At 38.9% G+C, this 140,082-nt stretch overlaps 16 protein-coding genes and 1 long non-coding RNA gene across 38 annotated transcripts in view; 12 read left to right on the top strand and 5 right to left on the bottom strand.

Moving 5' to 3' along the window:
- LOC107225745 (zinc finger protein 423) overlaps window positions 1–1,881 on the top strand; it is an 81,754-nt gene extending 79,873 nt beyond the window's left edge. For all 4 annotated transcript variants that reach the window (XM_046740105.1, XM_046740120.1, XM_046740114.1 and 1 more), the window contains one exon: window positions 1–1,881. This exon is cut by the window's left edge and continues 95 nt beyond it. In XM_046740105.1, coding sequence (XP_046596061.1) covers window positions 1–310 — 310 coding nt within the window. In that variant the 3' untranslated portion in view covers window positions 311–1,881.
- A 1,554-nt stretch (window positions 1,882–3,435) lies between these two features.
- Window positions 3,436–7,768, top strand: LOC107225746 (HEAT repeat-containing protein 3). The gene is made up of 6 exons (XM_015666306.2): window positions 3,436–3,671; window positions 4,097–4,357; window positions 4,879–5,819; window positions 5,896–6,178; window positions 6,270–6,443; window positions 6,591–7,768. Exons 1-6 carry the CDS (start codon window positions 3,531–3,533, stop codon window positions 6,702–6,704), a joined length of 1,914 nt encoding a protein of 637 aa, XP_015521792.2. The 5' UTR covers window positions 3,436–3,530; the 3' UTR covers window positions 6,705–7,768.
- On the bottom strand, window positions 7,181–20,193 carry LOC107225747 (putative uncharacterized protein DDB_G0292292). Of its 2 annotated transcripts, XM_015666307.2 has the most exons (7): window positions 20,012–20,193; window positions 15,002–15,360; window positions 11,230–11,294; window positions 10,820–11,069; window positions 10,511–10,627; window positions 9,626–9,905; window positions 7,181–9,004 (listed from the first exon to the last, which is right to left on the bottom strand). In XM_015666307.2, the coding sequence occupies exons 2-7, from the start codon at window positions 15,202–15,204 to the stop codon at window positions 7,976–7,978; spliced, it is 1,944 nt and encodes a 647-aa protein (XP_015521793.2). In that variant the 5' UTR covers window positions 15,205–15,360; window positions 20,012–20,193; the 3' UTR covers window positions 7,181–7,975. The 2 variants fall into 2 exon arrangements, with proteins under 2 accessions (XP_015521793.2, XP_046585832.1); XM_046729876.1 differs by lacking the exon at window positions 15,002–15,360 and having other exon boundaries at window positions 20,012–20,192.
- Window positions 20,194–23,686: 3,493 nt separating this feature from the next.
- On the bottom strand, window positions 23,687–29,277 carry LOC107225748 (calcium-independent phospholipase A2-gamma). 3 transcript variants are annotated; one of them, XM_015666311.2, is made up of 8 exons: window positions 28,730–29,277; window positions 26,791–27,584; window positions 26,470–26,682; window positions 26,267–26,290; window positions 25,611–25,819; window positions 25,336–25,534; window positions 25,045–25,257; window positions 23,687–24,920 (listed from the first exon to the last, which is right to left on the bottom strand). In XM_015666311.2, exons 1-8 carry the CDS (start codon window positions 28,780–28,782, stop codon window positions 24,667–24,669), a joined length of 1,959 nt encoding a protein of 652 aa, XP_015521797.2. In that variant the 5' UTR covers window positions 28,783–29,277; the 3' UTR covers window positions 23,687–24,666. The 3 variants fall into 3 exon arrangements, with proteins under 3 accessions (XP_015521797.2, XP_046585831.1, XP_015521798.2); XM_046729875.1 differs by lacking the exon at window positions 28,730–29,277 and adding an exon at window positions 28,117–28,273; XM_015666312.2 differs by lacking the exon at window positions 26,267–26,290.
- LOC107225743 lies at window positions 27,947–33,161 on the top strand. Its single transcript, XM_046729878.1, has 7 exons — window positions 27,947–27,965; window positions 31,323–31,502; window positions 31,579–31,703; window positions 32,015–32,185; window positions 32,350–32,499; window positions 32,623–32,804; window positions 32,933–33,161. The coding sequence occupies exons 2-7, from the start codon at window positions 31,374–31,376 to the stop codon at window positions 32,950–32,952; spliced, it is 777 nt and encodes a 258-aa protein (XP_046585834.1). The 5' UTR covers window positions 27,947–27,965; window positions 31,323–31,373; the 3' UTR covers window positions 32,953–33,161.
- On the bottom strand, window positions 32,389–33,291 carry LOC124292626. The gene is made up of 3 exons (XR_006902505.1): window positions 33,158–33,291; window positions 32,605–32,731; window positions 32,389–32,518 (listed from the first exon to the last, which is right to left on the bottom strand). It is a non-coding gene; the product is annotated as an uncharacterized LOC124292626 (long non-coding RNA).
- Window positions 33,292–34,795: 1,504 nt separating this feature from the next.
- LOC107225742 (atrial natriuretic peptide receptor 1) lies at window positions 34,796–51,592 on the top strand. The gene is made up of 19 exons (XM_015666303.2): window positions 34,796–35,136; window positions 38,966–39,131; window positions 44,347–44,512; window positions 44,757–44,831; window positions 45,473–45,752; window positions 45,919–46,028; window positions 46,426–46,614; window positions 46,686–46,906; window positions 47,791–48,030; window positions 48,332–48,458; window positions 48,548–48,753; window positions 48,847–48,997; window positions 49,308–49,467; window positions 49,573–49,733; window positions 49,888–50,054; window positions 50,136–50,282; window positions 50,373–50,565; window positions 50,645–50,918; window positions 50,985–51,592. The coding sequence occupies exons 1-19, from the start codon at window positions 35,046–35,048 to the stop codon at window positions 51,272–51,274; spliced, it is 3,414 nt and encodes a 1,137-aa protein (XP_015521789.1). The 5' UTR covers window positions 34,796–35,045; the 3' UTR covers window positions 51,275–51,592.
- Window positions 51,593–56,931: 5,339 nt separating this feature from the next.
- LOC107225749 (laccase-1) lies at window positions 56,932–60,169 on the top strand. The gene is made up of 8 exons (XM_015666313.2): window positions 56,932–57,079; window positions 57,210–57,372; window positions 57,472–57,769; window positions 57,855–58,192; window positions 58,271–58,554; window positions 58,767–59,027; window positions 59,118–59,360; window positions 59,709–60,169. The coding sequence occupies exons 1-8, from the start codon at window positions 57,004–57,006 to the stop codon at window positions 60,068–60,070; spliced, it is 2,025 nt and encodes a 674-aa protein (XP_015521799.2). The 5' UTR covers window positions 56,932–57,003; the 3' UTR covers window positions 60,071–60,169.
- A 684-nt stretch (window positions 60,170–60,853) lies between these two features.
- On the top strand, window positions 60,854–63,863 carry LOC107225751 (laccase-2). The gene is made up of 8 exons (XM_015666314.2): window positions 60,854–60,991; window positions 61,135–61,297; window positions 61,444–61,741; window positions 61,830–62,167; window positions 62,239–62,522; window positions 62,692–62,952; window positions 63,038–63,274; window positions 63,390–63,863. The coding sequence occupies exons 1-8, from the start codon at window positions 60,913–60,915 to the stop codon at window positions 63,710–63,712; spliced, it is 1,983 nt and encodes a 660-aa protein (XP_015521800.2). The 5' UTR covers window positions 60,854–60,912; the 3' UTR covers window positions 63,713–63,863.
- A 7,846-nt stretch (window positions 63,864–71,709) lies between these two features.
- On the top strand, window positions 71,710–77,340 carry LOC107219821 (laccase-2-like). The gene is made up of 9 exons (XM_046735177.1): window positions 71,710–71,841; window positions 74,446–74,546; window positions 74,690–74,852; window positions 74,946–75,243; window positions 75,330–75,667; window positions 75,739–76,022; window positions 76,207–76,470; window positions 76,541–76,777; window positions 76,900–77,340. Exons 2-9 carry the CDS (start codon window positions 74,474–74,476, stop codon window positions 77,217–77,219), a joined length of 1,977 nt encoding a protein of 658 aa, XP_046591133.1. The 5' UTR covers window positions 71,710–71,841; window positions 74,446–74,473; the 3' UTR covers window positions 77,220–77,340.
- A 1,352-nt stretch (window positions 77,341–78,692) lies between these two features.
- On the top strand, window positions 78,693–81,561 carry LOC107219854 (oxidoreductase ptaE). Its single transcript, XM_015658196.2, has 8 exons — window positions 78,693–78,804; window positions 78,947–79,109; window positions 79,203–79,500; window positions 79,576–79,913; window positions 79,982–80,265; window positions 80,442–80,702; window positions 80,773–81,009; window positions 81,115–81,561. The coding sequence occupies exons 1-8, from the start codon at window positions 78,726–78,728 to the stop codon at window positions 81,432–81,434; spliced, it is 1,980 nt and encodes a 659-aa protein (XP_015513682.2). The 5' UTR covers window positions 78,693–78,725; the 3' UTR covers window positions 81,435–81,561.
- Window positions 81,562–82,369: 808 nt separating this feature from the next.
- LOC124293633 (laccase-2-like) lies at window positions 82,370–85,444 on the top strand. Its single transcript, XM_046735168.1, has 8 exons — window positions 82,370–82,492; window positions 82,635–82,797; window positions 82,891–83,188; window positions 83,265–83,602; window positions 83,674–83,957; window positions 84,130–84,390; window positions 84,461–84,697; window positions 84,800–85,444. Exons 1-8 carry the CDS (start codon window positions 82,414–82,416, stop codon window positions 85,117–85,119), a joined length of 1,980 nt encoding a protein of 659 aa, XP_046591124.1. The 5' UTR covers window positions 82,370–82,413; the 3' UTR covers window positions 85,120–85,444.
- Window positions 85,445–87,798: 2,354 nt separating this feature from the next.
- Window positions 87,799–91,191, top strand: LOC107219823 (oxidoreductase OpS5). 2 transcript variants are annotated; one of them, XM_015658165.2, is made up of 9 exons: window positions 87,799–87,956; window positions 88,069–88,231; window positions 88,361–88,658; window positions 88,761–89,098; window positions 89,176–89,459; window positions 89,621–89,881; window positions 89,962–90,207; window positions 90,310–90,704; window positions 90,870–91,191. In XM_015658165.2, the coding sequence occupies exons 1-9, from the start codon at window positions 87,881–87,883 to the stop codon at window positions 90,951–90,953; spliced, it is 2,145 nt and encodes a 714-aa protein (XP_015513651.2). In that variant the 5' UTR covers window positions 87,799–87,880; the 3' UTR covers window positions 90,954–91,191. The 2 variants fall into 2 exon arrangements, with proteins under 2 accessions (XP_015513651.2, XP_046591088.1); XM_046735132.1 differs by having other exon boundaries at window positions 90,867–91,191.
- Window positions 91,192–93,345: 2,154 nt separating this feature from the next.
- Window positions 93,346–101,391, top strand: LOC107219847 (nose resistant to fluoxetine protein 6). 6 transcript variants are annotated; one of them, XR_006904982.1, is made up of 13 exons: window positions 93,346–93,817; window positions 95,328–95,584; window positions 95,736–95,956; window positions 96,044–96,326; window positions 96,460–96,620; window positions 96,715–96,883; window positions 96,957–97,153; window positions 97,234–97,372; window positions 97,490–97,685; window positions 97,782–97,924; window positions 98,056–98,189; window positions 98,667–99,939; window positions 100,059–101,391. XR_006904982.1 is itself a non-coding variant. In XM_015658187.2 (12 exons), the coding sequence occupies exons 1-12, from the start codon at window positions 93,487–93,489 to the stop codon at window positions 98,698–98,700; spliced, it is 2,265 nt and encodes a 754-aa protein (XP_015513673.2). In that variant the 5' UTR covers window positions 93,346–93,486; the 3' UTR covers window positions 98,701–101,391. The 6 variants fall into 6 exon arrangements, 2 of the variants coding, with proteins under 2 accessions (XP_015513673.2, XP_046599404.1); XR_006904984.1 differs by having other exon boundaries at window positions 98,667–100,292; window positions 100,400–101,391; XR_006904985.1 differs by having other exon boundaries at window positions 98,667–100,292; window positions 100,376–101,391.
- On the bottom strand, window positions 100,755–109,231 carry LOC107219838 (cysteine and histidine-rich protein 1 homolog). 2 transcript variants are annotated; one of them, XM_046743530.1, is made up of 6 exons: window positions 108,710–109,231; window positions 102,902–103,140; window positions 102,555–102,766; window positions 102,076–102,236; window positions 101,729–101,949; window positions 100,755–101,416 (listed from the first exon to the last, which is right to left on the bottom strand). In XM_046743530.1, the coding sequence occupies exons 1-6, from the start codon at window positions 108,953–108,955 to the stop codon at window positions 101,389–101,391; spliced, it is 1,107 nt and encodes a 368-aa protein (XP_046599486.1). In that variant the 5' UTR covers window positions 108,956–109,231; the 3' UTR covers window positions 100,755–101,388. The 2 variants fall into 2 exon arrangements, with proteins under 2 accessions (XP_046599486.1, XP_015513664.1); XM_015658178.2 differs by having other exon boundaries at window positions 101,747–101,949; window positions 108,710–109,229.
- An 820-nt stretch (window positions 109,232–110,051) lies between these two features.
- LOC107219840 (myosin type-2 heavy chain 1) lies at window positions 110,052–128,419 on the bottom strand. Of its 9 annotated transcripts, none has more exons than XM_046743476.1 (11): window positions 119,240–119,734; window positions 118,696–119,049; window positions 117,344–117,432; window positions 116,462–117,116; window positions 115,131–115,356; window positions 113,654–113,790; window positions 113,341–113,562; window positions 112,903–113,085; window positions 112,488–112,616; window positions 112,157–112,382; window positions 110,052–111,891 (listed from the first exon to the last, which is right to left on the bottom strand). In XM_046743476.1, the coding sequence occupies exons 4-11, from the start codon at window positions 116,609–116,611 to the stop codon at window positions 111,794–111,796; spliced, it is 1,371 nt and encodes a 456-aa protein (XP_046599432.1). In that variant the 5' UTR covers window positions 116,612–117,116; window positions 117,344–117,432; window positions 118,696–119,049; window positions 119,240–119,734; the 3' UTR covers window positions 110,052–111,793. The 9 variants fall into 9 exon arrangements, with proteins under 9 accessions (XP_046599432.1, XP_046599434.1, XP_046599442.1 ...); XM_046743478.1 differs by having other exon boundaries at window positions 116,462–116,939; XM_046743486.1 differs by lacking the exon at window positions 117,344–117,432 and having other exon boundaries at window positions 116,462–116,939; window positions 118,661–119,049.
- A 1,743-nt stretch (window positions 128,420–130,162) lies between these two features.
- On the top strand, window positions 130,163–134,810 carry LOC107219849. Its single transcript, XM_015658190.2, has 9 exons — window positions 130,163–130,453; window positions 130,991–131,142; window positions 131,442–131,763; window positions 132,176–132,312; window positions 132,406–132,577; window positions 133,030–133,224; window positions 133,336–133,532; window positions 134,144–134,287; window positions 134,385–134,810. The coding sequence occupies exons 1-9, from the start codon at window positions 130,399–130,401 to the stop codon at window positions 134,529–134,531; spliced, it is 1,521 nt and encodes a 506-aa protein (XP_015513676.1). The 5' UTR covers window positions 130,163–130,398; the 3' UTR covers window positions 134,532–134,810.
- The last annotated feature ends 5,272 nt before the right edge of the window (window positions 134,811–140,082 follow it).

Here is a 140,082-nt window from a genome sequence, read left to right as displayed (position 1 = left end):
CGTAATTACGTCTCACCGTTCCGGGGGGTCGGTGTCACCGGGTGATCACCAGCCGACTTCGACCGCGGTTACGATAAGGAATCTTGATGGTGATAACAAGGAGACCGAGCAGAGGAAGTCCCACGAGGTCAGGGTGAAAGACGAGATGGTAGCCGGCGAGGAGGAAGACGTTAACGTTGACGAGCAAGGGGACGAGGAGGCGAGAGATCGAGATCAAGAAGGAGAGGAGCGAGGAGAAGAAGAAGTGAAAAAGGCGAAAGTGACCGCGCAAGGCGAGCCGGAGGGATCCGTCGAAAAAAACGATTTGTGATTCGCTGTAATTAAAGAGGAAAAATGATAAATAAAAGAAGGAAAAAACTGCGTGCGGAAGAAAATTACCATCTGATTGACCACTTAATCAGTCGACTGTAAATCAATCGGGAAATTTCATAAAAATGAGTTTTTGTTGTATCTGCAACGGGAAAAGCTGAAAGCACGACTTGACTGAATACTATGAATTTATTTATTTTCGCGGTTTTTTTTTTTATCTTCTTTTCATTCTACTCGTTTATCACAAACGAGCAAATAGTTCGATTATGGAGAAAGTGAAACGCAGATTTTAGCAATAATTTTCTGTTACAGTTAAATGTAGGTACAATAAACTTTTCGATCTGTAGCAGCGGAAAGTCGAAGCTACGATCCCCGATTATAGGTACAGAGTAATAAAAGTTTTACGCGAAAATAATTTATTCTTGATCGTGGCACGTTTATTGTTTAATTGTTAGGCAATTATTATATTTATTACTGTCATCATTATCATTAACACATATTATACATTTGCAAATTAGATGTGGTACTTCCGACAAGCTATTGCATTGAAAATCAATCTTCTGTCGACGAGTGAAATCGGACGAAAAAATGTGGGAAACTGATAAATAAATAGTTACTTATAGAGATAATATATATTATATATACACGAACAAAAATTGTAAATAATTTTTCAACCCCACAAATACGCGAAACGTAAAATACGCATAAGTATACATATGCATATACATATATACAAATATTAAACGTAAGCTTATACTCGTTAAATTTGACTATAAAATAGCGTAGCATAATTTTTTTAACGTTAAATTTTTCAATATTTATCGCTGTCTTGGATACAATTATATATTTAAGTGCGATAGTTATTCTCCTTATAAATATATTATTACATTATATCTTATTATATTATATTATATCTGTTGATAGTTAATTTTATAATGCAACGATATTTTTCGACTAATCGTCACTTTCCCCTCACGAAATGATATTGAATTTTTCACATTACTATACAGCTGATTCGTTTCATGATGACTTTCAAATTAATCGTTCTCTACATTCCAGTCGAAATTATCATTCGCATTATTATGTTTGTTAGGTGTGGTTATTACTGTAGTGATGTATACCTATATTTAATATTATTTGAATCCAATTAACAGATACGAAAAATCCGTTCGTTAATTTTCTAATAAGTATAATATACATAGAATCAATGCATAAAAAAGTATTCCATAACGATGTAAAATCTCACATACAAACACAAACGCCACGCATTACCTATAATCATTTATGATAATGATAAAAAACGTTAATACGGTTTCCTATTGTAAATACGTTGAAGTTTTTAGTTAACCTTGACACCACGTCGGTACTAATTTATTCTTAATAAAAATACTAATAATGATAACAATAATACTAATAATAACAATAATAAAATATGGTATTACTACGATGTAGGTAAATGAATGAAATTTGTCGGAAAGCAAAAAAGAGATAAGAAAAAAAAATCGCAATAACCTGTCCACTAGTATTAGCACAATCGGTATAAAATAATTCTGTACGAAATAAATTATTGTTCTAAATCCTATCTCTATCACATTATCCCTGGTACCGCATTGACCATAAAGTTAATCCTGCTGCACAGCCGCAGGAGGTGGATTATAATGTGTTTTAGTGCTAACACTAAAACGCGGATTAATTCAAGCGATTAAACGGTGGCACCGGTATCACTTTCCTATAAATTCAAGCTCATATGGCTCGTGGTTTGTAGGAATTGGCTGCAATATTGGTGTCTTGTGTTATTACAATATGTATAAACCGCACGATGCACGAGTACGTGATTTTGATTCTGATCTGTTAACCGCGTAACTACATCATTTTTTTGAATTCCAATTTATTTTTCACCATTCCGCCGTATGCGAGAACACTGCAGGCAACTTTCGCGCCCCGCGATAATCTTTTATTTATACCGCCTTGTCTCCCGAAATGAGGGAGCACACCCTTGGGGTGTAATCCACCCGGAGTAGCTTGCTCAGAATCGTAAGGGTGGCTTACTCAGGTTCCCCCTTTTCGCTTTCGCGACTGAGATACGTCCTTCCTTCCTTTCTTTCTTCCTTTCGCATCGCCTTCGAAGACCTTATATTTTTATTACAATACGGGACTGCAGCATCGGTACGTGTGTGATACTAACACCCTGTACATGTACTGTGCGATATACTTCGTTGGCAATTTATGCGGGACTTGTCTTCTTATAAAAATTGAATGATCCCAGCTGGTTCTGTGAGAATTTTTTCGAAAATTCATTCCGCATCTTGAGCTATATTTCATCTAAGTTTATTTCATTGACTTGCGATCCTCGTATTTTTGGAAAAAAAAACTTCGCTGAATCGAGGATGGTAAGAGAGACAGGTGCGAAAAGAAAGTTAGTAGGTACGTAAGCGTAGAACAAGAGAGAAGTTTGAGAATTCATAGAAGAGAAAATTCATTAGTAAGAGCGATTAACGTTATAATTGTTAGTTGGATAGTGTTAGTGTGTTTACTTCACTTGGTTATTTTAAACAACGTTTGATAGCAAGCGTCATAATTCAAATATCGATATTTAGTCACTGTTTATTTAATTGTCTTTAACAGTTGCTTTTATCTATTCTATACTTTCAGTAATAAATCTCGTTATACTTCCTCCCGGAAATTGAAACGCACATGCAATTTGGTGTTGACTTTTGAAAAACAAACAATCTTTCTTCCGAAATCCCGAGTACAAAATCGCTTGAAGAATTCTGCTGAAAAAATACAAAACGGCAAACCTCGTCGAATATTTTATTATTACTGAATAATGGTCAATGATGAAGACTGTTAAAGACTGTTACTATAATGAGACTTTGTGTGTCTTGTGTGATTGCGCCTCAAACGGCTCTCACTGATATAGAAGCTGCTTACCCGCAGAGTAATGGTCATGATAATTTGACTAAGGGTAACCGTATTTAAATTCACTCGTCAACGTTTTGATACTGGCATTTCGAGACGTAAGAATTTCTCAAATATTTCCGCCGTTTCGGATACTCCGTGTACGAATCGATGTGCGAGACGAGTCGAAGTGAAATCGAATATCGAGGCCAGATCCAATATGGCAGCTCCCTTAGAGTCTTTACAGTTTCGCATTGACTCGCGAAGCGTGAACACGTGCCAGTACCTTGTGCGAGATTAAAATTAAGTCGTGACCGCAAACAATGGGAAAACAAAAGCGGGAAAGGCGCAAGCCTCACAAAAAAAATCCTACCGGACTTCCCAATGTTGAAGATCTCGACAAAGAAGAAGAGGAACTTGACGAGGAGGACAAGGATGCGGCATTGCAGCGGATGATTGATCAGGTAAAAATGGAACCAAGCTTTTGTTTTGCGTTAAAGAATCGTCGTGATCCCCTCACGAATTTCACGTTTCTATAAATACTTCGCGTCCATTCACCACTAGCTATTTCAAAGCGATTTTTTGAGCAGACTTGCCCGGTTTGAGGTTATGTACGTACTACAAACATTCCTAACCTAATCTAACCTAACATACGATTTTATTTTCTCCAAATAAAACGTTGAATATCGAAGTAAAAGACTGCTGTACGATCTGATTCTGTCAATATTTAGTTTCCGATCTTTTTGTTGTGAACTTCCGCTACGCTATGTATAGTTTTGTAACGTCGATGTTATAGGTTCTCAAAACCTTGGAATACCATTTGACGACTCGAATAATTTTCGAACTTGATTTGAAAACGTTTGTGTAAGAACAACTGAAATAATTTCAGTTGGAATCTCCAAATATAGAAGAAAAATTATCTGGCCTACAAACATTAGAGTCAATGTGTACCAATGCTGAGATGGCTATGCAAGTCGCCAAGGGAGGTGTAGCAAGGATAGCGGCTCCGTTGCTGGTAGATGAAAACAATTTGGTGCGAGCGGCTAGCGCCAGCGCCTTGCGTAACATAGCTAACAACGGAGGCGAAGATGCATGCAATATTCTGCTTGAGCACGACATTATGACACCGTTGGCTGCGTTACTACAGAGAGTAAGTCGCTGTTGTACCTACAAATTTTTTTCTTGTTAAAGTAGAAGTAGATTTGCGAATTAAAGGTTCTTTGGACATAGTTTGCGGCTATCCTATCCTTAATTTTATTTACTAGTGTCATACATATCTCAAAATATCTCTCCGTAGCTTGAAAGCTCCCTCAGGAGCAATTCTCTAACTTATGTGAATAGGTTAAATCCTTCTCTCTAAAATTTTGGGTAAAGCCCATCTACTTAGCAATTATTCTATGAATATGAGCCTCTTGGGAATAGCTCAGCTTAAAGGGAACATTACCAACCCAAATATTCCCAGTATAAATGAAGATTGTTCATATTTCGGAACATAACTTGATGAGTTGTTTTAAGATCAGGATTTTTTTTATGAATATTTTCTCAGCATTGTGATTTCTAAAAATCTCAATTCCCTTATTTTTTCTTAATTAAATACGTTTTACTGAGTTGATATAGAAACCGATTAAAATTTTATGCTTGCGTTAAAACGAGTCTAATTTCTCCAAACAGCATTATACATCTTGGCAACCAAAGCCCAAAGAAAAAGGGAAAATAGATGACGAAAAAGAGACTTTTATTCAAGCCATAACTCTGCTCTGGACTTTGTGTGAAAATGATGAGCACGCTATAAAATATTCCAACGAAGGTCACCTTATATCGATTTTGATAAAATGCTTGGACATTTCCCTTCATAGCTTGGATGTCAATATAATAGCAGCTCAATGCATGTTGACCTTATCCGAAGATAATCCACTGGCTATAAGTGAATTGAAAAAATACGAAGGACCTTTGCTCAGCTTGTTAAAACTGAAAACTGACAAAGAATCCGACCTGTCTAATGTGATGCTTCTCAAAACTCTGTCTGGCGGTCTTTTGATGAATATCAACAACTCTGAATGCACCTCAGCGATTGTTTCTTGCCAAGTAGCTACAGCGCTTGCCGAAACCCTGGCATTTGATCACAGAAAATTATTGAACAGCGTTACTTCGACGCTCCCTGTAGATACAAATAAGTTGAATGTTAAATCTGAAAAGAAACTGAACGATATTAAGAAATACTTGACAGCGCAGCAGCAGGCATTGGAAATCTTGGCCAATTTATGCTCTGAGGATCCGCAAGAAGACGTGGATTCTGATTTGGATGATTCAGATCCAGCCGAGGAAGAGAACGATTTCATCGATGACGATGTTATGTCTACGGATAAATTCCACATTTCAACACTGCCGATAGAGTTGACAGAAGTTTTTGCCAGTCTTAAAATATTCGATATAGTTTGGGAAAAAACGATTTTACTTCCAGAAAACGTTAGACAAATACTGTTCGAAAATCCTGAAAGCAAAACGGTTCTGAAACACGCCCACGTTCTCAGATGCAGAGCATTTTTGTGCCTTAATAACTTAATTTCTACCTTAGACGTTGACGGATTAGGTGGAGTAGAAAATTTATACAGGTAATTCTTTGCTTTTTGCCTTTTGGTGTATTTTGAATCGTGCTCGAATTTCTAATCTCTTGAAACGAATTTTCAGGATGTGGGTAGAGATCGGAAATGTAGTCTTCAAAGAGGCAGATCAAAACGATATCGCACTCCTAGAATCAGCCACAGCTGCGATGAGGGCAGCGTTGCAAAAATTGGTCGAAGTACGAGCGAACGTCTTCAGCCAGTTAAGCATGTTCGACATCCAGGTAATGTTGAACGGGGAACAACAGTGTCCAAATCCCAACGTCAGAGTCAACTTGGTTCGAATTGTCGGTAATCTTGCCCTGGTTTTCACAAATACGAACACAGCTAACTGCCGAGAACTAGTCAAGGTTTGTTTTGCCAAAAATAAAAAATGCAGTTATGTTAAACTAAAATCTTGGAGCATACATTTCATTTACTTTTCTGCTCTGTCTTTTTCAGCATCTTTCTATATTTCTGCTCGATGCGTGTGCGAAGGAACCAGAGGTTTGGGTAATTGCGGAATGTTTGGATGCCATAATGGATATTTTTGCAGAGGATGAGACAAACGAAGTGGCTGCTGAAATCGAATTGGTGGATAAACTGCGACCGCTGGTTCAGCTCTTGAACAATAAGGTAAGAAATTTATTTTATCAATTGACTTGAACCTGCTGTACCTCATGCTAAAGAATCGTGCGCAACGCGCGCGTAAAGTGTAAAAACTTTCATCTATAAATCGCTGAAAATGCCCTCCGTTAAAACTTGATACTTCTTTTACTCTAGATTCGTCAGCAGAAAAAACGACTGGGTGATAACTTCTACGTCGTGTCAACCGTTAAAACTAATCTTAATAGATTCATAAAGTATAAAAGTGCTCAACTGGCAAAACTCAAATGAATTTTCGTAGCTAGTTAATCATATCTGTTAATCTGCATAGATCTTCGAAGATCTAAATTTTTTTTTCTTTTCCGAATGTACATACTGACGTAAGAATATTAACGTATATTGCGGTTGATAGTAATTTGATGATGAAAATTGAAGATTGAATTGAACGGTTCTTGAAAAATTATTGTGATCATATCTAAATGAATGTTTCATTTTTGGAACTTCGGTAATTTAAAGAGACGGTTTTTTACGCCGCGTAAAGCATAAATTATACGAGAGGTGATAAATAATAGTACCGATATTTAGGAAATTAAATGCTGTTTTTTTTTCTCTATATTTTCTGTTTAATATTATTTATCAATAAATAATGAAAATGATAATTTTAGATATATATATTATATATATATATACTACAACAAGATAACAGAATATATTATGTATACTGTTTTCAATATTATCTAACATGCTAAATAATAATTTTTTTTTAATATTACAACAGTACGTGTTAAAATCTCGGGGCTCACAGCCGCTGTATAATGACGTTGAATAAAAATTTTAATATTATTACAATCAAAGGCACGAAAATAAACTGATATAAAAAGAAAAGTTCAAGTATAAATTCCATTCAGGCCCTCCTGAGATATCTCCGAAATTGATAATATGTTGATCATAATTTTTATTTCGTTTCTAACATTGCAGTACAATAAACCAATATTAATTAAAGGAAGACTGAATCCCTCGTACTAACGCAGTACCAATCATAATTTATCATGTGGTCGATATTACCGGTTTCGATCAGACATAAATATATCCAGGGTATATAACCTTTTGCCAATTTCAATTAATTATTAAATTTGTACACTTACGTATAATGCAAGAAGGTTTTTTTACGATATTTACATTAAAAATTTCATCTTTCGTTATCAATTATTAAGTATATGCATATTCTATTAGTCTAAATTTGTTGTATTGCATACCAATCTAAAAAACGATATTAAATTGCGCATTGAATATTGCGTTATTCTTTAACTGGACGATGTGCGATTGCACATGTAATCGAGTACGGATATGTAATTTTCGAATATTTAAAAAAGATGAAAGCTACAGTGCTCGGCGAAACTCTGCGCTACCGATTTTGTGAATTTTTTCACATCGCAGTTATATTAGACGGTTATTTTATTCACTTTCGTCCTGCGACTTTGCGATATAATACGTCGATTATACAACGATGACAATTGTGCACGATTACTCAATTTTACATACGATTTCGATATTAGAAATATTCACAAGGAATCTCCTCGCGCCTCTCTGCCGTTCTTACTCGAATCGTTCGAAGCCTTGATACCTTTGCTCTCGCCGTTTAAATCTACACTTTGAGCCTGACTTGAGCTGTGTCGTCTCGGCTTGGGCAACGGATTCACGTTTACGTCCTCGACGATTTCCGGCACTTGTTTTATCGGTTCCGAAATATGAAGTTCCACTATTTTAACCGGCTCTTTTGGCGCCTCGATCGGAACCGGCGGATCGGTCAGCTTGACGACTTGAATGTCCTTCTGTTCCCTCGGCAATTCCTTAATCTCGATTTTCACACCGTTCGGCTCGTTGCTGACCATGTTTTTGAAAAAACTTCTACGATTCGCCTGAATCGACAGTCTCGTCTCCGAAGGTTCGTAGTATTTCTTATCATCCGTAATCGATATGCTATTGTTATTTACGTTGTTATTGTTACTACCGTTATTATTGTTTGCGTGCTTCGACTCTAATTCCTTTATCTGTCTTTCAATTTGCTCGATTTGCTCTTTGACCGAAAAGCTGTCGCTTCGCGAAATTCCACCGCCGGGTGAAGGCTTCTTTCTCAATTCAACTTCCTCCAAATCCACGTCCGCTGATATCGACGAATTTTCGTTCACCTCCTTTATTATTTCTATGTTATCGTCTACTACTCGTTTTATCTCTATTGTTTCCACATCTATGCGGTTTTCGCGGTTTCCATTTTCGTCAGACTTCATCACGACATCTTTGTCGTCATCGGTTTCTTCCCGCGGCGATTCGCTTGGCAATTTTTCCTTCAACCTAACTTCCTCTAATTCATCATTCGAATCCTTATTTACTTCTGCGGTTGCAATCTCGGAATCGTTTTCCTTCACCTTACCGTCGGCTTCTTCTCGAATCGAGCTAGAATTTAATATCGTCTCGTCGATATTTTGGCTCTGCTTGGTCATCTCCTGTATGTCCTCCGTTACTTTAGCTATATCGATTGACTCCTTGATTTCCAATTCCGTCGGTGGGGTTGCAGGGGCGGCAGATTTTTCCTGGAAAATGAGGTAATAGTCGTTAATTCGTGTATCACACGTGCACGCGCGTGATCTACTTTCATAAGTTAAATTATCAGTTTCTAGAGCTTTAACGAACGTTTAACGAGCAATTAAAACATTCTTGCCGTCATTTTGTTCGGCGTGAAACTGCGATCGACAAATGTTAAGTCCGCGAAGCGATTGTACTGCCGAAATAAAATCCCAAGCGTGCCGATGGCGGCCATATTGTTGATTTTCTTCCGCTCGAGGGAAGAACGCACCCCGTTTACTGATCGTTTACGAAAAGAAAAAGTCGCGTGGAAGCAAATCGTAACGTTTCTTTAATGTACTGATAAGAAGCTATCGCGCAAAGCGCGTAACAGAGATAAAAATTGACATAAATGTATGTTATGTAAGTAAAACTATAATAACAACAGTAACACACTCAACTTTTAAAGAATAAAATTAGGTTATCGGCGGTGCACGCCGCGTAAAAATATCCGTAAAACTTGCAAGATTATTTTTTAACAGCAATCAAAATTATCGCGAAAACATAGTAGAAGGTAATTAAACACAAGTGTTTGAAAACCACAACTCATTTAGAATAATGTTGAAACAATATAACGCGTATAAACTTACTTCGTGGTTTTCCGCCGATTCTTTCCGCTGCGGTGGCTGCGGTGCTCTGCGCTTTTTTCTTCCCGACATGCTGATGCCGCTTGCCGTCGATACGCAGCTATTTATCGATAAATTAGATCTGCGTACAGCATCCTGGCTGCATCTTCTAAACACGAAGTCGTCAGCCAGATTCTCGTTCTCGTCTCTCATCGTTAAATCCGACCCTATATCTCGGTCTAATGGCTCCTCTGCCGGTGCCTCCAAAACATTAACTCGCGGCACCTGTTTTCGACTATGTCTCCTGTTGGTTTTTGAAAAATTAAATTGTATAAATCTATTGCGTACACTTTTTTATAGGATGATCTGTTATCGTTCAGCGATATTTTCAAATGTACAAATTATATCACACGTTGATAATTTCTTTCCAGGCATTTCACTGCAGGATAAAAAAGGCGTGCTGATAAATAATTAAACGCGGTCACTCTTTTTATTACGCGTACCGTAATAGTATATGCTTCTACATATATTTTCGTATTCACAAACTGAATAAACCGAGTACTTAGAAAATGATTATTTGTAAGAATGCATGTTCAAAGATAACGGCGCAATGGTTTACAGCTTCGAAATACGCTATTGCGTACAGGTATAGAAGTCAAGGGTATGAACGATATTCTGGAATCGGTGAATCGGTGCAAAACGAATTACTTTTTCTTTACAATCGGAATAAGGTGTATGTCATAATTTCATCATTCTTTTATACATTCTTTTTTAATTAAATTCATCTTGTTCAGCTTGAGTGCCATATTTCTCTAATAAGATTAAATCTATTTCAAAAATTTCCCACACATTGCCACGTTTGTCCATATTATCTCGGGTTATTCCCCCCCCCTCTGGTTATCAACTTACTTAGTGGGAACGGGAGCTTCATCAACTTCTCTGTCATCGGTATCGCCGGCTTCGGACTTGGCCTCAAATTCCAACGGGGGTATTTCGTCTTTTGATCTTGGACTGACTTGCCCGAACCTGTACAACGTGTTAACCAAAATTAACAAAACAATTATTAAATTTTTTTTTTTTTTTCTATCCGGTACTGCGGTCAGTCGAAATTGAATCTTGTGTTAAAAAGAATCTGTAAATTATTATTATATAATATGCTTTTCTTGCATGCGTAATAAAAAAACGGACAAGACAAGGTAAAATCGAACGTTAATTAACCTTCTCGCCGGTGCTTTCGGCGTAAGTTCTCCTAAAATAGAAGTTGTGGTATCCTGCGGACTTCCGTTATAAAGCCTAGCCGGATCTCCGTTCACGGTCAAATTTGAACCGTAGTGCGAAGAGCTTTCCATAGTGTATTTTTTTCTCCGTGTAAACGTACCGAATGCCTCTTCAAATTCCTGCTGATCTCGTGCCAATCGGGGTGGTGGTACTGGACGAGAAAACTGGCCATTTTGGTATGTTGTAGAAACTGAAAGATAAGTTCAGTCAATGTGTTAATTGCTTTATAAAATCTGAAGGCTTTCCGATCTTTGAAATATAAATTTGATTCAGTTCAAAATTCGTTTAATCCGAAATCTGGATCTATCGAGCACGCGATTTAGCAAACGAAACTCCAAACCACAACCCACCTGTAGTGATAGTCGTTCTGCGCTCGATTTCTGGTTCCTTACTTCGTTTGCCGAAGAGTCCGCTCCTGCGAATGTATCACAATTGCCAAATACAGACACTAGATAAGATACATTGTAAGAAACAAAGCTGTTAAAATTGTATAAAGTCAATTGGCCAGATCGATTCGCATCTAAAATCACAATATTCCATCGGTAATCGCACATCACTTTCCCTATGTTTACAACGGATTATGTTTATTTAACTTTCTTTTTTCCTATCGGTAACTCATATCAGGACGAAATAATACGCGGATTGGTTAAAATATTCGGCTGGTTTCGATATGTTTTAACAAACGTTTAGTAAGGTCTGCATAGTATCTGAACATCCAAGTGGTTTACACTCGCGTACGCAATTAAGGAATTAAGATTAGATGTCCGGATTGAATGTGGGCGTCAACGCAGCACCTCAGAATACCAACGCGACGTCACTTTGCATTTAGTTTTCATCCATCTTTGTTCAATGTATAAAGTTATACGATCCGAATAAACACAGTCGATTGACTTTGATTGCGCGGTCTAAATTTCTTTTTCCTTTTTACAAGGTGCGCAGTGACGAATGAAATGCGCAGTGGAAAAGTAGAATGGAATAAATCAATACTGGTATAATACTAACCAAGACGCGATAAATAATCGATTTATTATTACAATAAGTGAGTGCATATTTATCGGTTAGACAGACTATATTTACAAATCTAGATAGCCTCCGAAAATCTAGATTATGTCAACAATCCATTTCGACGTTGTTTGAAAGAATTCCGAAATGCGATGTGGGAAGTAGATTCTTGAAATGAAATTTGGAATAAATTTGCAGCAAAAAACGAGCGTATAAATTTGAGGGATTTCAACGAAAAGGGAATCTTTAAATGACGTGGAATTCCCGCGACGATTCAGTCATTCGTACACAGTGGATCGTGTATACCTATATATGAGAATAAATTGGATCTATCTCTAAATCGCGAAATTCCTGAATTAGGAAACAGCGTCTGTCCGCAGTCATTAAATCGCACCATCAAATCTTCGCGGTTAGTTACGTTATAAAGTATAGTTTATTAGGATCCGCCGCCTCTTCGCCGAGACTTCTTCGTGCTCTCGAGAACTTAAATTGTCTTTCAGAATACGATTTGGGATTCAACTATCGCCGCCGGGGTCAGCCGGTCAATTTGCAGCTACTGCCGCAAATACACCAAGTATGACTCCGGAGTGGTGTAACAAACACTTCCGAGCTCGTTAAACTCACTCCGCGCTTCTATTCCTTTCCGCGAATTAAATCACAACGCCAATAATAACGATAACAATAATAATAATAATAATGTGCGTGTAACGAAAACGTCACACGAATTAATTCGTCGTAATAAGTCGATTTTTCTCCCCATCTTATTCTATCGAAATTCGTGTAAACCAATTGAAGATATCGGCTTATCATGCAGGGATCACGATGCAATTTTACAATTACATGTGCAAATTTGAGAACATTCAAATTATTTTGTTTGTAATACAGCAGATATAAAGCGAAGCGCGAGGCGAGTAATCGATATAAATATAACAATAAGTAACTTTGTACTTCGGTCAGACCCAAGAATCGCGGTTACAACGTATGCCATTGGTCAAATCTTAATGATCGATATTGCACTTGCGTTCGTCTTTAATCTCGACATTATACGAGTTGCTTTCGCTTATTTGTGTACATATTATATAGTAGTAATATAAATAGGTATATAAAAACAAGCACAAGTATCCATACTCCTCGGAATTCACGCCGATGATGATATTTGACCCATATATGTGGTTGTCTGTATATAGGTAAGTACGCTTGGATGTAAATTTATTTTAAAAGTGACGATATCTTGCGGTATGAGAAATAAGAAAAAAATGTATCATAAGAGGAACAAAAACGGAGATAAAGTTTTGAAAAATGAGTAAATCAAGCGTCTGTAACATGCATTTATATATATGTATCGTCTGTTTATTACGAAAGATGATGTCAGGCCGTGCACGGACAAACACATCTTGAATACCGAAGTCAGTGGATCAAATATAATACCTTATCTAATACCCAGTACTCACCGAAAAAAATACCCGCCGTATAATATTCCTGTATTACTTGTATATATATTTATATTTTATACGTATATGTATATATGCCGTAGGGAGCGAATCGTGCGATTAACTCCGGCTGGTGTACGTTTCTATGTGTTTGTGCGGGTATTTTCTTTTTATGCGTACAAATGCAACCGAGCAGGATGCGTTAATTCAAATTTTAATAAAAAAATATGCAAAGGCGTAATACTCGGATCCGGGTATTTGACAGATTTTAACGAAACGGCTTTGGATTTTTGTGATTCTTCGTAGCGTGGCAAGTAAAGTTTAATAATAAGTACGAGGAGCAAGCAAATATGTGGAAAGTAAATGGCGTGATCGGAAATTGATAAACGAGTGACAAAGTGTTTGCTATCATCATGATTGCAGGAGAGCAAGCGTTGAGATTTATTGTTAGACTAAATCGCATGCAGTTTCAACGTCAAGTCATGCACGTACCGATTATTTTATATATTCATATTCATTCAGCCGCTTAAGTGTTATTTACACGGAATCCAATTTTCACGTCGAAATCAATGTCTACACCTTTAAATTGACTAAAATTATTCGATCCAGGATTTATCGGTATCGAAAACGATCCTCGCAATCAATACAGGGAACAAGCTTTCGCCTATCTTATTGTCAAGGTGTTGCTACTCGTTTTCAATCAATCGCGACGACCAGAAACGTCGGTACCTTGTGTCATACGGTCATCTTGAACTTAAACCTCTGATTGACGATACTCGCGACGCAATCGTGCGGTTGTTAAATGAAATGAGGACACTGCAAGCGGGTGGCTAAAGATGCATCTGGGCATAACGCAACATGTTACGATCCAATCGCCTCGCCCATGGTCTCGCATGTCGTAGCGAGATGTTGCATCGATTAGGCGAGTTAAAGTCAATCGTAAATAGAAACCATTCGCAGACGCGGAACCTTTGCTACAAAATTTTTTTAATGCGAATTCCGCGATAAGTGCATCGCGAAAAAAATTCGCCCCACAATCGCGACACTTTGTGTGACTCGCTTATATACGCAACGAATTGTGACCAAAGCTCAAGTCTCAGGGACGAGAAGTTGGAAGAGAGTCCCCGCAGACGAGAATAGCCCCTTTCTTATCGAATGACCGTGACATAATGCCGGTTAATCTACAGAAGCGAGCTCTCAGTCCACGCGGTTCCCTTTTACTCGATAACAAAAGGACAAATGATCGCTGATGATGCTACGCAGTTTGTCGCGTAATAAGTTCGTCGACGAGACTGACGAGGTGCGAACAAAGACGCAAAGTCGATAAACGGAGTGACAGACTTTGCGGATTAGATTTTAGACCAACATCTTTGGCACACGGTCTTGCGATTTACGACACGTTCGAAGTATAGAGAGAGAGAGAGAGAGAGAGAGAGAGAGAGAGGGAGACTTTAACTTTAACTTCTGGACAATAGCCAATTTCAGATTCGACCCCACGAGGCCCGCCATCTTTACAAGTTCAAGTTCAACAAACCCCCTCTAAAAGCTCGTATCGTCGCGAGCTTTCCTTTGTTCCCCGACGCTGTTGAACTCGATTAACGGTTACGACAAAAAAGCGTTGTTCTTTCGAAGCAAACTCTTTCCGGGCCAATTGACGATCGAGATGTCGAGATGACGAAGCTTTACTCACCAAGCTGACTTCACCGAGAAACTATTGGACCGTTTCTTCTTGCTCCTACCGAATGTCCAGAATTTATTCTTCGGCTCTTTGCCCTGTCTGAGCTCAACGCTGACCGCAGACTGCATTGCTGGAGTGTTTGCCGCATCTTTGAACGGGTTCAAGTCTTCCGGGTAATCGTGGATGGAAACACTTGGTCTCCTCGGCCGCGACATCGCACTTACATTAACTCCCAACTGTGATATCACTTAACTTGAGCTTTTCTTATTTGTTTGTTTTTTTTATTTTCTTCCTATGTTTTATATAATCCAGACACTTTGATAATCCGCGATCACTATTGTATCCGTATATTCCGTTCCTTGATGATTTACCTGTAAGATACGAAAATGAATTTAGTCAGATGAACGACATATTTGAAAAAATTACTAATTCTCTTGATTTTCCTTGTTACAGGCACGAACATAATCATTGCCCTGATTTATATATATTTATATATTGCCCTGCGGCTCAGTTACTATTTATGTTGAAATTGTTCCGTGTACAGTCCTATCATATTAGCCTTGATTTTAACTGATAAGAAAATTGTGATTGCGATACGCTCGTGCAACGGCACTTGTGTACAAGGCTCCTCGTCGTTTTACCCACATTATATCACTATGAACGTGCGCTTTGGCATTTTCAATAACGATCCTCCCGATACGGACGCAAATTAGTTAGACGCGATTGTTTAAAAACATATTCACCTAGCGTTATCGAATCTCTGCTACTTCTACTCGACTAATTCAACTAATCGTCAACTCTTCTCCCGGTGCATACGCAATACCTTTGATTTCCATTTCTCGTTGGCTTCCGAGTAATGCGTGGAATTCTATTTGTCGTTTAACATACCCTGCATGCATACGTAACCACCTATCCCAAGACTAACGATAAGTGTAAAATTTCATTAAAATGTTCCCCGCGTCACGTGGAGTAAACCGCGATGACGTCTCGGTGAAGCTTTTCGCGTGAAAAGTATCCTACAACAACAACTTGCAACCGTGCGACGTACAATCGCGAACAATGTAAATTCTTACGGCAAAAATGAATACGCGATATCTGCAATGAAAATTGGCAGCTGACGTGATCGTCGCCGCTGATTCCGTCTCATTTGACCCAAGTTAATATCCAACTGCGAGAACTGATTGGTAGCTTATCGAAATCCATTATCTGTGGGTTAATCTTCGGGTTAAAGAGTGGAAAACAACGTCCAGCCGATGCGCAGCCGCGTGTACGGAATTGATATTTTTACTACAGGAGTAAAAACTTACGTCAGTAATTGTTCTGTTCTATTTTTTTACCGTGACTCGATTGTCGCGCCATTCGATAATCTCCGTCTTCGACACCTTTTCGTGAAACGGTAAAAAATTAAATTCACCACGCTTGCTAGCCGGACGCTCATCGCCGAGCTAAAGGCAAAGTGAACGATCAACTTGACTGTACTTTCTGCGTGCAACGAGCTCGCAGGCTGTTAACAAACGCAATTAGCTCGATTAGCCCGCTGTGCTGTTTGTTCCTGATCCTTGGTCTTTTAATCGATGCCTCGCTTTGTCTCGCTGCTTAACGCGAGCGTTTATTGTCCGAGCTGAACAGAATTGTACTCGATTTGAACTTGTAGTTTTGCTTTCAAAGTTGACACACCTGCAGAAGTGTTGAATTATTTTATAACGAATGAGTTGAAGAAAGTTGGGTAAATTTGCTCTGCAAGTTTGGATGTAATTTTGTAACTGTTATTCATGTTCGCCCGGGGTTATCAATGCGCGATAATAACGGCGACGTTGCTTAATTCACATAACTCGCGAAGAAGTGAAAATTTTATCCGTCGAATATTTTTTTGTGGAGAAATCTCTACATTTTATCGTAGAATCGAGAATGATATTTATACTGCTAGCGACAAAACGTTGTTATAAGTTTTATCGTGTAAACATTACAGTGAGCGCTGTTGTGAGAATTTTGAAGATCCGTCGAATTCGTTCCGGTGAATTGAAGTTACTATATTTTAAATTGAAACATGCCTAACCTGATCTTAAAAGCCCGTAGTTGGGTAAATAGGTAAATTAGAGAACGTGGTAATTTAAATTGACGAGGCGTGAAGATTGCTACGTGCAGAAAAGTACGTGCCACAACTTTAACCTTCGTTTATTTATACCTGAAGAAAACGAAACAAATTCCAAACTCGCTTTTTAATATACATGATTTTGTCAAACGATTCCATGTCTTCAGAATTCATAATTTTATTTTTCCGACGGGTTGAATCACACTCATTTTGCACAAAGAAAAGTACACACATTATTATACTTATTATGAGTGAATGACTGCATCAGACGATCAGCTCGCTAAATCGAACAGGCATTTTTCAAACCTGCGTTAAAGAAATAAATCTTTCCAACTACAAATTTGGCTAAACTCACGGAGAAAAACATTCGGCAATCGAATTCTAATGCTAGAACAAAGTCAAGATGGCCGCGATTCACTCGCTTGCGATTTCATTTCGGCTGTACGAAAATTTTCAGCGTTCACCGTTCATCAAACGTTATCTCATGCGAAAAGAAATCGTGGCAAGAATAGTTCAATTGCAATTTCACCTCTGACAAAAGCTCGAGAACTGGGAATTCGTGGCTTTCGAAATCTATTCGTACAGCGTAATTTTTGTTCGAATGCATTTGTTTTACGCCATGAATTTAAAAACGCCTTGTAAAAAATTCGCACGACTCTATAATCCGCGGCTCGAAATGAATTCACGTCGGACTTCCGACGATAAAGTTACACACACGACTTCAATAACACGATTACTCAGTTGCATTTTGTGCGTACATAAATTTACAGATGTATGTAGATATGCATAAAAAAATGTAGAATTGTCGAGCAGATAAGGATCCTCCCTACTTTTCGCACTTCGTTGTCTTTTCCTGATTGTAATAAATACATACGTTATTATATTAAACAGTTTAACGACGTGGGTTGAAACGAACTTGGAAGACTCTCGGTCTTGAATCGGTTAAGTCTGGTCCTAGTCTGCATCTCGCACGTCGGTATGAATTTCGCCATTTGTATATAGGTATAATAACGCGTTCTAGCTGCCGCTGCGGAAAAGGTTGACCTCCGTAGCTATTGGGCTTAATTTAATGATTGCGTACACACAATGTATCACGGTTCGTACGCGGTGAAATCGCCTCTTTCGTTCTACCCCCTCCTCTCTCCTTCTCTCTTTCTCTCTTTCTCTCGGGTGCAGAGCGTAGTAATTATTCATGGAACAGAATCACGCGTCAAGGCATGTACGACGTACCCACGTGTATGAAACCAATACAGTCGTAGACTTCGGCAATGCCCCTAAAACATTTTCACTCATTCGCTCACTCACCAACTGGGCAGGGTCAGTACACCACAAATTACGCAACACGGGCCGCGGTCTAATCTTCAGAAATAATAATTTATATTTATACGCGGCTTTGCTGACGAAAATTGCTTTTCATCCCGGGCAAAAGTCTCACAGCTTATTTATCTAATCGCCGTTGAAAGTGCAAACAATTAGCTTCATGCTTCTCGGAACCATCCAGACGTTACGCGGTTCGACGTAGGTATCTTATCTTTGTTAATTAAACGAGTAAAGAATGTAAGGTCCGAAAGCTCGAGGAGCGCGCGTGCATCTTTGAAATGAATGAAATCGTGTTTCGTGCATAACGCTTGCACGTGAGCGTACGTTCGGCTTTTAGAACTGGCGATTGAAATTTTTCTCTGACGTGGGACGGCGGCGGATATTTCGAGACGAAAAACAAAGGATCAAAAGCTTCTCGTACCCGGTGAAAGAGATGAAGAGAGGAAAACTAAAAACAGAAAATAAGGGGAAAAAAGAAAATTACAACGTCTCGTTCTACCGTAAAAATGCATGCGAGTATTTCTGGCTCACTTCCAGATGCCGATAGCTCTCTACTGTATACTGTTATGCCCACTGCACTATAGTAGACGCTGCAGAATCGTTCCATTTTCCAAGATATTTTTGAACCGAGTTTACGACCTAATGACGGAATTATACTTATTATAGTTTTTCCTCTCTTCCGCGCATAGAGATAATTCTCTTTCCTCTGAAATATCCTTCTCTATAAGTGACTGTAATAATCTCAGCTTATAACGCTACTCGAGAAATAAAAATGTTCAATCATTTTAGGCAGGCAAAAAGTTTACGGATCCCGTAACGACGCCATGCACAGATTGTACAAGTTTCTGTACACCTCTGATACTTAACAATGCGCTGCTGTTACTCACGTATATACGTAACATACATACGCATAAACCGCCCGAGGCTGTAACATAAAATTCAAATATTTATTCAACCGCTTGAAAATCTAGTCGGCTGTTGATTCTTTTCCTATTTAACCTCTTTTATTACCCATTCAGGACACATCTATAGAGCTTATACCACTTCGTAGACGTCTGAAATAAAGCATAGCGTCAGGCACCAAACTTCGATCAGCCAGCGAGACTGTCGAATCTTAACCGATGCCATCGTGAGATGCCGAAGTAGCCAAAGCATGATTTTGCACCTTGAACTAGCGACGAAGACCGCTTTTGTTAAAATTCTTACGAAATTCCATCGCGCGGAGATCGTGCTTGTTAATGTAAAAATCCGCCTTGCCCTGACCCCAATAAAAACGAGGTACACACCCGGCGAAAGCACATTCAAAAGTGAAATGGCGGCATTTTCGAACCGCGATAACTAACAACTTTGCTGATTAGCAGAGCCGGACTTAGAAGCGAAGGAGGCACCGGCTGAATGAGGCGTGTACAGAAAATTCTTGAATTCTTGTTACACCTTTCATAAAAAACGATCCGAGGCTATTAAACGTGTAAGTTTGCCCGCACAGCGGCGTATAGATCCTATTGTATACTAAATAATTACGTAATAAAACATCAGGCGTACAAGCATACGAGACGTGTAAGTTAAACGCAAACTGTGTGAAACCGATGCTTATCGAGAAGAAAACTGACCTCAGGAGTACGATTAAAGCACTTTGATACGTCGCACAACGAAGCGAGCACCTCACAAATGAAAATCACAAATTCCGTCTCCTTTAATTGTTTCCTTCCTCAACTTATTAAACAATTATTAGCGGATCGAACCCGGAGCGCGTGTCGCGGCCGCGAGTCGGTTTGGCTGACTGCGGCCGTAAGAACCTCGCCGCTCGACTCCGGCGTCGCGACGCGTGACGTCACTGATAACTATGTTTCTTTACTCTTGAATATATCGGACGGATATACAGCTGCCGCGAATCGTCTCTTCTACAATCGTTTCGATCTTGTCTTCTTTCCAGCTTTATTTTAATTCGTACGCTTTTCGTATCAATTATTTTTGGCAACTCCCGCGAACGAACTCGGACGCGGTTCTGCACATGTCGAAAGGCCAAAGTTCACTGGTGATAATTTCGTATTCGTACATTGCACGTATTCGCCGGTTTCGTTTATTTTTCAAGTTTACATCTCCGTGATATGTAACATGTGTGTGTGCGTGTGTGTGTGGGTGTACAGCTGTGTGTGATATACCGTTTCGCGTGCCTTTGCACCTCATCAGCTAGCAGCTACCTGACTTCTGCCTTGTGATGGTAATTACGGCGGTGACGTAAGAAACCGTACATCGATCTACACGAGTAAGTTTGCCGAGCGTCGAATTTCCTCCTCGCGACGTTAACGATACGATACACGCGTCAATTTGAGACTACGCTGTTGTTCGCAGATTATTTACAACGCGTTACAAGTCACTTATTGCAGAAATTGTCGTTCCAGTTCTTCCACGAGACCTGTGATCAACGCGGTGAATATTAATATATTATTCGCGATAGTGTGTGATTTTAAGAACGTTGAAACTTCGTCGACTCAGCAAGCACAAGTTTCGCTAACCTACAGGCTTAGCTTCGTCTTCTTACAAGGATTACAAGAATCTCGATTTTACTTGATAAGAAATGACTAAACTCTTTCTCTCTCTCCGGTACCACGGATTAGGAAAGTTTGCACGGAGGAAAAGCGAAGAGAGAAAAGTGTTGCAATTGAATTTGATGCGAAAAAATCTTACGATACAACGACGAGGCAAGTAGCGAAAAGGTGTGGTGGTCCTCTTGATGTGTAAAGGTAATTATTACCGTGTGTATATAAATACCTTTATTACATACCCACCTGCAGCGGCATTTGCATTTGTGATGTCAGAGACTGTTCACTTCGGTCTCAGCACCGCGTGGTCGTATGATAATGATAATTTATAAAGGTGAGAATGTCTGCCACCTTTAATATTCATCGTAACGTGACTTAAAGTTACTCAGGCATTGATGGAATAATCGTAATTTCACATATTATACGGCCGGAGCGATCGATCGACCGACGATTTTATGTCCAGCACCGAGAAACTGATGATCGCGGTATCGATTCCGCGTAAAACGCGATGAAACTGCGGTTGTAAAACTTAGCGGGATTGCAATGATTTGATCTTTATTTTTTATTCAATTCATTTTATCGATCGTTCGGCTGACTCGATAACTGTGAATAGATTGATAAGCGTCGTCGATCCATAGACCTCGTTATGACATAATGACGCAAGTTTACAACGTAAATCGCTGTATCATCTTCAGTCGCCCAGCTTGATTATTATTTCACGCTTAAATTTCCCATTTAACTTATGGATTCTGCGCAACTATTTATACTTTTTCAAAGCATTTATCTCGAATTCTGGTGATTCACCTGTTGTTGGTGTGTGTTTTAATTTCTACCTTGTGGTACAGATCTTGCGAATCCCCCGCAGCTCTACGTTGATTCATTGTCAGTCCGATATTCGATTCGAGGTAATCGTTACTTTGACGAAGATAAGATAACCGTGGAGCCAGTATAATCATATTTTTCGCGTGACTTCGACGATACGCAGATATATTGCATACCTATTTCGCACGCGTTTTCAATTCGTTAGCATGGATAAAATTGTCTTTAGACTTTAGGTACAACGACAACATTCCATCCATGCAATTTCCAACCGACCCTTTATCCAATTAGCAATTACGCTACATCCATACATCCACACATCTATACTTACGTACCTTCTATAACCAACATTAATGTCCTTTGGTAGATACGTAGGTACGCCAATTTCTTGAGCCCATTTTGGACCAGCGATGTCGTTTAGGTGATGTCCGAACGGCTCGTTATTTTTGTGCCTCGTTTCGCATCCGACCGGCTGGAAAATTGGACCACAACCGCTGGTGGTGATGAAACACGTGGAAGAATTCATTTGAATTTTGATAATTTTTGTTAATAGCACGGTACTCGTATTATACTTTAAATCCCAAGCAGACTTCGATTCCTACGATACGAACTTGGTACATCATCGCGTGAAGAAAATTGATCGCTCTGGGCTTAAGAAACGTGAAATCCTATACTGTACAGTTAGTTACCTGAGCGTGACCGAAATATAGTTTATCTTCGATCTCTGGATGGGTTTTGGTCAAGGTCTCAACCGGCCGATAATCATGGTCGGGTAGGCAATATCGATTCATTATTTTTCTGCCCTTGGGGCGAATATGTTATACGCGACACCTGGACCCGGGGTGATAAAGGGTCGTCCAATTTCAACGCGTTATTATGATAATCAGTCCGTATTATTGATCGCGCATTGCATTATGCAAAGTGCGTGAAATATCTACACGACGATAACGCCGATCATGCGTTTTTTCTTTATACAGATTAGAAATCGACTGTGCCGTCGAGTAGGTAAGTGGATGAATATAATTTTACTTCCGGCTTTCACGGTTACTGATCATTCTATCGTTTGGGATTAATTGAATTGTGCTGGAAGGCTGCACAATTCACTGTGTAACGTCGTAATGAAACTTGTAATACGTGCAACACCTTCCATGCAAGTGTCGCTGGGTCAACTAGTGAGAACTAGACCAAATTGTTACGCAACGAGGACAGAAATGAAGCTTAAGCTAGTTCGTACGGTTGGCGTATATACGTATCATGCGCATGATAATGATTCCGTATGCTAATTTAAGTGCAGGAAGACCAGCCATTTAGACTGTGCTCAAATACCGTCTAGCTCCGGAGCTCTGCGGGAAACCAACCGCGCGATTAATGATAAATTCAAGTTTCGTAAAAACGTCCGATCGCAAGGTACCGTAATCATGTTTCAGAAGTCACACTTATTAATATGCTTCTAAAAGTAAGTAGGTGTAACGTAAAAGTATTTTTACACGTTATAAAGGTACGGTCATGTATACGTACGTTGATAATTTAGTGCAAATATGAAAGGTAAAGAATGGTGAAACAACATACGTTCATTTATCACAGAGTATCGAAGTAATAGTGAACCGCCTTATTCTAGACTATTCGACATACACGACGCAAACGGATTGTACGATAATGAGTGTAGAGAATTGCATTTGCATTTACATTGCACGAGTCCGACAGCCCAGGGTTAAAATATTCACATTAATGAATAGGGGCAAAAAGTTGCGGAAATATCTATTCAGCTACCATTTTAAATTGGTTGATCATGTTAATTCTTTAGTCAGCGAATGCGCCGAATGAAACAAGTGTTATGTTTTGGAGTATTAAGTTCAATAGGTGAAATACAAAAATTGATTTCGATGACGATTCGTCGTGAGGAAATGGTACCAAGATGCACGATTTTCTTTACTGTGTTTTTATTGATTCTTAGTTCAGCATTTGATTACATAATTCTATTCAACATCAAGTAAAATCGTTGAATTCAAATTAACCACGTTGAATAGACGACGATTAATGTACGCCATCGAGGACACAGGAAATAGTATAATAATGTTTTAAAACTTTTGACATTATAACAGTAAATATATATGCACGTATGTCTAATGACATACAGTTACGCTTGGATCAACAAGTACCACAGTAACTTGATCGATCAACGTTTGTAAAAATTTAAATAAACGCTGATTATTTTTTTTTTTAACTAAAATCTACTTACAAATGATGTATAATAAGATATGTACAAAATATACATAGTGGTCCGGCAGTAACACATTATTAACTCAACGTACACAAATGCTTGCAGGTAATGCGATATCAGATTATCAAATACTTTGAATGGTTAACCCCTAATTCTCTATTATGATTTTTCGCTTAAAATACAAGTTCATTACCCAGGTCACGCATATACATGCGTAATGTACTATATTGTTGTAAAAAACATTTGGGGTAAGTGAGGTAACGAGCGTAGTCATACTGTATACATTAAATTATTGAATATGAAATATTTCATCTTTTAGATTTAGTTGTCTCAGTAATCGCAATGTTTATTGGTTCATCAAGAATTGCTGAGAAACAAACAAAACTAGCATATCACAGTTCAAAATCAATATATTGTTTGTATTTAATTGCAGAAATCAGATCGTGAATATTTATCTCTCGTATCTATAAGTTATTATTATTTATAAAATACATTTTACAAGATTTTCAATTGAAAATATTGAAATGATTTTTTCACTCGAACGAATCGAATTGTCCTTAGTCATTCTAATGATAAAGAAAAAATCGACTAACGCAACAAGCGGGAAAAAAATGAAGCGTCGGAATTGGCATTTACGGATCTGATATTCAACTCATCCTAAAGTTAAGTTGCAAAATCTATCTTACACGCCAAGTATTTGTCTTTGAAGCGTTATCCAATCCACTGCTTTCTGTGTTATGCTTTTCTTTTCTAGCAGAGCTTTCGCCGCCTGCTCAAACTTCTCCTCGTTTCTACGGATATACATCTCGGCGTCTTCTTCCAATTGGGCGAATTTCTCTGGCCTAATTTCTACCATTGTAACCATTTCAGTCAGGTAAGGATTGAAGCGGTAGTAGACATGATCTGGTAGCAGGTCGTTCAACATTGTGTGCGTAGCTGAAATTTGAATAAACATGTTCAGTTAGGACATGTCAACACGGAATCACAAGAGATCAGGTTTCAAACAGAATTTATGAAAATCTGTGCAGGAGATGAATGAATTGTTGAAAGAAAATTGTACCTTCCGTATCTGTAGCACTGTCAAGAATTTTGAAGAACTTTTCTTTCCAGCTAGAACTGCCGGCGACGGGTTTCGTGTGTCCACTGTCGCTGCCTATCAAACTGTGAGGTATTCGACCAGTTCCAAATGAGACGACGCATTGAATTGGATTGTTAGGCCACAGCTGCTTCGCCTCATGGATAGCCACGGCGCAAGGATTGTTCACCATAATACCTATTTTGAATTTCACGTTTAAAAAATGTAAGAATAAGTAAAACAACAGTTTCTATTCCACAGTTGATCAAGTCTTACCTCCGTCTTGATGAAGGCAATCGCCGAGTTTGAATTCTTCGAAGTAGCTCGGAGCTGCTGCAGACGCTCGTACAGCTTCCCAAAGTTTGTGTCTGTAGGAGCCCATGTATTGGCTCTCAACTCTGTGAGGTAGCGTGTAATTTCTGAAGACGTAAGCCATTACTCGCTCGTGATTAACGACCGTAGAAATCGCGGAGAGCTGTAACATGAGATACAGTATTGTTGACTGATTTCCAGTTATACACTGGGGAAAAACATAACTATCTGGCACCAACCTTTGGTGTAACACTGTCTCTGGTAGTTCTGATCAAATCTCTGTCTCCCATTTGGTCTTGCAACATTTTTTCCCACAACGAAGTATCGTAATAAGCATGACTCCAAACGAGATTACTCGTACCCCACAACGCACTTTGAGTGAATATTTTCGTGCTGAGCTCCTTGTAGAGCACAGAAACTTCGTCCAGCGATTTTCGTTTGTATGCACCTAGAAAAGTTATAAAAGATTCTTCGTGTTAGCATGAAAGCAAGGCCAAAGAAATGTCGAATTCTGCAATTTCAATGATCCAAGAATATTTAGATTCCAATAGTTTGATCAAATGTTAAAAAATTAGTATTTTGAAAGTCCATGCATAAAAAATGAATGAGACAATGAAACATCTAATAACGAAGACGCTGTCTTGGGTAATTAGTAAAATCGTGAATTATAAATTGAGGTAAAGGTAGAAAGAGGACTAACAAAAATCAATTGAAAGCCTTATGATTTGGCATAAAATTTACTACTGCGTTTTTGAAAATGATGACAACACATTCTCTACTTCAACCAATTGTATTTTGAAGTTCAACCTTCTTTTCTACCGATCTACTCAAATCAAAATTCAATTTGCTGTTACATACCAGCACCGATTTTATTGCATTTATGAATACTACGTACCTTCGCCAGATTCCTTTACGGTGGCTGCAGGTGGTATAAAATTGAGAAAAACAATTGATTAATGGCTTTCAGTGACAATAATGTTAGATCAGTTACATACCGATCACACCATACATGCATAAAGATAACTATTTAAGTTCGATTGTTACTATAGTGATTTGAACCATGATTGATAATGTACTTCAAACTTTTACGAGACTCACCCAATACTACAGACAGAATGGCACCAGTGCTGACTCCGCAAATGTAGTCAAACAATTCATAAACCCGTTTTCCTGTAAGTTTTTCCAGCTTCTTCAACATTTCGATAACCAGTACGCCTCTCACACCACCTCCGTCAATTGAGAGTATCCTGATGCCTCTGCCAGGCAAAGGGTCGACGTAGCCCAAAACAGCCAAGGCTTCCCTAACAGCTCCTGGCAAAAAAGTTTTCAATGTCATCAATCGAAGATCTTTTTTTAACCGAAAGGTTTTTTTTTAAATGTAGAGCTTCTGTCAATATTTGTCATTAAAAACCAACCAACCTTTGGTCTGATCATCTTTGCAGGTTTGCCTGATACCCAGCAGGATTCTGATCGCTCCTTCCTTTATGGCGTAATGCCTGGCTTCGGGATATTGATCAATGTGTACGAGCAGATCTTCGACTCTCCGCCACCTTGATGCATTGGACTCTGCAACCGCGATGCTGGTCAACACGTGTCTGGTTCTTGAGGCAATACTGTTCTTCGATATGTTATCGACGTTAGTTTTCCATTTTGGAATGACGATGGAAGTGTCTTCGTCGGATTTTGGACTAAGCTTTGGCATCAGACCAGTAAATACATTGGGCAATGAGTATCCCTGTTCTTTGGCAGGTTCCTTTTCCTGTTTCCTATGTCGCGCCTCTTTCTCTTGAACTTTGTCAACAGATGGACGAATCGCATTGCTAGAAGTGCCATCTTTTTTACCAACCTCAGCCAGGCTTGTGGCTACGGTTTGCGCGACACCTTCACCATGTTTATTCTGCTCCGAAGGAGGTGGCGCATCCCCATTCGTCTTACGGCTCTCATCGTCGGTGAATTTCCTGATGCTTTCGACCTGGGAGTAAGTTATCCTTTGAAAGAAGTTTATCCAGTCCTTGTTTATAACGAGTTGAAGATTTCTCTCATAGCCAGATTTATTTAGATAGTCTTTCAGCTGGGTTAGAAACTTCCAGTAGTGCGGCATCGACATCTTTCTATTTCGCAGTATGTTAACTGATGATCCTGACATCTTACTCGGCACCGACGTTACGTTAGCTGCGCTTCCATCTCGGCTCGCTGTGCCTTCCGTGAATTGTCTGAATAAAAAAGTCAGCGATATGTGAACAAAAGAATAGACAAACTAATGACGTTTTGCCGACAGTTGAGTAATCGGCGATCGAACAACAGCCAGTAAGCATCGAGCTCAAAGTTCATTTAAAAACTAGTACAAGGCTTGTGAGGTTGGTGTTGGCAAGCTTCAGATTTCCGTAAACGACGCAGAGAATATTTCGGAGTTCAAATTGCGAGAAGAAACGATAGAGCTGAGTGACTGTAATAATAATAATCGAGATTTGAGTTACGCTTCGCTAAAGCTAACCTCAAACGAATGAAATTATAACCACAGGCAATGAGAATTTGAAATCTTTGAAATACTAGAGTGGAAAGAAAAGAAAAAGAGAAAGAAAGAGAGAGAACGGGTGAGGCTGGCAGAGTTATCGAGTGCCAAAGCATATTTTTATCCGATCAAGTGTAAACTTTTTTTCATTTTTGCAAGACGGTTCTACGATTAGATTTTCGTTTTGAGCTTGAAGAGCGATAACGAAACAATTTAAATTCGCTCGTACGTACCCTGTCAGAGATTTATTAGAAACGATATCCGTGGCGTGAAAGTTTTAAAGGTATCCGTGACTAGTAGTAAAAGTGTCGCCGCGCAATTGTTGAATTCACGAATTCGATCCTCGTCCGATCGGCCGCCATGTCAAAATGTTACGACGCGTTCAACACTCGCGCTGTCAGAATCAGCTGTTTCTCGAGTTTTCTAGAGGAACGCGCTTTGGACTGAACTAATTTATAAACTAATTTATTTGGTATATCGTTTCAACAACGAATCGCACTCCCAATTACCAAAATGGAAATATTCGAACAGACGTGATTGCGGAGCTTATCGCTTTATTCGTGATGCGTGTGCGTATTCGACACAGGTTCAAATAATACACGCAAAGATAAGATTCGCAGAAAGTACATTACGAATGATTTCTTTTTCTTTCAACACGCGGACTGATGTTGTAAACCCAATCTTTCCTCAAGGTTGAGATAATACACCTCACGCCGTTATTGATTTCAGATTTATTTGCTGCTGAATTAGTTCACACCTGCGTTGATTCTTATTATAACCACACTTTTTTGTCCTTTTGCATGACAAAATTGAGTATAATATTCAATGATAATCATGAGCGCTCACCTGGTCAGCGATATGCATCTCCTACAGTGTTTGACGTTCTTGCTGAGCGACATGGTTATTTCCGGTGTTGATCTCACTTGAAACTACGACACGTGTACACTTATAGATTTTTCAAGTCCAACTGTATTGTTCAACCACGTGTAACTTAATTATAGACAAAGTCTAAGTTCACAGCTAACCTTCAACTATAAGAACAATGAGTATAGTTAAAATTATCAAATCACTTTCTATTCTTTATTAACAATTCACGGTACGGTAATTAATTTTACACACACTTCGAATTCGCGATTGAAACAGATTATTAAGTATTGTAATTATAATTTCACGCTCCGAATTGTTCAATCAATAATCTGTCCGACGACAGATTATTTAGTTTCAAAAACTGCGTATAGGAAGAGGATATTTTTTACACCTTCGCGTAGAGTAAACGAGGCACAATTGTACGATCGAGACCTTACGTAATACACGTATTATAGGTATACTTGTATAATTTTCAAACGATTTGTTTTGATGATAATGTTCTCGAATGATAGTTCACTGAGTTACTGATCGTCCGGCGGTGCCGCGTTCTTTTATAAGATAGGCGCCGCGTGACGTCACGACCCCCGATTTGTAAACAAATAGTCGTACGATGTTTTGCTAAAGCAGCGGGAACTTGGCAACGAGGCTAATTCCATCCCCGCACACTACATCCAATTGTCAATTAAACACGTTACCGCACACTACGCCTTAATTCACTTGTAGGATCATTGGTAAAATAATATTATTGTTTTTCTATCGCTGCATCGTGCATCGATATTTACGCATGTTATACCTAAATAACGACCAGCTATAATATACTTCAGCACTCATTGTCAGCTATTTCTAACTGCGAAGTATTTTGCATATTTTCTTCTTATCTGTTTGTCGTCTGTACCCGTTTAAAGTTTTGGCTATTATACGTTTGCGTAGGTATTTCTGTGGGAAAATGTATTTACTTTTACACAGCTGTAACTACAATGCCTGTTGTTTTGCAAGCTATCACCTGATACCGCTCAGATTTCACGTGCGAAATTAAATCACGCAGCGTTCTTACGAGCTCGTGTATATAATTAAGATTATGGCAAGGTATAAACCGCTGACTTGTTTCTGACTTGTATTGTATTAAAAACTACCGCAAACATCACGCGGTTACCTCATCATTTCTCTTATATGATATGAAACATAACAGTTTTTATTCGTTTTTGCTTCGTGCTATTTCCGATTGAGGATGATGATTTTTTATTCGTAGATTATCCAAAAATTTTTTCGAATCTGTCGTAGTCGAGGTTTGGTAAAAAATTGACCAAATCGTGATCGGGGTGCGCTTGAGGATAAAATATCTGACACTTACAATTTTCCATCTTGCAGTTAGATATTGTCAATCGACGCGTGCATTGAAGGTCCAAACTTGGAGTTTAGAGGCGACGCTGCATCGTGTCTGATTCGATTTAATTTTCATTTATACGCGATTCGCTGACAAATTTAGGATTTTATATTGCACTACGTTCCCACAATTTTATTTTTATTTTTTGATTGGAAATTTAACTGTACATGTCTGTTGTCAATTTTTTCGGCACGGAAAACGATTTTCTCGTGTCTGCAGAGGAAGCGAGTTGAACTGGGACAGCGTGATGGAAAAAAGAATTAGAAACGAGAAAAAGTTCGTTGAAACGATTCTCTAAAAATAAAATCGTACGATGAAGATAAGGATCAATGAATTATCGCGGTTCTTTTCATCCAGCTAATACGTAAATCTCGTTCTGTAATCCCGGTTTTTTTTTTCTTTCTCGTCAATAATACAATTGCCATCTATATCACCCTGTTTTCCAGATGTACATACGTAGGTGCCAATCAGTTCGCGGAGATTTTTATCCGCCGTTGGCTCAGACGTCAGATTTGTGCAGTTGTACAATTGATTAAACGATATCTTTCGATCATCGATCGCAATGCGTAATTGCAAATCATTGTAGCGATGCTAAAACTTATATCACATGTACTTATGTATCGGTAAACAAAAATATTTTGAGGCTAGAACCAGCAGCAGAGAAGAGTCTAATTTCTTCCTAATTTTCCTGGCCCCCAAGCTCAAGGCAGCGTCTAAAATCGCCTTGCACGTGGCACGAAACGTGGGAGAGTAAAAAATAAGTCACAACCGGAGCTACGATCAGCGTCAACGTTGCGAAAATTGTTCAGTGATTGCTCTCCACTCGATGAATTTTCGCAGACACATTTATCCGAAGATCCATCATGATACCAATATCATGGCCACAGCTATGCATCTCGATAGAAAAACCCTGGGTTTTTAATATGCATATGCAATTATCGATGCACATTTGTTTGAGCAGTTGTACATACATAAATCACATCTCTGTACGCTTTGTACTTTTATTTTGATATTATTGATGTTTAGTTACAATAAATCCTGCATTAATAAATGTAAAAATCAATTCTCCAGGTAATGAAACAGTCGTGATAAAAGATTCGAAGAATATATCATTTTTGGACCAATTGTCCCGTTTCTTTTTTGTATTTCTTATTTGTATCGATGATTCCTGGTTCGTCTCTATTCTAGCCTCTCAATTAAGTATCGCGATCATCGACGAGAAGCAGAAATCGGTCTGAAATGTCTTCGAGATCTCCGCGGAGTCCGAGAGTCGACGTTACCTCTCCTCGGCCAACTTTCGACTCCGGATCAAATGCAGTTTTGGGATCACCGCAATTCTGCGAATGGGAACAGAAACTCGAATTTGAGGTGCGCAGGTTTCGCAAGAACTGCGTGCCGTATCGCAATTGCTTACGCTAAATTTTTCACTGTGTCTCAATTGCAGACTGAATCGCCGGCGAAAGGTGGCGATTGTGGAGATTGCGGATTACGTGGGCGTGAAATGGCTCTGCACATTGCTGGACTTGAGGAAAAATTGAGCGAGGAAACACAGGCGACAAATCGTCTCGCGTACGTTTATTATATATCCTCAAGTGCTTTTTTATTCCCATCTTCTTCGTTCCGCAACGTAATGAGAAATTATTTGACACAGGATGATTGGATTTTAAAAGAAGTTTTTAATTTCTGGTGTTCAACTGAAACTGGCTTGTAATATTGTAACGAAATTCAATTAGGGACAAGTTAGTGGAGATCGTATATACTTATAGACTAAGGGGATGGGATGATCAAGTTTCATTATTTCCTCCTCACAAGATGTGAAAATAATACCTTCTTATCGTTCCTGCATAATTATTACACTTTGTATAAACATTTTTTCCAAGCTTGTCAGTGTCGGAGTACGAGATACAGATGTCAGAAAAGGCGAGGGAGATTGAATTTTTGAAATTAGAAATTCTTGAAATCCAGTCAGAGCGTGACGGGCTAAAGAAGCAGTTAGAAATAACTTCGAAACACCTCGACACCATAGAAATATCTTTCAACGACGTTCACGAGTAAGAATTCTTTGTCTCCCTTTACTGGCAACAGTAATTTTTCTAACGTGAAATATTAAGGTGGGACTGTTAAAAATTCACCGATCACAAAAGGTAGTCGAATCGTAGGAATTTACTAACGATTTACAAAAAATATTGTAACACCTGCGTCGTTTAACGTTCAGAAAATACGAGAGGGCCAAACAGACGATTCATATATTGCACCAAAATGTAGAAACTCTTAAAAACAGTGTCGATGAGCGCGATGTTTGCATCAGTCAAAAACACGAGCAGTACCTCAAGCTGAAGGAACACGCGATGGAACGAATGGATTTGTAAGTGACGCAAGACTACCTGTAACATATTTGAACAATCATTTATTTGATATACATGTAGACAAAGGTCGCGGGAAATTATTCATCATCAAGTTTTACACGAACGTTCTTGTAACTTTTTAGCGCCAATTCCCAGCTGGATTTGATCGAACGGAAGTATTCCCTTGAAAGTTCGAAACTTCGAGCTGCGGTAAGAGAGGCTGAACTTGGTGCTCGATCACTCTCCGAACAACTGGAACAAAGGAACAAGGATAACGCTGAATTAACGAGGCAATCGAAAGACCGTATTCTTACTTCTATGAGAGGTTTAATCCTGGCTTTAGAAAAATCTATTTCACTTCGATTCGGACAATTTTTACTTCCGATATTAGAACCTTTTTGCTTAACTAAAGACGAAATCCTGCAGCAATTAATTGCATTCCGTGATTTTCAGCATCTGCGACGGTCTCATAGAAAGAATGGACTCACAGAAAAACGCTGGGTTCGATAACCAATCTATTCGCCCTCAGTCAATTCAAGAATTGTGTTCTTGACCGTGAAAATATCTAAATCGTCATTCCTATGACTCGAGAATGTATATTTGACAATAGACAAATGGAGGAAAACGCTGATGTTATTGTCAAACAGAACGGTGAATTATAAAATCGTGACTAATCACCTGGATGTTGTTGTTTGTCACTCGCTAGTGCGCGTTTCGCTTACGTGATATTCGATCACTTTCCGCAAAAAATTGTGCGAAATTCCGCGGACCTCGAAGTGATAAACAAAAGTGAAAAATTCACCGGTGATTGGCCGGCGCTGATCACCCCAGGGGATCCAATTGGCCGAAAGATGGGCTTGACGAGTCGCGCCACTCTCCCGTAATAAACAGCACTATCGCAAAATTAGACCTAGCTTAGAATCAGTGACGGAAATAATTTAGAGGCAGGCAGACCGGCTCCTCGACCTTAGAAACACTCCGACACGTGCCTCACGGCGCCACCGGCTATTATGATATGCCATGTTTGCAATTGGATCTTTCCGCGAGAAAATTTTATATGCCAAGAAGGCAGGGAAATAGAAGACTAGTTGCAAAAATTAAGGAACGTACGGCAGATTTACAGCCACAACAATACGACTTCGCACATGCTAAGGGGCCGTTCATAAATCACGTGACCAGTTTTGAGCTTTTTTTGCACCCTACAACAAAGCTATACCTTTTCAACGAATGTCTTACTTTCAAATTCAAATATCACGGCCAATAAAACAAGATCACAAAAAATTTAAATCGCGGAGTTTACGGACGATTTCTGAAGTATGTTATAAACCTGGTGAAATTCAATTACTTGTAAAATATTTCCGCATTTTAGACGCGACAAAATTGTTTGGCTTTTTTGCGCAAAGGTCCATTGTCATTTGGGAAAATAGATCGTCGCTGATAAAGGCGGCAAACGTGGTTACCGACCGAGCAAGGGGCGCGTGTAAAATATTGATATTTTTTTATCACTTATTTTTTTTTCGACATATTTATAGCCAGAAGCTATTTTTACACCTGAGTAGATTAGTACCTTATTTTTTTTAATTTCTTATAGTCGTAGGTATATTATATCTACTGATTATAGTTAATTAAGATCAACGCTCGAGATTATTAAATTAGACTAAATATAGAACGTGTCGAATTATTATATCAGCTCGAACTCGATCGAAAAGTCAGTTCGTGAATAAATGCTTCGGCTTACATCATTCATGAAAAATGGAAATGCGTTCTTTTCGCGTATGTAAAATCACTTTCTCAAATTACTTGCTTCGTTATTCTTTTTCATTCATCACGGCACAACGACTTTTTGATTTTATTCATTCGTGCTCATGGTTTCTGAGCATCCTTATTTTCCAAGGTATCAAATTTTCCTCCCTGGGAATGAAAATGACTCATCGAAGATTCAAACTCAAAATAAACGTGAGCTCGTCAGTTTTTTTTTCAATTCGAGCACCCAAATTACATTTTTTAACAATTCTTCCAATCATCAAATCAGAATCACACAATTCGGAGGAAAATAGAAAGAGAGAGAAAATGGACGAGTTACTTTTCAACCGAACATTTCCCAGATATTCAAATTCTGGATTCCGCAAACAAGTATATAGGTTTAATAAATAACTGTACGCTTAATCATACTCTTCGCAGGAATTGTCAGTCGATGTTTCAGTCTGGTTTATACAGAGTCTGTAATGTTGCTAAAAGATGGCGGCACGCTACGCGAACCGTTTTCCAGCCCCTGCGTAAAGGGAGAATAAGCCCATATATAGGGGTGAGTTTTGCCCCGCGAAACTTCAGATCTGTTTCAGCGCGCGCGTTGCTACCTTTAAACCTATACATTTTATTATATTACATACATATTATTATCCACAATATACCCGCGTTGAACGATCCTGAGGATTTAATTTTAAGGAACTGCAATGTAAGGGTAGAAAAAATAGATTGGTTAAAGAAATATCAAGTCGAGTGGAAGCAGCGGTCGATTCCACCCGAAAATTGAAGTGAAAATATCGGACTCGTATCTCGGACGAAAATGTTGGAAAGAAATTGTCACTGCGTCGCGATCGTAACTTTCGCCGTGTGCTTCGCATCTAGAATTCTACTCGCGATGACGATGATTTCAGGTGAGAAACATTCGCCTTAAGATCACTCCCTGCATTATTTTTCATCGTAGTGATAACATTTCGTCGTAAGGTTTGCTGTAATAACTAGGAGCACTGCAGTTACAAAGACGTCGTAGCTTTTCATGGTGATTTTCATGAAAAGATTTCGTCCGGCTAATAAATGTTTACGATTTTTTAAGGCGGGTATTAAACTCTGGATTTTTCATTTTAGCACTTTCTCGTGCCGGCAACACGTGCCTTCGTGATTATGACTCACCTCGAGGTGTTTCGGCATCTTTTGTGCCAAGAATTTGAAAATTTTACTATGAATGTAATTTTTTCACCTGGGAAACTCTCAAAATTGGATTAATTTTACATGCAAATCAGCCTTTTTATGTCCAAATTCATTTATATCTGAATTTGATCTGTTACATAATATATTTCGCATTTAATCAATTACGATTCTCTAAGTCTTGCTAGTATTTGTGGTCTAAAAACGCCAATGAATTAAGAATGTATTTGCATTAATATCGCGAAATTGAAGCTTTCGCATAGAGAAAATCATTGTAACGAGGTGAATTCTGCATTCTTATAGCACTGCACAATTCGATGGGCAATCATGCAGAATCGCTACACTCGAGAGGATGTTATGGTCATACAGGACGTTGCATGCACTGCTGGTTTCCAGACAATTGGTCATATGAATAAAATAATAATACTTCTGCTCGATGTCCCTTGATTGCGCAGACGATTTGTAATTAGATACACGCTTAGTTAGTTGTCGTCCGTTTATTCGTGTAATTTATAAACGTATTCCGAACTTAACGCCGTGGATAAATGCGAGAAAACTTGCTGCGATTCACATTGATTTCACATTGCGGCGATATTTCTGGTTAAAATGGATCTAAAGGAATCCAATTTTGACAGTACGATGCGTTCTTGTCTTATTCATTGGTTAAGAAATAGTCTCGACACACATGATTACCGACATTTCGATATAAAAAATACATTCCATGAAAATCATTCTGACGATTTTCTTATATATATTTTTGAAAATCAATTGCAGTACTCTGAAACATAGGAGAAAAGAATCGATGTAATATTTTACTTGAAAACGAATAACATTTGAAGAACTTCACGTGAAATTTCGCGTTATTGTCGATCCTTTCTTGGTTATTGCAACGCAAAATCAGTTTGTTCGGTTTACTTTACTTTTTTAGTTAAATAAGGCTTTAACGTCAATTTATTCTTGCACAAGCATTAAATTTTCGCAACAGTTGCAAGAAAATATAGCAACGGTGATCGTAATGAGCAAGAATAGTAACGGATACTAGACCTTCTGGTAACAGCCAGAAAACTAATTTTCATTTTCTACCTAGAATTATAATTTTCGATTGTGGTAAAAAATGAAAATAGTTGAGGACTGAGCGGTAACCGGAACTAAAAATTTTTCTCAGTGTACGAAACCATCTATTTTGCAATTATTATCAGTATAATTATTAATATGAGACAAGAGTAGAACATTAAGAACATTTATCCGCGCATCAATTAACGTTTATCTTATCGCAGTTTGACCGCAAATAAAATTGACGACTTTGGTAATTATACGGTTCAGTGGATATTTTCGACCCGTGATGTACAGATATAAGATAAGTTTTGAAGCTTACACATTTACAAATCTATGTCATTGGCGTCGATTTAATCGCTGTAAAATTTTTGCACACGGTTTCTACTTGTCTACATAATGCAATAATTTTTCAGAGCCTCATCAAGATCCGCGTCAACGAATCACCGCCAAATATCCGTAAGCTGGCGAAAGCTACCAAAAATTTTTAAACTTTGAATGACCATCCTTACTATTTTGAAAGTTAATACGCGGCCGTTTGTTGTATTGACATCGAAACGCGTTTACCAATTATTTCGTAAATATTATTTGTCTGTTATTACAGGAGAATAAAAAGAGCAACCTGATTCGGAGTTCTGCGATCAACGCACAAGCAATTTATCACGGAATCCTTTGCTTAAAGCTGTAGAAGAAATTGCTCGGAAAATATAATAATTAAAATAACCTTACACCTGTGTAAATATAATCATGCGATGTACGTATATTATTGATCATCGCATGAAAATAACGATGAAATAACGTTGCCGTGTTATCGATAAACTCGTTTCCGTTTTCTGCCAATATTTGCAAATCGAAATAAGGTAGGCATAAAACGGATGATTCGGATTTTAAATTCGTTAGCTTCTCCTGTACGAATTTCCGTTACCCCGATTTCATCGCGTTTTTTCATCGTCCGTTGCTGCGGCCCTGATTCCAACCTCCTTGTTTCCTCACTTCCGTTTATTGCCTGCATGCAAAGTAATTTAATTCACGGAAGCAAAACATTGAATATATTTAGAGAAGGTTTAGATCAACGACGCTGAGGTCAACAACATTTTTGTACCAACAAACGAAGTTTTCCCTTCTATCTGTTTAGCAGTGTAAATTTATTCACTTTAAGGCATTTATCCCAATTTCTAAGCATTCCTTAATTAATTAGGATAGGTGACCATTTGATATACGATGCGGAATTGCGACCAATGACGCGATTCGAAATTTTCGTCGCAGTATCGCTCTAAGCGATATTGTTTCAATAAATTCATCGTATTAGTTTTAACCAATTCAAAACTGCGTGTATCGATTTTTCTCATTATTTGACGGCTTACTGCCGAGGAAATAATTATCTTCCGGCGATAGACGCGCAACTGCTCGTGTTTTTATACCAAAGTTCGCGCGAATGCTAAGCGTGTTTAATAATTAGAAGCTTCACACCAAGTTTCTAACGTCACGGCAGTTAATTAGTCGGCATATAACGACGAGACGCGTCTTTGAATAACGAAACTAAGGAACACGGATCTGGGAGTTTGATAAATTTATCATCCTCCGCGGGAAGTTGAAATACAGTCAAATCCCTCGTTACAAGTGCTCGAGTAAATCTGCAGAAGCTAAGTATCGCCGATTTCTATTCACAATTCTCGTTCTCCAGTCAACGTCTTTGACAGATTTAAACCAAGGATTTTGTAATTGTCTAAAATAACGAGAGGATGGAACAATGACATTGCCCGTGGGCTTCTTATCGCTACAACATTCGAAGGATAATTATTAATATATTCTCCTCGTTATAAGTTTTGGTACAACCAAAATATACCAAGCTTTCATCCGATTTGAAATTCCATCCATCCCGCCAAGTTTTGAGGAAATATAAACATCGCTAAATAATAACTGAATAAAATATGCATGCGAATTGCGTGAGTTGCGAAAATCAATTTTTTTTCTCCTAGCCTTCCGTTGTACCAAGACGAGGCGACAAGAATTGCAAATTCGCAAGGGCGAGTTACCAAATGTGCAAAAATATCGCGTTTACAGTTCTCCTCCTTTACGTTTGAACTGTTTATCAATTCGTTGTCAGAAAAATTCAACCCAAAATCCCGACTAGTCTATACAAGCACCATAACTTATGATTGTTTGAAAATTGTTTCAAGGATATCGCGTATTGATTGAGCCGATTGAAACACCGCAGTGTCTAATTACGATATTATTTTTTTTTAAACTTACGGGGTTGCAATTAGGTAATTAAGCCAGAGTCGCATGTGAGTTATGAAGTTTTTAATTGTACCATATATTACTGCACCTATAGGTATCACAGATTATAAGTGAACACGAATCGAGTTTCGCGTTATAATATCGTTAATTAAATATTTTCAAGGAAATATTCTACGCGTGGTAATTTATAGATGTAAATTTTAGAATTTTTCGGAATTACGAGGTAAAACTGTACAACTTTCTCTCTCTCTATTTTCGGTTCAGCCCTTCAAACACCGATGCAAACTTACAACGTCGGTGTCCTGATGGCTTCGCATCTCGACAGTCCTTTCGACCTGGAACGCTGCGGTCCTGCGGTTGATTTGGCGCTCGCTGAGGTCAATGAATTTCTGACCGGCCACAACGTTCAGCTGCAAAAGGTCCAGGGCAGGTGAGCGATCTTCGAATCCTCAGTTTCTGTCCGAACGATACGAAAAGATCGTTGGATCGAAGTCATGTTCACATTGCGAAATCCTTCAATACAAATTAGCGGTTAAATTTCGGGTGGGGTCAAGAATATAGAAAGATAAAAAAAATCGAAGGGCCACAATATCGAATTTTCAAAAAAAGTGAACACTTGATATACAGAATTTAAAAGTGTTTAAAGTCGAAGTATGGAGAAGAATGTCAAACTGTAGAATCGTCAGGACTCCTGTCTATAATATAGAATCGTATAAAGATCCTCGATTTTGCTGTTCCATGTTTTGATCTTTCTTTACTTTGTTTTTTTGTATTCCGACTTACTACGTTTTCAATTTTCTGTGCTTGGAACTTTCCACGTTTTTCAATTCTACGAATAAAATTTTCGCGTCTATGAAAATTCGATATTCTCGTCGTTCTATGAATCAGCAATTCTATTTTTTCCCCGTACCCGAAATTTAAAGAATTAAACTTCGTCGATGGATGAAATGTTTGTAGAAATTGAACGCGGAAATGGTCACTTAATCGGAGGCTTAAATAGGAATCTAAATGACAAGATATACCAGCTTTGCGGAGTTACAATAATTTACAGCCTACCTAAGCGTACCGATCAGAGTGTCGTGTATATCCCGATACGGAGAAATTAGCCGAAGGGATCGATGATTTCTATCGGCAAGTCAACGCACTTCTCCGCGGAGAAACATGTTTGCTCGATATTTTGGTTTGCTTTCTTTTTTTTTTTCTTTTTCTTCCTGCTACCCAGTTATCGCAAGCCAAACGAATTGGTGTATGAATGAAGAGGAGAAGATGTATGAAAAAAAAAGAATACGAGATAAATCCTACTTTCTCGAATTTTACGCCGCTTGATGAATTTATATCGACCATTCATCATCGCGATGATGAAAAGAGAAGGATATTTTAGACTGGGAAATATATACGCGGATGATACTGTTGACAAATAAAATATCGCCGTTCGTTCGTGATCGTAACGTGACGATGACATGGTAAATGTTATCGTGATTAAAGTGATAACGCAATTTATGAAGCCGATGAGTTTTTGACTGTTCAAGATTAGTCGAAATGATATTCGTTTAAAAAATTTCGGGCCCTCATATTTTTACCAGCTCATATCGCAGATTCATGTGGGACGCGTTCCATCTCGAGATATGACAGGCATGAAAAAACGAATTTATCCTTCTCTTTGTTGAACAAAATGAAAATATAAGGGCAACGCTATTTTACGTATATATTATGGGCTTGCGACTGGTCACCAAGTCGATTTATAATATATCCATAAAACGGGTAAAACTCGACTTTGGAAGAAACTGATGAAAAAATTCCAGACCTTAACGTCCTGTTAGTGAAAAGCTGGAGCTTCGGAATATTTTCCGAAATTCTTTATAGCCAAGTGGCTGAGCTGAGCATGGGATTGAATTTCAAACGACCGTTTCCGGTTCGCGGGCTCGAATTGATGATTACATTCTTTCGACAATCAAATTTCGCGCCTCATTTAGTGCGAGACTACTCGGCGAGTGCAATAAAAAATAATTATCTGCCTGCCGGCCAGCTTTTCTCGCATCAGATTTCTTCTTGTCGTCAAAAGCCGAGGAACCGTTTCAATCGGTTTACTACGGCATGATAACGAACGCGCTTATTGTCTGTGTTTAACGATCGTGACTTAGTTATTTAGTACACATTGCACTGAATCGGCTTGTGCTCATTATCAACTATAATTAAGCAGCTACAATTTATATGCGTACCTCCGAAATCGTTCGGGGTCTATAATCTGACTTAAACATCGATAATTTTCATTTCACCGATAAGCGGAACAGATAATTTATTCACATCTTAACAATGCCAGATTGTATTCAAAATGCATAGAACCGAAATTTATTCAATTCCAACTTGAAACTGAATATATAGGGGAGAGTTTTTTATGTATAATGATTTGAAATTTTTGTGTCTAGCATTTTATTTCCTTGATAAAAATGGCCAGAGTATGTCGAAAAATAAAGTGCAAGAACTATTCGATTTTAGTTTAAATGTAAATAAATCCACAAGGTGGCGACTGTGAAAATCGAGACAGTTGATTGAATCATTAAACCCTGCATCGTTCCGATGTTTGTGATTTTTATTTTCGACGAGTAGTAAACAATTTGAAATAATATGCAATCGATATGACAATAACACGATTTGTAGACGAAGACAGGATGGAATCATACAATTTGAAAAGAGTGTATGAAACGTTAGGGGAAAACGTCATCTTGGAAATTATTGACTCACGTGTGGTTAGCGATAATTATTGTCCTCGTTAAAACGTTGCAGCGCGAGTTGTAACTCTGCGGGTTTTCCATCATCTCGGATTTCTCGTTCGTTAGAAGTTTTCTCGCCATTCCTTGTAGCCAGTCAAGTGAAGTCAAGGTAGAGGAAGGTATAAATACGGCTTACGTATTACACGTAAGCCTTATTACATATATTTAGTCGTCACTAATTAGACGTATATCACGTGTCAGCGCGTTGCGATATTCCAAATAGAGTATCTTAATCAAATACGCATTACGTGTTGAAATTAGCATGCGTCCTTTTTGCGCAAACCCGTTACATCGTTAACAAGGTTTCGAAATCGTGTACGATTTCTCGTTGCAAAATACAAAAAGTATATGAATCCAAACCGCGAGACGAGGCGTTTGTCCGACTAGGATTACCGTAAAAGTAATTTATCTAAAAATTTGCGATTGTATTTCAGGAGTTTGACGAGCTTTGAAATGTCAAGGACCAGAAATATATCAAACAGTATAAAAACGTGTTCAGATAATAAAAAATTAATCGAAAGCTCTTTCTCGGTGGATAATCTAATTGACGTTCCGTTGGTAAATCTGTGCTTTTTTTTTCTTCTTCCTTCGTACCACGATTCCAGGGAAACCTGCAGCAAGGAGGGACCTCTAGCTTTTAATGCATGTAGCCTAGAGCTTGGCAGGCAGACGTCCTTCACAATACAGGACTAATTAGACGCCACGAACTGTCTCCTGTATTCCCATTTCTATGGAAAGCACTGAATGCTTCTGGACCGCTTTGTCAGGCGTCATCCAACACGGTCCGAGCCCAATCACTGCCCATTGTTCAACGCGTGGAAACACCTTCGTTCTAGGTGTTGAAGTGAAATGTAGCATATCAATGACCGGTGCAAGTTACGTTCGTGACTTATCGTCTATTGCTCAACACATTTGTCTTACTGCGAGTTAACCTTCTTGCTTCTGATTGATGGTTTCATTCATTACCGTGAATTGACCGAGCCATTGTAATCTGATGTTACAAAATAATAAGAAATTTTAAACAATAAAAAATCCAAAATTTACAGCAGTGCAAGTTGCGCCAATGATAGTGAACACGAATGATCCAACATTTGTGGCATGTTATAAAAACGGATCTGAACGAATTCGATTAACCCAAGCTAAGATATCGACAATTTGAAAATTGGTTCTGAAATTCGAAGGTTCAAAATCACTGTCTCGGCTTGTTTTCATTAGATTTATTGTTTTTCGTTCATTTTGTACACCATAGAGGATCCCACGGATTGCACGAAGAAAATTTACAAATAATTATCTTCCGAGAGGATAAAACTAGATCAGTGAAAGTCCGACGAATGATTAAATCTATATCACTTTTTTAGTGGGTATTTTCCAAAGTCACCTCGATTTCCTTCGTTTACCATTATTGTCTTCGTATCCATCCAATTTTCTGTCGATGATATACGTGATTACTTCAATGTAGCAAAGGGTCACCCATATCCGCTGGAATGCCACACACTAACGTACAATTTGGGGTAGAGGAAATTGCACTCATCTATAAGGCGGAGAGACGGGACCGGAAATCGGTCAGCCAGGTTTTAAGGCTATGGAGTTACGTGCGTCGCTTTAAGAGAGCACCAAGAAAGTCTCTTTAAAAGTATATTTAAACATATCGACAGTGTTGCGTGTTTTTCGTCCGTGATAGCAATTCCCACGAATCTCGAAAGCTGCTGTATTTCACAGCAACGATGCTCAAATCTTCGTTCCTCATATTTTTTGTTGTTGTAGTTTTTAAACCGGAAAATAACAGACCAACTGCTGATATTGCATCGAAAGCTGTCAACGGAAGCTCTGTGTTTGGACTCGCTTGATGATATTTCACGGACAAACAGGTGCATCGCGATTGGGAAAAAGCAATTTGAAAATCAAACAGTGCGCGTCCCGCGTTTCTCGCGAGATTCCAGTAATCGTGCGAGGGCGAGGTCACGCGATATACAGATTAAACAGCGGTCCGAGATCGAGGGACAATTCGAACTAATCCTTCGGCCTAATTCGATTCTTAGCAAATTGATCCCAGCCTCCGCCGTCCGTTTTCTCGCAAGCCGTTAGATCGCTCGAGCAAATGTTCCCGCAGATATTGCAGGGGCGGGGTTGAAATTCCGAATTTAAAAATTTACGTAAACGCGAAATTCCAAATTTTTGGCGGCGAAACTTGAAGTAAAGAAATCAAAACTTGACGAAACATCAAAGTTTCGAAAGAAAAAAATGGCGAAAGGGCCTAATTCCGACAATTCAAAGTTCCGAAAGTACAAAAATCTGAAACATCGAAATTCCAAATTATCGAAGATTTTCAGTTCTGCGAATTTCTGGCTCGGTGAAGTTTCACCACTTTGATCGTTCTTTGTTTTCGTTGTGTAAACTAGGCGGGTATATTTTAATTTTCGTAATTTTATTCTATCGAGACTTTGGTCAATAGTAACTTAAATTTTCTGAACCTCGCATTTCGGAACTTTGTGCCGTCGTTTTTCCGGCCATTCGAAATTTTCTTGTTTCGTAAAAGCTTGATATTTCTTTACTTCAAGTTTTGCCGCCAAATAATTTGGAATTATACGCTTTCGGAACTTTTCAAATTCGAAACTTCAACCCCGCCCGACATTGCGTCGATAAAGATCTAAGGAAAGTAGCAAACATGCGGCAGGCAGTACCCTGAATTTTTTTTCGAATCTCCGTTCGCCGTCCATTTGATCGAACTTTCGAAACCGAAGAAGCAAAAACACCTGCATCTGGAAAAAAATTGAAAACAATTCTTATACCTCTGGAAAACTAATCAGCGAATTGATGGCTATTTGTACAAAAAGAACCGATAAATTCTTGCTACTCTGAATTTTATTCATTCAGTTATCCGTCGTGCAGCGGGGCTCGAGCGCCCGGTTTGGCCGCCGACATGCATTTTCGAGACAACGTGATTGCTTTCATCGGTCCCGCTTGCGCTTTTGCCCTGGAGCCAGTAGCCAGGCTTGCTGCTTATTGGAACAGCCCGATAATCACTGGCATGGGAGATCAGGTGGGTATATTTTTACTACTTATTTTATTAACCGGTGTGGAGGATCGTTGAAGACGCGACAAAGCAGCTCGGCGTTCTACGTTTCATGCACCATACAACGACAAAAATCACCGAAGTGAATATGCGAAAAAAAGGTGAAAAACATAATTACCCCCATTTTATAAGCGATTATTGAAACGTATATTTGACTTCTCGTATCTTTGAACGAAATCAAACCGTTGATTCTCACTTTGTACTTACCTAGCCACCTTCGGAGGGAGAGTTATCAGTCACTTCTGGAATTCTTGGTCGACTTCACAAGTGGAGAAACGAGACATCTGTAAGAATTGTGTATAGGAAACCCTCGCAATGTATCGGTTAATTCCAATTTACTCACGTTGTACCTATTCATGTTCAATATTATTACGCTGAAGTTGTATAATTAATTTCTCCTCTTCTCTCTGTCTATCATACAAACGTGTAGTTATGATTATAATTAATTACGTCAATATCGAATCACAGACTCACAGAATTATACATACAATTTATTATTTCATCAATTTATTGTAACATGTACCTTTTGTTAACAAATATATTTTATTCATTTGAGTGTAACTTTTGTTTTGTTTGCTATATTATATTCTGCTTGTGTGTGATTATTGCCACACGATCCGTGGTTTTTCTGTGCAGATTGTTTTTCGTAATTATTTTCAACGTTGCGATTTTGTTGCAAATGTCAGGAAAATACTTTCCCAGGTGGGAAAATAACTTTATTATCTCAGGAACGGATAATTCGATCCTTATGGACGATAAAAATGGTTCGAAATTATTTGCTTAATCATTTATCTCATTCGTGAATGAATTCCTCTTCATCTTTCTTCGAATTCCAACTGCAAGGATTTACTTTCGCTTTCGATGGGAATGAGATGCGTACAAATATCCGGGACCCAAATTTATACCCACACACGTGACAATTTCCAGGGAATATTCAAGGACAAAAGCAAATACCCAACACTGACTAGAATGTCGTACTGTCAGTGCCGTCTTCGGCTAGTATTTTCGAGTATTTTCAAAGAGTTTGGCTGGTCTCACGTGGCGCTAATTCTAGACAGATCGGACTTGTTCTCCCTGACAGTTGGTAAAAATTTGGAATACGGTTTGCGGAAGGAGGGCCTACTCAAGTTCGTCAGGGAACTTGACGGCAACTCGGACGAAGAACCCTACCACTTGTACTTGAGAGATGCTAGCATGTATGCGAGAGGTAAGTATTTCCATAATACTGTAGACATCAAACATTATCAATGACAAATTTCGTCGAACAACGTAGTGTGATGTAATTGTTCCAGGACAAACTTCGGTTCATTCGAAGTTTACATTATATACACGTGATGCGTAGTTCAGAATTTAACTTTTACTATAATTCACAGTCGTAATTCTAACCGTTCGGGGAACTTTGGTCAGAAGATTCATGCTAGCGGCACATAATCTTGGAATGACAAGAGGCGACTGGGTTTTCCTCGATGTCGAAATATTCCAGGTGACGTTCATTGCCATATTCGAGACGAATTTTTAACTTATTCATCGCATGATCCTGAAGGATGATTTATTTTTCCTTCAATTTTGCAAATCTGTGTCAGCAAAGTCAAGGATCAATAAATGCATGACGTTAGAATCGAGAACGCTTACGGGATTCTCCAAAGTATCGTTCAATTGATACTTGATTAAATTTCGACGCGATACATTGAATCTATTACTTATCTAGTCGTAAGAAAAAGACTGGCAAAAACCGGGGACAAGGACTCCGTCAGAGGGCAGAGAGGGATGAAAGGCAATGTTCGAATACGATTTGAATGATCGAACGAAGCGGAAAATTACTGAAAAATTACCTGTGTTACGTGTCTTTGAAGTTTTATAACCAGATGTTCACATTTCAGGGCTCGTACTGGGGTGATCACGACTGGGAAGTCGGCGACAAGGATGATTCTGTCGCCAGGACGGCTTACGAAGCACTCCTGAGGGTCTCGCTCCTCCAGCCAACGAGTCCCAGGTTTCAGGACTTCGCCGACAACGTCAGACACCGAGCTCAGACCGACTACAACTACACTTTTTCCGAGGGTGAAGAGGTACTCGTGAATCCCGTGGTGAATTGTCAGGAACTCGGCTAATTACAATCCGCGCGTCCTTCGTCCTCCAGGTCAACTTCTTCATCGGGGCCTTCTATGACGGCGTTTACCTCCTCGGAATGGCTCTGAACGAGACTCTGGCCGAGGGTGGCGACATCCGAGATGGTATCGCGATCACTAGACGCATGTGGGATCGCGATTTTCTCGGAATCACTGGGCACGTAAGGATCGACGACAACGGAGACAGGGACGCCGACTACAGTATCCTGGATTTGGACCCCATTAACGGAAGGTTCGAATCACCCCTGACTCGATCGATTAACCGTATCGTACACGTATTCCAGTCGGGGACTTCAAATTCCCTGATTGTCACACCGTGGGACTCGGAACGAACTTGAATTTTTGAGAATTTTCGGGCTAAACAGTCCAACGAAAGATTCGGTCGAACGGATAATGAAATGAATAATATAATCAGGGTTTAGAAGGTTGAACTCAAGTTTAGTGTAGAGTTGATATGTTTTTAAAGAATCACTTCTCATTACAAGAGAAAACAAAAGAGCATGTTTAAAAAATGTTAAACCGAAAAATTCAAGTGAGAAAACTTGAAGTATATTTATTATTGGATCCAAGCTGACTTTGTTGGTAATTGGAAACCCTCGAGATCACTTGAAATGAATTTTGAGCAGTTTTATTAAGTTGTTGAATGAAGTATCAGTGTAGTACTTAAAACCCGTAATGATTTTTTATATTCACAAAATTTTCACGACGAACTGACATTCGATGAAAAAAAATGTTTGATGTAAGATTAATATAAAATATTCATTTACGAACAAAATCATGAACCCTGATTCATCGAATAAGACAAATAATACGATTGTAGTACCTACTACAAACGGAACAGTAATTTACCTTTTTTAAAATTAATAACCTTAGGTACTTGTGTTAACTTGAATTTGTGGGTTTTGTTTCATACCTTCATTTTTCTTCACATTGAGAAGGGATTCTTTCAGTAAAATTAAACTCAACAAATTATAGAATTCAACGATCTCTAAACATCGATGTTGCAAATTTTTCAATCGACCAACTGTTCCACCGAACCGCTAGCCCGAACATCCCTAATTTCTCGGAAAATTGAACCATCAGGTGAAATTGCCCTCGATCCCTAATTGTCTCCAGGTTTGAAGTGGTCGCTCATTACTTGGGTCTGAATCGAGAGTACAGCCCGGTGTCAGGAAAGAGGATCCACTGGCCAGGAGGCAGAGAGGGACCTCCAGCCGATATCCCGGAATGTGGTTTCCTGGGTAATGATCCAATATGCTCGAGCAGAACGGAAGCGTACACTTTCGTCGCCTACTCGAGTCTCGCCTTGACCATATTCCTGGTGGTCATAGCGTCGGCATCCTGTGTTCTCTACAGGTGGGAATTCAGACTTTTCTGTAGTAGCCTTGACTGGAAGGAGGGGAGATAAGGAGGAAAGGAGGGGGAATAAAAAATGCACGAAGATAGCTTTGCTGGTCGGTTTTTAATTTCACTTCACCTTTTTCCTTGCACATATACACTTATACTTCTTCTCTTCCTCGTGGTTTATTTTCACCTCACCTTGCACTTTCCCTCCTCTTCGCGTGAGTGGCATTGGAAACTTTTCCGGTATGGAACGATACATCCGTAAATTTTTTACGACTTCTTCGAGCTTTTACAAACAAGTACCACCTTACAGACACCTACGGTTGTCAGCCGACTTGCACAACATGTCGTGGCGCATCAGACCCGAAGAGCTTCTTCTCGAGGTTGGAAAACCTTTTTCCTCGAAGATGAACCTTCATCAGGCAATGTCCGACATTAACGTGAGTTCGTTCTTCCCCATAAATGTCGCTTCAACCGAGTCTCTTGTTAACACCTAAAAGCGACTCTTCGTTCTCGTTTCTCTTCGCAGAATTACGGGCTTGAAAAAATGCGGCGTGGCTCCGCCATGAGCTGTGGATCTCTGCCCCCATCGACGGTCTTTACCACGGTTGGTATTTACAAAGGTGAACGTGTCGCCATCAAGAAAATTACCAAGAAGAAGGTGGTCGACGTCACGAATAAGCTTCTGTGGGAAATTAAGCAGGTCAGAGATGTCACTTCGGAAAATACGGTTCGGTGAGAATAACTGAATATGATTTTCTAGCAAGTAACGAAACTTTTCCGGTAACCGAAAGGCAAATTATAGATTTGTGAATTTCATTCCGTCAGGTTCATTGGCGCCTGCCTCTGTTCTCCTTCGCCGACGGTCTTGATCCTGACCGAGTATTGTCCGAGAGGTTCGCTGAAGGACGTTTTGGAAAATGAGGCGATTCAATTGGACTGGAATTTCCGAATGTCACTGATCCACGACATCGTCAAGGTAGAGAAGGTGCAAAGGCAGTTGAAATTACTCGATTTATCGTTTTTGCATCAGGATCACTGGTCGGTTTTTCGACCTCAATAATTACATTGATCCATCGTGAAATCATGCTTTTTCCTTCCACCTTCAAACTGTCGAGAATAGAGCGATTCACGTCAGTCCTAATTACTCGTTATCCTACGGGCAAAAATTAGTTTCGCAGAGCCTAGAATTATCTGTCCTCCCGCAATCTAAGTCTTGTAACTACGGTAGAGGAATTTCGTGGTTTAATCTTGCTGTGGAATGAGAGAGAACCTTTAACTCTCCCCAGGGGATGGCATATCTTCACGCGAGCGAGGTATCTGCCCACGGAAAGCTCCGATCGTGCAATTGCCTAATAGACGGTCGATTCGTTCTCAAGATTTCCGACTTTGGCCTCAAGACGCTAACCACCCCTTGGGATCTCGTCATGGATGATAATTACTACACGAGTAAGTATCGCCAGTAATATCTTCGCGTCACGATAAAGAAGTCTCGTTAGGAACTCGAGCTGCCAAAAACATGGCGTTGGTCAAAATTTAATTTATCTGTTATAGAACTGCTCTGGATTGCCCCAGAGCTTGTTCCCCTAACGGTGACCCCTGGCAGTGCGGCGACCCAGAAAGGTGATGTTTATAGCTTCGCCGTAATTCTCGAGGAAATCGTCGTCCGCGGAGGACCTTACGAGGTGGCGAGGACATATATGACACCACAGGAGGTATTTTAGTCGGGAAACGACAATCGCCCCCATATATAACTCTGGAATAACATTCCGCACTGAGTTACTGTATTTTTCCCGAATTTCGTTTTACTTAAAGAGGACCAGAAACGGCAGTGGATGTTCTGAACGAGGTGAAATGTTTTATTTTAAGATCGTGAACAGAGTATCCACTCCGGAAGATCCGCCGTTTCGACCAGAAGTAACGCCCCGGGATTGCCCCGCTGATATTCTACTTTTGATGGAAAAATGCTGGACCGAAATACCGGAGGAACGTCCTACGTTTCACACGATTCGGGGAACGATTAGAGGAATTATGAAGTACCTGTCTCGTCGCTAATTTATCAAGTCTGACTCGAAAGATTCCAGAAACACTGCTGACGAAATGGTGATTGGTTTCAGAGGCTACTGCGAAAATTTAATGGACGATTTGTTGAGACGCATGGAGCAGTACGCGAACAATCTCGAGGCTTTAGTCGAAGAGAAGACGGAACAACTCAGTCTGGAAAAACGGCGAAGCGAGGAACTGTTGTATCAAGTTCTTCCAAGGTGAGCGATGTATTATGGTTTGAAGAATGAAAGGCGTGATCCGTTCCAAAGTCAGACTCAAGGTACCATTGAGAGTCAACTGTCCTTTAGACAAGTGGCCGGACAGCTGATGACAGGAGAATTGGTTCAGCCAGAACAGTTCGAGTGTGTTACGATATACTTCAGTGACATAGTCGGGTTCACGGCACTCTGCGTTCAGAGCACGCCCATGGAAGTGGTCGACTTCCTTAACGATCTCTACAGTACTTTTGATCGTATAATCGGTTTCTACGACGTTTACAAGGTAAGAGAATGAGCAATAGGTTTGGGAAAATACAATTGCAGACAGAAATAGGATAAGTAGTGGACTTGCTTCTTCCAAGGTCGAGACAATTGGGGACGCTTACATGGTCGTGTCGGGACTTCCTGAGCGGAACGGAGACGAGCATGCGAGGGAGATCGGGCTGATGGCACTGGCGATTCTGGACGCGGTAAAGTCCTTCGCGATTCTTCACAAGCCCGAAGAGCAGCTGAGTGTGAGGATCGGGGCACATAGTGGTCCAGTTTGCGCTGGTGTAGTTGGTCAGAAGATGCCGCACTACTGCCTCTTCGGTGACACGGTGAACACAGCTTCGAGGATGGAGTCTTCGGGACTGCGTGAGTATTGATGCGCGGCATCGAAAGTCCGTAGTTGAACATTGACCACTTTCGTTTCTCGTTCAGCTCTGCGAATCCACGTCTCCGAGGCGACGAAGAAGATCTTGGACAAGTACGGAACATTCGACCTTGAGCTTCGCGGCGAGGTCGAGCTCAAGGGCAAGGGCCGCGTAACTTCCTACTGGTTGCAGGGGTGTTCCGAACCCGATCCTAGGCCACCAACACCGAAGCATCGTCGGTACAGCAGCAGTCCGTTGGAGAACAACACTGCTCTAAATCCATTGATATTCCCACCGAACAATAACGTCGGACCAAGGACGAACAACAACACCTTCATCAATTTATCCGAGCTGTAAGGAGGGACTTAAGGACGACGATCCCGAACGATGATTGGCCTGAAACTAAAAATAGTTGTGGAGTTTGAGACTAGGTCGAATTGGTCTGGGCATTGATATTATGTGTTATGGGCGTACTTTGGTCACAAATTTGGTTCTCCTAGTTGCTGTTATCGCGAAATTATCACGGAGAAAAAATTATCGATTGTTAGAATAGTGATAATTCGGACGAAAGTTGTTGAATCAGTCTTATTAATATCCCGCGTGATTAACGGTGTTCTGGATCCCATTTAAGTGTAAGCTCCAGCAAAGAGCTCCGGCATTGTATCTGTCGTCACCAAAGGGCATAGCCGGATAAGCAGGTCGAATCGGCCCCCGCTGAATTTTTTGTCGGTACTTCAGGGATCAATTTGGACCCAAATGAAAATAATTCAGTGAAAATTACAGCTATTAATCTTAAACGGTTTCCGAGTAATTGAAAAAAAACCTATTTTTTAGTATTTATTTTTTTTTTAATAGTAAAATTAAAAATTTTTTTTTGCTGATTTTTTTTTAAATACTTACGAGTAAAAGCTGTGAAAAAATTTTTTTTTTATGATTTCTATACTAATAGCCGATTTTTAAACTAAAAAACAAAATTACAATTATTTTTTTTTATGCCTATTTTAAAACATGCAATCACCAAATTTGGACAGAATACGTCTTTTATACCCCTCTGTATTCAGGAATTTTTTCAATTTTTTTGGTTTGGTGCAACGTCATGAAAAAAATTAAAAACCACTTTTTTGTTAATTATTTTATATTTCAACTGCTTAGAACACTACTTACAACTAATTATAAAATGTATTTATTCATAAAAATATTCATCAAAAACGTAAGTGGTCATCAAAATATTTGTTAATATTTTCGTCAATCTTCATCACTGTCTTCATTAATAACTACACAGCGCCCGGTATTATTGAAAATGCGACTTAAAATTTCTGCTGGTCTTACAATTCTCGATAAATATCTAGCATGTGATAGGTAATAAATAATAGCTGCTACATGCGAACAACAACCAACTGTACGCCGACCGTTGGCACAATCACAGCAATATCGAGAAATTCCGTTAACTCCATTTTTGCCACGATGATACTCAATGAAGCAGCGATATGTTTTTGCATTAATATGCCGAGATCTTACTTGAAATCTAAGAATGTTTTCAGCCGATCTTACGTACTGAAGGCTTATATTATTATCTTCATCCATCATCTCAGCTAAGTATGACACTGCTTGAGAAAGCTGGTATGATCCTGTCAGTAAAATATGCAATTAAGTCGCATTTTCAATAATACCGGGCGCTGTGTAGTTATTAATGAAGACAGTGATGAAGATTGACGAAAATATTAACAAATATTTTGATGACCACTTACGTTTTTGATGAATATTTTTATGAATAAATACATTTTATAATTAGTTGTAAGTAGTGTTCTAAGCAGTTGAAATATAAAATAATTAACAAAAAATTGGTTTTTAATTTTTTTCATGACGTTGCACCAAACCAAAAAAATTGAAAAAATTCCTGAGCACAGAGGGGTATAAAAGACGTATTCTGTCCAAATTTGGTGATTGCATGTTTTAAAATAGGCATAAAAAAAAATAATTGTAATTTTGTTTTTTAGTTTAAAAATCGGCTATTAGTATAGAAATCATAAAAAAAAATTTTTTTCACAGCTTTTACTCGTAAGTATTTAAAAAAAAATCAGCAAAAAAAAATTTTTAATTTTACTATTAAAAAAAAAAATAAATACTAAAAAATAGGTTTTTTTTCAATTACTCGGAAACCGTTTAAGATTAATAGCTGAAATTTTCACTGAATTATTTTCATTTGGGTCCAAATTGATCCCTGAAGTACCGACAAAAAATTCAGCGGGGGCCGATTCGACCTGCTTATCCGGCTATGCCCTTTGTCAAATATTTATATAACGATACTTGTTAATTAACTGTCGTCGTTGTAAAGCCAATAATTGTTTATTGCCAGATAATCTTCTCGTGTCTTGAAAAGATCTGTAGAAGAAAGATTTTGTTTCGATGATAACTAAGACAAGGGAAGAAAGGAATTGCTTATCGTGAAAATTATTCACGATGACTAGGTGGATATACATATAGGCCATTCCACGTCAAATTAGCAGCCTTTGTACCTCTGCGATTTTAATAATTTTTTAGTACGATTTTCATACCGACCCAATAAGGTATCGGAATTTTTTTTAAATTTTTTTAGCCACGTGAAATTTGATACAAAATTGAAAAACAAATTCCAAAAACGCCATGGGTTAAAATTTGAGAAAATTCACACAGATTTTATGATTTGAAATGTGATTCTCAAGCACCATACGATAATGGGATCTCATTATTTACTATTTTTTTCGTAAATTTTTAGTTTTTCCATGTCGGAATTGGATTTTTTTTTTGTTTTTTATTTCTATTTCCTGATTTAAATAGGTCACGGAATCTTGAAAATAATGTGATTCTGCAGTCTAATTAGATCGAGGCAAACACAAAATAAAAAAAACAAAAACAATTCCGACATGGAAAAATTAAAAACTTGTGGAAAAATAGTAGATATTGAGATCTCATTATCGTGTGTTGCTCAAAAATCACATTTTGAATCACGGAATCAATGTGAATATTTTAATATTTAAAAAAATAACACTTTCTAATTGGTTGGTTTTTGGTTTTTTTATAAATTTTACCAGAGGCTGAAGAAAACCTGGATAAATTCTCGGGACCTTTTTGGGATGGTAAGAACGTCAAACTAAAAAATGATGAGAATCGAAGGGGGTTGAGGTATATGAGCTGCTAATTTGACGTGCAATGCCCCATATCTATTACATGATACAAACTGAATTACCGTTAGGCACCGAAAAATGCAAGTAGGGCGAATTCTTACGAGTGTGTGATTATGTCCGAAAGGAAATGTATTTTTTAATAACGTTGTGCATGACTGATGAAAATGTTGACAGATGATAGGTGAATAAGGATACCGAGGCATATCGCGTCATTATATCTATGTCATGATGTGAAAACTGTATCGGCTGTTATCAATGATATTTGTCAATTAAATAAATGACTGTGATGGTAAGCAACACAGTGTAGAAAATATTTTTAATCCATCGTAAATGCTCTGCAACTGCCAGGTTCTTCTCTTTCCGGTTCCTATCCGAGATCAGGAAAATGGACGTTGCGCGAGTTTACTTCAGAGTTCGCATGATTCTGTCTGGATAGTAGCAAAGCTTAAGCAACGAACTAGCCGCTAGTAAGTGAGTCAGAATGTTGTGAATTCCGATTACATATAAGTACATGACTTGTCAAAATCCACATTCGAACCAACGTCGAAGCGCGTGAATGACCATGGAAAACGTGGAAAAGTTACGAATATCGTACCGCATGAAACTTAAGATTTATTAATTCTGTCAATAAGTACTCGGAAAGCACGTCGTGCAATCCCGTAAGCCTGAGGTAACCGAAATAGCGATCGTGTCTGCTCCAACAATTTATGATATTGTGACTGTAGTCTTGAATATCGGGAAAAATTGATTGGAAACGCTGCTGATGTATGGGGAACAGGTGAGGCAGTCCCAGAATTAAATACGCCTACATCTGTTTGTGCACGATACTGACAGCTTGTTCCAAGCATCGTTGCATCAGAGTTGGTACCCTTGCTGGGATCAAGACTGGAGATGGATGATGTTTTTCAACATGAGAGCTGTACTTCTCTGATGACATTTTTGACTAGCCTCTCATCGACAATGAGTCGACGGATTAGTAAGAGTGAAACGTTTTAAGACGACTGATCTACTTGTTCGTAAAACTCTAAGCATGTATAACTTTTTTTTTGTGTGAAGTAGTAGACTTAACTCTGGAATGTGATCGGACGACACCATGGAAAGAGTTGAGTGGTTTAAGCTGCTGGCGAAGCACCGCAACTTCGTCTCTTCACATTTGTATTGTGAGTGAGTAGCTTTGAACGCACGATCGTACATCATAAATTCTCACAAATGATACTGGCTTATACGAACGAGAAAAGCGTGGGATTGTCAACTACCCTGCTCATTGTCGTCGTTATACTGTTGTACATATTATTTTCCACTTAATTTAATTTAACCTTGTGACACAGCCTGTGCATATTCAACTAAAAAAATTTAGAATACAGATAACAAAATCAATTATCGATTCAAACTCATTACATTACTCTAATCCTCAAAACAGTTTCCGTATTTAAAACACTTGTGTCAAGTGAAGTATGAAAGGCAAATATTGTGCAATAACACGACTGATTCCAACCGAGTGATAATTTTGTCCGAGTGATTCTTTATCCGATTACGTAGAGCCTGTAAAAATTGTACCGAAAGCATTTTGTAGATCGAAAACTAAGGCAATCATGACATCCAGATGCCGGAACCAACTCTATTCTCTCAGGTACAATGAATAATGTATCGTTTCAATATTCACCATTACAAATATACACAATATGAAAAATTTTAGTCTAGCAGGCACGTGTTGCGTTGTAAACATTGACAGCGCGTGGTTTACACAATGGCATAAAATGCCTGAATGAATGTTATTTTCAATGTAATTTTAGAAAAATACTTTTTTTCCTAACGTTACGTAATATTTGAACAGCGCCATGCAGCATTGGGTACACAATCACTGATGTATAACAAAATGCGTTTATACCAAATCCGCGTTTTCAGCTGTTAATACAAACTTCGAATTAGTTATGTGAAATACTGACAGACGGATATTTTTAGATGAAGTATAACAAACGATGGAAAAAATGTATTGAAAAAAGGTCATCAAATGTCAAACGAACACATTGCATATATCTCACAAAGTTCATTACAAATTTTATGATAATTTGAGTTGTATGTTAAGTATTCGAATCCGAATTCGACACTAAAGTTTCCTTTAACTATGAATAAAAAAAAAATATATTTATTACTTTTATGTTGACAAATGAGCGCAATTAAATAGTTGGATTCCTCAAAAATAGAAGTTGATTCCATGTGCAGTTAATATCACTTTTATCAAAAAATTTCGCTTAACACATTCATACGTATAGTCGGCGTTGAATTGGTGAAATCAGAAAAAGATTGGGATTTTTCATCTGTAGATACCGATTATTATATTGAATATACTGACTTGATATACTTATATTCAAAATGGCAGATTTCCGAAACATGACATGCACTCGGCTTCAATATTACTTAAATCAGGGATTGAAATTGAAGTCAACTATCGAAAATATTGCAGAGAAACTTTCAAATATTAATAAATTGAATATTTGATTGATTTTGTATCATGCAGTATGCCGGGTGCTTTACGATATTAATTTTTTTAACTAATTTTGTCTATAAATTTCGACATTTTTCGATAAATTCCGTGAAAATATGCGGGTAAACATATTGACTTCAACTTAATAGTCATTAAATTTTGCTGACTACTTGTGAAATTCTGAGCGACTTATTTTACGCTAGGTAATCGAATGATATTGAGCAGCTCGAAATGTGTTGTGCGCAGTCAAGCTAATGGCAATCTTTCATGTAATTTGAGAAAACAAATTATAACCAACGTCACTTTTGCCAGCTATGTAAACAAGAATACTTGCTCCTCTTTGTACGAGATTTTATATATTTGAGCATCGCACTGGCTACCCATTCTGTGCGTAGCTGGCTTCGAGTTTAATTTGGGATACGGTTGGAACACCAAAGATGTGTTTCAACGGGAAAACTTTGCTACTACTCGCAACTTTAACAATCTCTACACCAGCGTTCAGTACAATTATTGGTAAGAGAAGAACGAGTACAAGAGTTCATTTGAGACTCAAATTAACAATTTGACCTAGTATAAGAATTTACCTCACTGTAGAACCGCGGCGCCATGAAAGCATATTAAAATGTTCTTTGAATACTGGCAGAATTACCTACAAGCTACAATCGTACTTCACCATGGGATGACCTGATCGAACTAGGTGTGGCAAATTACACGGAAACAGATTGTATCCGGACATGCGTTGCTGATGAAGCACCACGAGTTTGTCTTTACACATTCGTTTTGGAGATGTACGCGGCAATGGGAACGTGAGTAACTTCACTGGCTTTCATTCACGTATACAAGATATTCTGCTCACTCGCAATAGATGGGATCAATTTCTTCATTAATTCTACGTCCGAATGCAGAGCTTGCGGAGATTGTGCCGACGGTGTTATGGCGGACTGTTTCCAACCGCAGTGCATCCCAACCGATTCGTTCCAGCGAGAAGTGATGTCCGTCAACCGCCAGTTCCCGGGACCCCCGATCAATGTCTGTAAAAACGACATGATCGTAGTCAACGTGGAAAACCAGATGGCGGGTACAGGATCCACGCTTCACTGGCATGGAATGCTGCAGAAGAACAGTCCTTGGATGGACGGAGTTCCTTACGTGACTCAGTGTCCGATCGGAGGAACGACTTTTAGATACGCATTTCCAGTCGAGGTCAGTACAAGGCTTCGTACTTATTTTGCCATCAACTTGTGAACATGCCAACAGTCGACTGATTTGTAAATCTTGATATCCCCAGGAATCTGGCACTTTTATGTGGCACTCTCACACTGGATTGCATAGACCCAACGGACAGTACGGTGCGTTAGTTGTTCGGGAACCGCGTTCTGAGGAACCCTGGAGCGAAGATCTCTACGACCACGATCTGCCGGAGCACACGATCGTGTTGTCCGATTGGATGCACGACACCTCGGAGATGTACTTCCCAGGTCTACCTTCCAGGAAGCCAGGCACAGCACCAACCACTATTCTGATCAACGGTTTGGGTTGGTACTTGTACGGCGACGGAAGCGACGATTCCATCAACGCGTCGTTACCCGTGTCAACTTTTCACGTGCAGGAAAATTCACGTTACAGGTTTGCAACAGACTGCGCTATCCGCCAACTATTCGTTTCCCAGTCACCGTGTCAAATATAGTCGGCTTCTTTATTTAGGTTCCGAGTTATCAACGCGAACAGCCAAGTTTGCAGTTACGTTTTCCAAATCCAGGATCACAACATGACTCTGATCGCCACCGACGGACAGCCGATTAAGCCGGTCGTCGTCGACTCTCTGGTAAGCTACGCCGGCGAAAGATACGACTTTGTCATCGAAACCAAGAATGCCTCGTCCGAAGGAAGCGCTTTCTGGATACACGTTCGCGGCCTTGGGTTGTGCGCAACTAATTACATGGACCAATATGCCGTTTTGTCTTACAACACTAACGTCACAGAACTAGGTAAGGGACTGATCGAGGAATCTTTTCTTTGTTTTATCCGAAATTGATGTATTAACGATTACCATTATCTCACCGTAATCTGGCACTCAGCACGAGGCACTCTTAGAGTTGATTTCTGCAAGCTGGTATTATACTTAAGAATTATTTGACAGTAGTAGAAGGAATTATTTTACTCTTTGCTCATAGTAGTGGGTTTGACTTTTAATTCGTAGGAATTATTCCAACGGCAACTCGACCGACTATAGCCGATCCGCTGACAATGTCGGTTGTCTTCAATTATCCTAACACAACCTGTGGCGAGAGTTCGGAATACCTTTGCGTCACGGATCTTAGGACTATCGAAGACGCCACAACCACAGATAATTCGAGCATTTGGACGGCAGAGCCGGACGTCCGTATGTTCCTGCCATTTGGTTTTCACTATTTTGATGCCGAGACGTTCCACCTACAGGGAGATTATAAAGGATATCAAAGTGAGAACTCTGAAATTGACGTTCATAGCTCTATCAAATGATTGACCGGTGACTATGCAGCAAAATCTAATAAAAAATCGAATTTTCCAGATAACAAAGGAAGTAGTATTCGAGCGGGCACAATGAACAACTTGTCCTTTGCGTTTCCCTCGGAGCCGCTTATTTTCTTCGACAGTCCCAGCGATGTCGATTACTGCAATGTCGATAATTTACCAACTGATTGCCAGACCTCCGATAATACTACAGGTAGCTCGTCGTACTGTGCATGTACAGACGTCGTAGTTTTGAAGGAAGGCGACATCGTTCAACTGATTCTGATTGACCAATCTGGCGGTGAGCTTAAATTCCCACAAAATAAATAACGATACCAAGCTATAAAGCATTGTCTGGTGGGTGAGATCACAGTATATCGTCACCGACTTTATTGACTGTTCACATGTAACACTTTTATTTGAGTATAGTCACAAGAAATACTTGAACCATTCCATCATTCTTTCGTGAAATGGTTTCCACAAACGCTTCATGTCTCGAATAGATTTTTCAAGTCACTGAAAAGTTGGATGGTCTGCATATTGAATGGACAATTTCACAGCTCAACCGTGAACAGACTTGTGGAAAAGTTTTAGGGGTTGTGATATTGCTCTGAAATCACTATGAAATGAAAGATCGATTATATTTCAGAGACCGACGACAGTCATCCGTTCCACTTGCACGGCTTCGACTTCTACGTGTTGTATACGAGCAACAGTTCGAGCAACGAGTACGGATACACAGTCGCTGAAGTGACAGAACTGGTCGCTTCAAACCTTACCAGCTCATGGAGTGATACGAATATTCCGCCGACAAAGGACACCATCAACGTTCCAACTGCCGGATTTGCCATCATACAATTTAAAGCCAACAACCCTGGAAAGTGGTTTTTCCATTGTCACTATGAGTGGCATGCGGCCACTGGTATGGGTATGGCTTTCTGGGTTGAAGGAGACATGCCTCCTAAACCTCCAGGCTTTCCGACCTGCGGCAATTTCGATCCGTTGAGTTAGGCTGATGTGAGGACGTCACAGGCTGAATAAAACGCACTACTGTATGCCAGTTGTCAATAATTATCCAAAACATGTGAATAAAAATTCAAATACCCTCTACCTATTGAGTTTCTTTCCAAGTTTAGGAATTGGTTTTTATGTAGGAGTACTCTAATTTTTTTACAATGTGTTCTCGTATACCAATACCCTTCCTTATTGAGCTGACTCTTATCAAGTATAACTGCGATTTCATAGGGTACCTGAGTTAGTGTCTGCGATGAAAATGAAGAAGAGTTCACTACATTTGCAGCTTTGCAATTCCGGAACCACTGAGATTATTGTATTAGCAGAATTTCTAGTCTAAAAAAGAAGCAATCCGTATTCTTGTCCTTTAAAATTCATATGAAATATACAATATTGTCCTCGTGGTATGATATGTCGAAATTGACAGGTACGAGTACACGAGACCGTCCGAGCGATAGATCCTTAGCTAGCACGAGCCGTCTTGCAGGTGAGTATGCGATACTCAGTGCGGTTTAGCTCACGGCGCATAATCGCAGATGTGAAACTTGTTATCTACTGATCGGAATGCCTGTCGTACAAGAGAAATCCCACTGTTGTTAAGCGTCGTATAAATAATATGATCTTTTGCAGACTTCGATGAGTGATATACTGGTCCAGGACTTTGGCGCTTAAAATGGGATTAAAATTAAGCCCATAATTTTATAATCAGCATCAGTGTACTCGCAGTAAGTATAGATAAGCATTGATATCTGTATATATTAACAATGCACGCCACTTATTCAGTGTGTTACTGCGTCTTACTTACGTTGCTCTCTGGAACCGAGGTCCAGAGATAGAAGATGACTTCGTACGGCAAGGCGTCTTTGCTCTTACTCGCAGCTTTAACCATCTTCGCACCGGTTCTAGGAACAATTGTCGGTGAGAGAAGGAATTCAAGGTTTTCTAAATAAAGTTTTTTATTTCATCTTCAAAGAAATAATATTAACAAGTCATTATTGTCTTGCCAGTAGAACCGTGACTAGATACGTGAATATAACAAAGGTTTTTTCGAAAACTCACAGAATTACCTACCCATTACAATCGGGCATCACCATGGAAGGACTTAGCTAAGCTCGGTATTGGAAATCTCACGGAAACGGATTGTCTTCGACCATGCATTGCAGGGGAACCACAGCGAGTCTGCCTTTACACATTTGTTCTAGAATACTACGCGGCAATGGGAACGTGAGTAACCTTACAATAGTGACACGTGATTGCTGTACGCAAATTTGAGTTCACTTGTTTCCATCAAGGAGTTATATTTTTTCTCCGAAGAATTGTGATTCAAGACAATAGCGATAATGAACGAGTCATTTCTTGTACGACTGCAGAGCCTGCGGGAATTGTTCCGATGGTGTTCTGGAGGACTGTTACCTACCCCAGTGCATCCCAGCCGATGGTGTTGAAAAAGGAGTGATGGCCATCAACCGCCAAATACCCGGGCCTCCGATTAACGTCTGTAAAAATGATCTCATCGTAGTCAACGTGGAGAACAAAATGTCCGGTACGGGATCGACAATGCATTGGCACGGGATTCTGCACAGGCACAGTCAGTGGATGGACGGAGTTCCCTATCTGACTCAGTGTCCGATCGGAGGATCGAGTTTTAGATACGCATTCCCAGCCGATGTCAGTGCAATTATACTTCACGCGTCTTTTTTCTCATGGTCATGACGGAGTGAATTCTAAACTGCGTCCTCGATTTCATTCTTCACAGGACGTTGGCACGTACTTCTACCACTCTCACACTGGGCTGCACAGAACCAACGGGCAATACGGTGTGCTGACTATCCGTGAACCACGTTCCGAGGAACCCTGGCCGAAAGATCTCTACGAGTTTGACCTACCGGTGCATACGATATTTCTTGCCGATTGGATGCATGAAACCGCGGAGATGTTCTTCCCCGGTCTGCCCAACCGAGAGCCAGGAATTGCACCAACTACCATATTGGTTAACGGTTTTGGATGGTACCTCAATGGAACTACGAGCGAAGATTCTGTCAACTCGTCCTTTCCTTTGGCAACTTTTCACGTCAACAGGAATTCAAGTTACAGGTTTGCAGCCGGTTGTTCGAACCTCAAACTTTGTTCTAAACGACTGTGTCCAATAATCGTTATCGTCATAGGTTCCGGGTTATCAACGGTGCAAGCCAAATCTGTGGGTTCCAATTCCAAATACAGGACCATAATTTAACCCTCATCGCTACTGACGGATCCCCGATCAAGCCAATCACCGTCGATGCCTTTGTCAGCTATCCTGGTGAAAGATATGATTTTGTGATCAACACGAATAACATTTCGCTTGATAGCGATGCGTTCTGGATTTATATCACCGGCCTAGGAGCATGCGAGAACATGGAAATCGATCAGTACGCCGTCCTGTCCTACGGCACAAATGGCACAGATTTAGGTCTTGACTTGCTTCGTGATATGTCATTCAGCTGATTTCCTAGTACTTCATAAGTAGTTGCGAATTTCTTTCGCGGATGAGATCGTGCTTGGGTGTAGAAATTTGATTCCCTCAAGTAAGAATACTCTACGACCGTGCTCTTTGCTCATCCAGCGTTTTCATATTACAGGGATTATTCCAACCGTAACTCGACCAACGGTGACCGACCCTCTAAACTTCACGAGGGTCTTAAATTATCCGAGCACAACATGTGGCGAAAGTCCGGAGTATCTTTGCGTCACTGATCTACGGCTGGCCGGATACGAGAAGGACGAAGATACCAAAAAAGTCTTGACGGCGAAACCAGACGTTCAACTGGTCGTCCCATTTAATTTCCATTATTTTGATGTTGACACCTTTCACCAAGAGGGAAATTATCTAGCATATGAGAGTGAGATGCTGCAAATTGTTTGTCCGACATTTATTTCCGAATTGCGGAGTACCTTAACGTGATTTGACACATTCAATTCTTCCAGACCTCGACGGAACCTCCATTCGAGCGGGCATGATGAGCAACATATCCTTCACGTTTCCTTCCAGCCCAATAATTTTCAAGCAGAGACCTGATAAAACACTCTGTAACGCGGACAATTTACCAACTGAATGCCTCAAGAACGAAAACAGCACGGATGGTACTTATTGCCAGTGTACCAACGTCGTGGTTTTGCGACAAAACGACATCGTCGAACTGACTTTGGTTGACGCAGCAGACGGTGAGTTCCAGGATTTCAAAACTAACGCAATTCTAATTTGCACACCTCTTTCAATAACGCATCGATTTTGGCCAACACTAATCACTAACCTTAAGTCTTGTTGATTGCCTTTTAGAGTCTGGAATCGATCATCCGTTCCATTTGCACGGTTACGGCTTCTACGTGGTACGCATGGGCTCAAACTATACAAGTGAAGAGATAACACCCGTGAATCAGGGCAGCTTTTATGTTCCTCCAATGAAGGACACGGTCAGTGTACCCTCCGGAGGATTCGTTACCGTTCGATTTAGAGCCGATAATCCTGGAATTTGGTTGATACACTGTCATTTCGAATGGCACCTGGCCACTGGCATGGGAATGGCTTTCTGGGTCGAAGGAGATCTTCCAGCTCCTCCCCCAGGCTTCCCGACCTGTGGCGATTTCGATCCGTTGAGTTGAGCTGATGTTAATCAAGTCATTGTATGACGAGTGAAAGCAACTCTGCAATGTCTAATTCCAACCATCAATATTTGACATATACCATATGAATTTTAGAATAAGATACCTTTTTGTAATTTGTTCCAATAGATTTGCACTTTGTAAACCTTAATTCGAAGTTCCTTGTGCTTCTTGAGTTTCGCTGTAATTTTTGAAAGATTATTTGCAACGTAATCTGACTGTTAAAATCTGTGGATCAGATCCAAACACCGAAATAGAAAGGAATAAAATGTTGGACGAAGGGTAACAGTTGAAATTGGCAAATGTCAATTCAGGTGGTTTTGCATTAGCTTTTCAAGTTGCCAAATACATTTGTAGGGAAAGACAGAAAGAATGAAAAAAATAAATTAAACATCGTATAAGAAATCTGACTATTCTGTAAGGAAGAAAAAGTGCAGTATGTATTTCTTGAAGCAGAATATAAAAAATATTATATGAGATAAACGAATCGATTATGAATCATTATATAAAATGAAGTAAGTGTAACCAGTGGAAAGCAGTGGAAGTGAATGAGTATTGTTGAGGAATGATGTTTTGAAATCAATCGAACTGGCATAAGGTTGGTGTTTTATTTTTGCTCGGAAAGATAAAAGTCTGAATGATATTGGTGCGAATGAACTTCTCCTTAAATTAGTATTAGTTCAGGTAATTACTTGTGACAACTTAGTTTTAAGTCGACGCTTCAACACGGGTGCTTTCTTACGGTACCTCCATCGGAATACATACTATGCACTGTGTGAATGTATTCATTTCTTTCCGAAAGTTATGGAGAGAATAGTTGTTACTCAAGCTTAAGAGTATAGTTAAAGTTCCAGCTTGCGTACAAGCGCAATACACTTCTGCGGGTTACAATGCAATATGTATCATATTGTATTATTACTGTATGTTACCTGTACTGAAATAAACAGATGATTGAATTATACGATATTTATTTCGCATTTTGCCAGCTGTTGGTCCAACGAAGTTTAAAATGCCTTTTTTAGAATACTATTTTGCTGGAGAACTCGCGAAATGAGTAAGCCTGACCCGTTTGGATTTTTCGTCAGAATGTCGACGATTTGAAATGATGCTGTCATGAATTGACAATTGCACTATATCGATGTCACATTTCGGAAGTAATCGATAGCACAGTCCGAATACACTGCAAGAATCGGATCAAGAGTTACAGGCGAAGAACGAAAGACTTCATTTTGTCATTTCTGTGCTGCTGGTGTTTTCCTCGTATCTTTGCTGCTGTTGCTTCTACGATCTTTTTGGAGCATGCTCTACGTTCTTGGAGATCCATTTCATCTGGATAGTGTCATATTAAAATGTTCTGAGAATGAAGCTTATTTGCCAAAAAAAAAGTAAATCTAACCCCTTTGTATTTTTGGCGAAAACTTTCGCGATTTTGAAAAGTGCTGGAATCAACTCTTTCAGGCACTATTCCGACGTAATTTTGCGAGAGAAATCGATTGGGCGTAGTCCCAATACGCTGCGATTAACGCATCGAAAGTTACAGCCAAAAAACGAGAACCTGAATTTTCGACATTTTTCAGCAGGTGTATTTTTCTCCTCAATTTCTCTCCTGTTGATCCCACGCTCTTTTCGCTGCGTTTTCTGAGTTCCTTGGGGTCCAATTGGTCGGGAAAGAGTCATACGAATCAATTCTGAGACGAAAAATTTTTTGGTAAAAAAAAAAGGAAGGCCTTTGTATTTTTGGCGAAAATTTTCGCGATTTTGAAAAGTGCAGGAATCAATTCTTTCAGGCACTATTCCGACGTAATTTTGCGAGAAAAATCGATTGGGCGCAGTCCCAATACGCTGCGATCAACGCATCGAAAGTTACAGCCAAAAAACGAAAACCCGAATTTTCGACATTTTTCAGCAGGTGTAATTTTCTCCTCAATTTCTCTCCTGTTGATCCCACGCTCTTTTCGCTGCGTTTTCTGAGTTCCTTGGGGTCCAATTGGTCGGGAAAGAGTCATACGAATCAATTCTGAGACGAAAAATTTTTTGGTAAAAAAAAAAGGAAGGTTAACCCCTTTGTATTTTTGGCGAAAATTTTCGCGATTTTGAAAAGTGCAGGAATCAATTCTTTCAGGCACTATTCCGACGTAATTTTGCGAGAAAAATCGATTGGGCGCAGTCCCAATACGCTGCGATCAACGCATCGAAAGTTACAGCCAAAAAACGAAAACCTGAATTTTCGACATTTTTCAGCAGGTGTATTTTTCTCCTCAATTTCTCTCCTGTTAATCCCACGCTCTTTTCGCTGCGTTTTCTGAGTTCCTTGGGGTCCAATTGGCCGGAAAAGAGTCGTACGAATCAATTCTGAGACGAAAAATTTTTTGGTAAAAAAAAAAGGAAGGTTAACCCTTTGTATTTTTGGCGAAAATTTTCGCGATTTTGAAAAGTGCAGGAATCAATTCTTTCAGGCACTATTCCGACGTAATTTTGCGAGAAAAATCGATTGGGCGCAGTCCCAATACGCTGCGATCAACGCATCGAAAGTTACAGCCAAAAAACGAAAACCTGAATTTTCGACATTTTTCAGCAGGTGTATTTTTCTCCTCAATTTCTCTCCTGTTAATCCCACGCTCTTTTCGCTGCGTTTTCTGAGTTCCTTGGGGTCCAATTGGCCGGGAAAGAGTCATACGAATCAATTCTGAGACGAAAAATTTTTTGGTAAAAAAAAAAGGAAGGTTAACCCCTTTGTATTTTTGGCGAAAATTTTCGCGATTTTGAAAAGTGCAGGAATCAATTCTTTCAGGCACTATTCCGACGTAATTTTGCGAGAGAAATCGATTGGGCGTAGTCCCAATACGCTGCGATTAACGCATCGAAAGTTACAGCCAAAAAACGAGAACCTGAATTTTCGACATTTTTCAGCAGGTGTATTTTTCTCCTCAATTTCTCTCCTGTTAATCCCACGCTCTTTTCGCTGCGTTTTCTGAGTTCCTTGGGGTCCAATTGGTCGGGAAAGAGTCATACGAATCGATTCTGAGACGAAAAATTTTTTCGTAAAAAAGAAAGGAAGGTTAACCCCTTTGTATTTTTGGCGAAAATTTTCGCGATTTTGAAAAGTGCAGGAATCAATTCTTTCAGGCACTATTCCGACGTAATTTTGCGAGAAAAATCGATTGGGCGCAGTCCCAATACGCTGCGATCAACGCATCGAAAGTTACAGCCAAAAAACGAAAACCTGAATTTTCGACATTTTTCAGCAGGTGTATTTTTCTCCTCAATTTCTCTCCTGTTAATCCCACGCTCTTTTCGCTGCGTTTTCTGAGTTCCTTGGGGTCCAATTGGCCGGGAAAGAGTCATACGAATCAATTCTGAGACGAAAAATTTTTTGGTAAAAAAAAAAGGAAGGTTAACCCCTTTGTATTTTTGGCGAAAATTTTCGCGATTTTGAAAAGTGCAGGAATCAATTCTTTCAGGCACTATTCCGACGTAATTTTGCGAGAGAAATCGATTGGGCGTAGTCCCAATACGCTGCGATTAACGCATCGAAAGTTACAGCCAAAAAACGAGAACCTGAATTTTCGACATTTTTCAGCAGGTGTATTTTTCTCCTCAATTTCTCTCCTGTTGATCCCACGCTCTTTTCGCTGCGTTTTCTGAGTTCCTTGGGGTCCAATTGGTCGGGAAAGAGTCATACGAATCGATTCTGAGACGAAAAATTTTTTCGTAAAAAAGAAAGGAAGGTTAACCCCTTTGTATTTTTGGCGAAAATTTTCGCGATTTTGAAAAGTGCAGGAATCAATTCTTTCAGGCACTATTCCGACGTAATTTTGCGAGAAAAATCGATTGGGCGCAGTCCCAATACGCTGCGATCAACGCATCGAAAGTTACAGCCAAAAAACGAAAACCCGAATTTTCGACATTTTTCAGCAGGTGTAATTTTCTTCTCAATTTCTCTCCTGTTGATCCCACGCTCTTTTCGCTGCGTTTTCTGAGTTCCTTGGGGTCCAATTGGCCGGGAAAGAGTCATACGAATCGATTCTGAGACGAAAAATTTTTTCGTAAAAAAGAAAGGAAGGTTAACCCCTTTGTATTTTTGGCGAAAACTTTCGCGATTTTGAAAAGTGCAGGAATCAATTCTTTCAGGCACTATTCCGACGTAATTTTGCGAGAGAAATCGATTGGGCGTAGTCCCAATACGCTGCGATTAACGCATCGAAAGTTACAGCCAAAAAACGAGAACCTGAATTTTCGACATTTTTCAGCAGGTGTATTTTTCTCCTCAATTTCTCTCCTGTTAATCCCACGCTCTTTTCGCTGCGTTTTCTGAGTTCCTTGGGGTCCAATTGGCCGGGAAAGAGTCATACGAATCAATTCTGAGACGAAAAATTTTTTGGTAAAAAAAAAAGGAAGGTTAACCCCTTTGTATTTTTGGCGAAAATTTTCGCGATTTTGAAAAGTGCAGGAATCAATTCTTTCAGGCACTATTCCGACGTAATTTTGCGAGAGAAATCGATTGGGCGTAGTCCCAATACGCTGCGATTAACGCATCGAAAGTTACAGCCAAAAAACGAGAACCTGAATTTTCGACATTTTTCAGCAGGTGTATTTTTCTCCTCAATTTCTCTCCTGTTGATCCCACGCTCTTTTCGCTGCGTTTTCTGAGTTCCTTGGGGTCCAATTGGCCGGGAAAGAGTCATACGAATCGATTCTGAGACGAAAAATTTTTTCGTAAAAAAGAAAGGAAGGTTAACCCCTTTGTATTTTTGGCGAAAACTTTCGCGATTTTGAAAAGTGCAGGAATCAATTCTTTCAGGCACTATTCCGACGTAATTTTGCGAGAGAAATCGATTGGGCGTAGTCCCAATACGCTGCGATTAACGCATCGAAAGTTACAGCCAAAAAACGAGAACCTGAATTTTCGACATTTTTCAGCAGGTGTAATTTTCTTCTCAATTTCTCTCCTGTTGATCCCACGCTCTTTTCGCTGCGTTTTCTGAGTTCCTTGGGGTCCAATTGGTCGGGAAAGAGTCATACGAATCAATTCTGAGACGAAAAATTTTTTGGTACAAAAAAAAGGAAGGTTAACCCCTTTGTATTTTTGGCGAAAATTTTCGCGATTTTGAAAAGTGCTAGAATATATTCTTTTATATACTATTTCGACGTATTTTGCGAGAGAAATCGATTGGGCGCAGTCCGAATACGATGCGAGCAGAGGATCAGAATTCACAGCTACAAAACATCTCACTGGGTTCGCAAACAGGTAGAAGAAATAAGTAGTCCCATACTCAGAGCACGAAATGTCCAGTTCCAGTTTATTAATTGTTACAAATGTCCAGGTATCAGTGCATACTGTTCTACCAAATTCCTGAATGGTTCAATTGTAACATGTCATATTCTTACCTTATTCGAATAATATCAGAATATATCAATAATCACTACAACAATATACTTATTGATATAATTAGTATTATATTTATAACAGTATTTCATTTTCAGTTAAAAAAACAATCAGCACAATGAACGAACATTACATAAGGAGTCTGACTACTATATAAGGAAAAAATACCACTATTTACATTGCGTTTACCAGAATATCAACAATATTGTATGAAATAGGTTGTATTGAAGTATGTCAGCACACACGGAAAAAAAAATTCAGCTCATGGAACTAAATATTAGATAGTTACTTGTAAACAGTTCGTCGAACTAAACGTTCTGTTATTGGAAGAGCACTGCATGGTTCGTATAACTGACTGTTAGTCAGCTGTCATAGCTGTACGTTGTTTAGCTCTCTCAGCTAAACAGCTTCGTTCGAAGAGCTAGACCAGAATTTTCCGGCTCCGCTCACAGCGCTTATTATTAAATAGTACAATTATATTGCTATTAGTATTATTTTTCATCATTATTATCATTATTTATTCAGTGTCATTTACATATTTGAATGGACTATTTAAACAATTATCTATCAACTGTATTTAAATCATACTCATGAAATTTGAAGGTTATGAAATATGTCAACGCACCAGAGCACAGCGCAACTCACAGCTCTTAGAGCAAAACCATTCAGCTGTGAGAGCTGAACAACTTGCAGCTATCAGAGCTGACTAATATATAGTTGCTGTAACTACAAGATAGACCGTAGAGTGCGTATAGTTACTGGAGCTGTAGAATACAGCTCGCCGAACAGAATTTTTTTTTCCGTGCATTCTAAGTTCCGGCCTAAGTGCAGGTGCAATGCACCTCTGCACGATACGAGATACATAATACTATATTGTTACCATATCACGTAAACTGGAAGAAAATGAATAACAGCTACATAAATTTCTCCACATTTTTATCGCTTCTTCTTAGGTGTTGGTCACAGGATGCTCCAATCATTTTATTTTGCCATACTTGGGTCCTAAATGGCCTTGAAAGGGTCGTTTGAAATGCAAATGAAAAGCAAGATTAGTTAATCCGTTTGGTTTATTTTTTTGAATCAATTTTTTGAAAAAACAAAATTATGAAACCGATTTATTCATACCTTACATATATTGACGTCATTCAACGAGAGGAATTCATTGGGCGCAGTTTGAATACGCTGCGCACAGCTGATTCAGAGTTAGAGCCAGAAGACGAAAGGTTTTCTCTGCAATTCTTCCTCTGTTACTTGGACTCGCCTTCAGATGTCTTGTTCGCATTCTTGAGGGTTCAGTCAGCAGAAAAAACCCCTACAAAACGATTCTGATACAAAAAATTCGAGAGCTCTGAAAATCGCAAAAAAGGAAGGCTAACCCCTTTTAATTTTCGGTTAAATTTTCAACGATTTTCAATAACGCTACAATCAATTTTTCTATCCACTATATATCGACGTAATTTTGCGACAGAAAACTATTGCGCGCAGTAGGAATACACTGCGAGTAAGGGATAAAGAGTTGGAGCCTAAAAACAAGAAATTTCCCTCGTAATTTCTCTGTTGCTGATCGCTTGCTCTTTTTGATGTTTGTTCCACGTTCCTGAAGATATGATTACTTTCAAAACGGTCGTACAAATCGACACAGAAACGAGAAATTTTTAGCTCAAAACAGTAAGTTTTGCGAGAGAAATCAATTGCGTATAGTGTAGAATCGGTAGAAGCAAGAAAGAAAAGTTTCAGTTGAAAAATGAAGAATTTTGCCGTATTACATTCCTATTTCCTCTGCTATTGGTCCTGCAACGTTCAGATGTCTACCCCGGATTACTGAGGGTCGAATTAGTGGTACACGGAAAAAAAAATTCAGCTCGTGGAACTAAATATTAGATAGTTACTTGTAAACAGTTCGTCGAACTAAACGTTCTGTTATTGGAAGAGCACTGCATGGTTCGTATAACTGACTGTTAGTCAGCTGTCATAGCTGTACGTTGTTCAGCTCTCTCAGCTAAACAGCTTCGTTCGAAGAGCTAGACCAGAATTTTTCGGCTCCGCTCACAGCGCTTATTATTAAATAGTACAATTATATTGCTATTAGTATTATTTTTCATCATTATTATCATTATTTATTCAGTGTCATTTACATATTTGAATGGACTATTTAAACAATTATCTATCAACTGTATTTAAATCATACTCATGAAATTTGAAGGTTATGAAATATGTCAACGCACCAGAGCACAGCGCAACTTACAGCTCTTAGAGCAAAACCATTCAGCTGTGAGAGCTGAACAACTTGCAGCTATCAGAGCTGACTAATATATAGTTGCTGTAACTACAAGATAGACCGTAGAGTGCGTATAGTTACTGGAGCTGTAGAATACAGCTCGCCGAACAGAATTTTTTTTTCCGTGTACAAGGGTTCTGCAAATTGGTTCCCCAACAAAGAGTTTTCGAGCTTCAAAAATTGCAGAAAATGAAGGCTACTCCTTTGCATTTGCTTCCAAAAATTTTGGGCAATTTTGTATAATTCCAAAACCAATTCATTCAGACGCCACGTTTACGTAACTTTGCGAGAGCAAATTATTGCACGCAGTCTAAAGTCAGTAGGAGCAACAGATCAAAGATTCGATAGTGCTGGAAGAGTGAGTGGGGTAGTCATTCAATCGAGCTTATAAAGCCAGTTGACGAGAACAAAACTTCAGTCAATCCATTTTGGCGAAGAAGCATTGTAATTAATCCGAGGTATCAGGTTGGTTATAAATAAAAATTTACTAAATATAATTCATAAGCATTTTCATTTAGAGGAGTCAATTAATAATATTTATCAGTATTTGTTCCGTTCGCAGAGTATGATATAAAATAGTGCGTCAAAAAAGCTGATGCACTACATTTCAGAACTGAACTAGATATTTAGTGTCACACATTAAAATCTGTGTTAATATAGGGTGTGATTTTTTCAATCGCTTCGAGGCGATATTTTAGCAGAAGGCGAGATTTGACGAAAAATGACATACTACATCTTCAGAGTTCGAAGACGGAAAAAATTTGTCGCTATCATATCTGTAGAGCCGTTACCGATAGATGAGGGTCAACTTATAGTTTCATGTTAATCAAATGATATGTTTATCTTGCAGGAAAAGATCTTTGCTTCTCCATTGGAATACCAAAAAAAGAATATTTATACAGCGACTGATTAAATAACGTTCCGATCGTCTTCGTTTCGGGTGTTATCTCATACCAGGAATGTCCTTGGTTGATATCGTATTTTGTTCACGGTCACCATTGAGAAAACACAACCTCCGGCGTTGCTAGAACACACTTGTCATAATTAAAACTCATAATGAAAATCTAATTTCTCCAATTTCTGTGCATAAAAGTTTGTCACACACACGTCACGAGTGTGGCATTCTGTGGTAATTTTCTCTGCGCTCATCTAAATTCCATTTCGTGCAATGAACAAACCTCATCGTGTGTTGTAAGCCATTTGACAAATGCCATCAAATATCGACCCTTGGTTGTCTTCGCGTTGCTTCTGAGGGTAAAGATCAGTTTCACCTACTTCCGATTCACCTCCGATTGCTTTGCAAACCAAGATATTATTGCACATGATATTATTTCAAATCGCATATAGGTAACGGTGTTGCGTATAGGGCATGTACATTGCATGATCGACTCCTACAAATGCTATATTAAATCCAGCGTAAAAAAATTGTTAAAGTTCTCACGTGTAATAACGTCTATAGTGGGAAGATCGCCGTGTCGAGTGTGCAATAAGATCGCGTGAAATATATGTGAATCGGTGACTGCAATCCCCGGATGCGACGCAATATAGTTAGCTATAAGTTTGAGGAACAGCGATTAGACGGATTAACATATTAACTCGCGCATCAGTTAGCAGGAGCAGATGATTTGAACTTTGGTCCGCGGATGAGGTAATATAGCCTTCGCGATTCGAAACCCCCTCTCATACACAACATGAACACCGCGATTCACGCCAAACGACGTCGAGTTCACAACTACTAACGCGAAACGCGAGATAAAATTGGCCTGTTAGTCGAATGACATGACCAAATATTGTGACTTGAAGAGATATTATCTGGAGTACAAATTCATTGTCCTTGTTTGCAAAGACCTTGAAGTTTGACCAACCTTCTCGCGGAAAATTCGTTTCATGAAATTGTATAAGCGAATGCTGAGGAAAACAGGTGAATTTAGGAATCCGTGAAATAATCGAGCACGATTATAAAGATCTGAAATCCGAAATTCTTTCTGATACTTTTTTTTTTTGACAATTAATTTAACATTCGTAAATTTTACGAGACTCGTGAATAAATTATTAAAATTATATAAGCGCGCAAGCGGTACAACTAAAGCGTTTATTCATTCACGTATTCACGCAATATAAAATTGCATTAAAATTGCGACTACGTCCTCTGTTTTCTCGTATTGGAAAATATTGGTTCATACGATTTGATCGGAAACTGCATAAGTTTAGAAATAATATCATGACTCACGTTCGATAGAATCCCTAAAGCGAAGACCGACTTGGGTACTCTTACAAACGCCTGCAGCGTGAATTAACAAGTTCGGAAGTAGCACGTATAAAATTCCGATTTTATACTGTAACTTAGGTACAATTATAACTTATTAAACTTCAAAGGTGTCTGGCGGGGGGTTTCCACAATACAAAGTGTCCGGCAATGGATGATGTGATTTGTAATAATATCCCGTATAAGATTTTTTTTCAAATCACGCTCTATACTAGGATGTTTTTGGGCAGCAATTTTGTGCACCTTTTCTATCTGACACCCGTCAAAGCCACCGGGACTGAAGTTTCATAGTACCAGCATTAAGATTGAAAGGGAACCTAGTAAACTCTTTTGCGAAGAAGTACATACTACTCATTGCGTGTGTTCGCGCCTAGAGCGCTTCTATGATTTAAAGTGTAGCGCGAGAGGATCTCCTGCCACTTAATTATTTTAATTGCGTCTGTCCTTTTCCATGTCATACAAATGCCTTTTCACGAGCTCGAGATCGCAGCATGAAATCCCACATGGTTCAACTGATAGGTTCGGAGTAGGTTGCTTGACCCTCCAACTGACCGCGACGAACCGGGTAAAATTCTCCCTCCGTCTTGGCATTTGTTCAATGAATCTGCTATTATTTATTGGCTTACTCGGGCTTTTACCTCTGATTCGTGAGGGTTTATAAGCCTCGGCAAGTTGTTGTTCGTTGTTAGTTCGTACGCGCGATTGTCGTGTTTTTATTTAAACGACCCGATTACTCATTGCTTACCGAAGTTTCCCTTTTACAGTATAAAAATAATTCATCGTGTTTTACCTTGTCCGATTAGGCTCAACGATATAGAGGGACGATAGAAAATGCGCTCTTACAAGGCGTTGCTTCTCTTCGCAGCTTTAACAATAGCCGCAGAAACTCTTGGGACTATAATTGGTAAGAAATAGAATTCAAGAATTCACCAAGGCTTGTCCATTTTTTATTTACGATAACAATTTTATTAGGACATAGTTGATTTCTCGGTAGAACCCTCGCTATAATATAGGTAGATTTGACAACTTTTCCTTGAAATATTGCAGAATTACCAGACGACTACAACCAGGCGTCACCGTGGCACGAGTTAGCCAAGCTTGGAGTTGGAAATCTCACGGAAACAGATTGTCTTCGTACGTGCGTTGTCGGGAAAGCACCGCGAGTCTGTCTTTACACATTTGTTTTAGAGTACTACGCATCAATGGGAACGTGAGTAGCCGTGATACGATCGAAAGTTCTTTCTTTCTTACAATTAGTACGTCAACTTTTGCTCGCTCGTTTTAATCGTTCGTCTCAATGCAGCGCCTGCAGAAATTGTAGCGATGGTGTCTTGGAGGACTGTTATCTGCCGCAGTGCATCCCAGCCGATGGAGTTCAGCGAGGAATGATGTCCGTCAACCGGCAGCTTCCCGGACCCCCGATTAACGTCTGCAAAAATGACCTAATCGTAGTAAACGTGAAAAATCAAATGCCCGGTACAGGATCAACAATCCATTGGCACGGGATTCTGCAGAAGAACAGTCCGTGGATGGACGGAGTTCCTTACGTAACCCAGTGTCCGATCGGAGAATCGAGTTTCAGATACGCGTTTCAAGCCGATGTCAGTGCAGGGATTTGCCTGTATTTTTCTTCGATCAATGAGACGGCGTGCAATCTAAATTGTATTCTAAATTTACCTTTTCACAGGTAGCTGGGACATATTTCTGGCACTCTCACTCCGGACTGCAGAGAGTTAACGGGCTTTACGGCGCGTTAGTTATTCGCGAACCGATTGTTGACGAACCCTGGTCCGATGGTACCTATGACTTTGACCTGCCAGAGCATACGATTGTACTTTCCGACTGGATGCACGAAACCGCGGAGATGTTTTTCCCCGGTCTACCCAACAGAGATCCAGGAGTTTTACCGGATGCTATATTGATTAACGGTTTAGGGCGGTATCACAACTCATCCACGAGCAAAGATTTTGTCAACTTGACCTTCCCTCTGGCGACTTTTCACGTGTCGAGGAATTCCAGCTACAGGTTTGTGGCAGGACGTTCTATTCTCCAACTTTGTTCCACACTGCTGTGTCTAATAGTCAGCTCCTTTGAAGGTTTCGGGTTATCAACGCAGCTAGTCATCCTTGCGAATTTCAATTTCAAATCGAGGATCATAACATGACTCTGATCGCCACTGACGGATATCCAATCGAGCCAATCACCGTCGATACATTCGTTGGTTACCCTGGTGAAAGATACGATTTTGTGATCGACACGAGTAACGCTCCGCTTGACAAGGACGCATTCTGGATTCACGTCACTAGCATAGGGTTTTGCGTGAGATACAATTTCGACCAGCATGCTGTTCTCGACTACGGCAAAAATAGCACAGCTTTAGGTCGGTGCCCGCTTTATAGTATAACATGATGCTTACTTTCGATTATATACTTAATTGATATTTGCAGAGAAATTGATTCGTAATTTCGCCAATTTTAACGGAATTCTTCCTTTCTGTAGTAAAAGGACTCGATGTACAGTTTGATAGCACTTTATTTGCTCAGCTGATAGTGTTCGAGTTTCAGGCATAAATCCAAGTCGAACTCGGCCTACTATACACAATCCTCTGAAAATCACGACCGTCTTGAATTATCCGCATGCAATGTGTGGCGAAGGTTCGAAGTATTTCTGCATCACTGATCTCAGGTCGATTGGAAGGGACTCAGAGGCGGGGAATCATACGAATGTTGGGATGGTAGAACCAAATGTCCGGCTCGTTATTCCATTTAATTTCCACAGCTTCAACGTCGATGCCTTCCACCAAGCCGGGACTTACAGAGAATATCAAAGTGAGAATTGCAAATGATTTTTTTGATTTTCAGTGCTCCAAGATCACTCGCACGAATTTAATTTATTCAGATATCGACCTAATGAAAATTCGAGCGGCTTCGATGAGCAATATAACTTTCAAGTTTCCTCCGAGTCCAATTATATTCAAGGAGAAACCCGACGACACATTCTGCAACGCAACCAATTTACCAGCTCAGTGCCAAAAGGTTGGTAACGGTACGATAGATTCTCTCTGTCATTGTACCAACGTCGTGGTTCTGAAAGAAGGCGACTTAGTCGAGCTGGTTTTGGCCGACGCAGATGGCGGTGAGTACAAATTCCTAAAAAGTAAACGGTCATCGAGTCGTCTAGCTCTCTCTAGCAATAGCAGGGCGTCGATCCCCGTTCAATTTCACCACTAATCGCAAGCCTCGTTGATTATATTTCAGACCTTACAGTCAGTCATCCGTTCCATTTGCATGGTTACTCTTTCCACGTGATGCGTGTTGGCCAAAATTACAAAAGCGAAGGCGAAAATTCTCTGAACCATACATACTTTGCTTCGCCACTAAAGGACACCGTCAATGTACCCTCCGGAGGATTTGTCACCATCCGATTTAGAGCTGATAATCCTGGAATTTGGATGATGCATTGTCACCTCGAATGGCACATGGCTATTGGCATGGGAATGGCCTTCTGGGTCGAGGGAAATATCCCATCTCCACCTCCAGGCTTTCCGAGATGCGGCGATTTTGATCCGTTGAATTAGGCTGATGTCGATGAAGTCATGTGCCGAGCCTAAGGCAACTTTATCGTTCAATTCAACGGAAATTGCGAAATAATTTACAATCTATGAAAAGTATTACCTTCTTGTATCTCGTATTCATGAAATTATACCTGTTAATGCAAGTTTCCTTTTGTTTTTCACACACTCTGTCAAAATACCAGTTACCTCTTTGAAACATTTTTTCAATATTTATCGCGGCGTACTTTAGACTCTCAAAATCGACAGATCATAACTGAATACTTTGGAACGGCACAGAGCGCAACGATAGTCGAAAAGCTACCAATGTGCCAATGTAATAAAACTAACGAACAAGATGAAGAAAAACGCTTCGCTCTCCCGCAACAGGCAATGCCGCATGATCGCGTTTATATCTAGCTTATCTGCGATAGTTTGTTGGCGTTGTTGCCAAGATTTTGAGGAATCCACTCTACGTTGATTCTCCCAATTTCTCATAATCAATACTTACGATTAACACGTGTATGTATAAATATATGCATCGAAACGTACAAGGACGAGCAAATTTGCGACAAAGCATTGTTTTTACAGAATTCGTCCTAAGCCGCCTAGTTGCTGTATTTCCGGGAACTCGGCGCTACGCGCCTCATTTTTCCACGACTAATAAAGCTCTTTCTGAATAATCAATTATCAAGAAAAATGTTAATCGCAACCTCACGAGGCAACCGCAGCGACTCGCATTTCTGATGGCTTCGTTCCGCGGCTTCAACAATTACGATAATCGAATATTTTCACCGTTGTGTGTATAGTTGGAAGCAAATCGTCTGCAATTTTGTGATCCGTATGATGTGTTTTTATACATTTTTATCGTCATAACGTGTGAATAACGTACCGTGAATTATGCAGTGATAAAAACTGCAGTCGAACATCCTGACAACGCCGTATTAAACATATTCGTGCCTTCTTCGAAAGATTCTAGTTCTTATCCTCTGTCGCATGTTCGTGCAAGCGTCAATAAAAAAATATTTCCAGTTCCAGTGATATGACATGTTTCACGGTTAAAAGCACATAAACCCGTCTCCGAATGGATGGTTCGTGACAATAAGCACGAGGTGTACCAAATAAAAACATATTGCAGTTAATTTTATCGTAATCACTAGTAAATATAGATTCGGACAGCACTTCTGATCGGTTTGCAATGAAATTTGCACACGTCACGTGCACAATTGCCAACTATATTGTCTGTATACTTTTAATGCTTATGCATGCTGATTATCAAGTGATCAACTGAATTTCGTGGCAATAACGTCGCCTTATATCTCCAATCACAGTTTCGAGCAGTTTTGATGCGATACTGTTAACGCTATAAAACTGTGTTAATAGCTGCATTCAAGAGCAGTTCGTACTTGTTGACTGCAAAGAACAATAGTAACTGCAAAATTTTATTCTTTTGCTCAATAGATAAGCTTGGTTATATATACGCGTGTATCGCTACGTCCCGTCATTTTCTACGAGTGAGTTCAACATTACAAAATGTGTTCCCAAAGCCGGTATTTGCTTTGGCTGGCAGCATTGATAATTACTGCCTTACCGATTTTCGGAACAATTATTGGTGCGTGAAAGAATTGAGAGATTTAAAACAAAGTTGCCCGTTTTTTACTCAAAATAACAATTTCGTCACGATAAGATTGACTTTTAAACGAAGTCGTCAAATGAAACCGTAGATGTGACAAAGTTTTTGTAAAAACCCGCAGAATTACCGCAAGACTACGATTGTACGTCACCATGGAGTGAACTGACTAAGCTCGGTGTTGAAAATCTCACGGAAACAGATTGTCTTCGCACATGCGCTGTCGGGCAATTGCCACGAGTCTGTCTATACACTTTTGTTCTAGAGTTCTATGCGGCGATGGGAACGTGAGTAGCCGTGATACGATCGAAAGTTCCTTCTTTCTTATAATTAGTACGTCAACTTTTGCTCGCTCGTTTTAATCGTTCGTCTCAATGCAGCGCCTGCAGAAATTGTAGCGATGGTGTCTTGGAGGACTGTTATCTGCCGCAGTGCATCCCAGCCGATGGAGTTCAGCGAGGAATGATGTCCGTCAACCGGCAGCTTCCCGGACCCCCGATTAACGTCTGCAAAAATGACCTAATCGTAGTCAATGTAAAAAACCAAATGGCGGGTACGGGAGCTTCAATCCACTGGCATGGACTTCCGATGACGAGGGATCCGTGGATGGACGGAGTTCCTTACGTAACCCAGTGTCCGATCGGAGAATCGAGTTTCCGATACGTATTTCCAGCCGAGGTCAGTGCAAATTTTCGAACGTCTTTTGCTCCTTCGCGTGGACTCTAAACAGAGTCCTGAATTTTGTCGCCACAGGAAGTCGGCACGTATTTCTGGCACTCTCACTCTGGGTTACACAGGGCCAACGGGCACTACGGTTCGTTAGTTATTCGCGAACCATGCGTTGACGAACCCTACTCCAATGATATCTACGACTTTGACCTACCCGAGCATACGATTGTACTTTCCGATTGGATGCACGAAACCGCGGAAATGTTCTTCCCCGGTCTACCCAGCAGAGTGCCAGGAATTGTACCTGATGCTATACTGATTAACGGTTTTGGATGGTACCTCAATGGAACTGCGAGTGAAGATTCCGTCAACTCGTCTTTTCCTCTGGCAACTTTTCACGTATCCAGAAATTCAAGTTATAGGTTTGTGGCACGTCGTTTTGTCATCCAACTTTGCTCTCAATAACTCTCGATACTCGGCCTTCCATTAGGTTCCGGATCATCAACTCAGCCAACCATGTTTGTGGGTTCCTGATTCAAATTCAGAATCACAATCTGACTCTCATCGCCGCTGACGGAATAACGATCGTGCCGGTCGTTGTCGATGCCTTTGTCAGCTATCCTGGTGAAAGATACGATTTTGTGATCAACACTAATAACACGTCTCTTGATGAGGACGCATATTGGATCTTCGTCAATGGCTTGGGAGTATGCGCGAATCTCGGATTATATCAGAACGCCGTTCTATCCTATGGCACAAACAGCACAGATTTAGGTCCCTACCTGCTTCATAATATAACATTTAGTTGATTTCGGTAGTATGCCACCTGTATTTGCAAGTTTGTCTTTCATATGAAATCTTGCTTCTCTGCAATGTAGAAGATTGTTAGTTTTTAGCGATAGTACAGCATTATAATGATTTTTGCTCGACTAATGACTTTCACATCACAGGGATCATTCCAAACAGAACTCGACCAACACTAAGTGACCCTCTGAACTTTACGAAAGTCTTAAATTATCCAAATACGACGTGCGGCGAGAGCTCGGACTATCTTTGCATCACCGATCTCAGATCAATTGGAAACGATAGAGACGCACGGCACTCGAGTGTTTGGACGGCGGAACCAGATGCCCGACTCGTTATTCCATTTGGTTTCCATATATTTGACGTCAACGATTTTCATCTACAGGGAACTTACCAAAAATATGAGAGTGAGAATCAAAACCTAATTTTTCGATCCGTGATTACTGCACAAAAATTAAAAACCTCAAATTTATCCAGACCTCCAGGACACCATTATTCGAGCGGCCATGACAAGCAATATAACTTTCACGTTTCCTTCAAGCCCTATCACATTCAAAGAGAAGCCCGATAACACATTCTGCAACACTAACAACTTACCAGCCAGGTGCCTAAACATTAGTAACACTACAGTCGGTTCTTACTGCCAGTGTACCAACGTCGTCATTTTGCAAGAAAACGACATCATCGAGCTGACATTGGTGGACACAACTGGGGGTGAGCTTGAGGTTCCAAAGATCAAGCGACTAGCGAGTCGTCTGGCTTTCTTATCTTTTTTAGAATTTGCCCTCAATCGTACGCCTTGATCATGTTACTTCTTAGATGCGTTGGAGAACCATCCGTTCCATTTGCACGGCTACTCCTTCTACGTGACGCATATGGGTCGAAACTATACAGAAGAGGACGCGAATTCTTTGAACCAGACATCCTGTGATCCACCACTCAAGGACACCATCAGTGTACCCAGCAAAGGATTCGTGACTATCCGTTTTCGGGCTGATAATCCGGGGCGGTGGCTGTTCCATTGTCACTTCGAATGGCACCTCTCGACTGGTATGGCAATGGTATTCTGGGTTGAGGGCGATATGTTGCCTCCACCTCCAGGATTCCCGAGATGTGGCGACTTTAGCTCGTTGACTTAGTTTGATCGAGATGAGGATATTGAGGGCCAATGGAATCGACCTACCATGTTCATAATGTATATAATTATTCAAATATGGCTGAATAAATACATCGAATTTCTGTTTATCAAACAGAATTAATATTTAATAGAGTAATTAATCCTTTTTCCAAAAATTCAGCTTAATTAACTCAAATCAATACCTTTTTTCACCACGCAGTACCTCGTTATCTTTTTTCTTAAGTATCTGTTCTTTCGAGTTACTCAGTCGATTTTCAGCTCAAAATATTGTAAATTCAAGGAGTCATGATACTTGAGTAGAATGATCCATTTCCCGGTATTTTGTGGTTCTAGGAAATTTCTTTTCATACTCAAAATCTCATTTTCCTAAAGGTAACTAATTTGCCTTAAAATATTATAGCTAAAGAGTAGCCCAAAATTTTTTTAAAGTTGCTTGAATCGGTATTTTCGCTTCCAGCGACCCCGGTGTCGCACCAGTGTCCAACACAGGAGGTGAGCAGCGTAAGAGTTGAGATTTCAAAATTTTGGTGTCAAATATTATTTGATTTACATGTGTCATGATGGCGAAAGATTAATGAAAATGAAGTATGAAATATGCGCACGTTATACGTACAGTTGCCAACCACATTAGATCTATACTTCTCAATAAGATTTTACGCTGATTAAAAAATCAGCAGCTCAATTCTCTTTCTTGATATGTTACTCATCAGAGCTCTGAACAGTTTTGAATTAAAAAAAAATAAATCCTGTTGTAGTGATAATTCAATGTATAACTTTGTATAAGTATATTGGACTGCAACAGTGCTACCATTATAAAACTGTTTTAATAGCCGCATTTAAGCGCTGATCATATTTTATGACCATCAAATACGACACTATTTGCAACATTTTATTCTTTTCCGCGATAGATAAGCTGGGTTATCTGTACCCGTGTGCCGCTGCGTCCGGTTATTCTCTAAGACTGAGTTGAGAAATGCAAAATGTGTTCCTACAGCCAAAATTTACTTCTGTTCGCTGCTTTGATAATTCGTGGCTCACCAATTTTTGGAACAATTATTGGTGAGAGAAAGAATTGAGAAATTCAAAAAAAAGTTGCCCGTTTGTTACTCAAGACCATAATTTTATCACGATACGATTGACTTTTAAGTAAAGCCGTCAAATGAAGCCGTAGATATGACAAATTTTTTTTAAAAACCCGCAGAATTACCGGACGACTACGATCGTACGTCACCATGGAGTGAACTGACTGAGCTCGGTGTTGGAAATCTCACGGAAACAGATTGTCTTCGTACATGCGCTGCCGGGCAATTGCCACGAGTCTGTCTATACACTTTTGTTCTAGAGTTCTATGCGGCGATGGGAACGTGAGTAGCCGTGATACGATCGAAAGTTCCTTCTTTCTTATAATTAGTACGTCAACTTTTGCTCGCTCGTTTTAATCGTTCATCTCCATGCAGCGCCTGCAGAAATTGTAGCAATGGTGTCTTGAAGGACTGCTATCTGTCGCAGTGCATCCCAGCCGATGGAGTTCAGCGAGGAATGATGTCCGTCAACCGGCAGCTTCCCGGACCCCCGATTAACGTCTGCAAAAATGACCTAATCGTAGTCAATGTAAAAAACCAAATGGCGGGTACGGGAGCTTCAATCCACTGGCATGGACTTCCGATGACGAGGAATCCGTGGATGGACGGAGTTCCTTACGTAACCCAGTGTCCGATCGGAGAATCGACTTTTAGCTACGTGTTTCCAGCTGAAGTCAGTGCAAGTTTTCGAACGTCTTTTTGTCCTTCGCGTGGATTTTAAATAGAGTCCTGAATTTTTGTCTCCGCAGGTAGCTGGCACGTATTTCTGGCACTCTCATTCTGGACTGCACAGAACTCACGGGCATTACGGCGCGTTAGTTATTCGCGAACCGCGTGTTGACGAACCCTGGTCCAATGATATCTACGACTTTGACCTGCCCGAGCATACGATTGTACTTTCCGATTGGATGCACGAAACCGCAGAAATGTTTTACCCCGGTCTACCCAGCAGAAAACCAGGAATTGAACCAACTACTGTGTTGGTTAACGGTTTTGGATGGTACCTCAATGCAACTACGAACGAAGATTCTGTCAACTCGTCATTTCCTCTGGCAACTTTTCACGTATCAAGGAATTCGAGCTACAGGTTTGTGGCACGTCGTTTTATAATCCAACATTGTTCTTGACGACCATATTTGATACTCGGCCTTCTGGTAGATTCCGGATTATTAACTCAGTCAGCCATGTGTGTGGGTACCAAATTCAAATTCAGAATCATAATTTGACTCTGATCGCCACTGACGGGACGCCTATCGTGCTGATCACTGTCGATACCATCGTCTGTTACCCTGGTGAAAGATACGATTTCGTGATCAACACGAGTAACATTTCGCTTGATGAGGATGGATTCTGGATATACATTACTGGCTTGGGAAGATGCAAGGATTTTGGCATCTTTCAGTACGCCATTCTATCCTATGGCACAAATAACACAGAATTAGGTCTCTACCTGCTTTATAATACAACATTCAGCCAATTTCCGAGTACTTTATTCGTACTTGCAAACTTGTCTTTCCTATGAAATCTTCCTTATTCGTAAGAAATTACCGTGTTTTAGTATTAATACCGTTTTACAGTGCCCTTTGCTTAACCAATGACTTTTTCAAACTACAGGGATTATTCCAAACATAACTCGACCAACACCAGACGACCCTCTGAACATCACGACGGTCTTGAATTATCCGAATACGACGTGTGGTGAGAGCTCGGACTATCTCTGCATCACCGATCTGAGATCAATTGGAAACGATACAGAGGCAGGGAACTCAAGTGTTTGGACGGCAGAACCAGATGTCCGACTCGTTGTTCCAGTTGGTTTTCACTATTTTGACATTGACGATTTTCACCGAAAGGGAAGTTACGAAAAATATGAAAGTGAGAACTGCAAACTTATTTTTCAATCCATTATTACCGCATAACAACTAAAAAACTCGAATTTGTCTAGACCTATACGACAGCCGTATTCGAGCGAGCATAATGAGCAATATAACTTTCACGTTTCCTTCGAGTCCAATCACATTCAAGGATAAACCCGATGACACATTCTGCAACACTACCGATTTACCAGCCGCGTGCCAAAATGTTAGTAGCAGTACGGCCGCTTCTTATTGCCAGTGTCCCAACGTCGTCATTTTGCAAGAAAACGACATCGTGGAGCTGACTTTGATCGACCAATCCGGCGGTGAGCTTCATTTTCCAAAGAGCAAGTGACTACCGAGTCTGGCTCTGTCATCATCGGTCGACTTCATTCCTAACCGTACGCCTTGATGATGTTACCTTTTAGAGCCGAAAGTTAGCCATCCGTTCCATTTGCACGGCTACTCCTTCTACGTGATGCGCATGGGTCGGAACTACGCAGACGACGACGAGAATTCGTGGAACCAGACATCCTCTGTTCCACCATTCAAGGACACCGTCAATATACCCAGCGAAGGATTCGTGACTATCCGTTTTCGAGCTGATAATCCGGGGCGGTGGCTGTTCCATTGTCACTTCGAATGGCACCTCTCTACTGGTATGGCAATGGTATTCTGGGTTGAGGGCGATATGTTGCCTCCACCTCCAGGATTCCCGAGATGTGGCGATTTTATCTTGTTCAACTAGTCTGATCAAGGTGTGGATGTCGATTGAACAGAACTGTCAAATTCAGAATATGAATAATTATCTAATATATCTAAATAAATGCATCAAAATCATGTTTATTGTGAGGTTTGTACTTGGACGCATCCGGTTCACAAATCTTTTTTCCGTTTATACGAGCGTCAATCACAGTTGATCTAGCTAAGGCTTACGTTTTAATGTTTCAGGTACCTATGACTAGATGTTTTAGTCAATAAAAACATATTAGTTTATTACATAGAAATGTCGTATTACGTGTGTAATTGATTATAATGAATAAGTATTCAATAAATTACATTTTCTTCTGGTACGTCTTTGATTTACGCAGTGGTATTAGTCCATTTCGCTATGAATGCAATTGCGGAACGATAACTTTGAAGCCATTTTAAATTATAAGTTGAAGTTAAATGCTGTGCTATAAGTTTTTAAATATTTTAGAATTTTACTCGAATGTTATTCCTATTGTTACATCATAATTGACATACACCGTGAGAAGGTTTCACCGCGTCCAAATGATCTCTTCCTGTTGTCTTTTTTTAAAAATTTAACATGTGTTTGCACCTGGTGTAACTATTTTCTCTGCTCCCTGTTTTCGTCGAGAGTTTACTTCACGGAGCATCATGTATCTCGACCTACTCATCTATTCATCGGGACTCGATCACTTGTGAAAGCTGAATTTAGCGCTTTCATTTTGGCTCTTATTGGCCTTCTCGCACCTGACATCGATTTTTTATCGGAAACATTATTTGACGTATTAGTCTGAAAGTATAACCGAAATCGGAGATGACGGCATATCATCAAACATTATTTATGACATTTCGTTCGGAACCTGTCATAGTTCGTAATTTATTGTAAGTTGCGTTTATCCATGATGAACCATTCCAGCTGATAAAACAACCTCAAAATTGAACGTGTCGTATTCTAACCAACGGAAAGTTTTTATATAGCAGTAATAAGGTGAAAATATGAAAAAAAATCCAAATTGAAAATCTTCATGGAAAATTCGTACGAAATGGAAAATGGGTAATTTAGTTATAGCACAAAGCACTTAGTTCTGATCTGCGAATCCAGTTGATAAAATAATCTCCACCTTCAATATGTCATATTCTGTATGTCATTAATTTTCAGACTAACAATCAGTGAATTTACTGAAGGAAGCACGACGTTGGTACACGATTGTGATAAATCAAACTCACTAGAAATTTTGCTTGCACGAAGCGCGGCGTGTTTCCGTTATGTCACGTATTCACATACATGTATAAGTTGTCTATTTTAATGTGAGTTTAAGGTGAAATTGTAGTCGATTTTTCAGCGAAGATATTCAACGAAATTTTTATTAAAATTAATGCAACTAATTAATGTTCAAGGGTACTTGAGTGACTGACTTATTCCGTTGAATATTTTTGGTTCATTCAAGCTTGGCAAATGTATATTTAAAATATATTTCATTTTTATTTACATTATATAAATATTTAATATTTATTCAAAATAAAAGCATTTCTACCCTTATTTCATCAGTTTTATTAAACGTTTCGATTGACATCATTACGAATGTTTTTAATGTTCGTTCTTTGGGCAATGACAAACTTTCGAAAAAGGTGAGACTATTTTTTCAAAGTGAAATTAGGGAGTCTTACGAGCTTTTTCATAAACTGATAAAATGAGCAAAGAAATGAAGCCTAAAATCAATACGTAGAAGCATAGCTGCACATTATAATATTTTTGGAATTCAATTCGTTTGGTTTCCGACGTTTTCAGCAGGGGAAAATTTTCATTGTTTGCATGTGTGTACATAGATGTGAAACGAAATAATTTATTGTAAATTGTATTCGTTGAAACGTGTATTTCAACGAAAAAAGTGACAAAAAGTTATTTAATCTTCCCCTTTCGCTTGACATAGTCTTGTCGCAAATGTCAACTTTTTCAGTTATGTAAACACACAAATTTTGCAGAATGACAGTTTATGCCTTATGACAGATTTCCTCCATCTGCCTAAACAACAGCGTGAATCTCTTATGTATGCTCAAGAGGCATGCTGATACAGTCCGCTCTCATAATAGTGCCGGCGTTGGAAAAGTAGGGGAGTATTTTTCTTGCAGCCCAGGTACCCCCACCACTGACGCGCGTTCATGCCATCAGAATGCTCGTCGCTCTCTCGTAATAGTGCCGCCGCACCGGGTAAACTGTGACTACTCGTGTATATTTATATTCGTTTTCCATATCATATAAAAATGGATTATTTCGATTTTCTAAATTCAATTTCTTTTTCTAAATTTCGTTATTTTAAGAGAACCTTTCATACGTATTCCCATTTATTCCAAAAAATGTGTAAAAAATACACTGATATAGTAAAATCATCAAACGTATATGATCTCTATTTCTTTGAATAAAATCGATTATTATTTTAATGATAATAATCGAAATTTGTGTCATTTTTTTAAATGATATTATTACTATATTACGAATTTTGTGACGATATAACATTAAGAAAATAATGATTATAATTTGAATTTAAAGCAGAGAATTATACGCTATTTCATTGAGCCAGCGTTTGGGACTATTCAGGGAGATGCATATGAAACCCGAAGTGAGCCCGTGGTGGGGGTTACGTTCGAGCGAGAATAAGGGGAAGCGGCACTATTACGGGAGCGGACTTTATGTATAAAAGCACATAACGCTGAGTAGGTCCGGTCTGTACGAGTAAATTGTAATAGCTGTTTTAAGCGAACCAATCGGAACACTGAAAATGCGTGTCACAGACAGGACTGTGCTTTTAATCGCAGCGTTAACAATCGCTGTGCCTGTCATAGGCACAGTAATCGGTAAGACAAATAACTGAAGTCAAAATAATTGCTCGCGAATCCATTGATAACTTCCCTATTCATTCCAACTACCACGATGTAAGTGCAAAAAATTTTCCTTGTTTTCCCACAGAATTACCGACGGATTACAATCGATCTTCACCATGGACTGAGCTGATCGAACTAGGTGTCGCAAATTACACTGAAACGGACTGTGCTCGGACCTGCGTTGCCGGGGAATTACCGCGAGTGTGTCTTTTCACATTCGTTATGGAGTTCTACGCAGCAATGGGGACGTAAGCAGCCTCGCACATATCAAACATTATCACTTTTGTCAAAGGAAACAAGCTGATACTGTTTCGATCACGATTGACCTGCATCACAATAGCACGCTCATTATTACCTACTTGTTTGTTCGACTGCAGAGCCTGCGGGAATTGCTCCAATGGTGTTCTGGAGGATTGTTACCGGTCGCAGTGCATCCCAGCCGATGGAACCGAGCGAGAAGTGATGTCCATAAACCGCAAGATCCCTGGACCAGCGATTCACGTCTGTAAAAATGACCTGATCGTGGTCAACGTGATAAACAGAATGGCCGGCGCGGACGTCACCCTCCACTGGCACGGCTTCCGGCAGAAGCACAGTCAGTGGATGGACGGGGTTCCTTACGTAACCCAATGTCCCGTCGGAGGCACGAGTTTCAGATACATATTCCCAGCGGAGGTCAGTAAGAGGCATTAAAATTTCTTTCACTTGGTGTGGCGTGGAAGTGTAAGCTCTACAGTGTGAACTCTGGTAAGTGAATCCTAAATCTTTTTTCCGCAGGATGACGGCACGTTTTTCTATCACGGCCACGTAGGCACGCACAGGACTAACGGGCATTACGGTGCGTTAGTTGTTCACGCACCGAAATCCGAAGAGCCCTGGACGGAAAATCTTTACTCGTATGATTCCGTGAATCACACAATCGTGTCTTCCGATTGGATGCACGAAACTGCAGAGATGTTCTTTCCCGGTCTGCCGAGCAGACAGCCCGGAATCACACCTACGACTATTTTAATCAACGGATTGGGAAGATACTACGACGGTGAGGCAGACGTAGACCTCGTCAACGCTTCAATTCCATTGGCAACTTTTCATGTCCAGAAGAACTTCCGATACAGGTAAGCAATGTTCCATCGTTTCCACCGCCCTTGTTTTTAACGGGGAATACCTTACTCATAATTCCTCCTTTTTGTAGGTTTCGCATCATCAACGCTAACAGTCACGTTTGCCCGTTCATTACTCAGGTACAAAATCACTCCTTAATGTTGATAGCCACCGACGGCAAGCCGATTGAACCGGTCACAGTTGATTCCCTCATACACTATCCTGGTGAACGATACGACTTTGTGCTGATACCACTTGTAAACGTTACGGAAAGAGATGCGTTCTGGATACACTTTCGCGCTCTAGGGTCGTGCGAATCTATTAAGCTGGATCAGTACGGCGTTCTCTCGTATGACACCACTGACGACGAGTTAGGTAATAGCTTGTCAGAGTTTGGTTTCGACTCATCATATTTACCTCAATATGCTACATGTCGTATTATTACGTGCGAATTGTGTGTTGTTATAACGTATAATGCAGTTTCTCGGTGCTTTTCGTTCAATTGATAACCTCGCGTCGATATATTGAAATTGCAGGAATACTGCCAACGCGAAGTCGACCAACTGTATCGAATCCTCTGCCGATGGGGATAGTCGTTAATGACCCAAACACGACATGTGGCGCAAATGCAAGTCGCCTTTGCGTCACTGATTTCAGATCCGTCGGGTACGACGATGCCGATGAAGTTAGAAGAATTTTGACGGCGAAGCCAGACGTCAATTTGATCATCCCGTTTGGTTTTCATTCTTTTGATGTCGATACGTTCCACGAAGATGGAAGTTACCATCCATTCATGAGTGAGAAACTTGAACTTCATATTTGATAAGAATAGTTTCTTCGCATTTGTAGAACCAACTCTAGATATTATGTTATCCAGATCTCGGAGGAGAGAATATTTTATCGGCTTGGATGAACAATATATCTTTCACGTTTCCGAGCAGTCCAATTCTATCGTCGTACAATTCTTACAAGTCTCACGGCGGCTACTGTGACAAAGACAACTTGCCAGCCAATTGTCTGGGGAACGATGACAATGCCACGTTCACTCCTTACTGTGAATGTACCCAAGTTGTAGTTCTGCAACAAAATGACATCGTTCAGATGACTCTTATAGACAACGTCGGTGAGTTAGTCTACCTGAAACCAAAATGTTCCAGCGCGTTGTCTGACCTCGTTATGTAACGTAGCATCAACCGCACTCACACTCCTCGTCCTCGTGTTTCAGGACTCTCTAGTCTCAATCATCCGATACATTTGCACGGTTTTGCTTTCTACGTGATGCATATACATCAAAACTTGACGAGAGACCAAATGTTCACTGTAAGTGAGGTGGAAGAATTCCTCAGTACATGGGAGTTCGAAGAATCTGACGAAGCTTCGTCGACGAATATGACTGTGCCACCACTAAAAGACACCATCAGCGTACCCAGCAATGGATTTGTCATCGTGCGATTTAAGGCTGACAATCCTGGATCTTGGTTGATGCATTGTCACTTTGAGTGGCACATGTCCGTGGGCATGATGATGGTCTTCAAAGTCGAGGGAACGGTTTCTTCACGGCCTCCAGGCTTTCCGGAATGCGGCAATTTTGATCTGTTGGACGAAAGCACCGCAGCTGCGGTACGTATAACAAAAGTCATATGTAGAAGTATGAATGAAAACGGATGAAATCGGTGCAATGAAAAATAATCACAGGTATGATAGATAAAAGATGGGTGGTGAAATATTGACTGCAATTTATAAATAAAAATACAAATTTATTGTGAAAAATACAATATTCAGTAGGTCCAACCGAATAAATGCATAAATCGAAAGCCAAAAATTCGAAGTTCAACTGCTCCCAACCATGGAAAGATGACTGGTGTGTAAGCAAAAAAAAGAGCACACGGACAGGTTCATTTTGAAATACTACACCACATAACGAAAATGTTACGAGAAAATGGGAGTCGACGACCGCTCGGTGCTGGATGAAACAACACGGAATTTCTCATACACAATCATTATACACATTTATGAAAGCAAGATGACCAAAAGCCGAAATAAGGACGAAAATTATATTAATATGTATTGTCCGAGGAATTAGCAATAAAAACGGTGGCATAATAAATTCTGTTCTATTTTCATTAGTTTCTTTTATCCTCTTTTACTACTTCTATGATTTTAAAAAAGACGTCCGTTGCAGTTTAATGACGGAAAACGTGATTTTAATAAAAATTGGCGGGGCTGTTCTTTTGAGAATGTGAAGAAAGTGGAGATTTTCAACATTTTGCAAACATTTTTTTCATTGTCTAAAAAATCCAACTTCGGCGAAGACGTTGGGTGTGGAGTTTTCGAGGAAAAAAGAATTTAAAAATTTTCGATTTTAGACACCTTTTACATAAATTAATATTTGGATTTCAGAATTTACTTACATCTTAAAGCACGCAACATATTCAAATGAGAATAAAATCAGAGCGATTACGATTTTTATATGGATTTCTAGCTGTGCCCTTTGGTGTTACCAGAGCTGTTAAATTGCAATGATCAGTAACGCTGAAAGTTTAGTGAGAACAGAGAAATATATATATATAAGGGATTGGAATTACCTGATCGAACAGTCAGCATCTGAGAATTATTTGACAATTTGTAAGAAGAGAATAGATTGATATGAAAATTTTAACGAGTCCGCGATTGTCGTTCATATACGTATCTATGGTAATATTAGAAAATTGGGTAAATTTAAAATAACCAGGATCAAAAGCTGGATAATTTGGCATAGAATGCACCGTTCATCATCTCATTAGTTATCTCGCGCAGCTTTGTGCAGCTGTCAAAATAGTAAATGTGCCATATTTTGATTGGCAAGAGTAGTCGATAAAAGATGAGTTATTGCAAAGAAGTATAGATGTGTAAATTTAAATAAACAAACTAATTTTTACGTTCCATCAAGCACACTTAGAATTTTGTTTGAATTAAACTTGACATTCTTCTGTTACACGTCAAATGCTCAAATATTGATTGATATATTCGATATTTATGGATATACGAATACGTGTATACTTATTATTCTGTTTCTGATGCGTCAATGTGAAATTGAATCTTCTCTTTGTTTTACTATCAAATAAATTAAGCATTTATCTTAAAATCGTCATTTTCATCATAGGTTTTTGAGGAATGATTAGTTTTGGAAACAACATATGGCAATTCACCTGAAGGAAAATTGGGAAGTCTTGCTAGTTTCTTTTAAAAAAACTATTGAAATTGTTTGTGAAACTACAAAAAAAAATTAAAAAATGATCGTAGTCGACGTGAAAAATGAAATGAGTGGTACGGAAACCACAATCCATTGGCATGAAGGACATTACGGCGTGAACTTCAAATTGTGTAATGAATTTTTGTGACGGGATTTATGGTGCGCTGGTCATGGGGACATTCAAGTATTAGCTAACGCTAAAACAGGGGTAGGCCATTCAGAGAAACGTTATCAAATGTTACCCTATAGTATTAGGCATTCCAGGCAAGCGTTAGCTAACATAGGAGATTCAAAGTGCGTGATCAAAGTCAACACGCTGCCTGCTTGAGAATGAGAAAAAATTTTCTTTAAAAAGAGGTGTTAATAATGCATGTATTGCTGGTTAATAATATCTTGGCAAATATAATGTTTATTACATGCATTTAATAAAAACGATAATATATAATAACGATATATATAATTTGATACTGAATGAATAATGCATTCACATTTTATTGAACTTGTTAATGTGTATCAATAATTAATAATGATTAATATTTAATAAAGTAGGAATAAATTGATCAGGATGTGACTATAAATGGAATTTCTGCCATTCCCAGGTAATGAATCGAATTTCGAACAAGTTTTTCAAAGAGCATTAGCTAACGTTAAAAAGCAGTAGTGGGAAAAACAAAATTTTATCACTAGGGATGGGATGCGAAAATTTGCACAAAATGCGTTACCTAATACGCATTCGGCCCCTAATCATCTTCTGCGTGAAGTACAGAGCCAGCAATGAACAGTGCGACCAATATGTTACCAATCAACGTCAAAGGTTGAGCTAACCTCGTAAAACAACTTTTTTGTCACATGTAGTGCACAGTGCCGCGTGCAGTGTGTCTGTATATTTATTAAGCAACCATACGATTGCACGTGTCCATAATGATTTGCAAACTTGCTGTACCTACCTCGACCAGGGGCTCCACCACCTCTCATCGTTTTCCAATATAAAAGTCAAATCCTCAATACACCCAGCTTTGTGCACCGTATGCTTTTGTCGAGAACGCGTGTAAATTCACTCCAAGTTCGTAGCCCGCGAGCGGATTTCAACTTTTCAACTTTACTGCACTGAAGTTCTTTTTTGCCCTTGTTTTCAAAGTTTTTACTTTAGCGATAAATTTCATCTGCGCTATGATTGGGACAGTTTTTATGCTCTGCGTATCGTTCGGTTTAACGAACTGTCAAGTTTTCGCCGATAAGAATAAGTTTTGCTACGCCAGTTACTCGGAGAGTCAATTACGTCCATCAAACACTCTCGGAATGCATCGGACATCGCGGACCGAGAACCCCATTTATTCCCGAAGAGCAGTACCGGTCTCACGAGGTTCTTCATGGTGGACCGACTTCCCCGTTCTGCCGTTGGTATTCGCTAATTCAAACACGATTCCGAAGGGTCCTTGCAGGGAGCAGGTGCAACGGTACCTCAAGGGTCTTGCCAATTCCACGCTGTGGGCCGTCCAGAGTGAGCTTATTTCGTAAATTTTTAATTTTCACCGACGATGCGGGCAATGACCACAATTGATTTTCCCACTTTTCAAAAAGTAGAAGCCCTGATAAATTAAGGGCATTGCGTTTGATGCGCGCCGAGGACCTACAAGGTTATCAGCGCGCATTTCTGGGTTTCTGATGTGACGCACTGAAACTTGCTAAGAACACTAAACGGATGATGGAACAGCAGTTTCGCTTCCCATATTTTCACCGTTGTTTTTACGTACGAAGCTGCGATAAGAAACGCTTCGTATTGTCTGCACTCACTGTCGGTACAAGTTGTTGCACTAATGTATTTTGTAAATTAAGTCAATGAAGGTTCCTTTGATTCGCCTCGGTCTCCCAACACTACGATGTATCAGAAATTAACAAGCATTTAAAATCATTCCGATTTGACAGATCAATTCTTTGGAGTAATAAATCGCCCTTCACTCAAACTAAGAGTTATTTCAAAAGCAATTAGCAATTGTGGAAGATATTATTGGTAATCAAGATTTGAACATACTGATTGGTGAAAACTAGAAGAGATTGTAACAATTCGTCAATACCTTTTGTTATCCTTGCTTGAGTAAGAACGTTATCGAAACTTCAGGGGTCCCGGGAATTCGAATTTAATTTATGATCTTATATTGTCTTCAGGTGACGATTGTAAATTTTCATATATGTGTATTACGTACGCCTCGCCTGTGAAACTGCAGAAAAACTAAAAGTCGGGTCTTAAAGTCATGGCGCAACCACGAGTCAGCTGTATTTCCTCTTATATCCTTGTTTTAATTTCATCCTTGAATATCTTCTTACTTTCAGCCTAAAAATTTAACATGATATAAATGGCGAAAAATATGTATGTGACCTTTGCATTTGTATGGAAATTTTTTCAATGCGATACAAATATGTCGTATAAACTGTTTTTGGTTTCAATCTCGGAAATACCATACGCGCAAGGGATAATTACATGGGTACGTGAATCATCACAATCTCGCTGTATGGCGATACAGGTATACCTTCTATAATGTATACGGGCAACAAGTGGGAGGTTTCATTATTGATTTTACTCTCTTTACTTAATCACTGGAACGATTTTTTTACACTGTTTGACGTCAATGAAATTAGATGTGCGTACATTGCATGCCCGCAATAATTATGTCTATGCCTAAGCACACATAAATGTGTGCAAATTGTTTATAAATGGAATTGAAAAAAACAAGGTTCACTATAAATCGATATTATCCAATATAGTAGGATGTTCAAGGATCTCATTACTATTCATTAGCTCCTTAAGCAATAATGTAATCAACATGTGCCTAGCAAGATATGGAGGTAATTAGCTAAGCAGAATCACATTTCAAATCTTGACTGTCGGACTTGGAGGATAGAATTTTTTTGCTGCGAACATGCGATATTATTTATGACTGTGAAAGATACGAATAGAAACAAAAAAAAAAACTGAATTCCCCGCATAATCAAATTGAAGAATACAATTTCAGTGTTCGACGCCTCAACGAAGTATCCAAACGGCGTGCTCCACGGTCAAACCAAACATTTGGGAAGCTTTGACCAATGCTACAACTTGCGCGCTGTACTTCCACCGGATGAATTCTCTGACATTGAAGAGCCTGACGAAGTCGAGGGTCGCTACTGTTTAGTTCGCTTGCGTTACCAGCGGAAAGATGTGGTACCGAAACGCCCGCAATCCTTCAACCTTGACTTCGATCCAAACCTATCCGTCTGGAACGCGATTGAGGTGAGCGACTTTCATTACGAAAAGGATTCACTTCCAACACCAGTTCGGTCACAGTGAATTATTGAATCAAAGCGCATACATATAATGGAGTCCATTCAATCTTCGATACGTACAATTATGACTCTATTCGAATTGTATTCGGTTGCTGCAGTACAGGGGAGACTTTCGCCGTGTCAAACGACACTCTGTGTACCTGTCGCTTTGCGTTCCGGCTAGCTGCAGTTCTCAAGATGTTACGACGGCGTTGACGGAGCCCTTGAAGGAGTTGGCGAACGCCCGACAGATACACCTGGACGTTACAGTAAAGCCTTCGCTTTGCCAGGCACGTAGTGACGTCCCTGAGGATTTTACCGTAGGGTTAAAGGTTTTTCTGTAAGTGAAGTCAAAATTATTTTATGGCCATGGCATACGGTGGGTTGAGCCAACTCACAATAACGTAACGAACAATTTTCCATCCAGTTTCATCGTTGTGGCATTGTTTGTCCTTGTGGTAGCGAGTTCATGGTACGACAGCAGCGTCTATTCTCTGGAGAAAGCGGTCAAGGGCAACGAACCCAGAGACCTTTTCCTATGCTTCTCCGCACGGCGTAACTTACGCTCGATTTTTGACACTGGAAATATTCACCCTGGTCTCGATTGCATTCATTTGATCCGTTTTTTCTTAACGGCATTCGCAATATTGGCTCACAGATTGATGCAGTACTATGGCTACCCGCTCGTGGAATCAACGTACCTCGAAAAGGTCGGTGCATGTTTCTTACTGCAGCAGCAATAGTTTATCATACATTACTTACTCGTTACCAAATCAAGTAACTCACTATCGTATGAGCACCTCAATTATGCAATTATCTGGTATTTTCGTTTCACCATATCAGGCCTACACCGTACCCTTTTCCATGATAGTATTCAACGGACCGATCATCGTTGACGGATTCTTTGGTATCGGCGGTCTTCTTTTGGCCTACGGTGTGCTCCATGAACTTGATCGGCGTAAGCGGTTGGATTTTACCGCGCTTATACTGAGCAGATTTCTACGGTAGGTCCAACGAACGCGCATGGTTCTCATATTCATTAAATACATGGTGATGAGGAAAGATGCAGAGATAAAAATTCGCATGATATTACGGCAGGTTGACTCCACTCTACATGCTGGTCGTCTTATTCAATGCTACCCTGATGCCAATGATGGGATCCGGTCCATACTGGGAATCCAGGGTGGGTTTTGAAAGAGATAATTGCGTGAAAAACTGGTGGACTAATCTCTTGTACATCAACAACTATGTGCGTCCCAATGAGATGGTCAGTATTGCGTTGCTGTAAATGGTTTTTAACCATCATCAATTTCTACTACTACTACTACTCTTTTGCGCAGTGTATGTTTCAATCCTGGTATTTATCCGTGGATTATCACCTTTACATCATGGGACTCTTTGTCTTGTGGGCTTATTGGCATCTTCCAAGAAGACTGGGCTACCCGTTTCTCTGTGGTTTGATCGCACTGGGCACTGCCATTCCCTTCGTCATCACCTATGTTCAGGACCAGCAGCCAATATTCCTGGGATTGCCTTTGTGAGTAAAAATCACGCTTAGTGGTGAAACAATTCGATCATAATCGTAACCACATCATGCAATTCTTCGTGGTTCTCCAGCATGGTGGAAGCTAGGAGAGATCCATATTTCGTCGGTCACTATGTTAAATCACATATGAGAATCGGTTCCTACATGGTTGGCGTATTGGCTGGGGCAATTGTCTACGACCATAAAAACGCCACGTGGAGACTCCCCAAGGTAATGATAAAAAAAAAAATCGACGACGAGAAATCGAATCCTTCGTCGTTTCTACTCCATAAAGTGTCATGCCTATACTACTGCCCGCTGTCAAAAATATATCATTCTGAATTTCAGGCTTGGTCACGAGTTCTTTTTATTTTACTGGCCGTCGGATTCCCTATCATCAGCCAGGCTCTGGCCGCCAAGTATTTCGACCCGAATAGCGAGCTGCACCCACTTGAGACGGCGGCCTACGCTGGCTTCCACAGAACAGCGTATGCTCTTGGAATATGTTCGATCGTTGTTCTGATCACAATTGGCGATGGTTTGGGTAGGTTGGAGGATCTTGCAGATTACGAAACGCGATGGAAATTGCCTTTTCCTTGAATATCCAGGATCATCGAATGTTTCATTCGTACATTTTCAGACTTTCATTACAACTTTATGACACCACGTTGGGTTCCGCCCCTTGCAAGACTCGCTTACGGTGCTTATCTTCTCCACAATATTAAGCAAATCTATGACATCGGTGCTACTAGAAGCCCCCGCGTATTTTCCATTAACAACTGCGTAAGTTTCATGTAACTCACGTTACGTTGCCATCCATACGTAATTGTGGAAGCATAAGACGTTGACTTTTTCTCAATATCATTGCATATTGCAATGCGAACGCGCAAGTTCTTCAATTTTCCACATTGCAGCTTTGGGAATTTGTGTCAGACATGGTCTATACTTTCGGTATATCCCTGCTGCTGTCGGTGGTTGTCGAAGGGCCGATACGAAAGATCGTAAAGTTCATACTCACGAAACGACCAAGCAAATGTCCCGCTGAAGGGTGAGTCTCTGTACAAGAAATAAAAATATACATTATACAACTTGCGTCGTACGTGATAGTCGGGTATGCAAAACTTTCATGACCTTGGCATTATCATATCAGATATAGATTTCACCCTGCGCCTGGAGACTACTTGTTAATCCACGGAGAGCAAATTTAGAATGATTTACGTCGATACACTTTGACTGTATTTACTTCAGTCACATTGACGCACCGGACCTCGATGTTTGACGCATTGCTTCAACAGATTGGGGTGAATTCCACCAATCTGTTGAAGTACGATGCATCGATTATTATTCACCTATTTCCCGTCAATCATTGACAGAAATAGCGTCAACTAAGGAGTTGATATAATTTATTCCAGAATACTTGACATGTAACACTCCAAATTTTCTCACTATGTGGTGACTAGGGTATAAAGTTCGAAAGTTGCCGCTCTCACTACCATATAATTGCATCTTATTTTTTTACTTTCAGATCAAATTCCTACGGCATCAAAAAGATCAACTGAAAATGACCCGAACGAAATTATGCGAATTGTCTCCTTGTACATTGTATAATATATGCATAGGTAAACTCGTAGTCCGAACATCGACGTTGTAGTACGAATACTTGTATATACCCTAGTTTGTGATTTTGCATCATGTTATTATTATATATACAATCGTTCATCTCGATTACCATAGGATTCATGTATTATACAAATGACACAATGACATACAATTCTAGTGCTATATCCTGTAATACATGCGTACCCACAGGATTTGGAGTTACCTAGAACGAGGATGTGATATAAAATTTCATAAGCAAGTAAGTCGATCGTAGTAAGCCAACACCGAGAAGGATGAGTTATATATCAACTAAAATAAATTTGTGGTTTTTACTTAACTTGCGCGCGTGTAATTACACACTGATCGTATTTATAATTGTTATCAAATACCAAACTGACGGAGTTTCTCTCCGTAAATTTATAAAAGTAGTATGAGTAAATTTCAGGAGAAGAATAAAAACCGGAAGGATACACCCGTAACCTGAAACATGCAAACTCACCAACGTTGCTAACTAATGAAGAAGTTACACGGATATTTCTGCTTCATTCTGAAAAAAAAAATAATAAAATTGAATTTATAGAACAAACGGAGTTAACAGGATTCAAAAATCAGGTATATCTGCGGATATTTAGTTCTTTAATTTTTTACGCACTGATGTCGATTTCCACGCATATTCACCGTGAGGATGCGAATTCCAAATTTTCCACATTAATGGAGGGTTTACCTTGAAAGAGTACCTACAAAAAGTCCTGACCGTAGAAGCCTGCCATTTTTTTACAATGTTTTTCCGATATAACATTAAACAATGTGTATTACATGACGTAGGAATTTTTATTTGAATAAAATTTATCAAATTCTTATCACAGTTCACTTTTAATCCATTGAAAGAAAATAGTACATTACGCAACAAGGGAATAATCGACTTTTATTCACGTACTGCAGGACCCTTATAGAACTTTATTTCCGACTCAACTCTGGCTACATTATTGACTTGATTAGTGGGACATTTTTTGCAGTATTGTGCGTAGAATTTTACTGCAAATGGATCAGTACCTACGCTGTTGTATCGTACAGCACGCCTGCCAAGAATTTAGGAAACCGTTTACCGTTTACGAAAACTTATTTTTTCAACAATCAACGTTTACCGTATCATGCTGATTCTTCATTATCTCATCGATAATTCCAAACTTATTATTCACGTAAGATAATGCAAAACTGTGGATGTTGTACGTGACAGTTAATAACGCAACTTACAAATCTTTATTTTACTAACGTCGTTTGCTTATCTAATAACCTTCGTTTGATAATTGTACCGCAGGTATTTTTTCACCTAGACCTCGACCGACGATAGAAAATCCCATGCCTAGAGTGGCGCCTCTCCACTGGAATGGCAATAGTTTTTTGGGTTCAAGAAGAACTTTCACCTGAACTCCCAGGCTTTCTGACACGAGGAAACTTCGACCTGTTGATCTCGGTTGACTGACCAGAATGAAATCGTTATCTGCCGAACTTGACTGCAATTATCACCGTAACAGTAATTATGGAACTAATGGTGAATTGTAAAAAAAATGTATCGTCTCAGAATTTGTACTTATATAGGATTGAACGTGACGATTCGTGCTTGTACTTTCGAAGCACTTATTTTTCTTCTTCCTCCAGCTGGCTATCTTCTGATGGGAATGCGGATGTGCTAAATCTTAAAACACTTCGTGATACACCATCAATTATTCCGTCATGGTTATTTTCAAAGTTCTTTCATCACGTCTACGAATAGCACCTCTGTACACTCTGGACAAGGCAGAAGCAAAATGTTTGTCAAAAAGTTACGACCATCGACATATAACGGCGAGAGACATTGAGAATTTGTTTAAAGCCATTTCTGGACATACCTGAGTGCGTGAAAATTTAGGAACTACGTCTGGATACTCTAGAACGGTTGGAAGCAAGACATTGTGTACATTTTTACGACTACCTGAAACTGTTGGAATAAAAAATTAAGACGACAAGTCAAGTATTTTCATAGTAGTTTCATAGTGAATTTATTTAAATCTACGGGTTCACAATATCGACATGCTGAATTCATTATATGCTTAATATCTAATGTGCTAAATATAATATAGGTTCTTAGTTATTTATTACATTGATTGATGAGACATATTTCAAAAGTGTTTACCGAGGCTCAACGATATCAAGTCTGGTTTTCTAATTTGAAAAACCGCGTCAGCTAATGGTATGAGTATAAAAAAGAAAAACGATAAAAAGGAGAAAAAACAACTATCAATACTACTGTTTCACGCAAAGTTGTGTTAGGCAATTAACAGAATCATTTCTTACCGTCGATAAAGATTTAGATATATGTATATTTATATTTCTATGCATATGCATACGCATACGAGTATAATGGATAGATATTTATATAAATATAATCATGATATAGCTCGTCAAGATCTGTGTATAATTCTCTCGCCTACGCTCTACACAATCAACAGTCAGCGAATAGATCATAATCCGTAGTATCATTACTCGTAATAATATGAGAATACCAATTATTCATACATACAGCAATGATCAGCCGTCTAGTGAGGATTATATTAACATCTTGCGTTCTGCCCTCCGCTAAGCGTTAGATCAAGTCTCTGAATAATGCGTTACTTCGAGGCCAAAAACATGATCAGTCTGAAAACAATTCAACAGTAAACACGTGAGTATCGTCGTTGTTCGTATGTGATTATTTTTGACGTTTTTTTTTTTTGGTCCCGCCATCCGTGTTAATCGAAAGAAACAAATATATCCTGGTGAACTTGGCAACATTCAATACGGAATTTTTTTCAAAACTCGAAGTGAGCCAGAGCGATCAGCTGACCAACGGCCGCCATATTGTTCCCAGTAATTTCCGGTCTTGTTTTAATGTTACACAAAGGGATAGCTCACGATGCTGGTTTAAAATCAAAAACTATCAAATAGCAAAAAACGTAGAAGAAGAATTACCGTGGAATGTGAACGTACCGAAAGTTGATAGCCTTTGCAGCTAGAAGTCTGTTGCACTCGGCGGTGTCAGGGAGAGGTAAAGGTAGATACGGACTCTCGTTGTCCTGTTCGGTAAAATCGAATCTGTGTATTCTCGGCTGTACTTTCATGTCGCCGAACGGTCCTTTGAGGATGAGATAGTGTAACGGCAAAGGATACGTTGTTTTCGTTTTCAGTATTAACTTGAAACAGAAAACAGGCGTTCAAAAATTTCTCGTAGCTAAGCGCTTAGTCAGCAGCCTTGGATTCTCACATCCAAGTCTGTGATAATATTAATATGGATTGCTCTGTAGGCTGACGACACAAACCTGATAAGTCATGTCACGTTCTGAACTTTGTGTCGGATCACGTTGACTGTTGTTGATCCTGGCCTTGACCACCCATTGGTTGTTGAACGCGGTGAATCTCGATGTTTCGTAAAACAATTTATGGACAAACTCGTCGGTTCGGTACGGCTTCATTTGCAGATCTTTGAAGCAACGAAAAACAATGTGATGATACGAGTCATCTGCATTTCTAATAGCTCCAACTATGTGATTGATTTCCATGCAGATGGTAAAAATTTTCTACTCTTTCCTGTTACTTCGTTTCTGTGTTTTGAGAGTCAGGATGGAAAAAGAGGAACGAATCGATTATTATCGTTCTTTCAAAAAATCCACTGCATTCAAATACGTAAATAGTAGCCTACTTCGTATTATAACTCGAAATGAATCTAATCATACCGTACATCTCTTTTCACTCATCACTTTTTCCAATCCGTTCCCTGGAAAAAGAGAAATGGACAAACCGTTAAATGTGATCTTTTCGTAGGAGAGTAGATCGAAGACGCTGTCATAGAGTCGACGTTCCTCGAGGGTTCTGGCATCGATGTCTCGAAGTGCCTCCATCACGTCAGCCCCTGTACGATGCGGATGGACGCAGTGGGTCTCGTGCTCGGCTCCTTCGTGGCTTGGACCCCGCCATGGACATCCGATTCGGCTGTACTTGCAGCTGGATATTCTGGAACCGCGTTAAAGGGGGCTTCAAATCAGAGTGTCGATGGATCAATCGTTACGAGCCTTCTCTCGACTGATTAATTCCGCTTGATGCGGGGGATGTGAAATGGTGTTTCCTGAAACTTCGTCGAGGAGTTACCTTTCCTCGCACATCGTTTCCTCGTGTCGTTCCAAAGAATTCCTCGGGAATTCCTTGGCGCAGTATTGACACTCGGCCGGAAGTTCAGACACTGCTTTTTCAACGGCAAGATTCCTCGATGCTGACGTTTTGCTGATTTCAATCCGACAATTCGGACAAGTGGCGAGCTCATCGCGAAGCCTAGCGTCGGCCAGGACGTGCGTGAAGCATCCGGCGCACATCAAATGTCCATTGGTGCACTGCAATCACCATTGCAGAAAAATCAGTATGGAAACTCGGGAAATCCTTATGGCGAATTATACACTTCGCATAGATTACGCAACTCATGTAGTATATTGTATATTATCATCAAGCAAATATGCCGCGGTAATCAGCGAGGTTCAAACGGTAATTACTATGAAATTTTTGCTCAATCAGTTAGACGTAATATGTTCATTCCCTTTTTCCGTTGTTTTCTATTGAGATTTTTGTCGAAAGACAGTGATCTACGAATATTCTGCTATTTCGGAAAATCAAGTGTTTATTATACGCTATAATCGAACTTGATTGTGTATTTAAGTGAATATTGCAATATGAAAATTGTAAATGCAAAGTATTCTACAAATGATATGTAAACTCAAGAAAGAACGAGCTGTCAGAACTTTATAGTCACTTCTTCGTTCATCATCGTCACTTGGCATACGTGCACGTGAATATTTATAAATACGTACACATATAAATACTCATGTGGCAAGTAAACCAGTTAATGGGAAGGAATTTTGAATTATATCACATTTCCCGGGAGAATAGAATGAGAGTTGTAAAAATGGGAGAATATTTGTTATTGTTTTTTTATCGACTTGGGACAAGGCATTAAGTATAATTAACTTGTAAAATAATGTGTTTTGTGATACACTGAAGCTGTTTTATATCACCGCACATGCTAAAAACAATTCTTATAACTTATAAATATGCAATCTAATGCGTCGTTACCATTATTTTGATGTTCTATAACCTGAAACACAAAATCGGACGTAGAGTATTAATTATTGACGAATTCTCAATTTTGTTTACAGGTATAAATATATTGGAAAAAAGATAGGCACATTAAATATTGAATGTGTGATCATACGTCACATAGGAATGGCCTTACTGTTATATATTCACGAAAATGATAATAAATAAAGGATTTTTTTTTCTTTTGTCCTCTATATTTCCCTCTCGCTAAAGATGAATCCTAGTATGAAAGGCAAACCACTATTATGCGTGTATGATGAATATTATTGAACTATCGATGTATACGTATATATTATGAACGTATAATTCACACGTACATCATAATTAATTGGGAATAGGAAAGGGATAACACATAAGAGGTGGTAGCATTCAAAATAACTAATTTGAAAAATTAACTATCGTTAACTCATCTCTTTATTTTATTCTATAACCTTTTCGAGCTACATTTTATACAAAAATTTGACGATAGATCAATATTGTTTTGCTTCTGCAGATCAATCATCGATTAATTCAAAGTTTGGCACATATAATTGTCGCCTGTCGACTATAAAGTTAAATTGCGCTAAATTAGTATCATCTCTAGTTTATGTACAATAACAATCATAGGTACATTAAGCGGTATTAATTTATTACATGTCATAACAGCACACTACAAAAGTTAAAGTGGCGTTGGTATATTGCACTATTAATATTAGTCGGTTCTTTTTTTTTCTAAATCGTCTTTCTAAAACCCTTTGCAACTTCTAATTATGCGTATGTACTCAATATAATTCATGAAATCAAGTGACAAAATTGTCCCTGCATGTGAATAAATGAAATTGAGTCGTTCGTGATGTGTACACTTATTTTATCCGGGGATTCATACGTGATGGAAACATGTCTATCAGAACTACGTGATTTAACAATGAAACGTGAAAAATACGAATCTGCGTATTGCCAGCTGTATTTTTTCTGTACATTATGCATATTGTAATGTGTACACTTTTTGTATGGTTTTGTTTGCGTAAATTATTTATTTATATAAAACGAAGAAGGCACCGAAATAAATTCGACATTTATATACCTACGATACACAGGTGATGTATAAACATATGTACATATTTCTCTTTGTCTTATGCGAGACGACTTTAACGGGGATTTTCTTTATTCCATTTCGAAAACTAATTATAGAAACGTGAATTTAGGCAATATATATAACAGGATTTTCTACCCAGAACCTACTGTATATATGGTTTCTTTGCTCCGTTAAATCTGCGAATCGATTATTTTTTCATATACCTAAACGAAATGTCTTTCAACGCGAGTAGGTCAGCATTTTACACAACGTCCGTGTTGTACAAGAAATTGGAGTAAGAAATAATAAGCAGAAAGAAATATAAATAAATAGCATAAAAAATCTCGGTTCATTGGAAAAGTAAGAGGGAAGAAAAGAAACGAACTTGCGACGACTGATTCTTTTTTACAAAATGTTGGTATAACGAGACCTAAGCCAGCTGCTCGTTAAAAACTACTCCAATACTCGACCTTTGAGATCCCTTTCTAATCTTCCTAACCGTTTCATTAACAATCAGGTTTCATCGCGACGGAAGAAGTTCTGTTTACCAAATATACACAGAGACTACGACCCTGTTACAAGAATTCCTTCCAACCCGTCGAAGCATGTAAAATTGTTGAAGAGGGTAATCGTTACAGGACAACACTCGTCTACATGTACACAAGTTATTTGACTTATCTTACGTCGCCCGAATTCCTTCCTGTACTCATTTTCTTTGCACGTAACAGGAATGTATTGTACACTGGCGATAAGATAGCGAGGCAGCAAATGGGCATTTTGCTTTTCATTGGTATTTGTTCGTACGGTCATACCTGTATGCATCTGCACCATAATCGTCCCTAAAATAGCCATGGAAAAGCAAAAAGAAATTAACGTTTGTCAATATCACCGAAATGAGTATCTATTAATCAAACCGGAAGTGAGAGATGACCGAAATAGAGAGGAAGAAGATGGAAAAACAAAAATAAAAGAAAATGATCTCAGTAAATAAAAATAATCACGAAGTCAACGAACGCAATGATAACAGGAATTCTCTGTCTCGTGTGTTCAAATACAAATCAGGCAAAGATAATCTTTGCACTATTTATCTTGACCTAACAACTTCTGCAGGCTAGACGTGGAATACATATTATCTCGGTTGCTGCTCGTTTGGAGTACGAACAATTATGATATCGCCAGTCCCGACTGTTTATATAAGCAATAAAACCAGATAGAGACAGTTGTTAATAGTTTGAACCACTAAACGAAGTCGGCTCAATTCGTATCAATATAAATTATACTTTGAACTATATATATATATATATATGTTGAACGTTGCCAATGACGCGTCTGGCTCCGAATGGCGCAACGATTGCAATCCAACGAACAAAAGATGATAAGCACTGATTATGAGAAAGAGAAAAGAAGCAAGCATCGAATAGACGGAAAATGGCGTCGCGTGACATGAACGATTTAAATACATCATAAATTCTCTCTGTACCATATATCTTCGTGCGTGATTGCAGAGGGAACCGATAAGTGATAAGAAGGAGTATATTTAAAATAAACAAAGAAAATAAAGGCGATAACTCATTCGTATTTAAATACAAAAACTTGAGATTAACGATTTTATCCATACAAGGGAGAGAAACGACAGACTACCGCCAAAGACGCGATGATGGAACGATTAGATGTAAATAAAAATATTACTGCGTAGAAGCCGCGGAAGTTAAGGTAAGCTCTCAAGGTTGCGTAACGGTTTTCACGCTGCAGTGAACGTACCTATATGTGTGGCTGCAGTTTATATATATGAAAGCTGCGCTATTGTTGCATAATTGTACGTACAAACGTACGTATGTACGTATACATACAGAGTAGATTGGCCCGCGGCACACGATTTCGTTCGTCGAATAGTCACGAGGCTGAAGTTGGCAGCGTAATTCTAACGATGCTTAAAAATTGGGTAAAAAAATCGTCCATGTTTCGCAACGTTACGATTGTGTAACGATGTTCGATGAACCGTATGAATAAAGCGAAATGGTCGACTGATATATTCTCATGACTCAATCCATCGGTAGTTGTAAAATTTTAAAGTAAATCCATGTTTTCCCCTCAATTTTTCGTTACGTTAAACGTTGCAGCCAACTTCAGCCTCGTTGTTCAATTGTTTTCGATACCCACGTTCCTCCGTTGAAAGCATTATTACATAGACTTACGGATATGAAAGAGGGACAAACTCCGATTCACGATCAGATACGCAACGTAATATAAGTACCTAGGTGTGTCTCCGGGCTTTGTTGCCGATCGTGAAGAGTCAACTCCGTCTTGACCATTGCCGGTTATTGATTTTTCAAACCCCATGTGTTCACCGTCGACAGGAAGGCGATATTATCGTAGGTGTAGCACTTTCGAGAAGTGGATTCTGGGTGAATTATCTAACACGCAAGAATACATGTCGAAACGGTGGTGAAGAAAGAAATGCAGAAAACAGAATATTATCAATCTGTTCTTTTTTCATTATTTCTTTTTTCATCCTATTTATCGGAGGTATTCTTTGTTCCTCTGTTACAAGAATAATGCCAACGTGAACGCCATGCGGGGTATAAAGTCGTTCATTGATTATGTAGAGAAAGAGAGAGAGAGAGAGAGAGAGAAAGAGAAAGAGAACGTGAATTATTCACCTACCTTGTTTTTGCGCGTTTTTGTATATATAATATATACGTAGTATGTACCAGAGTACGATGCAGCTTTTGAACACAATATACTATTTAGCTCAACAATTATCGAATACACATTCACATTTTACTCACGCACATACACACACGCATACACACAGTACACACACGTGCCGTGGATACTTTGAGCATCGTGTCCTCTTTTTTTTTTTAACAATTGATAATTTATTCGATTTTCGGTGCGCTTTCAGGTTAAAGTTTACGATCTGTAAACTATAAGTTATCGTAACTACGAGGATGTCTGCAAATTTTTAGATTGTACGACATACCTATGTAATAAAATCGAGCGTATACTTGCCTGACAATCCTTGCTCCTTTTATCTTTTTCTTTTTTCAATTTATTAGTTTATCTATACCTTGTTAGCGTGTAATTTTGTTTCTATAATATCGAAAAATAGACACTACTAGTTCTGCGGAGGGAGGAAAGAATAACAAAGTAAATGATGAAAGAAAATTAGTATACAGGTACTATAGTTGTTGCACAGTTCGTCTGTGCGTTATATTTTACTTATAATACTAGGATAAACACCGCTGCGTTTCATCCAGATATTGCATAAGAGGGATAAGAAACAGAAGAAGAAAAATAAGTAAAAGAGATCTCCATTTTGTCCTACTACACGCCTTCTATCACAACCATCCACATATTACAACATATACATATTCGAGGAGATTCAGGACTCGACGTTGCAAAAAGATCGCAAGATCGGAGAAAATGAGGACATTTCGTTCAGGAATAAAAAAAAAATCAATACAAAGAAATTCGTCAGCGGGGTGAGAGAGGAAAATTAAAGAACAATCACGTGCGATTTGCCCGTACGAAACGAAACGCGTCACCGTCGAGACCGTACATGGATATTAATCGAAAACGTGAAATGCGCGTTTGGTGGATGGATGGAGAGGTACGTGACGGAACAGCTGTTCGGGATCGCTGTCGCGTCACGGTGAGCGAAGGAGCAGTCGAGACAAAGAAGAGACGTAGGGAGAGAGAGAGAGAGAGAGAGAAGGGATAGGAGGCGCGCGTAAGGGCGAGAGGGACGTACATACCTGGTAAACGGCTGCCCGGGGCAGATCGAGACAGACGGCACAGCAGAGGATGCCGCCCAGCCGATGCTCCAGCTTTTGCTCTGTCTTTCCGTCGCCCCTTGAAAATTTCCTACGCTTTTTATCCGGTTCGAGAAAATCCTCGACCTGTTGTTTCTCGGCCTCGTCGCGTATCGGTGTTGCGGCGGCGACGGCCGCCAGATCCGAAGCGCCGCTGGACGACGCGGCCTCGCTGCTCGGATCGGCCATTTTTGTTGTTTTGATTTTTTGACAACCGTCTGGGTGCCGCCGCGGAGCCTCACCCGCCGCTCTTTTGTCTCCTCTATATCGCTGTATCTCTTTTTATATATCTTTCTATTTTACACCACTCCGATCCTGCCCCGGGCCAATCGACGATAGTTTCCCGGCTCAAAACTCTGCCGTCATCCACCCGATCTATCAAATTCGTTCCTCCTCCTTACTTTGTGTTCTGTCAGATATCTCACACGCGCTGCTGCGTGACACTGACTGCGCGACACACGCCGTCGAATTCCCAGCTCAAGAGGCACGTCGGCCAAGCGGCGCGGAGGGGAGAGGGGCGAGGAGGAGGGGCAAATGGCTGGCGGGGGGGAGCGGCACAGGCCGGGAGCGGGGGGGGGGGCTGCATGCGAGTCAGCTGATCGACTCCCGACACTGCGCAGCAGGAGCCGTTGGCCAATCTGGCGAGACCCTCGCAGGCGGCACGTGCGATATTTTTAAAACCCACGCCACGGCTATGATCGTCCTGCTCTGTACGCATCTCCGTTCCTCGATGCAGTTATTTATAAGTGGCTAGATGAATTCTTCTCGAGGTAGCTAAGCGATCATCGTTCGCTATGCAGTTAGAAAATTTTGTCATTCGACCAGGCGGAGATGCGGTTTTTTTTTTTTTTTGTAATCCACCGACTCGACGGCGATACGAGAATTATGTAACCGTTACGATCACTTTGATGTTAGTTTATGTCTTTCTTTTTAACTTCGGAAAAGACAACTGCGGTACACATCGGATATAGTAATATAAGTTACCGCTCGAAATCAGCTGTTTGCTATCTACTTTTGTCATTCGAAATTTCAAAATCGTATACACTTAGACAGGACAAAATTGTTTGTTTCTTTAACATCGATAGTACGTGACAGTAGAGAATCGTTTCGAAAACGCATGTATAAAAATACATTATTGTACTAATATTTATTATATCTCTATAATTCAATATATTCGAATAATTAGAAATTTATGGCGTGACTGATGTGGTTAAAGACTCGCGTCTAATTGATACCAATGATAGGAGAAGGTCGTGTATAAGGGACTGATAAAATAAACCGTATATTTAAATTTGAATATGTTCTCACAGGTTTTATTAAGACAATTATCGTTACAACGTTCTTTGTCTTTTATGCGTATATGTTCCTTTGTTTTTATTTTTACGGTATGTGAAACGATAAATTGCTTGTTCCGATAAGAGCCTGGGTAATGATAACTTTGCGTAGAGATTTTAATCGGGCTTGAAACTTTTTTCAATTTCAACATCATCGCACGGGAAAATTTGTCAATACGCCTCAAGGCTAGAAGCAGCAAGCGACTGCAGTTATTAACGTTTCTCAATTTCTTAATTTATCACATTATAAATATACTATAACTTTTGACAGTTGTGCCATATTTTATAATTCGATTCAATTATTTCGTAACGCTTACGTATTGGCACGAAAATGTATCCTTTCTTCTTCTTAGAAGTTAAGTATTTCATTTTTACTTGAAAAATACCCAATATCATTAATTTAACGTGTCAATAGATGATTCCGCAAGTTTAAATAGTTTTGACACTTTCAGATTAGTTTTTATTAAGCCTAGCATCCCTTCCCTCTGCTTTTCGTTGGAGACACTTCATTAGTTTTACTTTTGCTTTTTTCCCTAACTTTTATTTTGATTGACTTAATGGGTAATTACAATATGCCAAATTCGTATAATCAGCCTGACCCTTTCCCGAAATCAAAAACCTGAAGCTTAAATAATTATACATAATTCGTTTCCAAAGTATTAATAATTTGATGATTTCTACTGTCATCAATTCAACAAGTACAAAACGAATTCACGAATTCACAAACACTAATCATTGAATACCAGTATTCAGACACTATTGATATTGAAAAATTTTGATTTCATCTGCGCAAAACAAAATCAAAAAAGTATTTAATTATAATACATCTTTTTATTCTTTATTCCGCACTTTCACTTCTTTAAGTGGAAATGTATTTCATACACCTGTGTATACTTTGTATACGAAAACAATTATTCATATGGTTTCTCACCTTCTAATTTTATTCTTTTCGCCCGTAATTTTGTCACAGAATTTTGATTGCTATCTATGTCACGCATTATTTATTTATGCTTTTCAGTTACTGATACCATGACTGATCGTGCCGTTGCCATCGCTTCAAACGGAGTCCACTAACGTCTACCGAACTTTTTTTTACTTTTTTCTTTTGTATGTTTTTTTTTCCTATATAAAATGTACAAGAATAATGACAACACCCTTTATGCGCAATATTGAGAAATTATTTTCAAACCGTTAGGGATTTTGTACTGTTCACCTCAATATATCTGGGAATTTGTTACACATTAACTATATAAATAAATAATAGAAATATTGATAATATACGACTGAAATTAATTATTAAATGCATTCTCACTCACATGATATATTTACAATTCGTTGAAACGTCGTTCTCATATGTAGCATATCTCGTTTCATGCAATTATGTATATACTACGTAACTATTGTAACTGGTACACATTATTAATTACGACTTTGATACAATTGAGATAAGAAGTATGTACGTATCTCTCACGCTATATTGATTACACGAACCAAAATCTCTGACAACAATACCTTTCAAATAATACGATAATATAAACAATTAATTGATTAATTATTTTATATCTATATGTATATACACCCAGACATGTAAAGGTATTACCCTAACTTTCGCGAGAGTTTTTATTACTAATTTTTACTTTACATAGGACTTTGTTCAATCAGCAGAATTCAATAAGTAATCGCAGGTTCCAAGTTACGTAGTGCCATCACCTCCCGTATTGCTTTTCCGTATTGGTTTAACTGGTACAGAATCCAGAGCCGATTGGCTTGGCGATTTTCCATTTGTCCCTCCTACAATATTCGATAAACTGTTCATTATTATCCCTGGCATTATTTGTACAGTGAAAAAGTAGACAAGTCAGCAGGGGACAAAATAAAAAATAAACAAAGACTGCTCTCTCCAATTAAATTTCAACATCGTAATCACGTTGGGTTAATTTTTCGACTGAATATTTATATAAATCTATCCGAATAAAGCAAAAAGGCGAGTTCCAGTCTAGAGTCAATAATCTCTTGCGCTCTTGTGATTCTAGTCTGAAACCTTCAAAATACTGACCTTCATCAGACACCTGCCCTAGCAATTTGGTCACTGATGATTCTCCGACGTCTTTACGACTAAGAACTTTCCCAGTCAAGTTTGCGTCTTGAGCTGTGACACTCGCTGTCAATTTTTGGAGCTTGATAATAGACGCCAACATCGCATCGCTAGAGTTTTGCAACGTGTTGTACCTATTATCCAATTGCTTCAGCTTCTCTTCTAGTTCAAGGTTACCAGCCTTCAACTGTGAATGAAATGTGAAATATCCGTAAGATATGAATAAAAAATTTTTTAAACATTTGAAAATTGCACAATTATTCAATAACAGATATAACATAAATACACTCACGCTCTCGGACAATTTAGCAACCGAGTCTTTCATTGTTGCCACATTTGTTATCCTCGCGCATTCGTTCTCCAACGACGCGATCTTCGTACTGACATTCGCCACTTGCTCCTGTACCGCACCCAACTGTTTCTGTGGACAAGAAAACATGCGTTGAGTTCAAATATTCGTTAATCCATATCTAAAAAATTGAAAAAAAAAAAAATCTCTGATTTAGACTTGTTTTCAAAAGCAAGAATTTAAATTTCCAGGCCTGACCCTGAACTTTTTAAATGACTGAATCCGAAATTTTTAGGAATTCACAAGAACAAGAAGAAAGAAAAACTCTGCTATAGGTTTTGAATATTCGGACATGCATTTCTCGATGGAATATAAATGAATAATAATTATTATTATTATATCCAGTCTGCATTCTTACCAGGTCTGCCTTCCGATTCTCAGTTGTCCACTTCAGATACTGCGTCGAATTTTCAGCAAGTAGAGTGAGGTTTCTCACCAGCTGAGTAATCTCCGTGCGCATCGATTCAATCTGAGCTTTACTTTCATCAGAAAGTACAGCTTCAGGACGCTGTATGTTGTTAGATAGCGTCGCCAGTGAATTCTGCATCCAAATATAATACAAAGTTAAATTTTAATCAATTCCCCTTGTTATCAATCGTGATATAAAAGTAAAGTATTCCCACATCTTGATGAAAGCGACGTATCAACACAGAAAGTACTTGTATATCCATATTTTTGAAAGAATATAAATATTTTGCACAAAAGGAAAATCTATGGTATCAAACATTCTGCGTGTAAATTATTTACCAACTTTACGAATAAATATTTATCTCAAGTGTTTTAGTACTGAGCGAACCTCTAACGTTGTTATATTCGCCAATAGATTATTTTGGACATCTTGTATCCTGGTATTGCTTGATTTAAGGGAGACGACGGTATTTTTCAAGTCATTCACTTGGCTACCGATCGTCGCTTGATTGTCCTTGAGAGATTTCAACTCTTCGGGAACGCTGCTGAGTTCTGGCGCAGCCTTTATAGTATTCTGAACATCGTGAAGCCCGTGCTGAAGAGTCGATAGCTGAAATGTCACGAAAGAAGGAAAACTAATTTGGTCACCACAGGTCTTGACGTAGAGATAACAAACACCAAAGACACGTGATTTTATATACCTGAGTCGTGAAATTGGCTATTTGAAGTTTGATGTCATTCAGATTGGCGAATATGATCGTTTGGTTGTTCTGAAGATCCCTCGACAGCGAATGGTACTTCTGGAGGGTATCCGGCACGTTTTCATTGCCAGCTATAACTGAAACACAAACGTACGGCGAAGGTGCAAAAATTAATACAACATTCGCAAACCTCGTGTGCATTGTACGTAAAGAGTTGATAGAACCAGTGAAAAAAATCTGATGCCCGAAAATTATTTCAGCAAATATTATACTAAATTATTCGCATTGATTTTGGAATGGGAAGAGAAATAATTTTTCCACGTTACGTATAATTTCTTTTATGAACCTGCATATCATAAATATCCACTATTCTTCTACTTTTTCTTCTTGACTAATAATAATCACACAAAAAATAAAACCAATTTTCATTTTCAATTGTAGCGATACATATAATACATATATATATAAGATATAACATGAATGTAATCTTACAGAATTTTTTTACTCTTATTAATAGAGTATTCTGACTTTCTACTGAGTACATGAAACTGATCGAGGGATTCGTAAATTTTTTATAATGATGATTAAAACCTATTCAACAAAGGCTAAGGAAGCCTCGAAACTACAGAGAAGTAAAAAGGAAATGTAGAAAAATAATATACGTGTATATTTCTGTTTTTCGCAAACATTGCATCTAAAAGTCGTACAGCTATAACCCCAGAGAGTTGAACCGGTGAATTGGAAGAGACTCAGGGTGGCAGAAACTGAGATCTGAAGTGACGTCAGAGGAAGAGGAATTTTTCGCTCCGTTTAGATCATGCGTTAGAGGCGTGAAAAAATTGGAGTGAAAAGTAGGCAGCATAGAGATACTGTGAATGCGCTTTTTCCTTCAAAGCTTTCGAGCTTTCGGTATATTAATAATAATAAAAATAATAATTCTTTTAAAATGATCATTTCGTAATTCGGCACTTCGTCATATTTTTTTTTCCAAATTCAATTCGGGTGAATCGAATTTCGGGAAACATACCATAATTACAAGAATAATCAATATATCATTATAATATACATCAATAATAACACAGATTTATGATTAATTCAACATATGCTATTCCTACATAATAACAATGACATGAATGAATTCTTTATCAAAATACTTTCCTGCGCAATGTGAAAAATTCACACAATTCACATTCAAATTTTTTATTGCGACTACCAATTACTTGTATAATATATTATTAAGTATAAATTAAGTACAAAAAAATTAATTACGTGGACACAACAAGAGAGGTAAAATAATAATAATAATAATAATAACAACAACAACAACAATAATAATATTGGACACGCTGTTGATTGATTTACGATCGGTTGAACTGCTTGTAAATAATAGAAGAAGTACGAAGTTCGTCGTTCGTAAAGATTGTCAAAAACTTTCTTAAATTCGCTTTTCTTGTTCTTGACACCTTAATTATTATACCTTGGTCCAATTCCGTACGAAGAGCACTGAGCTGCTGACGAACGTCGATAAACAACCAGATCAACGTTGCTGTGGCGAGTATCGAGGCACATGCCAAAAATGCGCTGCAAGCTCGAAGAAAACCAGGACAACTCCGACTTCTTCGACCTCCTCGACACTTGCGACCCCCCCGAGTCGAGACGCTCCAATATTCGGATCTGTCGTCGCTGCTGTCCGTCAGAAGTTCCTGAATGGAGATAGTAAAAAAAAAAAGAAGAAATTGAAAAAATATATTTTTCATAATATAAATTCACGAAGCCAAGTATCGGCACAGTTTTTTTGTTACGGAGAAAAACGTGACTTGACGCTTGAAAAACGGTGAAAAAATTGAAGATTCGTAGTTTCAACGAAATTTTGAAAGACAGTTTTTGAAGAGAAAAAAAAAAAAACAAAAAAAAAAACGATTCGAAATTGAGGATTCCGTTTTTTATAAACTATAATAAATTAATTATGTTTCAGACTCTCTGATTACAGCAATTTCAGTTTATCGATCGTCTGCAATTGATGAAATTATAGTTTACACATAGGTGTAATATGTGTAAGCCATGAAAATTAATAAAATTCCATTTGCCAGTTGGAAAATAATCATATCACGTCTTCGTTTTCACGCGACCGTTATCGACGGTAGGTGATCGACAAATTGAAACGATATTAAAAAAGCCAAAAAACAAAGAAATCGTCGGAGAAATAATGGGCTCAAATATCTGCGTGATACCTGCAAATATTGGCCTTTTTTCGATAGATCTGTGCAACATAAATAAATGGACGGTAGGTTGGTTGAGTAAAAATGTAGAAAGTTGAAAAAAACGAAAAGGTCAGAATACCGAACTTTAAAAAAGGTAAAAATCTGTCCTTCTCAATTTTAAAACATAGAAAGTCGAACTGTAGTAAAAAAACTTACCCTCTAAATTTGACGGAGTGAAAACCGAGCCGTTCCAGAAAAAGAAGAGTGAGAAATTTCGATACGGAATATTGAAAAAATATTATCAATATTAGAGTGCTCTCTAAATTCTATGTAGAAATTTTTTTTTTTTTTTTTTTTTTATATAATAAAATTAGACAGCACCAAAATTTTCTTAGATAAAATCTCACTCCTCTCGTAACGGCTCGTCTTTAACTCGAAAAAAAGTGACTTGTCGCTCCAAAAAATTTCTGTAGGTACTGTTATTCATTCTGCCGGTTCGTTAACACTTTGACTTTGAAAATTCGATATTCCGACCCCTGTATTTTCTGATCCTTCTAATTTTTCTACATCCTCCCCGTCCAATGACCGTATAAAGAAAGAAACAAACCTTGCTGATTTGTTGCATTACCTGGGAGCTGCGTTTGCCAGAATTTCGTCTTGTGATGGCGTGAGGAGCAGCCAAAGCATCGAGTTCCTTGCGTTTTTTCATTTTTTTCGTCGGTGGTCGAAGTGGCACGGTCACGGCTACGGAGTCCATTTCAAGGAGGACGACACTGTCGCCTTCGGTATTATCCTGGGCACCCACTTTAGACTATTTATGCAACCAACACCCGGTTCTATTAGCAACTATCACCTCCGTCTTTTTCGAGACCAGGAAAAAGTCTGCCGCATTTGCCGCAGTTAAACGTCGGAACAAATTTAGCTGACCACTTTTTTCTTTTTTTTTATTTTTTATTGTTTTTGTTGTTTTTTTTTTTCTTCTTCTTCCTTTTTTCTTCTTTTTTTCTCCCGCCGCAAGATCACAGGAAACACGAATATTGCACAACACGAATTCTCAGGTATAGTTCTTCCTCATTCGACGTACACTGTCAAATTTTTTACACATATATTTACGATATTTACATTCCAAGAAATATTCACGTATTTATTCGTTATCGTATATAGGATTTTACGTGATATATGCGAACTTGAATTCTTTTCCGCTATTCTTGACTTCCCGAAAATAATCTATTTATCCTTATCATCATATGTGTACAGTTGGACTGTAACGAATCAAATATTTTGATTCGAATTATATTAAAATCAATGAGGAATACTAAAAGAAAAAGAAAAAAAAACAATAGAGAAGTAAATAATTATTGTCGACAAAATATTATAAGACGAGGATAAAAACTTGGGTGATATTACGTTTCGTTATTGATTATACGATATAACTATTATCGCGTATAAATGGAATAAAATTTTTTTTTTTAAAGTCACCAGTTTTTACCTTTTAATCTACTCCGTTCTCATGAAATATAAATTTCGTATTAGCTTCGTATGATTTAAGGTATAAAACAAGCGAGTTATTATTTTTATCTGTAAGAGATAATTGAATATAACGTGAAACTCTGCAAAAACATGTTTACTTTGAAAACGTATTAATACACAAAGGTGATAATAACTATGGTACGCCGTTTTACAAGCCTTACGTGCTGTACTATTCGTACATATATACGAATAAACCAGCCTGCATTTTCATATAACAGATAAAATTTTAATTTACGGAAAACTGATTTTATATTTCCATTAGCTATACACTGAGAAAAATTTCATTCGTTATAGTAACTGGTAAGATTGAGTAAAACAGGTATCGTTAAAAAAACTGTTTGAATGTGTTGGAATTACGAAAAACGAGGTGCACCTAACCATTTTGCGCTATCGTCGATCCTTTTTTGGTTATTGCAACGCAAAATCAGTTTCCGAGGTTTACTCTACTTTTTTATTTAAATAAGGCTTTAACGTCAATTTATTCTTGCACAAGCGTCAAATTTTCGCAACAGTTGCAAGAAAATATGGCAACAATGATCGTAATGAGAAAGAATAACAACGGATACTAGAGTTTCCGGTAACAGCTAGAAAACTAATTTTCATTTTCTACCTAGAACTATATTTTTCGGTTGAGATAAAAAATGAAAATAGATAAGGACTGAGCGGTAACCGGAACTAAAAATTTCTCTCAGTGTAGGAAAGAGTATATCCGGTACGGCCTACAATTTGAAGAATACATATTGTTTGCACTGACTATCGATCTTTGAGATTAAATTTATTCTACGATCTCCCTTGGTCAGTTTCGATTATTCGATAATTACGCTATGTTTTAAAAATCATAATTATCCAGAACCGTCCTGAAGTAAGCTCAGAATAACGCAAGTTTTGTGAATACATCGTTTTGAGTAAAAAATATTTATCATCGTTCCATTACACGATCGGAATTACGACGCGTCGTTATCGTCTGACAATTTTGTAATTCACTTAAATTCGCCGATATTGGCCGGGTTGCAGGTTTCGACAAAGTCGATGCGTATATATACACATGCAGAATACCACGTGATATCGGCAAATTAATATTCAATAATACATCCCGACACACTTAAACAAACAAAAGAAATTCCAAAAAAGTATAACGTATCCCACGATCCCTGCAGATGATCCAAATTAATCATGCGGTAAAATAACGCGTAATGATAAGAAGGAAATCAAATGAATAGCAAAAAAAAAAAAAAAAAATAAGAATAAAAAAACTAGGTCAAAATTTTATCCTTACATTTGAGTTGCTTATACGTTTCAAATATTACATACTTCATGCATGTTAATCGTTATTTCATCCTTCAGCCTGCACACCCGTACATTAATCGATCAACAAACGTGTTCTAAATTCCCTGTGTATGTATTCTTCAACATTTGCACTCAATTTTCCCTCAAAGTTCTCGAGCAGGATCGTGTCAATTTTTCAGCAGTCCGATGTACATTAATATTCGTCGTTTGTATAGTCGTGGAGATCGATAGATCGGGAGGTGCGATACAATAGACGAAAATATGAACCACGCCTGTAATAATGTACTGGGATCAACGTCGTCTATACGTTACCGATAGACTATCGCCAATTTATCGGGAACTTTTAATCTAGCCCGCAAACGAGGTTTATCGCTCGTGCTGTAAAAAAAAAAAAAAAAAACGCAACAAAGTTTAATAAAAAAAGATAAACTCAAGCCAAGTCAAGTACGCCTCAAAATTAATCACATGGGAAGATTAAATGCTGAAAAAACTGCAACGTAGTAATAAAACTATAACTTGAACATCGTTTCAAAGATTTTCATTTCGCAGAGATTACGATTATTATTACCGCGCAAAATTACTATCGCATACGTATGGTTTACAACAACTGTAACAACTGCAAGTTATTACACATAACGAAACATTTTTCTCCCTCGTGAAAAATAATCGAAACGTTTTTGTAACGCGATTTTATTGATTTTTTTTTTTGCTATTTATTTAAACCGTGAGATTCGGAAGACCGATGTTTACGGATCAATTTAGCGCTTGAGGGAATCGAGATACGTCGATAGATCGATCGATAAGCCGGGGCAATCACAACGACGCACTGTGGTTATAGATCCCGAGTTTATACACCGATCGGCAACATTACGTCATAATTCGATGCGGTGCAGATTTTCAATAGCAAATTTACAATATTATCTTGATATGTATGCAGGTAGTTTATAATATTTTCGAGCTTTATTCAGCGAGCTCTCGCGCGATACTGCAGGAATATTGTAAAGCGTATCGAGCAAAGTAGTCGAGAGCTCTTATCAATCGTTGTGAAGCGACGAGTTGAAGTCGGTATGGGAGAAGAAGATAGACCGTCGCAGCCTTGCTCGAAACAGATATAACGCAATGTCAGATATCGATATAGGTATACGTGACACGTTAAACTCGGAACTGGCACAGGTAGGTAGGTGTACAATAATTAAAGGCCGCGACAAACTGCCAGCTTCGCGGCGGCGTAAAAACCGCGACGAGCTAAACGTTGTTCAAACAAAAATGCCGAGGAAAAAAAAGAAGAAGAAGAAGAAAGCGAGATGGAAGAGAAAAGACAAAATTTAAACGAAACGAATAACTATGAAATACTCTATTATTTGACAAATTGGATAATTTTTAATACATAATTACAATTAGTTTTCAGTCCCGTTGTAAAATTATTTTTTGAAAACTGTACGAGAAATTTTTTTGGAATTCAACCATGAAACAGTTCGGTTTGTTCGTGATCAGAGATTGATTGATAAAATTTTTATTGAAATAATGAAGTTATTGTTCTTTTCGGGATCTCTGATTCGGTTGAGAAATGAAAGCTTCGTGCGTGATATCGAATTTTATATTTTGGATATTAAGAAGAAAAAAAACCTTTCGCACATTTCAAACGAAAGTAAACTCAACTCGAATAAGTATAATCGTTAGATCTCGTAAGATTTTCAAACTGATATCACACGAAGAAAAACGATTCAAATATAACTACTTGTTTGTTATACTAAAGTATATTTTATCAGTACAAAGTTAATCCATCTGCTTCCGCAATATGTGTGTTGAAATCTTGATTACACGTTTCGACCATCGTTATGAATGATTGTCTGCTGAAAATCCCCGCCAATATTTGCGAACTTGGGCTTTAATGTAAATGGCAATGAGACCTATAGCTAATAAATTGTCACCGCCACGCCTAACGTTCATTGATTTACTCTATACAAGCATAGATCGATATAGATTTAAGTATAAGATGATGTGAACGAACGAGGTTGAATTTCTCTTCTGAGAATGCGACGATCGCGAATGAGAAGCCCAATTTTGTAAAAAATTTTTTAACTAAACGGGTTGAAAGAAAATAAAAATTGACCGAACGTCAAATTTTTTCGAATCAATTTATACAAAGAAAAATCGAAGATGAAAATGAAATTTGAAGACTGAATTTTAAATGCTTCAGACGTGGCTTCGGGATGAGCAAAGGAACGTACGATGAGTACGAAACAAGAGTAAATATGTGATGCTGATGACGTATATCTATATGTATATACATACGTTACTCACGCTGATATAATACAAGGTACCGAGAACCGTAGAAGAGCAGTAACGAGGTGAGTCACGTCAAACAAAGAGTAAGTTAGTTAAAAAGTTTTTTATTTATCACTTTTTTTCCATTTATCTCGGTTCAACATACCTCGCATTATTTGCATGAAAAAGAAAATTATTTCGGTCGAGTGCGTATAACTTACTTTTATTTCACTTAATTTTGTCAATATACCTAATAAATTCGTTTCGTTCGTACTCTCCAGCTCTTGGCACGTCAAAATTTCAGCAAAATAATAACGATGTCGAAACACAATTCTGCTCCGCGTATTAACTACGATGTTGCACGAGTTTATGCATCGATGCACAACAACGATAATAACTCGACACGTTTTTCTTATGTTGATATGTATTACCTTGTATCTACGTACAACGATAAGCTCAGGTGAGAGCGGAACGTGATGTTGAAACGGTTCTGATTAGCCAACAAGCGATTTCAGATCGTGCGGAAAAATTGTGTAGGTAGACGGAAACGTTATCACAGCATGCGAAAAAAGTGTTTTAAACTCACAACAATGAACTGAAATGTTAACAATTACTTTTACAATACGTTGATTTTGCTATGGATCAATTAATTTTCCATACATTCGAGTAAAATTTACGTAAAATATATTTTGCCGGGTAAACAAAAAAAAAACAAAATACAATTCTTCTCGGTAAAAACTGAAAACGAGTTTTGTAGAAAATTTAAAAATCTAATCACTGGTTACGATATTTTCCTGTAATTATTTGGATGATTTGATATCGATGACACGATAAATTGAGAAAAAAAAGAATATATATAAAAACCAAACCAAACAAAGAGATTTAATGTAATGTGAATTTCAACGATAATAACAACCGTTATTGCCTGTGTTGTCTTTCCTCTTGCAAAAACGTATATCCGCAATAAAACTCGTTCATGGAAGACCAAACGGTAGTTTCTGCCTTTTTTCTTCATCTTCGTATTTTTATCCAAGTTAAATATCCGAGAATGTACCGTCGTTCAAAGAAGATAGAAGAGGAAGAAGAGAAAAATTGAAGGCAATTTTAACACTCCTTAAAAAAAAATTTCAAAACTTCCGGGAGGTCTTAACAACTCCTTAATTATCAATCTAATCGCTCGATTACGGGCTGCATGTAGCGACACGCCTTGTTACCTGTCTCCTGCTGCGGCAGGCATAAATCAACAGCAACGTATATGCTTTACAGAGTGTGTCACATATGTGTGAGTATAATCCTAAGCCTGGTATGGAAATTTTGAAAACAGAACACGAGCAAGTTGAAGATTAAATTCAAACAACATTTGATACAAGTTTGCGGGTATTATTGTAAAGGTATTGTATCGAACAAGTGCGAAGGTTAATACTGTAAATATAAAAAAACCAGTGTCACATGCCATGAGAATTCAATTGTGTCGTACGTACGTACGTACAATACTTATTCAATTTGTTTTTCTTTTTCCTATTTTATTTTTATTCAAACTATACGCGAGCAAACGCTACAGCTAACGATAACATTTGAATTGTAGAAATAAAACGACGTTCGATTAGCTTCGTTATTCGTACACCCGCTATTTATATGAAAAAAATATCGATGTGACGTCATCGTGAGAACTTTTATTTAATAATTTCGAATCAAATTTTCGTGCATCAATTTAAGAAATAAGAATACGGAAGTAAAACCTTTGGAATTCGTCAATTTTTTCCTTGCACTGTAATCCTTTGTTAAAAAAATTTTATACCAATTCCGTGCATATCGATAAATTTTTCAAATTATTCCCGAATTTCGATATAATTTTATCTCACATTATCTACCGCAAATTTCGCAACTCTACGGTAAAGAAAGAAAGCTGTTCGAATCGAAATATATTATTCAACTGGGAATAATCTGTATAAGACAAGACAATATTTTCCTTTTCTTTTTTTTTTTTTTTTTTTTTTTTTTTTACGCACGAAATAAATCAACTCACAGTACGTATACAGCGATATCTCTTTTGCAAAAGAATTCTTCCGGCACAATGTAAAATACCAAGTGATATTGCACTCGTAAAATCAACGATCCGAATGTAGTTTACAAACCCATGAATCACACGAGAAGCTGTCCTTGTTATATTCCCACACTTGTCACGCAAAAATTTTTCACAGCAATATTCACTCGTCCACCGAAATAAGAGCGCATGGCAGAAAGTAGATAAAGAAAAGATTCGAATCACCAGGAAACTTGGCTGTATCGTATATTCGGTGATGAATTATTGGCGCAAAGAGAGGAGAAAGAAAGTGATAAATGCAGGCGCTTCGGTAGTTCCAGCGCCGATATCAAAGCCGACCGCACCGACTGATCATCCTTGTCACAGTGCAGAGTATCTGAACACACACGCGTGCACAATAATGCAGGGACACAAGCATGTGGGATGCATGACAGTTCGTCATCGAAGGCGAATCCGGTGAGTCTCGCTCATCGCAGAACGGAAACTGAACTTTGCAAGGGTCGGGATTATGTCGAGTGTACGAAGGGCTGCTTTTATCGCCCCCAACTATCCAAGAATTTGCAGAACTCCGGCCGGCCGATCCGCGCAAACGCGAATAAAACGCGACTCGACGCGCGCCTCTCCATCGATTCGCGCAGGAAACGCCGACGACCCAAAATTTCAGGTGCTTTTACACCTCCGTATTTTTCCCTTATTTCGAAACTCTCGCTTTTCACCGTTGAATTTATTTTCATCGAAACGCGAAGGATTCCCTGAAATTTATTCCGCTGAGAAATTTGTAGGTGAATAAATTTCTTCACTTTTTTCACCGCTTTGCAATTTTTCTTTTTTTTTTTTTTACGACTAAAATCCGAAATAATATACACCGCCGATTTGAGTATCGAATTAACGTAGCTCCTAATTAAACTTTTCAGCACACGTTATTGTGCTGGGACAATTTTTACTAACAAGATCGTATTCTGTGGTTTTTAGAGTCGCTGATTACGAATTTGAAAACGGATTTTAAAAGTCCAAGATGGCGGATCTAATATGGCCGACGAAAATTTCAAATTTCATCGAATTCGGTCTAAAAACTTTGTGCAAGGGTTTTCAGCGTCGCTAATTAAATTCGCCGTACCGAAATTTCAAAATCTGATTTCAGATTCGTAATCAACGACCTCGAAAACCCCAGACAGGGTTTTTTTCTCCGGATTGGATCGAATTTCAAATTTTTATTCACCATGTTGGATCGGCCATCTTGAATTTTTAAAATCCGATTTCAGATTCGTAGCAAGCGACCCCAAATACTTAAAATTTAAGTAAAACATGTACATGTGTAACGGGGTAAGTTTGTCGGAAACGAAATACATTCCGTACATTGTTTCAATCAATTTGTTTCAAACGATAGTAATTTACGTCATATCGCGGTAACTACTCTCGAGTATTCAAAACCTATTAGTGTACTATCAGAAAGAGCAAAAAAAGAACAATCGGAAAGACATACGTTGAAAAGTTCTTTAAACATACAAAAGATTGATATAAAATAGGTGGTAAGCTTACGACTGAAAGGGTTGATCGGCAGTCAAAAATATTTTTATATGTTTCATGGTCATGGAACCAAACACATAGACACAAATTATTCGTAGAATTTTGCTCCTTCGCGAGGCAAGCTTGATTCTTTCTCATTTCATTATCGCCATTCTCCATCAGGTTCCTGACTGATTGAAAAATTACCGGTTTTCCCTGATCAATGGTCACCACGTAGCCATTGTTTTCTAAACGAAATTAAGAGAAACGGTCGCCATCGCTTGAAAATCTTTTTTTCTCTTCTAAATTCATATAAAGTGATAGATTTTATTTGAATACCAAACTACGTTAAAAAAAATACTATAGGTATACACGGAGCAACCAATATCGTAGTGACGGAAACTCATTCAAAGCAATTTGCAGAGCATGCCAACTTATCCTCAATTCCAAGCGACGTTTTTCGTCTCGGTAAATCTATAAAAACGCCTCCAATGAATCACAGCTGTGCCTTGAGGGCCTTGGATTCTACATTATGCTTAAATATTTGAAGACAGCTGGACGTATTACCCGAAGGCATGGAAGCACTGAGAGCGAAAAGAATCTAAAGCATATCCACATCGTTTCTTCCATTCGTGTTCTCGTTTTATTTTCACTTTCGCATTCAATTTAGGATTATTTTTCGATTCATCTTTACATATTTATCCTTCGATTTCCTTCGTTTTTTCTTTTATTTTCAATTTGCGCGAACGTTTCTTATTCTTATTACTTTTCATACACAGTAAATCTGACAATTTTACGCTGTATTTGAGAATTTTATTTCACTTCCGGGTTAGAAAAGAGCAGCGGATACAGATACTTGTCGGAGATTTGTGCGAAATGCAAATGCCAGTGTTGACAGAAATTGATTGCAAGAATGAGGTGAGAAAAAAAAAATGTGAAAAGAAAAATTCGATAATAAATGAACCTCAGATTTTCTCGCCTTCTTCGATAAGATTTCTTCACCGAGATATCCGTATTCTGGATGTAATTAACACAGGCCGGCGATGATTTTCCTCCGACGCAATTGAGCAGTAATTTCGGTAGGTATATAGGTACGAATCTATGAAAAAAATATTTAAAAAATTCTACCACGTAAATTTTATGGTAAAATTATTTTTTTTTTTTCTTTTTTCTAAGTACTACTAGAGTTGACTTTCAATTTTTGTGTTAATTATATGTATTAATGGTAGCGTTGATATTTAAATATTCACCTAGCCTCAATAGTTGTTTACGGTAATTTTAAGCATATTTAGAGCTACGTAAGTACAAGAGAAAAAGATTGAACAGGAGTTTTGAAGAACGTAGAAAAAGATGTCGCAAGTCTTTTGATTTATCTAGTCTCTTGAGTCTTGTTTAAAACTGATGCTGTTTATCTTATAACTAAACATTCAGTTTTACATTCATTATGTTTTATTTTTTTCATAAAAATTGTTTAAAAAATCTGTATAAATGCATATCTTGTATAGAAATAAATCTCGATGTGCTGTAAAAAGAACTAGCGCTATATATTGATTCAAAGTTATATCTCGCAGGCCTGTGCAATTGTTCTTTGAATACATATCGCGTGAAATACTGAAAACTTTGAATTAAAAATCAATCCACACGCGAGGCTAACCACTCGTTAATTACTTTCGCAAGCACCAATTTTCATCTTACGCGTAACAATGAATTTAAGCTTTTACCTCGGTCTTACCATTACAAATATCATATTTTAAGCACTTTTATTTTCCTTAATATAACATTTATCCATTTTAATATAGACACGATATTTTTTCGTTTCGATTAAATGCTTTACGGCTATTATACGATCAATCGTATAAAAAATTTATAAAAATATTTCAATAATCGATTATTTTGTGCCATTCTGTATTTTCTAATTGTTGACTTGGATAACTATAATTGTATACAAAGAAATACAAAAATCACAGATGATATTTGGGTATTATTACGCCACTTGCAAAATCACATAGTAAAAATACATCATTTCCTCATACGACTCACGTTTTACAATAGAGGAGATCATTTTTATGTGCACCAAAGTTAGAGAGAAATAATTTTCGTAGTCACTGGTGAATGATTAAGAATAAAAAGATTTAAAAAAGAGAGAGAGAGAGAGGCACCGGCATCAATATTCGAATATTGTTACGATTTTTCTTTTCTTTCGATAATTGCATTCTCACGACAGGAGATATAATAATTAAATAATTCCGGACGCGAAATTCACGAGCAACCGGTGTCCGTACGTTTGGCTACTTACTGATTCGCAATCCTGTCGCCTGTACGCATACATACGTAATACTTGTGAAGAACACGTATAATAACAGGCAGCCACCAAATATGGGTTCTTACGCAACACACTGGTACACAGAAAGTATGACCAGCGTAAACATCGAGCAATTGTGAAACGCAATTCTGCGGTACATGACTGTAGCAGATCAAATTTTTGTGCAATGAAAAAAAGAGCACAGTAAAATCCGTGTCCAAATGTTTATGTTCCGCCGATAAATGCGAAGACAAAAATATAATTACGCTGAGAAATTGGAAGAAAGATGTGTCGAAATTCATTATACAAATAATACCTATAAAATTTGTTTCAAGATTAAAAATCATTTGCAAATATGATTTGCACGGTAGGACATTGAAACGATCAGATTAACGGGTAGGCATTCATTTTTGGATGGGATCGAAAGGGGGAACAAATCATCGATGAAAGATAATGATAAAGCTTCATTTTTGTTTGAGAAGATAATGTGTTGCAGGATTTTGATACCAACCTGATCTGACGCTGACGTACATTTCTTGAATATCGTTGTGCAGTATCGCAGCGAGCCATGACAAAGCCAATAGCCAAAAAGTTATCAAAATCGCCGCTAACCACAGGGCGGCTACCCTGGTTTGCGACTTTCCACAGCTGCAGGAACTGCCATATTTGTTTTTTGCCGAAACACCTGACCTGTAACGCCTTGAACAAAAAAAGAAAAGACAATAATGATGCCATGGATATTTCATTTCGATAGAAATATTTTCATCCTACAGGAATTAGTTTGGTCGATAAGTAGGGTGAACTTTGCCTGACGAAGATGTTCGACTATTTCATGTTTTCAACTTATGGTTTATCAGTCATGCTCAAATTCAAAGGTAAAATATTACTACTCTAAATTTTGACAATGACTTCCGTTGCAACAAAGTTTACGAAAAATCAAATGAATAAGTTGAATCGATGCGTTTGGGAAAACTGAAGAGACTCGAGTCACTTCGCTTCGCTTGCTTATTTGCGAATAATTTTAATGTACGCAGGTTTTATAAGCAGTGTGAAATATAGGTTATGTTTCTTTGTTTACGTTACATGCGTGGGTGGCACGTGAATTTGGGTCAAGATTTAAAGCTAATTTAAGATTCATCACTGATTTTTTTCTTTCATAATGGTCATATTTTTTATAATTTATATTCGGAAACACCCACCTCTTGACCTTCTTCTTTCTAGGTGTCAATACGATGTCAGAGATCGAGGATTCGCTGTCGGTCGTCAAGTCGAGTAGATTGATAGTCTCCTTGTTATTTTTTTCCGCCATCACGGGCAGAGTCATTGTCCATTTCCACTTAACCTTGGCAATGTGTGTTTAAACTCCCGAATTATTTAACGCGATTTGTCGCCAATCCACGTGGACGTAACCTCAAACTAATCACACTTTGTATTCGAGATTTTTCTACCTCGACGCAGAACACGTCGTGATTTCAGATTTTAGAAGTTCTGTTTATTCCAAGCTCTGATGTAACCGCGTGGTGTATTTATTGCGTTTTATTGCTTTAATTTACCATTATTTGTCAGTCTGTTTTCACTACCTTACCCACATTTTGACGTTTCGACACGATACGTGACGTTAATCGCGATAGCTGCGCGAACTCGTGAAATCAAATACAATTCAACACACGCGAACAAAACTCGTGCCGCCATCTCTCGTTGGCTGTTGAGAACTAAGAAGAATACGCGCGAAAATTTGAAAACTGTTCAAACCGTCTTGCCGTTAAACTTGCGTAAAAATGAACATTATTCTTTTGTTGCAAATGATGGGGACGATTACTAATCACATATGATTATTCTACGTACTTAATTATCATACATGGTATAACACTGTTGAATACACTTTTTAATTAACAAAAGTAATTTGTATCTGACAATGTTTATAGGCTTAGGTTTTTCCCTCCACGCAATTCGAATTCTTTGAATCGCAGTTTATAGTACCAAATAAATTACATACACAAGCAGGTATACGAATGAAGAAATTTTTTTTCTCGCGATACTCCAATGCGTCATGATCGATTTGTGTGCAAATAATTCTGGGTTTTTTGCTTTAGACAAATATCAATAAGAAAAAGAATGTAATTTTTGCACCTCATAAGCACTGGTTACAAATTTAATAAGGACATTTTTCGTACGAATGAAGAAAATAATTCATTAGCATAACTAGTTTTCTGACCGAATCTCATCTCTGGGAGCTGTGAAGAATCTTTACCATTTACATACGACGATAAAATTATTCTTTTCAAGATTGTGTGTATCATTTAACACAACTATATTATAATATTATGTACGCATGTTGTAATTAAGCGTGCGTGCAGAGCCGACTACTGAACTTACTAAATTTCACAATCTGACAGCTGTGTACAGTACCGATCCCTGTGTGATTTTTCTTACTTTATTTATTTATTTATTTCTTTATTACTCTTAAGCAAAATAAAATTCACATACTTCCGCAATGAAAAATTGGCACTACAGGTTGACCGGCGTGTTTATCCTGAAAGAGATTATCCTAATACAGTGATTTCAAGATTTCTACCCAGTTTATAATTGCTGTGAACTTGTTTGAAACGATTATAGTATAACAGAACACTACGATATTCTTTGATCATTTTTCCCAGAATATGTCATACGTAAAAATATACAAATGCAGAAGCTACACGAAAACCTTGAACCGATCGTTTACCCCCTTGAAGCTGTAAAACAGGAGTGGTTTGACCAAGAGCTCAGAGTCAGAGGATCGCAAGTTCTTCGTCACCTGCGATATCTCACGAAAATAAAGGTCATTTCACAAATTCACAAGCGATCTGTGCGTCCTTCATCGAAACAGCAGCCTTGCGAAGATCAGGTATCAAATTATAAAATGTTCCGAACGAATTCAGCGTGTAATTATTCACATGATTTATCTTGTGAAGCCGATAAAATATATGAGAAATCACATGATAAATTAAAAGAGCACGAAACATCGGATATACTAGATCAAAAATCATATAATCAACTATTATATACTGAACTATACAAATTTTTATCTAGTATATCCGATGATTCGTGCTTTTGTAATTTATTATGTGATTTCTTAGATATTTCGTCGAATTTACAAGATAAATCATGCAATCAGTTACACGCTGAATTCTTTAAAAACATTTTACGAATTAACAAATGAACATTTTCAGTATAGGAAAACATCTGACCACTTCAGACACTGTCTGGAAATTCTGCAAACTCGTTCCAAACCATTTTTTTTTTTTTCTTGCGAAGGTTGAAGCTACGTCTTTCTTACAATGAGCTCATCGGCAACCAGATTCCGCTCCGGTCAGCCTGACCCGAGTCTTACAACCAGTTAAGATGCCAGTCTTTCCTCCTCTTCGAAACCGAGTAGTTCTATAATATCCCAATCTATAGATCACGCGAAACTCGACACTCTGCCAAAGTTGAAAAAATTCGAGGTACGCAGAATCAAACTTCTGCAGCAACTTCCAGCTATAAAAATATCAGAGACTGTGCAACATGTTTCGGGTTTGATATTTACGTCAGAATTAACTAGGATAAAGATTTTGCCTCCAGGCAAACGATGGGCTTCAAACAAGTTATCGTTATTGCGACTCTCGCCGTCTCGGCTGTTCAAGGTAAGACTTAACGAACATTTATTACATGGCTTTGGGAATCTGAGAGAAAAAACGTTTCGCGTAGTCTGGCGCCAAATTCGATTTGGTGTATCGAGATTCGTCAATTTCCCAAGAAGAAAATACAAACGAGGATAAGGATGAGTGAGGATTTCATAATTCGTAATCACTCTACGCTGCGAGAGAACGGCTTCAATGCTGCATGCAAACCTTGACGGTATTTTTTTACTGCCAAACCGAAAGTCTGGCGTCGATTGTGATAAACACGATTCACGGAAAGCGAACTTTGTCAAACAGTGAAATATTCGTCTTGAATTTACTCATAATCGTTGCATCAGAATATTATCCGAAATTTGGTAATTTCAAATTTGCAAACAGTAATTAAGTACGATCGATTATTTTTACTTTACGAAGGATTTGAAATCCTATCTCATCGATTGAGTTCATCGCTAAAGAAACGGTGTTTCACATCGGCTCGAAACAACATTAAATCTCACGGCTCTCAACGGCGTTCCGTCATTTATTAATAACCGATTCCAGTTTCGAGCAAGGACGTGAAGACGCTCTACACAAATGGTTACTACTACAGCCAATTTTTCCCACTCGAATCGAACATGGCCGCGGAAAAAACCCTGAGATTTTCTGTCCGCGCGCCGAGAGATGCTCACATTTTATTAGCCCCATCGCACCAGGTGAGATCAACGTTCAATTTTCAATATTACAATTTAGCTTTCCTTATTGCCTCTGTCCTCAAGGAAATCAAACTTGCGGTTCGACACTGGAATTAACGGCAGAAATTCTTGTTCGTTTCACAATCATATATCACATCAGTTTTTCCATCTCTTAATTCATGCACTCGTTGTATTAAAAGAAAGCTAATTCCGAATTGATCTGACAATTTCAACAGCTTCACGGTTTCGTTTCCTGATACTTGGCCACTACTTTGTCAGTTTCACTTGCGCAGGATTAATCCCGCTTTAATATCCTTCAGGCGGACGGACCGGTCTATGAAATAGTCCTTGGAGCCCACGACAACACGGTTAACTACATCAGAGGACGATGTCCTTGCCAGGAGGAGCCGAGCGCGTCGATCAGGACGGTGAACCTGCTGAATCGTCAGCAGTTCCGAAATTTTTGGATAAGAATAAAGTCAGATTCTCGAAGGACCTTTATCCAGGTCGGCATCGGAGGAAAAGACACCCCTTTCCACGAGTGGCGAGACCCGAGGCCCCTCAACCTTCAATACCTCAGCTTCCGGTCTGGGACTCCAGCCGAATGGAAGTACGGATATAGCGACGAGGCGAACACTGTTGGTAGGTAAAATTTCACCCCGGTGATCGGGAGATTTTTATCTCGTCGTGCTGTTCTTTCGATTTCGTTTCAAGCGTCCTCCGAGATAGCGTCTTTATTATTTCGAAGCACGTTTTTCTCTCTGATCTCGATTTCGAAAAAAACGAAGCTTGATGCTCTGCGCTTATCGGAGACAGAAATTGTTCCATCTATATGAAAACTCTGCAGCTTGTACCCGATATTAAAATTCCGAAAAACTGTTCCAAGGTCTCACGTCGATGGAAACCTGGCAAGTATGAGTTTTGATTAGTATGAAAAAGTGTGCAGAGGAATGATATAAAAAGTTTTCTCATGTTTTCTTTTTTTCAACTAATCGCAGGACTACGCGTCATCACCGAAAAATCCTTGTTAAAATTCGCGACGATCTTGTTTCAGGCGTTTCAGCAGACAGACATCAGTCAGTGGTAACTTCGACCGGATACGGTCAGTATTATCCGCTTTCCGAGGTCGTTAGCCATTCGGACGACGCTGTGACGCTTTACTTCACCGTCAGGACATCGAAAGAGTTTCAAGTGAGTTACTTTCCGTTTTCGTTATTATTTTTATTTTTATTCTTATTTTTTACTCTCCAAAGATAAACCCAAGTCTGTGTTCCTCCGTTCAAGATTCTTCTCAGCCCTGCGGTAAGCTCCTTGGGAGATTGCTACGAATTTGGTATCAGCCAGAGAGGAGCTTACCTTCGCCGACGTCATCTCGGAGAGAACAAAGCTGCCTTTAAGCAAGACGGCTTCTCGAATGATCGAGAACGCGCTCGATACTGGATCAGACTCACCAGAGGTATGTGTTGATAATTCACCACGTTTTTCCCCGTGGCTTACGGTCAGAATCCAATTCTGTATACCAGCGAATTCCTTATTGCCAGTGTCACGGAAATGGGAATGAAGAATTGCGATAGATTTTTCTGCATAAAAAAGATTTTCGATTGTGAAATTAAATTCGGTGGTTCGTGAAAATTTTTCAACAAGTCTTCGTGCAGACTTTTATCAAATTACAAGTATACAGGGGTATTCCTGAAAAGGGGATTACATTCGTTGAAATTCAACTACGTTATAACGAGTAATTAACGAAACGCAGAGCAACGATTCTGCAGTATTACCGTGTGCTTCGACGTTCAAAAGCACGAGGAACAAGTGCAAATTGTATTTTTTACCCCCTCGCATCATGCCGGCCGATGAATTTGCACAAATCAAGCAACGTACCTTTGAGTGAAAAAAATTTTTACTTTGCAGATGGATCAGTGACGATGGGAAAAGGAGGTTCCGCATCCCCGGTCATTCAGTGGCGTGATCCAAGTCCCTTGTCTCCGCAGTTCCTTAGTTTTACTCTGCATCGTGAGAGAGGCGAAGATCCGGACGCGAGCAGTTTTGCAGATGTCCAATTCGCTCTGGGGCCGGATTATTCGTTGGCCACACAGGACTGCAGGGGTCAGTGGGAACCTGATTGACAAAGGAGTTTGAAACAATTTTTTCTTTTTTTTTTTTTTTTGCAACAAACATGTTTCACCAATTGTAAGCGCTTTATTATCGCGATTACAGCCCGATGGAAGGACGCCTCTGGCGGACTTCCTCCAGGTGCCGTTCGGGGCGGAAGGAACAACGATGACGAAATTTTCGTCTGTCGCGCAAGCCATGACGGTGAAGTTGCACCCGGAAGTTACGTGCCGATAAAAGGACGGATTGGAGAATGCCACGTGACTTCGTCTCTGTTTGTCTATCAAAAAACGGAATTTCAGGTAGGAATATTGAATTTCTTATTTCTAACTTGCTAAGGATTTCGAAACCTCGTCATTTTTTATTGACCACTTAATCGTAGGATTTTAAATTTGTAAAACGAAAAAAAAGTGGGTGGATTTCGTCAATTTATACCGCGATAACTTGTTGCTCAATTTGATTGTGATTCGATTTTATCAAACGTACTTAAAAATTCAAGCAGCTCAAATAGAATATCTCAGCCAAATACGAGCTCTTAATATTGATATTTGGAGGCGTCCATTTTATTTTTTCCATTTTCCATTTAAATAACATGTTTGAAAAAAATCAAAATATTATTGAGTGATTTTTGTTTTCTCTTGAACGGATTGACTTCTGAATTATCTAACTACAAATTCTTATGGGAAATTTTATAATATATAATAATTCTATAAAAAAAAGTACCGAAATACAATTTTCCAAACTCTAGCCGATTGAGAGATATTCGCCTATAAACATCGCGTCAGTTTGAATATCTCGTCAGTTTTTGGGTCCCAATGAATGAAAATAGTCCAAGAATTGAAGACTTTGCCATAACAATGCGATACAATAAAACACAAAATCATTGATTCAAACCTGACTCAAACTCTTTCAGGTATTAACGGGTTGCCGTTTCGGCTGGCTCCCAGCATCCCTTGGCGCAGTTCCTGACGCGGCAATATCGGGCGGTGAAACATCCGGAAATGTGAAGCTCTTCGTATCCAGAGTTTCCCACGAGGATCAAGTTATCGTCGGCAAGGTGCGTCCGGAGCTAATGGCGATGATGAAATGAACTTGTGACGACGAATCTGGCCTGAAAAAATGATTAATTCCTTGTAAAACCTGACTATTTTCAGCTACAACCAAACCGTCGTCTCAGTTTCATCCCCTTTGGTGATCAGGAACTTCCGTTCACCAATTACGAAGTGCTGGTGAAGCCCGCCTCTGCAAACGGCGCGTCTTCTGCCGGAGGATCGAACGATTCACCTTTGATCGGAAAGTGATCGGTAAAAATATCGACCAGACCTGCCTTGCGGTTTACTTTTATATTTTTCTTCGCCGGATACTTTTTTCCAAACTATCGCGATACATGACGGAAATGATGCATTGAACAATCGATATTTCCCCCTAACTTGCTCAAAGAATAATACCACACTGAGAAAAGTTTCATTTTTTATAGTAACTAGAAAAATTCAGTAAAACAGGTATCGTTAAAAAAAACTGTTTGAATATTGTTAGAATTACGTAAAACGAGGTACGCGTAACAATTTTGCGCTATTGTCGATCCTTTTTTGGTTATTGTAACGCAAAATCAGTTTCTGAGGTTTACTCTACTTTTTTACTTAAATAAGGCTTCAACGTCAATTTATTGTTGCACAATCATTAAATTTTCGCAACGGTTACAAGAAAATATAGCAACAGTGATCGTAATGAGAAAGAATAGTAACGGATACCAGACTTTCCGGTAACAGCAAGAAAACTAATTTTCATTTTCTACCTCGAACTATATTTTTCGATTTTTGAAAAAATGAAAATAGTTAAGGACCGAGCGGTAACCGGAACTAAAAATTTCTCTCACAATCAGTGCATATCAATAATAAAGAATACTTTATAATCGTTAATTTTTTCTCCACCATTAGCGATAATTAAGTTATCGTATGAATGAAAATTAATGAAACGCTGCGGTTGTTACAACGATGATCAATCAAGTGTGCAATCTTACAAAGGACCGAATTCGTCACCGCTTGCAGCCTCATAGTCCTCATAGGTGTACTTAAGTCACTTCCAGATCGGTGTGTAAACAATATACAATTTAATCGTTGTTTACCTGGACGCGCGGTTGGCTGGATGTGACACAGCCGAACTTTCGAACCCATCAGCTATGCCGACATCTTGCCTGCCTGACGTCCAGCACCTAATCCTCATTGTTTTTCACTCACCTGATCAAACTTTGTCACAGGAATTACAATACGTGAAACACATCGCCCACTTCGCTTGTTTTTCAGAGTTAAAACAGTTGGAAGAATTTTAATTCGATCCTTCTCTGACATCTTCGTATTTTCAGAATGATTACAAGGTATCGACGTGACTCACTCTACAGCTATTAGTTCAATAGATTACTTCGATTCTTTTGAATAGGGTAAACTTTTATGTAAGTGTAATATAAGAATTGCACTGAAAAAATTGTTTATTTACTGTTAACAAACGTGTATTTCGATATGGCGGAATAAATGTTTCGTTATTACAGACAAATTTTAGTCGAGCCTAAAATAATTTTTCAATTATCGACAAATTTTTATCGATCATTATTTGGCTCGGCAAAATTTCATAACAGTACGAAACGTTTATTGCCCCATATCCAAATACACGTTTGTTAACAGCAAAAAAACTATTTTCACAGTGTCGTCGTCCTGCTGCAAGTGCTTCGGAATTTTTTCAACATCTCAATTACAGTGCTTGGAAATCAAAAACTTGGAATTAGCAATAAGATTTATCGCGAGTCTTCGGCGCTGTTGTATTTTCGGTATGACGAATACGGAGTATCGTTGAAAAACCGAGAGGCATGACTCCTGAGTACTTTGCGAAGAAGACAGACCGGCGACTGCAAGTTATAACAATGTAATCACTGATCCAACGGAGATTAGATAAATGGTACGGTGAGCGTTATGTTTGCGCATGTATACCTTCGTCCACGCCTTCTTGGAGGGAAAAGAAGACGCTTAATTAACACGCAAGTCGTGCGTTTGAAGAAAATAATTTTTGACAAAAGTTTGAAGAGGAAAAAATTCAACAAACGAATTATACACGTGCAGCTGTGAGTATAATTAGTTGCGTCTAATTTATCAATATTCAATCTATAAAAATTGCTCGTACTGTTAATTTTTACTCACCTTCATGGTCGGCTAATGCATTATAAACGTCATGCAGATTGCGGACTTGAGTCGGTCTGTATAATCAGCCATTTTCTATTCGTACCACGTATTCACCAGGAACGTTGAAGGAGGCCTTCTGCTTTTAACGAGTTTTAAGGAGTCACGTATGGTGCACATTTAACGTTGAAAATCTTAATGCCGTACAATTAATTATCGGTGATGAGATACTTGGCAACCGGCAGAATGACGAAAGTTCAATGCGCGATTGGAGAAGTCTCTTCGTCGACCGGCTCGAAATTTTCTGACGGACCTTGTTTCGGTCAGACAATTTTCAAAGTTTCAAACAAACAAATTCTCACGATAGCCGAGAGACAGATTTGAAGGCTAAAATTTAGTCTTGTTTAAAAGTGAGTGAATGGTCGCTGACGAGCGTTGCTGCAACCGCGACGGATACTGAATACATCTCATCTTCGACCGAAAGGTGATGTTTTTTTTTCACCGAGTCATCATCCGTTGTGAATTATGCGCGTTCCGAATGAACTTGAAGCGTGAAACTGCAGTGTATTGTATTATTTTCGCATATATGAGTTACGCCCGGTAATTCGCCTGTAGGACTGCGATTTTCAACGCTCTAGGCGCGGCATCGTTATGAGTAGAAAATCGAGCCTCCTTAAATTTCACTCTTCTCTTTTCGCGCACGAAGCACAACTTCCTGGCTTCCGTCGGTGTCTCGTTGTCCGTTCAATTTTCTTTCGAATAACTGAAACATCAAATTTCGGCATTACACTGAGAAAAATTTCATTTCTTATAGTAACTGGAAAAATTGAGTAAAACAGCTATCGTTAAAAAAGCCGGACAATAATTTTCGAGTAAAACGTCAAAGTTTGTCAATACGCGTCCAGACCAGACACCCTGTACCGTTCCTGAACTATTTCCATATCATCGCACGCGTATATTATAACGTCTCACGTTATACGATGTAACGTAAAACACAGTATGGTGGGTCTTGTTGATTGTAAGCGTGGCGATAAAGGCGAGCGAAGAAACAGAAAACTCGGCTCGCGTTACGTGTTTATTAATTACAACAAAGGTATTGGCCTAAGAATCTTGCTGCTGTGGGTTTGAGGCATTGACACGATCGCAATGCGTTGCGACCGTTTATTTTCTTCGTACTTAATCAAGATAATCAAGGCTCTCCGCAACAGGACCAAGAGAAAAAAAAAACCGTCAGTGTATGATGACGTTGCGATAAAGGTTCTCTTACGTGTTTGCCTCTTACCACGCGGCTCTATCTTTTTCATGTTTGCCTCCGGAAAGGCAAACCCTGATTTAAGCCCCAGCATCGCTAGCTGGATTTCCGAGTTCAGAGCAAGGCTCTGTCTCGAAGCTTCAAAAGATCTCGGCGCGCGGTGTTTAAACATATATTTTGACGTCGTTCCAAAGACTCGCTGCGATGCGAGCCATCTGGAAGACTTCTACCGTATTCACTCTACGGAGATACTTGACGGCGTTGAAGTTAAAACGACTTTTGCCAAGCCGGAAATTGATTTTAGAAACCCTTCGATTCGATCCACGTGCTGATTAATATATTCCCTCCAATTATTTGTTTACAAGTTGGAAACATTCACCGATAAACGGACACGATCGGTGGCAAAAATCAAGTTTTCGACTTTCAAGTACTGGTTTAAGTTTGTTCCGTTGCACCAGCGGCAATTAATAATAGAGTTTGTACACTTGACATAGAAATTATGATTTTTTATAAAAATAACTTGATTTGTGCAAGGTTCCTTTGAACCAGCGATTTGGCACTTTAAGGAAAACTTGGTAACGTATTGTAGAACGTTTGTAATTCGTATAAATTTTTTTCACAGAGATCTTTAATAGCCAGGAACGAATGAACTGAAATGAGTTTCAGAAAGCCTGAATTTCTATCGAACGTTATCATCGATCTTATTGATAGCTTGAAAAATAAAGACGTTCAAAGGATAATTACACACAACATGAGGATATTTGTATTTTCCTGAATTTTCAAATTTTAGTAATGCTATACGAGTATTTTTAATATGAAACTCAAGTATCGAACAAACCGTGAAATTCGAATCACCGATTTATTCTGTGATTTCAATCGTGTCGAGAAACACGATCAATAATACGTTTCAAAAATATATTTCTTCATGGAATTCCGTTACGTTATCCACGGTGGCGATAATTTCGCCCAAATAATATTCTCTGACTTTTCCCATAAAAAAAATTCTCCCACGAAACTTGGGTAATCTTGGACAGCTTTCGTGGCCAAAAGCTCCAGCGAAATTGCGTACCTTGAATATACAAATTTGTATCTGAAGAACACATAGTATTGCTTCGTTTCACAAAAATAATTAAAAATTGAACAATAACATTTCCGACAGTCAGCTTAATCGAATTTACGAAGCATAGCTGAAGTTTGAAAACGATTTGTAACAAAAGTAAGTTTTTTTCATATCCTCCATCATAAATTCCCTGACTTTGCCCGGTTTTCTCGGTCTGTCGCCACCCTGTTGTCTATGCAAATAAATTGCATGCAAAAACTTTATAGGTACCTACATATATTGTACATTTTAAGACGCGATTCAGTGCAGTAACTGTGCAGATAAAAACGATTGCGATTGCACTACGCTTATCCAGGAAAACCGTTCGGCGCAATTCCATTATACTTATCTCAAACGATGCAGCGTTAGCAGAAATTCTCCGATTGCATTTCAAACGGAAGTTGATGGCAGGGTTGGATCAGTTTCGAAATCCCCTTTCCTCGTTCTTGACGGTTAGATTCAAAATTTAGGCATCGATTCACTGTGATCTGCACTTCGGTAGTCGTTTAAATTTCTTTAAAATTCTCGAATTATTAATTTTTATTTTATCAAATCGGAAATCGGCTAAACGGAAATCGCACTTTCGGAACGTCAACGAATCAGAATCGGGGCAGACACGGTGCGATATCGAGTTTTAAAACTGAAGAACTCCTCGAGGGAAATCACTGCTCCCATACCGCCCGCACTGTTCACGAAGAGGGTTTGCCGAAGAACTGATGCCGCAGAAGTACCTCGGTCTAAGAACCGGACGACGTTCGCCTCTTTCACCTTTGCCTGTCCAAGAAGAGCCGGAGGCAGAGAGGGGTGACCGACGTGCCTTATTCTTTTTAACATAACGTACGTCGCACCTACTTCGTCACTCATTACACTCCTTCTGGCCAATCACCGATCATCCGAGGTAATGGCGCCCGTTATTACCGTCCTGACGACGATCGCCGATCTGCTGTTTCATTGGCTTGAAAAGGATTATATTGAATTATACGCGAGTCGATTTCTGGGCCGAACGAACCACGTGCCGAATCCCAAACCGTTATGATATTTCCACTGAACGTCCGAAAAATTAAGGAAAGAAAAGAAAATCGGGAAGTTTGGAAAATCGGGTGCGGGAGCCCAAGAGTTACGAGTATTGTGACGTTTGTTAAACGTCGGATGATGGATCGCAATTTGCGACCTTGGCCATGGTGGCCGGAGCGATGACGCGTTCGCGAAATACTTGAATGAGATTCTTTTTTTTTTTGCTAAAGACGGAGAGACAGCTGATAACGCGCGTTATAAAAACATGTGTCGGTATATGGTCGAGAAGTCGCGTCGTACGTGCAAACGAGCATCGATTA

Source organism: Neodiprion lecontei, chromosome 1, assembly GCF_021901455.1.
Source record: "Neodiprion lecontei isolate iyNeoLeco1 chromosome 1, iyNeoLeco1.1, whole genome shotgun sequence".
NCBI classification, from domain to species: domain Eukaryota; kingdom Metazoa; phylum Arthropoda; class Insecta; order Hymenoptera; family Diprionidae; genus Neodiprion; species Neodiprion lecontei.
The sequence above is the reverse complement of the archived record's forward strand: the minus strand, read 5'-3'. Positions and strand labels throughout refer to the sequence as shown.

Coding starts and splice junctions, on each gene's coding strand:
- LOC107225746 (XM_015666306.2), top strand. CDS start 3,531: ATGGGAAAACAAAAGCGGGAAAGGCGCAAGCCTCACAAAAAAAATCCT. Junction 4,358..4,878: donor TGGCTGCGTTACTACAGAGA/GTAAGTCGCTGT, acceptor TTCTCCAAACAG/CATTATACATCTTGGCAACC. Junction 5,820..5,895: donor GGAGTAGAAAATTTATACAG/GTAATTCTTTGC, acceptor ACGAATTTTCAG/GATGTGGGTAGAGATCGGAA.
- LOC107225747 (XM_015666307.2), bottom strand. CDS start 15,204: ATGTCGCGGCCGAGGAGACCAAGTGTTTCCATCCACGATTACCCGGAA. Junction 11,295..15,001: donor TTCTCGGTGAAGTCAGCTTG/GTGAGTAAAGCT, acceptor ATACATTCGCAG/GAGCGGACTCTTCGGCAAAC. Junction 10,628..10,819: donor CCGAAAGCACCGGCGAGAAG/GTTAATTAACGT, acceptor CACGTTGTACAG/GTTCGGGCAAGTCAGTCCAA.
- LOC107225748 (XM_015666311.2), bottom strand. CDS start 28,782: ATGTCGCTCAGCAAGAACGTCAAACACTGTAGGAGATGCATATCGCTG. Junction 27,585..28,729: donor AGATGCATATCGCTGACCAG/GTGAGCGCTCAT, acceptor TTTTTTATTCAG/ACAATTCACGGAAGGCACAG. Junction 26,291..26,469: donor CATTCTGTCTGTAGTATTGG/GTGAGTCTCGTA, acceptor TACCACCTGCAG/CCACCGTAAAGGAATCTGGC.
- LOC107225743 (XM_046729878.1), top strand. CDS start 31,374: ATGTCTTCGAGATCTCCGCGGAGTCCGAGAGTCGACGTTACCTCTCCT. Junction 31,704..32,014: donor CAGGCGACAAATCGTCTCGC/GTACGTTTATTA, acceptor ATTTTTTCCAAG/CTTGTCAGTGTCGGAGTACG. Junction 32,186..32,349: donor TCTTTCAACGACGTTCACGA/GTAAGAATTCTT, acceptor TTTAACGTTCAG/AAAATACGAGAGGGCCAAAC.
- LOC107225742 (XM_015666303.2), top strand. CDS start 35,046: ATGTTGGAAAGAAATTGTCACTGCGTCGCGATCGTAACTTTCGCCGTG. Junction 44,513..44,756: donor TCACTGGCATGGGAGATCAG/GTGGGTATATTT, acceptor GTACTTACCTAG/CCACCTTCGGAGGGAGAGTT. Junction 50,283..50,372: donor TTGTATCAAGTTCTTCCAAG/GTGAGCGATGTA, acceptor ACTGTCCTTTAG/ACAAGTGGCCGGACAGCTGA.
- LOC107225749 (XM_015666313.2), top strand. CDS start 57,004: ATGTGTTTCAACGGGAAAACTTTGCTACTACTCGCAACTTTAACAATC. Junction 57,080..57,209: donor AGCGTTCAGTACAATTATTG/GTAAGAGAAGAA, acceptor GAATACTGGCAG/AATTACCTACAAGCTACAAT. Junction 58,193..58,270: donor CAGGAAAATTCACGTTACAG/GTTTGCAACAGA, acceptor TTCTTTATTTAG/GTTCCGAGTTATCAACGCGA.
- LOC107225751 (XM_015666314.2), top strand. CDS start 60,913: ATGACTTCGTACGGCAAGGCGTCTTTGCTCTTACTCGCAGCTTTAACC. Junction 62,168..62,238: donor AACAGGAATTCAAGTTACAG/GTTTGCAGCCGG, acceptor TTATCGTCATAG/GTTCCGGGTTATCAACGGTG. Junction 63,275..63,389: donor TTTGGTTGACGCAGCAGACG/GTGAGTTCCAGG, acceptor ATTGCCTTTTAG/AGTCTGGAATCGATCATCCG.
- LOC107219821 (XM_046735177.1), top strand. CDS start 74,474: ATGCGCTCTTACAAGGCGTTGCTTCTCTTCGCAGCTTTAACAATAGCC. Junction 74,547..74,689: donor AACTCTTGGGACTATAATTG/GTAAGAAATAGA, acceptor GAAATATTGCAG/AATTACCAGACGACTACAAC. Junction 76,471..76,540: donor GACTTACAGAGAATATCAAA/GTGAGAATTGCA, acceptor TAATTTATTCAG/ATATCGACCTAATGAAAATT.
- LOC107219854 (XM_015658196.2), top strand. CDS start 78,726: ATGTGTTCCCAAAGCCGGTATTTGCTTTGGCTGGCAGCATTGATAATT. Junction 79,914..79,981: donor TCCAGAAATTCAAGTTATAG/GTTTGTGGCACG, acceptor GCCTTCCATTAG/GTTCCGGATCATCAACTCAG. Junction 80,703..80,772: donor AACTTACCAAAAATATGAGA/GTGAGAATCAAA, acceptor AAATTTATCCAG/ACCTCCAGGACACCATTATT.
- LOC124293633 (XM_046735168.1), top strand. CDS start 82,414: ATGTGTTCCTACAGCCAAAATTTACTTCTGTTCGCTGCTTTGATAATT. Junction 83,958..84,129: donor CACAAATAACACAGAATTAG/GTCTCTACCTGC, acceptor TTCAAACTACAG/GGATTATTCCAAACATAACT. Junction 84,698..84,799: donor TTTGATCGACCAATCCGGCG/GTGAGCTTCATT, acceptor GTTACCTTTTAG/AGCCGAAAGTTAGCCATCCG.
- LOC107219823 (XM_015658165.2), top strand. CDS start 87,881: ATGCGTGTCACAGACAGGACTGTGCTTTTAATCGCAGCGTTAACAATC. Junction 89,882..89,961: donor AAGTTACCATCCATTCATGA/GTGAGAAACTTG, acceptor TATGTTATCCAG/ATCTCGGAGGAGAGAATATT. Junction 90,208..90,309: donor GACTCTTATAGACAACGTCG/GTGAGTTAGTCT, acceptor CTCGTGTTTCAG/GACTCTCTAGTCTCAATCAT.
- LOC107219847 (XM_015658187.2), top strand. CDS start 93,487: ATGATTGGGACAGTTTTTATGCTCTGCGTATCGTTCGGTTTAACGAAC. Junction 96,327..96,459: donor AATCAACGTACCTCGAAAAG/GTCGGTGCATGT, acceptor TCACCATATCAG/GCCTACACCGTACCCTTTTC. Junction 97,925..98,055: donor TATTTTCCATTAACAACTGC/GTAAGTTTCATG, acceptor TCCACATTGCAG/CTTTGGGAATTTGTGTCAGA.
- LOC107219838 (XM_046743530.1), bottom strand. CDS start 108,955: ATGGCCGATCCGAGCAGCGAGGCCGCGTCGTCCAGCGGCGCTTCGGAT. Junction 102,767..102,901: donor GAAACGATGTGCGAGGAAAG/GTAACTCCTCGA, acceptor ACGCGGTTCCAG/AATATCCAGCTGCAAGTACA. Junction 102,237..102,554: donor CGAAAAGATCACATTTAACG/GTTTGTCCATTT, acceptor GTTGCTTCAAAG/ATCTGCAAATGAAGCCGTAC.
- LOC107219840 (XM_046743496.1), bottom strand. CDS start 116,611: ATGGACTCCGTAGCCGTGACCGTGCCACTTCGACCACCGACGAAAAAA. Junction 113,563..113,653: donor TAGCCAATTTCACGACTCAG/GTATATAAAATC, acceptor GTGACATTTCAG/CTATCGACTCTTCAGCACGG. Junction 112,617..112,902: donor AGAATCGGAAGGCAGACCTG/GTAAGAATGCAG, acceptor TCTTGTCCACAG/AAACAGTTGGGTGCGGTACA.
- LOC107219849 (XM_015658190.2), top strand. CDS start 130,399: ATGGGCTTCAAACAAGTTATCGTTATTGCGACTCTCGCCGTCTCGGCT. Junction 132,578..133,029: donor CTGGATCAGACTCACCAGAG/GTATGTGTTGAT, acceptor TTTACTTTGCAG/ATGGATCAGTGACGATGGGA. Junction 134,288..134,384: donor ATCAAGTTATCGTCGGCAAG/GTGCGTCCGGAG, acceptor GACTATTTTCAG/CTACAACCAAACCGTCGTCT.